At 39.3% G+C, this 122,479-nt stretch overlaps 2 protein-coding genes across 7 annotated transcripts; one reads left to right on the top strand and one right to left on the bottom strand.

Annotated features, from left to right (window-relative positions):
- Nucleotides 1-9,440: 9,440 nt before the first annotated feature.
- Nucleotides 9,441-46,256, bottom strand: ODF2L (outer dense fiber of sperm tails 2 like). Of its 6 annotated transcripts, XM_053655546.1 has the most exons (19): nt 46,035-46,256; nt 38,647-38,804; nt 36,571-36,703; nt 36,324-36,416; nt 35,809-35,937; nt 34,171-34,233; nt 33,980-34,051; nt 33,345-33,461; nt 29,663-29,848; nt 26,204-26,313; nt 25,128-25,263; nt 19,698-19,808; nt 18,340-18,444; nt 16,285-16,443; nt 14,421-14,506; nt 14,177-14,339; nt 11,819-11,944; nt 11,075-11,140; nt 9,555-9,628 (listed from the first exon to the last, which is right to left on the bottom strand). In XM_053655546.1, exons 2-18 carry the CDS (start codon nt 38,751-38,753, stop codon nt 11,078-11,080), a joined length of 1,959 nt encoding a protein of 652 aa, XP_053511521.1. In that variant the 5' UTR covers nt 38,754-38,804; nt 46,035-46,256; the 3' UTR covers nt 9,555-9,628; nt 11,075-11,077. The 6 variants fall into 6 exon arrangements, with proteins under 6 accessions (XP_036992445.2, XP_053511522.1, XP_036992447.2 ...); XM_037136550.2 differs by lacking the exons at nt 11,075-11,140; nt 36,324-36,416 and having other exon boundaries at nt 9,441-9,628; XM_053655547.1 differs by lacking the exons at nt 11,075-11,140; nt 16,285-16,443 and having other exon boundaries at nt 9,441-9,628.
- A 12,796-nt stretch (nt 46,257-59,052) lies between these two features.
- CLCA2 (chloride channel accessory 2) lies at nt 59,053-109,118 on the top strand. Its single transcript, XM_037136548.2, has 14 exons — nt 59,053-59,238; nt 60,058-60,195; nt 61,743-61,893; nt 64,642-64,750; nt 65,716-65,875; nt 68,036-68,263; nt 69,696-69,926; nt 70,994-71,171; nt 71,969-72,075; nt 73,495-73,719; nt 75,961-76,231; nt 78,743-78,913; nt 84,105-84,338; nt 108,599-109,118. The coding sequence occupies exons 1-14, from the start codon at nt 59,053-59,055 to the stop codon at nt 109,036-109,038; spliced, it is 2,829 nt and encodes a 942-aa protein (XP_036992443.2). The 3' UTR covers nt 109,039-109,118.
- Nucleotides 109,119-122,479: the final 13,361 nt, after the last annotated feature.

A 122,479-nucleotide genomic window follows, 5' to 3' on the forward strand; every position in this document is an offset into this window, starting at 1 on the left:
ACTTGATTTTTAACAACATAAGAGAATTTTAACACAAATGGAAAATCAAATAAACAGAGGCGTAGGAAAATAAATGTCAGTTTCAGGCACCACTTGAACTGCTGTCAGCTAAATATTAATGAGAAATAAAAATATAAGCTTTTAAAATTGTGAACAATTATTAATACTACAACTTTAGAACGCCTTATAATTTTCAAAGCATGTTCACACTCCTACTTTAGAATTATAACTAAAATTGAGAGATGACTTGACCAAATGAATATTCATTTGACCACCGATTAACAAGATTTAATTGTTATTACTAGGTGCCAGACACTAGGTAAGCAATGGAGTGGTATAACACAGGTATTAATATTTCCTGCCAGTATCTAATTATTATTTTAGGAAAAGTGCCTAAGTTGCAAATTATTGTAGCATTGGCATGAACAGTTCTATGTTTCAAGAACTTGAATTTTTTCATGGCATTTGGTAGAATAATTCACATCTCGGCATTTGTTGTAAAGTAATAATGAGATGCAGACAAGGAATTGTGCATGATGATACTCACCATGGAAAAATTTCTAACAGAAAACATGGAAACAGCATAACTATCCAACAATGGAGCAATAATTAATGTATTATAGTATATTCAAAAATTATAGAATAATAAGTCCCATTGGTAGTGTGTGAGAATTCTTATTTTACCCCATCTTTTTAATAGTAGAAATTACCTCCTTAAAATCATTGTAGGAAAAAAAAGAGAGATTAGTTTATTTACATTTTTACATTATTTATTTACATTTCTTTGCTAATAAATCTGAACATCTTATAAGTTTTTACTGGCCATTAGAAATTCTCCTCTGATGAGTTGTCTGTGTTTTATCCTTTGGCTCTTTCATCTGATGGACATTCATATTGTATTACTTTGTAAGAGCTCTTTATATTTTGGGTAGGAAAAAGAAAGTCTAGAAATCTTTGTGTCTATTATACTCCCAAGAGTTATACTTGGTGTTTTATGAGCCAATGCATTTAGAGTTAAAATTCTTATTTCTTGAAATGCTTCAACTTCTATTAGTGTTCAGGCTAAAATATAACTTTTCAAGTAAGACAAGACCAAAATAAAAATCAAGTTAGACTTCTAGCATAGAAATAAAAGTGTATGAAGTTTTAAGGTAATTAACTGTGTTTATCTGTACAAGTAAAAAAAACCTTTTTTTAATCATCCTGGACTTTTGGCCAAGATGGAGGTGTAGGTGGAAATACTGTACCTTCTCACACAACCAAATTTAAGGACAACAAAGACTTAGAAATAAAAACACAACCAGAACAGACAGAAAATTGAACTGTACCAAAGTCCAACAACAACGAACCATTCATCCAAAACGGTAAGAGGGGCAGAGTTGGCGTCTGGTGGAGAGGGGTCCCAGCAGGAAGAGGTGGTGGTTGGCAGACCTGGGTGCAGGGAGGAAATGAGCAAACCCAGGGAGGCGCACAAGGAGGCTGTCTGACCATAAACATACATTCGTGCACAGATAAACTAGGCAAAAACAGGCAGTGAGACAACCGTGCAACTCAGGGCCCCAGCAACAAGAAATAAAGACTAAAAGCACCGATTGAAAAAACTTTCAGGGGTTGAGATGCTGGGAGAGGCTCCCAGCCTCACAGGAGAGTTCAATGGAGAGACCCACAGGGTCCTAGAATGTACACAAGCCCACCCACCCAGGAGCCAGCACCAGAAGGGCCCAATTTGGCTGTGGGAAGTGACAGAAGGGAAAAAAATCCCAAGAAGAGTAGAACAAGCACCATTGCTCCCTGTCTGACCCTGCCCCCAAATACAGCATCATAACCCAGTGACGAGTTGCTTCACCCTGGAGAACACCTAAGGCTCTACCCCTCATATGTAACAGGCACGAACAGACCAACACATTATGGCTCAAACAGGAGAACAGATCAAAGCCCCAGAGCCGATACTTCTAAGCGACCAAGAGAGAGCCAACCTATCAGATGCACAGTTCAAAACACTGGTGATCAGGATACTCACAGATCTGGTTGATTTTGGTCCCAAATTAGATGAAAAAATGAAGGTTATACTAAGTTAAATGAAGCAAAATGCACAGGGAACCAATAGTGATGAAAAGGAAACTGGGACTCAAATCAATGGAGTGGACCAGAAGGAAGAAAGAAACAACCAAACAGAAAAGAATGAAGAAACAAGAATTCAAAAAAATGAGGAGAGGCTTAGGAACCTCCAGGACATCTTTAAACATTCCAACATCTGAATTATAGGGGTACCAGAAAGGAAGAGGAACAGCCACCAGTGGAAAACTTGTTTGAACAAATAATAAAGAAGAACTTCCTCAATCTGGCAAAGGAAATAGACTTCCAGGAAATCTAGGAAGCTCAGAGAGTCCCAAAGAAGGTGGACCCAAGGAGGAACACACCAAGGCACATCATAATTATATTAGCCAAGATTAAAATGAAGGAGAGAATCCTAGAAGCAGCAAGAGATAAGGGGACAGTCACCTACAAAGGAGTCTCCATCAGACTGTCAGTGGATTTCTCAAAAGAGACCTTAAAGGCAAGAAGGGGCTGGAAAGAAGTATTCCAACTCATGAAAGGCAAGGATCTACATCCAAGATTGTCCTATCCGGCATAGCTTTCATTTAGAATGGAAGGACAGATAGAGTGCTTCTCAGATAAGACCAAGTTAAAGGAGTTCATCATCACCAAGCCCTTTTATATGAAATGTTAAGGGGACTTATCTAAGAAAAATGAGATAAAAAATATGAACAGTGAAAGGACAGCAAACTCACAGCTATTAACAACCACACCTAAAACAAAAGCAAATTGAGCAGACAGCTAGATCAGGAGTGAAGCCATAGAAATGGAGATCACATGAAGGGTTAGCAACAGGGGAGTGGGAGGAGGAGAGAGGGGGAGAAGATACAGAGAAAAAGTAGCATAGATGGTAGGGAGAAATTACACAGGGGGAGGGCAAGAGTAGTGTGGGAAATGTAGAAGCTAAAGAACTTGTGACACATGGACATGAACTAAAGAGGGAATGTGGGGGGAGGGGGTGTGCAGGTGGAGAGGAATGAAGAGGGGGAAATGGGACAACTGTAATGGCATAATCAATAAAATCAAATAAAATTAAAGATACATATATACCATGTGAATCACCCTATAAAATTATGAAAAAAAATAAAAATAAAATAAATAAGTAAAATCTTTGAAAAGATAGATATTAATTAAACAATTTGTTAATTGGTCTACCACTTGAATTGCTATTGAAATCATATGCAAAGAGTTGGCTTTTATATTGAAAATAAAGGTAATACTCTTTCCTAAAAAAAAATAAAAATAAAAAATGATGGGAAAAGATATCTACTTCACAAAAAATAGTTGCAAAGAAATATACTTTTAGCCCTGGCTGGTGCAGCTCAGTGTGTTGAGTGTATGTCTGTAAATCAAAGGGTTGCAGTTCTATTCCAAGTCAGGGCACATGCCTGGGTTGCAGGCCAGTTCTTAGGCCAGTGGGGGACACACAAGAGGCAACCACACATTGATATTTCTCTCTCTCTCTCTCCTTCCCTTCCCCTCTAAAGATAAATAAATAAAATCTTTAAAAAATAAAAAATAAACTTTTAAGCTTGCAAAAAGTGATCAGTGTATAATTATAATGTTTCTAATCAAATAATGTATGATAGTTAAGGCAGGTTTCATCTTTATAGTTTAAACCACTATCTGTCATCAGTATTAACTTCAACTTATAACAACAAACTAGATATAAAGAGGCTCCTAGAGGTCCTTCCTCCCTTCAAGCCCCATCCCAAACTAAACCAAAGTAAGAACACAAGCAAGGTACTTGAGTTGCTTTTTAAAATAAAGGGAAACTTCACAATTTTAAGATCTCTTAAATACTAAGGAAACAATGTTATTTATTTTTAATATTTATTTGTCTTGGTGGAAGTGTTAAATCTTAAAGTACCACAACAAATTGTAATGTTAAATAAACCAAAACCATTGCATTATACTTGGGATTTAAGCAACTTTCCCAACACAGTAGCGTCAAAAGAAAAGACAACACATGGGATTTTAATTGATTCTTAAAGAAGAAAAAGAAGAGAAATTCCTCTTAGACTATACGAAGAAAGCAGCTGTAAGGGTACCCATTCCACCTTCCTGACTCACTCCCAATACCAACTCTTTCACTTTTTCCACCGTGGCCTCTGGAACATGTCTGACTATAAACAAGGTCTTCTGTACCCTGTGTCTCATCAGTCTCTTCCTCTGTCTAAAAGGAAAACCAACCCCTTACCTGGGAATCTGCTTCCCTGGCAACCCTCCAGTGAAAGCTATTCATTCTCCTAGACTGTATACATTTCTCCACCTTCCTTGGGCAAATGCCCTTACTCTACTTGGAAGCTCAGAGCTATAAAGGCGATATCACCATTCCTCCATCTATCCATCCAGCAAATATGTACTAGTGCCTGCTATGCGCCAGGCTATACAATTGCAAAGCATCATAGAAATCAAAATCCCCTGAGACAAATAATCACACACACACACAAAATAATTGCCAATTGTCAAAGAAAAGAATAAATAATAAGGTATATGAGAAAATGAGTACAATTTAGTCAGGCCAAGAGTTGGAGGGAAAGCATTTCAAGATGAGAAAAAAAAAAAAGAATGAACTCGGTTTTCAAGGAACAAAGTTCAACTGGACAGGTGGGGCAGAGGTGGTATGAGGAGTGGAAGTGTGCAGGGCCTTGAGGCCACGCACCTGAGGGCCAGAACATGCGGGGCCTGGAGGGTGATGCTGGGGACCTGGCATCTGGTTCTCAGTGCAATCAGAAACCATCGTTAGGTTTTTAGAACTTCACTCCTTATCACAGTGATCTACTTATGTGTGCACATTTAATCAGGATGCTTCTTCAGCTCTACCCCAGTTCCCTCCAAATCTTATGTAGTTTCAACATCCCAGATTTCTCAGTTACTCAATGTCCTGGACTCCAGTGACCTCATCTCCACCTCAGGTAGGCTTCTGCTTGTTCCTTGTCCAAACTACACCACCTCGAGAAATCAAGTTCCAATATTTCATTCTCTGACTATAGCCTCCCGCCAACCCTACTCTTCCACTCCCCATACCTACCAGGTCCGTCCTCCAACCTTTAAAATTTTATCCGAATAGAAACAAATGGAAAAGTAACACAATTTTATTAGAATAAGTAAAAAAATTATTCTTATTTCTCCCATCCCTGCCCAGGCATTTAGCATTTAGTCTTCTTTACACCTACCTCCATGCTGATACCCACATATGTGAACTTATAAACAAATAAAGAGCTGCTTGTTTGATTACAAAGAGTGAATCATGCTGAATACATAATTCTGTGACTTTTCTTAACCTAGAAATAAAAATCACAAACAACTCTTAAGGTCAGGGGATTGATTTCATTCTTTAAATTGCTGCACATTATTCAAGGTACAGATGCTGCCTGCGGGTACCCCTCAATGGGGATTTCTCTTGTTTGCTGCAACAAACTTGCTGATTCTGGAAAACCTTGAAGTGCGCTCTTCGGTGGAGCACACTGCTTCAGTTTTTATAGCTGGGAAAAGAACTCATACCTGCAGCCAGAAACGTCTGGGAGCAGAAGGGTTTCCCACAGCACGTTAGCAGAGGGTACCAGGTCTCAGGCCTCTGAGAACTTGAGCCATCATGCCTTTCACCACTTGGTTTGCAGCTGCCCAAGAGTATTCAAGGCAGCCTGCAGGCAGGTATTGAAGGCACCACAACCATAGGTAGGCAAGGATAATTAAGACTCACTTATGGGGCTTGGAAAGAAAAGATGGCCAGCAGAACAGAAACCAGAAGTGGGACCAATGAAAGAAACACAAGAGAATTTTAATGAAAATATAATGGAATCGCGTACTACAAAAGACTTTCAGGAACAAAAACTAAACAAACATGATTTCTTTAGAAAACAGAAAAATATCAAACAGAAAAAGAGAATGACTGCCCATGAGAACCAAATCAGTGGTCAGAAAAATCGGGTGGAAGACTGTACCTCACAGGAAAGCCGGTGACAGATACCCTTAGGAAAAAGGCAAGTTGCATGGAGGTCAGGTCCAGCCAATGAAGCAAACAGGAGAAAAGGAACATGTGGAGAGGTAACAATCATGTGAACAGTGGAAGAAAACTTTTAGAACTTAAGAAAGTCACGAGGCCTTGAATATCAAGAGTGAAGAGAAATCCTGGCAGCCCACTAGTGCTGTGGGGACAAGAGTGTTCTGGGACACTCCTGTGGGAAGCTGGAAGCAAAGACACTGCTTAGGGACACCAGGGCCCTGACACTGGGCCTCCCAGACACTGAGTTTGGTTCTCATACCAGACAGCCCAGTGTCTGATTAACGCTTCACAGGGAAACACAAAGCACAGAGATTTTTCAAGTTCCTCTAGGGTCTGGTAAACTTCCTTTGCCATCCTGTGTCACTGGTGTCTGAGTACCAACCCCAGGGACTTTGCAAGAGTCTTTCCTTTTGCAAATAACAAAAAAAAGCAACATTAATATTGTTAGCAAATGTTGGGGGGGGAAATGCAGTGTTACTGAAATTACTATATGTTACTATTTTTAAAGTATTCTTATTGATTATGCTATATCAATAGCATTTTCCTCCCTTTATCCCCCTCCGCCCTGCATCCCCCAACCCTCCAGTAATCTCCCTCCCTTAGTTCATGTCTATGTGTCATACATATAAGTTCTTTGGCTTCTCCACTTCCCATACTATTCTTAACCTCCTCCTATTTTGTACCTACCAATTATGCTTCTCATTCCCTCTACCTTTCCCCCATTCTCTCCCCTTCCCCTCCCCGTTGATAACCCTCCATGTGATTTCCATTTCAGTAATTCTGTTCCTGTTCTAGTTGTTTGCTTAGTTTTTGTTTTTGTTTTTTTAAGTTCAGTTGCTACTTGTAAGTTTGTTCTCATTTTACTGTTCATAGTTTTTGATCTTCTATTTCTTAGAGAAGTCCCCTTAACATTTCATATAATAAGGGATTGGTGATGATGAACTCCTTTAACTTGACCTTATCAGGAAGCACTTTATCTGCCCTTCCATTCTAAATGAAGGCTTTGCTGGATAGAGTAAACTTGGATGTAGGTCCTTTCCCTTTCATTACTTTGAATCCTTTTTTCCAACCCCTTCTTGCCTACAAGGTTTCTTTTGAGAAATCACCTGAGAGTCTTATGGGCACTCCTTTGTAGGTAACTGTCTCCTTTTCTCTTGATGCTTTTCAGACTCTCCTTATATCTTGAGTAACTTATGATGTGTCTTCATGTATTTCTTCTTGGATTCAACTTCTTTGGGAATCTCTGCATCCTGGACTTGCATGTCTAGTTCCTTTGCCAGATTGGGGAAGTTTTCCTTCATTATTTGTTCAAATAAGTTTTCAATTTTTTGCTCTTCCTGTTCTCCTTCTGGCACCCGTGATTCAGATGTTGGAACATTTAAAGATGTCCCAGAAGTTCCTAAACCTCTCATTTTTTTGAATTCTTGTTTCTTCATTCTGTTCCAGTTGGATGTTTATTTCTTCCTTTTGTTCCAAATCTTTGAGTTCATTTCCCTCCCTTCACTATTGGTCCCTGTTTATTTTATTTCACTTTGTGTAGCCTTCATTTCTTCCTTCATTTTGTAACTGAACTCAATCATTTCTGTGAGCATACTGATTACCATTGTTTTGAACTCTGCATCTGATAGGTTGTGTTACTTAGTTCTTTTTTTGGAGTTTTGATCTGTTCTTTCATTTGGGTCATATTTCTTTGTCTTGGTGCATCTGTTATATTGTAAGGGGCAGAGCCTTAGGTATTTGCCAGGGCAGGGCAACTCACTTCACTGCATAGTGACACTGTATGTGGGGAAGGGTCAGAGAGGGAACAATACTGCTTGCTCAGCTCATGCCTCACTTTCCATCACTTCCCAGATTGTGCTCTTTCAGATGCTGACTCACAATTGGGTGGTTTTGTGTATGTTCTAGGACCCTGTGGGCCTCTCCAATGAACTCTCCTGTGAGGCTGGGAGTTTCTCCCCTGCCACAACCTCCACAGGTTTTTACAACCAGAGATTTTGAGGCTTTACTTCCCGCACTGAAACCCTGGGTTGTGTGGTCTGTCTCACTCCCCAGTTGTTCCTCTCAGCTTATCCACATACAAATGTGGAAAATCTCATCCACGCCTATCTCTGTACATCCTACCAATTGGGATGTTATATTTCTTCTCTAACTCCTCTCTGTACATCCTACCAATTGGGATGTTATATTTCTTCTCTAACTCCTTGATTGTTAGACTTGCATGCAGTTTGATTTTCTGGCAGCTATGGTTGTTATCCTTCTTTTGGTTATGAGAGGAAGCGAAGTGTTTCTACCTATGCCTCCTTCTCAGCTAGAATTCCCCCCTGAAACTACTATATTTTGCTATTTTAAGAAAAATACTATGAAGCAGTTGGGTTATTGGGAAGTAAGCCCCTGTAGATGAAATGGAGGTCTTACATGTGAGGGGACCAGACGAAGCAGAGTCTCATTCCTGGTGGGAGAAGAAGACAAAATGTCTTGCAGAGTCTGAGCTCTGTTCATAGGCTGGACTGCACAGCACACAACTTGCCTCTTTGAATGATCTTTTGAAACCTGGGTATTCTTTGAAGAAACAGCTTTCAAGTCACTGTCTGAGAGGAATCACTATTACACAACCCCTTGTCAACTACCTCCATCCCCTTTTATAGCACCCTGTCGTGGCATGCACCGTAGGAGATGATGGGAAGCAAGTTCTTGGTGTCTCCTCTACGGCATCTCAGAAATAATGCCCCATCCTAAAGCTTCTTATTGAGCGTGCTTATTTTGATCATCTCATGTGAGTTGGCCATGGGACAACATCTTCTCAAATTTCAGTTTGTGCTTAACAGCTATGATTTTAAGTTGTATATTTAAAACCTCACAGAAATTATAAGACATCTTTGCATATACTTAAAACAATATTAAGTACATCAAGACACGGAATATCTTTAGAAAGTCTATAAATAAGCCATTATTAAACATTAATACCCAGAATATCTTCCTTTATTATATTAATACATATATATAGCAATGCAATGATATACATTCTTTAAAACCATGTATTTGGCTCATAATTAGCATAGCCTTATAACAAATTCATTTGGATGGTAGCTACAAACACACAAATAATGATTCTGCCTTCTTTTGTGTATATATAAAAAATATTCTAAAAATCAAAACAGAAATTAATCCAGAGCTATGTGAAAATTATCTAGCAAAAAAAAAGAATGCTAACATCCATTTTGTTTTGTTTTAATTGGATAATAAATTATGTTTAAAAAAAATCTTTACATAAAAATTCTAATACCACCATCTACAAATCATAAAGTATAACAACAGATGGTATCTATTTTTTACCTAATCATTTTCTAGACTCACAGTAAAAATCTATTGCTTATAGAAAATAAATTCAACAATTTATCCAAACATTGTTACATAAGAGGTTTTAAGAAACTGTAAGTAATTCTTAATACTCTCACTTTGATTCTCCGACTTTTCAAGACAATGTTGTATTTCTTTTAAACATACTTCCTGATGTTGTGCTTTCTAAATAAAAAAAGAAATAAAGATAATCAATAATGACATTCATATTAAAGAATAATCATAATATAAAAATGCATATACAATACTTGATGGCATGATTTTAATTTTTTAAAAGAAAGAGTCCTAACATTGGATGTATTTATTAAAATCTGGAATAACTAAAGCACATACATGGATGATATTTACTGTGATATAATTTGTTGTAATACATATTCACTTATGCCCAAATTATTACATATTTAACATGGTTAACTTAATAAATGGGTTTTATTGAAAACTGTTGTAATTAATTTCTCACATTTTAACATGACATTTTAATACTAGTTTTTGCCATTTTTATCTACCTAAGAATTCTTACTTATTACCATTAAAATTGCTTTTGCTGTTTTAAAACTGGACAGAATTCTAGTTTTTATACTATAAATATTTTGCTTTTAGAATCCTTGATATAAAGAACTTAATATTATAGGTGCCTTTTATTTGAAGAAAAATGTAAAACCTAATATATATTTTTTAAATATTCAGTTCATATAAATTTCCAAGTAGATCTGTTCTACTTGGAAATATTTTAGACAGACAGGCTGCAAATAATATTTAGCTTCCAACTAAACTGCAGACACCTTGAGAAGAAAAGCCTTTTATCTCCTGACCATCAGGTATTCAGTAATACTGGACGCCTTCCTCAGGTGAAGAAGCAACGTGCTAGGCTGGGCTATACAAAGCCGCAGAATGAATACAGTGAATCTCTGTGGAATATCCATTTTACTCAACATTTTGGAGGGAAAATACTAAGACAAATACACATATTATTGGGTAGAATGCAAAATGTGCATCTATTCTAGGATAACACATAAGACTCCAATCTCATTTCAGGCTTCGGGAAGGGTGGCCTGAGTCTGGCATCCACTCTGCCCCGCACTGGAACACCTGGGCAGAGAGTCTGAGGGGGCCGCTGCTGTGGGCAGGGTACTGTGGGAGACCCTGGGCACTGTCACCTAGGAGACAGGCTCTCAGGGTGCAACGATCCAACTGGAGCTAAGGAGTGTACACAAAAATAAACACTGAACTGCCCCCTGAACTGTCCCCTTGAAGGGACAGGACACATAAACTCATTTTTCAGCTATGTCAAAACTATGCTTAGAATTCTAGATTTTAACTACTGTAAAAATTATCAGGTTTAATAAAACATCAAATCTTACATCTATTCATTCTGGCAGCTTTAGCCAAGTACTGGGAGCTATTGTAGCAGAATCTATCTCGGCTTAGTGTACTTATTTTATTTTTTCAGAAGCTTTAACTACACAAAAAATAATGCATATATTTACAATATCATCAACTCTGATGGTGAATAAAAAAAAGTTTAGGAATAAAGAGAAGGCCTGTGCTAAATTCAAAGTGATAAAAATTAAACTAATATCACATGTCAAAAAAATCATTCAACTTTTGAACCTTTCAGATTTTCAATTTTTCACACACTTGGAAATGAAAAATTTGTTTTCGTGGAGTCTCCAGCTCCTGGAAAAAATAAAATATCATTATTTTATATGTCATTGTTAAGTAGAGAGTTTTCAAGTAATTTAGTCATGATTCGAGCTAGTTTTCATAGCAGCTGATGGCAGTTGGCCACTTCATGAACATTTAGGAAAAACTATTAGAAGACTAATTGAACACAGCCAGTTTGGTATTTTCACTTCGTGGCTGCATGGACCAAAACAAAGCATGCATCTTGTGTGCAGTTACAACAACAGTGAATATTTACTTAATGCCAACTTATAACTTTCTAAAATACAATATTCATTATTTAAGGCAGGTATCAAACTCTAACTCATAACAATTGCTTAAACTATATATACCTTAAAAAGGAAAAGTTCACACAGAAAAAAATAAGTAGATTATATCTGTAACTTTCATTAAGTAGCTGTCATGCAAAAGTAATATGTAGGGAAAGGACCTGATGAAGCTTTAGGGGAAATGTAGAAGCTACAAAGAAAGAGGATAATAATTTTTTTGGCATAATACTGACATTTATAATTTTTGTGATTTATATTATTTGTTATTTGTAATAGTATCAGTAAAGAAATAGCCCTGATTTCCCTTGCTGTGTACTTTAACAGTTTAAGTAAACTAACAAGATAAGAATGTTAAATGTTAATTTATTTTTTTGTGAAAATACATTGCCATACTAATACTTACACTGTTTATTTTGCAAACAAGTTGATTTTGCTCTTCAATTTTCTTTCTAAGCTTAGTTTCCAGATCTAGTATTTTAATTTGTAAAGCCCTCTCTCTAGATGACATTTTCTGTACTTCTTCAGAAACCTGTAATTTTCATTAAAAGAGTAAAGTAACTAAACGTGCTTTCTTTAAAGTATAATTTAAAGCCCTGACATAGTTATCCTATACCTCCACTTTCCAAACAGATATTAACTGGTGCTAGACAACTTAATTAGAACATGTTTAAAGTTGTTCTCTCATAAAGAAGCACAGGTAGTAAGAGTATCTGCAAAATAGAAGAGGGGCATGCATTTGCACTGCTCCGTGACGTCAGGGGGGCTTTCTCCAGCACAGTATTTTTATGCCTTACTGAGGCCACTTTATGTTTCACAGTATTTATATTTCCCATGGTGTCTAGAGTGGTGCTGGAACACAGGCTTCTTATTCATTGCTGGATATAGACTTGGGTAGATCAGGGCACGTGGTATCTGCATTTCACACACACAAGGGATTGATTTTTCATTCATTTACTTTCAAAATGGTCTGAATTTGAGTTCTCATTTATCTCTGACTTTTTATTTAGTAGAAAGTCTAGCTTACCTGTGTTCATCCAAGGACTCAGATATGTGGGGGCCTGTTTACAAGAATGTTGGGCTGGGGCCTGAACAATGAGAGCAGAGGCAGGAACTAGTTCAGAACAAGGAGCTAGTGGGAAGGACTGTCCTCTAATCTAACACCTACGAATTCCATTCTAAGCCATGATAAAGTGATTTACAAAGATGTCCTGTGTACAGATTCTGAGCCCTCATAACAAATGTCCCCACCCGTGACCATGTCCCTCAGGGTGGACGATGGTGAAAGTGTAGTGACAACACTCCTCACAGGACAGGAACTGGGGACAGCTCCACTGTCCACTGCAGCAGGAGAGAAAGGACAAGACGCACACATCTCTGGGGACTCTGAAAACTTTCAAGTAGGCACCTGAAAGCACGTAGCATTTCCAAAGTCCACTTAGGCTGAACCCCAGGTAAAGTCGCTTTTTATTTTCCTCCCAAAGGTTGGTAGTGCTGAGAAATCTGGATTATAATTCTACCACTGGCAGTAAATTTTACTTAGCTTTTATTCAATGATGTGTTTTTCAATATCAATTTAAATCAGTTTCTCAGTGTTAAATGATATATATATATATATATATGTATATATATATATATATATATGTCACTTGCAATGTAAAAGCCACATATCAAAGATATCAAATTTTACCTGACACATGTGGAATGGCCATTAGTAAACTTTGGAAAGACCACGGGTAGAAGAGAGTTTAAAGGGAATGATTCAGAATTTGGTATTAGACATGTTAAGTTTGAGATGCCGCTGTTAAGTGAAGATGTCAAATAAGCACCAGAATGTGTGAGGCTAGAATTCAGGGGATAGAGAAGTGAGGGGTGTGGATATCCATCTGAGAGTCATCAGGGAACAGATGATCTCTTTTTAGCATCATTCAGTCCTGTGAGGAAACTCATCATCCCCATTTTATCAATTAAGAAACTAAAGTTTAGGGAAGTAACTTGTGCTGGGTCAGGGTATAATGTACCAGAGATAATTCAAATACAGTTCCTGCTGGACACCAAAGCCCACCTCATGTCCTTTCAAGAATACATTTCCAAATCATAAGTTTACCTCTTCTTCGAGATCTCCCCAAATCCTTTCTCCTCGCCCCTGGGTTGAACAACCTTGCACCCTGACTCCACTGTAGCACCTGCATGCTGGATGCCGCTGGCTTTGTTCACGGTACCTCCCCCCCAGGAGCCACGTGTGTCCTGAGGGCTGAGGCCAGGTCTTACTCATCTTTGCATCTCAATGACTAGTAGACACAGAGTAAGATATTTATGAAATGCTAACCAGATGGGTTTAACTGGAATTTAGTTCTTAAATGTATTTATTTATGCAATAATTTTTCCCAAAAGGGAGTTGAGCATTACAGCTCACTGGATCCTAATTGAAACCAAAGTGTTCAATAATTTTCACATTAGCTTTGGTTTTATTGTTTTAAAAGGGAAGTGGAGGGAGAATGAATATTCCTTCAAAGTGTTTTCCATCCTACTCCTTACCCTGCCACATCACCATTATCTGGTAAAGCAACACTGGACCAGTAATGTATCTGTTTGACTGGAAAAGGCAAAACTAGGTAAAAAACAAAAATGTAATTGCTCCCTTTACCCTGTCATCAGGATGAAAACAATAACTATAGGTCTGGCAAGATGAGACATTGTCTGTTTAAAAAAAGGACTCTTTGGTAAACTAATTAAAAAGTTTCTAAATAAAGGCCCTCTGTACCTTTTGTCTCCCTTCTTCTAAAGTGGCCTCCAGCTGTCTAGCCAGTGCTGTGCATTCCGCAGACTTCTCTTTAAACTGAAGGTTGCTCTGCTTAAGACATTCTTCTTGGTTCTCCAGCTTCTTTTCAAGCTCTTTATTTTCTGCATCCATCTGTTCTAATTTTCTTTTTACAAAAACATATATTTTAAAATTATAGTGCATAGAAATGAAGGTAACACCAATTCTAAGTCAATTTAATACTTACTGTTTAAGGTTTTCACATTTCAACTGAATAAGATAATTTTCTTCCTCCAGAGAAAGCTTTGTCAGAAGGTTGTGATTTCCATCAAACTGAAAGAGGAAAAAAATTTTTCTTAGTTATTTTCTTTATAATCCATTTCTGAAGAAATGTGTAAGTTTTATTGTTAGAACAGTTAGAAAAAACAAGAAGGCAGCCCTGGCTGATATGGCTCAGTGGGTTGGAGAATCTTCCCATGACCGAAAGGCTGTGGGTTCCATTTCCAGTCAGGGCCCAGGCCAGGGGTGAGGGCTTGATTCCCGGTCTGAGGACCTACAATCCCTGGTCTGGGTGACTATGAGAGGCTACCAACTGATGTTTCTCTCTCACTCGGATGTTTCTCTCTCTCTCTCCAACCCACTCCCCTTCTTTCTCTAAAAGCAATGAAAAAAATGTACTTGGATGAGAATAAAAAATTTTTAAAAACCAAGAAGGTATAAATATTATTATTACTCCTATACACAGAGACACCAAAAAAAATTACACTGTTAAAATACAAGTTAAAAAACTATGGTTCCTCATGGAAAATCATCTACTACAAATTTTTCTGAAAGATGGCAGTTAAAAAATATTATGAAAAATGTTTTATTGCAAAAGGACATTTATTAAGTGTGAAGACTTTTAAAACTGTAGAATATTTAGGGTTCCTCTTATAGTTTTTTGTTGCACCTAAATAGTGATTGATAATAGAATATCTGTGAAGTTGTAATTATGAGTAAAAACCATATTTCTGAACGTGAATTAAATTAACAAGGAAGTCAATGGAAGCTACACTTGCCTTGCTAAATAGAATGTGCTTCCCATTGCTTTAAAGCTGTATTTAATTAAATAATCTCAGAAGCAATGAAATTTCTCAAAATTTCAATTAGTAACTTAGGTTATCTATGTAATTTGACATTGTCCTAGACAATGTTCTTTAAAATCTCAAGAATTTAAATTCAGCAAAGTTTGGTTTGCATGTTTTTAAAAACAGGATGCATTTCCAAATTAAAATTCAAACATTTGGAGGATAGGAAATCATTCCTAAAAATATTTAGCAAATGAAGAAAAATAGTTGCTATCATCCTTAGACATGCTTCTTTGACAAAAAAAAAAAAAAAAAAAAAAAGTACTTGATTAAAACATATATTTAGCCCTGGCTGGTGTAGCTCAGTGGATTGAGTGCAGGTCTGTGAACCAAAGGATCACGGTTCGATTCCCAGTCAGGGCACATGCCTGGGCCGCAGGCCAGTTCCCAACAGGGGATGAATGAGAGGCAACCATACATTGATGTTTCTCTCCCTCTCTCCTTCCCTTCCCCTCTAAAGATAAATAAATAAAAATTTAAAAACATATATTTACTAAATGCTTACGATGTGCTTTGTACTGCATTAGAAGATGGCTATATGGTAACTAACAGGGCATCTGTGATCCCTGTTCTAATGAAGTAAAGACGTTTATGTCAAAAAAATTAGAAATAATCCAAATAAAGTTGATGCACAATTCTAATTAAAATAAATTATAATAATTTAGATTATCCTGACATAAGAAATATGTATTTAAACATGGCACTGCTCCTCCTCTTATGCTTTTACAATATCCTCAACTGTCTAAATAAAGATTTGTATGTGTAAACTGAATCAGGAATTCTGGTTACATTTTTTTTACCATAAAATACTAAAAGAATAGCTCGCAAAATAATATTACAGTATCTGCATAAAACTGGTATTTTATCAACTGATTTAGATGAGAGCAGAATCAATCAGTCTCTGACATGAGTGCCCTCAACTGGTGAAATCATTCGTAGTGTTTCCTTAACACATCAGCAAAAGTGAGGATGACGGCTGGACACCTGGCCCTGCAGCTCCCTAAGGGTGTGGGCCTGGTCTGCACATCTGCCCTTGTGGTGCTGCAGCCTCTCCTGACACTCCCGAAGCCTCCGTTCGGCCGCCGTCAAGGACTCGCGGATGCGCTCTACCTCCTTCAGATGAGACTCCATCTGGCCTCTTATCTGAGTTGCAGCATTAGGGAGATAAGGGCAAGGATCAGCATTAATGTTTTACTATCTTAAATACTAGTTATGCCTATAATACATATTTTAGGTATAATGATTTTAAACAAGAGGATTCCACTAAATATGAATAAATATTAGGTTAGTCTCTGCTAAATCAGAACATAAAACTCAAAAGGGGGCTATACTTTAATTAGTTTTCAAAAAGTTTGTTGAATAAATGAATATAGTAATATTAGCTTGCAGGGAGAATATTTAACCTACTTAGGAAAAGAAACCTTTGATTCCTGTCATTTATATTCCAGTGTAGACATTACTAATACAGCAGGTATGGTAGTTTTCCACTATCCAACCATCGGTCTGAAGTAACTATCACCTTTTTGTCATTCAACCTGTAACTGAGATATTTCAATTAAAGCGGCCTCGCTGCACTCATCTTCATCCAAATCAATGGAGTTTACTGTATATTATTTACAGAGAGCTAATATTATCTGTCCTCAGTAGACTATTTCATTGTTAATGTTATTACAAAGTAAATGCCTCTAATTTTATCTATGTTAATTTCTCTGGCCACTGCAGTTCCTCAGCATGGCACTTTGGCAGAGACATGACAAGAAGCAACTCTAAGATGCAGACACACGGCACCTAGGATGTCCACAGGGAGGAAAGCAAGAGCTGGCCTCCTTCCCTGACCCAGGAACCGCCTAGGGCCACTAGGCAACATCTGGCAGGCTTAACGCAAAAGACACAACTAGGACAAAGCGCACCTCCCCAAACATCAAAGAGCCTGTGAGAAAATGAGGGGATTTAAAATAGTCGGAAAATAAACAGAACTATTTCATTTAAAAAATGACTTTTCTGGATCACTACCAGTAAGAAACCACTGTGACCTCACAGTACCTGAAAAACTCAGGCTCTTGCTCCATCTGCCTTTCAAAAAGGTTTTTAAAATAGGCTTTTATTTACAGTGCCGCCTAGCAAAAGAGAAGACATTTGCATTGGTATGTCTCAGGAGAAAAAGAGACCAAGAGACAAGCAATGATTTCTTCTCTAGTTTGCTAAAAATAGGAAAAGCAATTCTAAGTAAGTAGTAAGCTGCACTTTGAAGGGTTACCTATCTACCTCTGTTTAACAGGCAGAATGCCCGCTCTGGCCGACCCCTTCACACTGTGCCTCACTTGAACTTCTCAGTCCCAAGATACTGGGGAAACCCAGCGCCAGCAGTCACCTTATTACACTCAGTTGGAACTGAACAGGAACATCCCATGACCTCTCCAGCCAGGAGCTAGCGTCCTCCGGCTTGCACTGCTTCCTCACCAAACATGAAAAGACCCAAAATGGGATGCGGTTTCATTTAAGGACTTAAAAATATTCACAAAAACATCATAACCTGCCAAACTGGCCTTCCTCTCATTCTGTTGCAATAGGGTGAAAAAAAGGAAATGATGAGGTTTTTAATATTATTTTTCTTCCAACAAAGCATTTAGAAGAGAATATTTACTTTGCTCTTTTAGACACAAAAGACCTACGACCAGAGAAACAAGGTGAAATTAAAAATTAGAAGTATTCAAATTTGCATACTTATGGTTGATGAAGCTCAGTGAAAACCATTTTTCTGAGCTATGTAAGTCTGATCTTGAGTAAGAAAAACTAAATGTTTATGCTATTTTCCAAATATTCAGGAAAAAGTGAAAAAACAGTCCTACAAACAAACACCATTTCAAGCCTGGAAGAAACATTATTTCCTCAGTAAACAAACTCCTACAAAGATTGAGAACAGATAATTCTTAGGTCTAAACTAGAGAAAATGACTATAATGAAAGATATTTGTATAATATTCATAAAGTATAGAGTATAAATCAAATATCATTTTATTATTTAAAATGTCAAACTTACCTTCTCTAATTTTTTATTTTTGTTTTTTGTTATTAGGTTATTTTCACTTAGCAAATTTTCACATCTACTTTTCACCATTTCAGCTGCTTCTTGCAACTTCTGTATCTGAAAATAGAATATATTATTAGAGTAATGTATTATTTTATCATTAGGATGAAATAAAAAGCTAAATACTCGAATTTCAATTTTGAACAAATCGTTATTTCCCTTTCAGTACCTCGGCCTGTTTCTCTAACGTTACTTCTTCCTTAAACATGGGGATCACTCAATGCTCTCCTCCAATCTATAATCTTTTTATGATTTAACTGTCTTTTCCCATCAACACTCAAAGACTCTTCCCTTGAGCTCCGCACGTTAAAGAGATCTTCATTTGCAGGTTAGAGTCACAGAGAATCAACCTCTGGTTCAAAGTAGCTTTCGTACCAACTATTTTACCCTACAAATCAAAATCTGCTCCAAAGATACCTGACTGAGTACCATATACAAGGCCCAGAGCCTAGAATATGGTAGCTCACGCAAAATATTCCTAAGGGACTAAACCCAAACAACCAGCTGGGAGACCCAGGTGATGGTCTCAGTATGGTGAGCCACAGACCTCCACTGCCTTCATTCCCACCCCGATCTGCATGACTCACTGGACAGCTCAACTCCATTTTCCCATCTGAACCACCCACATGCAGCCTCTTCCGACTTACCTACACTGTGCTCCCCTTAAGCTTTTACCTTTTGCTTGGCACTCTTCAATTCAAATGTTCGCTTCCAGTGAAATCTAACTCTTTATTGGGCAGTTTGTTACCCATCACTGACAGACCTGCACAAATCCCATCTTTCTCGCTAGGTTTTTTCTTAAATAGTACATCTCCAAAACATAAGCTTTTCTATAAATTATCATTGAATACATGCTCCATTCCATATATTATCATATATTCTTTCTAGATATTTCTTGGGAGTAAGTCTGAATTACAGTTTATTTATTGGGAAAAGAGAAGTATTGGGCTTTAAGGGCCATTGAAAAAAGTTGTTATTCTAAATCAATACCATTCAATATACAAGATATCGAAAACTATAAACAAGGTTAACAAGATCATACACAGGTTTACATTACATCTATGTAATTAATTTTGGATCTACTTTGAGGAATATCCAACACATACATAGCAATGTCTGAATCAGAAATCAGCAGAATCATCTATTTATAAAAGTATTTAGGACCTTAAGAAACATTTGGGACATAACATGTTCTATCACAAATAAGAGCCTCATGTTTCTTCAGTTCTGTTTAGTTAGATCTTAAACAAACACGGTGTTTTACATTGTCTACCAAATTTAACAAACAGTAAAATAAATGCAGTGGTCACCTGAGTTTTATACACGTCAATAAGTGTCTTCTGTTGTTTTTCTACCTCTTGCAATTCTAAGAGCTCCTTTTCAACAGAGACAACCTCATCCTTCAAAGTAGCAAGTGTCGTCTAGCAAGGAACATACGAACAGATATTACAAATCATTAAAATTCATGTGCACTCCAGTGCTATAGGATTATAAAAACATAAGTCATTTACCAACACAGTTAACAGAATAATTATTTTTGACTATATATGATTATCTAAAAAATTTAAGGATTTCAAAAATTAGTGATACTTATCAACAACTTTAAACAGTTTATATAAGTAAGACCTAATTTTAAAACTTTTAACACTTAGTGACAAAAAAAATGACATGGAAAATGGAGCAGGTTCCTAGCTGGGAAGACGCAAACCAGTTTTTTCCAAATCAATAAAAGTTTAATGCAATTTCAACCAAAAGTGTAACAGTTGGGGTGGGGGGGGTAACAAAACTAATTTTAAATTCATATAGAAAGATAAATAGGAAAGACTAATACAATTTTGAAGGGAATACTAAGTGGAGAATGTCAGTACTTATTAGATATTTAAATGTATGAAGAACTAAAATTAAGATACTAATATAAGAATATAGAGATCGATAGAATAGAAGATGAAAAGTAACTAAAATTATATTTATTATATAACAAAGGTTGGATTTTTAAGTCAATGGGGAAATATGGGTCAGTAAACAATGGTAGTAACACATCATTTAACTATTAGAAAAAAATAGATTATTTGCCTAATCCAACACTATTTTCATATTTGTTAAAAGTAAAAAAACAGAACTATAAAATTTTTCACAGAAAATATTATTGGATATATAGATAGCAAAAACCCTACTAAGCATAACAACAAAAGAAGATATCAACAACTATAAGGATCTGAGATTTTACCCTCTAAGTTTACAAGTTAGATTAGCAGTTTCATGGATGCCCAACGGCAGGCATGAGACTCCCAGGTCAGAGACACGGGTCATTATGACCCCTGGCAGTAGCAGTAGCCAGGTATCAGCATTTGTGTTTGTCTCTAAGCCCCAGTTCCCACAGGGCAACACAAAGAGGCTGCCAGATGACACCTGTACATATAGTGGAATGCATGATGGAGGAGCAATGCTGAGTTTAGGTACTTGAATCTCTTATAACAGGAGTCATCACGTCCACCCTTTGGTAGAAGGAAACATCGCTATGTTCCAGGCATTTGGAAGCAAGCATCACTGTCTTTGTCTACATATACACCCTTGAAAAGACAGCCTGGATCCGCTGGCAGTCAGTGCCTCTGCTTGCAAGACACGTGGAAATAGAGAGACTCCCAACAGAAGCCATGAGAATTAAATATATATATATATACACACACACATAAATATACATACATACAATATACATATATGTGTATATATATCCAAAATTTCATAGTCCCCCCAAAAGTTTCAAGAGGCAAGCAAAATTTGAAAAAAGTAATAAATTATGATAAAAGATAATATCCTCAATATATGGAATTTATATATGTTAATTAGGAAAAAGGACATAAAAGATAATGAATAGGTAACTCAAAAAAGCAGAAATATGCATCAGCAATGAATATATAAAAAACGTTTTCTATTCATTAAAAAAATGCCCTGGAGACTGGATAGTCTTCTAGTACCGAAAAAGACAAAAATTCTTTCCTTTGTAGAGCTTACATATTGCATGTATATATAGAGAAAAACAAGGGGTAGATGGGACCAAAAAAAAAAGAAGCCAAGACTAAGAAGTGAAATATATCATACATAAAAGCAAGAGAGGAATGAAAAGTTGGGGGTGGGCCAGAGAGGCCTCCTGAGAAAGGGACTCTTAAACAAACACCAAAAGGAAGTGCGGCTCTGAGGGGAGAAGAGTCCTGTGGAGAAAGGCAATGGTGGGCGACGTCCTGACCAGTCAGGGAAAAGCAGCAAGGCGGCCATGTGGCAGAAGGGAAAACAAAAATGGGAGGAGAGGAGGTGTGAGAAGTAGTGCGAAGCCAGATGGTGTAAGGCCCCGTAGATGTTTACTCTATCCGCCAAGATACCACTGGAGGGTTCTGAGTGACATGGTTACATTTTTACAGAAACGACTTTACTGCTACACTGAACGCTTATTGCAGGGTCAAGGACAGAAGCAAAGAGCTAGCAAGTCAGTGAAATGAGCAGAGGATGGCGGCTTGAACCAGGATAATGGCAGGGGTGCTGGTGAGAAGTGGCCCAAGCCTGGATATATTTGAAGTAGATTCGCTGACAGACTGGAAGCAGATGTGAGAGAAAGCAGTCAAGGATGACACCAAGTAAAAGAAAGGGTGACTGCCATTGAATGACATGAGGATAGTGTAGGAGAAACTATTCTGAGGAGTGCAGGAGGTCTATTTTGGACAAAAAATTGCAATATCAATTAAATATCCTAGTGGTGATTTCCAGTAGGCAGTAGAATATATGTATGGAATTTAAATATCCTAGTGGTGATTTCCAGTAGGCAGTAGAATATATGTATGGAATTTAAATATCCTAGTGGTGATTTCCAGTAGGCAGTAGAATATATGTATGGAATTTAAATATCCTAGTGGTGATTTCCAGTAGGCAGTAGAATATATGTATGGAATTCGGGGACAGAGCCCAGGCTAGAGATGTAAATGTGTAAGCCTCTAAGGTATAGATGCTATTTAAGGGATGAACAGTAGATGAGATCACCTATTAAATCTGAAGAGATTTGTTTCAAATTGCCTAATACTGGAAAAATACAGGGACCCATTTATGATGGATAATTTAGAAACATATCCCACCAACATTAAAAATGGGCCAATTCCACTCTAGAAATGTATCTGAAGAAAACCGATATGCAAAAAAGGTTCAAAGGAACTACCCACATTTTTAATTACAAAAAAATGGAAATAGCTCAAACCCCCAAAAGTTATGTACATGCTAACATAGTAACTTTAGTTATCTCTGTTGTGAGCTTACAGGTGATTTTTTTTTAAGAATTTATTTTTATTTTTATTTTTATTTTTTTAATTGGCACTAAAACTATTCTTATTTCTTTTATTTTTTAAATTATATTCTTATTTTCTGTAACTATTTTTTTATTTCATTGATTATGCAATTACAGTTGTTCTATTCCCCCCTTCATTCCCCTCCACCCTGCACTCCCCTCCCCCACCATTCCCCCCTTTAGTTTATGACCATGTGTCTCAAGTTCTTTAGATTCTATATTTCCCCTACTATTCTTGCCCTCCCCGCTGTCTATTTTCTACCTACCATCTATGCAACTTATTTTCTGTACCTTCTCCCCCCATCTCCTCCTCCCACTCCCCTGTTGCTAAGCCTTCATGTGATCTTCATTTCTGTGGTTCTGCTCCTAATCTAGCTGTCCTTTTAGTTTGCTTTTGTTTTAGGTGTGGTTGTTAATAACTGTGAATTTGCTGTCCTTTCACTGTTCATCTTTTTTATCTTCTTTTTCTTAGGTAAGTCCCTTTAACATTTCATATAATAAGGGCTTGGTGATGATGACCCCCACCCCCACATACAGAGTCACAACCCAGCAACCTGGGTGGCCCCGCCCTGGTAAACAACTAAGGCTCCACTCCTCATACCTACAGGTGATTTTTATTTTGTTCTCATTTTGTGCTTTTCTGTTTTTCCAACATTCCATAATAAATAACTAGAACTTTCTAACCCTCCAAATAAATTTTTCTTTTTTTTTCAATAGAGGAGGTCAGTCACTGGGTCTTAGAAGCAATACCAGCTAACTTCTTTTTTATTTCAATCTTTAAAATCTAAAATTATTCTGAAGTCATTAAAAGTAACAAAACATGACATCTAGGCAGTTTTACATTACAAATAACATGCCAAACATACCTCAATTTTTCTTAAACAAAATCCAGAAAATAATGTATTAAAAGTACATGTTTCTGAGTTATTAAAAGAAAATATAAATTCTAACAATGATTTTATACCTATATAATTTGCCATTAATTCTACTACCATGTAATTAAAAACCAGATTTATAATGAATGAAATATCCTTCTAATCCTTTCTTCCTGAAAGATATTAAGGAAATTAAGAGAATAAACACAATAAATAAAATTCCCTCTTCCTAGATGAAACATTTATAGCACTTATTCAATAAATATTCATTGAGAAATAAGTATATGCCACACCTTCCCTGGGCATCTTCTGCATACAAACATGGGAGCTTATAAGGAGAGCTTCATCCTAAATGAGAAGATTTGGGGAGGGGAGTAGATTTTGAGCTGACCTTTAAAGGAAAGGTAGAATTTAGACACTGAGTAAAATAGCATTCCACACTGTAAGGCTAGTAAAGCTATAGGAATCGATACAGAAAAGCATGAACAAATGGCATGAAATGAGTATTCGTATTTGGTTAGAGCTCAGGATAACAGTATACTACACTCCCTCGTCTCCCTTGCAGCTATGTGGGGTCATTTGCCTAAATAAGTAGAAGAGCCTAGTGGTATGAAACTTTCAGCAAGCTTCTCTAAAGGAGAAGAGCTGGAAAAATGAAAGGGAGATAATCCATCATTTTTCCTCCTTTCATCTTGATGCTTGAAACTTGGCTACAATGGCTGGAGCTCCAGCAGCCTTTTTAAATTGTGAGGATAAGATTCACAGCCTAAGAATAGCAGAGAGCTAAAAATAGAGGCTAGGTTATCTGATGCTGCATCAGCTCTGAACTGCCAACTCTGGCTTTGTTTTACATGAACAGCTTCGTTTCAATTTTCTATTTACTGTCCTCCAAAATTAACATTATGAATGTTATGAATTAACATTGTGAAACTGAGAGTAATGCCATTGCTTTTAGTCAGGTGATGTGCATCTCTGATTGAGAACTCAAATTGTTCTCAGAAAATATAAAAGCTTCTTCCGATCTCTTTTCTGGTACATGTACAAACCAATCACCCCGTGGACTTGATTAAGTTGGAACATTCTTTCTGGTTATGAAGCAGCCAAGAACATACTTTCTGGTTTCAAACAGACCATGGCTGAGGTTATACCCTATCATACCATGATACCTAGAAATAATCTCATGCATTAAAGTTAATGTAATTTTGGATTGTTCGCTTAGCTGAAATTGGAAAGTAAATACATTTTTTTAGGTTGAGACAAACAAACAGTTATTCAACTTCTTAAATCTTATTTAATACTGCTGAAAATAATTTTAACATGTATCTTTGTACATAACTTTAAAATTTAATACCTATATACAAATGTGTGTGTGTGTGTGTGTACACGGAGGTTACCTATTATAATGACACTTAAAACTCTGAGAAACAAAGGACGCAATGAGACAACAGCATCATATTAAACATACTGTTATTCCAAACTACTTGTACTAAGAGGATGAAGCTGTCATTACACAACACACACACACAAACATATGATACCTTTAATTTTGTATTTTCAAGATTCAGACTTTCACTTTCATATTCAATTGACTGAAGTTTTCTAAGAATCTCTTCACATGAATTTTTTCCATTGTCCTCCATTTTCTTCAGGTCTTCCAAAAGATTATTGATTTGCCTTTATTAAATAAATGATATATTTTGTAAGATTATTAAAATTTTCACCCAAATAATAAATGCATCATAAGTGTGTTTCCGAAGTTATTTTGGTAGATGTGCTGTTTCAAAAGTTAACGGAACTCACAGCACAAGGGAAATAGGGAGCAATCATCTATATAAAGTTCCTACCCAAGTAACCTTGATTAGAAATAACTACCCACTGATAATGCCAATGAAAAATTACACAATATTCTCTTTGCTATTCAATAAAAGATTTAAACTATCATCCATATATGTCTGTCTATCTCTCATTCACACACATACAATTTTGGGGCAAAGGTTAAATAAAGGATCAAGCGAGGCAATAATTAATCTTTCAAAGCAAATTATCTGTGCTAGTTTTCAATAATAATACTGAAGAAATATACATAAAATAAGACATTTAAAAGCAAATATGCAGAGTTCACTGTTTATCAATAATATATTTTAAAACATAAAATATATGTATTTTTATAACTGATTTTCTTTGTTATGCACTTAAAGCATTTTAAGGAATAATAATTTGGAGGGTTTTGAAGGCATTTATGCTTTTCTTATAAAGTGTAGTATGATAAATTCTTACTTATACATCCTCGTTTAGTAGAAAATACTACTTCCACTTTAATACAGTTAGTTTTAATATTTACTGCAAATAATAGATGACATATAGTCAAATACCAACTATTAACTTACAAGTTCAAAATTTCAAAATGTGAACACCAAAGTACTTTTAATGGATAATCATTGTTGTTGTATTTTTAGAGTAAGAAAATTTTATAGAACTATAAATAGAAAAATATCCAATCATGCTGACAACACCTTTACCACTTGTACTCCAGAAGAAGCAAAATACAAGCCATGCAAAGGAAAAGATCTGAAAACAGTTATTACAAAGTAAAAAATTCTAAATTTTCTCTTACTTTTTCATTGTCTCAATCTGAACTTCCAATTCAGTTTTTTCTATTACAATTTTCTCATAATGACTTTTCCAGGCATTGGAAGCTGAAATTGCTTCAGACAACTTGGCTTCCTAAAAAACACACAAAGTACTCATCTTGTAATTTAATAACACTTTGGTTTTGTTCAGTCCCCTAATCACAAATATGTTATAAACAAGGAAACATCCTGTAAAGCATGAAACTTTTGTTATAGAAAATTACAGTGCATGACTCTGAATGTAGCAAGACTTTAAACTTCAATAATACCTTCATGTTACTATTATTTTATAAGCACATAGTGGCAGTTCCAGCTTGAAACTTTAAGGCCGTTGCTGTAATTGTTTTCAAACATTTCCAAATTAATGAAGATGATTCCCTACTGACTGTACTTTTCATTTTTCATTCTATATGTATAGAAGACACAACCACATAAGCATCAAAGGAGAAAGAAACCCCCGGTGTACATAGGAACTACCTGCAATTCCATAATTCCACAGCATTTAATAATGCAGCCTTATTTTACAATGATGTCTATCTGCTTTGTAGAGGTCACCCCACTGGCCTCCGAACACTGTTACTGTTAGCAAAGAGATGAAAATGGTCCTGGTGGCTTATGCACTCTGAACATGAGCTCCCAGGGTAGAGATGTTTGTTTGTTTTGTTCATTGCTAGGGCCTTGAATGTTGCCTCGCATAGAGCAGACGCTTAATAAATGTCAAATGAATCTACTCTTTACAAATCCACTCAGAGCTGTATAGCCATTGTTCACATCTGCATTCTACAGAAAAACAAATTCACTGGCATGACAACAGTGCCAATAATCATTAATCAGAAGATCCAGAAGTACAGTAGTCCTGCCTTATTTGGAGGGGTTCAGTTCAAAGACTCTGAGTAGATGCCTGCAAACACAGACAGTATTGAACCCTATGTATACTGTTTATTGCTATACACACATATCTATGATCAAGTTTAATTTATAAATTAGGCACAGTAAGAGATAAACAATAATTAATAATAAGAGAATAATTATAACAATATACTGTAATAAAAGTTATGTGACTACCCTGATTGGTCAGCAGGTTGGGCATTGTCCTGTGGACCGAAAGGTCACTGGATTGATTTCCCGTGAGGGCACATGGCTGGGTTGTTAGTCAGGTCTAAGTTGGGGGCCTGCGAGAGGAAATGATCGATGCTTCTCTTGCACACTGATGTTTCTTTCCCTTTCTTTCTCCTTCCCTTCCACCCTCTTTAAAAGTAAGTAAATAAATCTTTTTTAAAAAAGTTATTTGACTGTGGTATCTCTCTCTGGTTCTCTCTTAAAATATCTTATTGTACCACACTCATGCTCTCTTCTGGTGATGCTGTGAGATATAAAGTGCCTTATTAAGTCAGAACTTTCACCTGTTCACTTAAAGAAAGAACTTTATGGCTTCTCTTTGACATATCTGAATTGCCAGCATCACTACTCTTGCATTCTGGGGCCATGAGAAAGTAAAATAAGGGTGACTTGAACACGAGCACTGTGACATCGTGCCAATCAATGTGATAACCGAGGGCTAAATAAATGACCACAGGTCAGGGGGCTGGACATGCTAGACAAAGGATGATTCATAACCCAGGTGAGGCAGAGCTAGATGGTGCCAGATTTCAGAACAGGTGCAGTTTAAAACTTACAAACTGTTTATTTCTGGAATTCCCAATTAATATTTACAGACCAGGCCACAGCTGACTGAGGGTAACAAACTGCGGAAAGTGACTCCACAGGTGAGGGGGGACTACTGTAGTCATGGTAACCGTGCAGCTTTATTGGGCGCTTCCTCCTTTCCTTCCAGCGTTCGTCTAGTCACTGAACAAACACTTACGGATATCCTACACACAAGACGCTTTTTAATTTATGTCTTTACATTTATATTTTTGCAATATTGAAGACTAGTATTTTATTTCCAAATTCTATGTAAAATAAATTTAATTTAAAAATATATGCACTACAGTGTTTAAGTTGGGTAATTATGTTATAAATTAAGATATTTAGAAATTTCACCTATGAAATAAACACTATGAAGAAAATTTAAGACATGATATAATGAATCGTTGTGGAACTACTTCAAAGGAAGTGGTCAAGGAAAGCACCTCTGAAGAGACGTCAATTTAAATGATCCCTGAATGATTAAAAAAGAACCACCCAGTGTGAACCAGAAAAGAACATTACAGCCAAAGGCAACGGCAAACAAAATAGTGAAACAAACAACCTGCATTAGAGGGATACTGCAAACTGTAGTATGGCCACAAACTGTGTTTTGACACATAATTTCTCTTTTTTTTTTCCTTTTTTCTCCCTACAATCATATGAAATAGGCAGTATTATTATCCCCTGTTTTAGAGATAAGAAAAGTAAGCTTAGAAAGGTTAAGTACTTTACTGAAAGTCACAAGGTTAACAAATGGAGGAGCCTTCCTCCACTATACCTGGGGCGGGGCCTGGCCTGGGTGAAGTCACACTATTTAAATGGGAAAGTCCCAAGAATGTGAATGACTCGGTAAGTTTTTACCACTCAGGAACATTTTCAGGCAATCAACTATGTCTACAACCTTCTAGCTTTTGAACCTGGCCCTCAGTTCTTTTACTTAGTTAAATTTGTCTGAATGTAGGTAGGCTAAACATTAGTCTTAAAATGTTAACACTTGAGCTTATAAAATATTAAGTTGTTTTGTTTACATAAATGTTTGTGCAAGTCTTCATTTCCAAAAACCTCTAATAACTCTGTAAGTCTTAACATAAGTTTCTAAGAAGTGGAATACCACTGGAACACTAAAAAGAGTAAATATTTTACTAATTGGTATTTGAATAAATAAAATTCATTAAAAACAAAGCACTAAGTCCATTTTCAACTTTGTACTACACACAAAGATAACTTTCACATGGTGTATTTACGTCAGCAGATGGTTTTAAATGCATTACAGAGTCTAAATGAATTACTGAATAAAGTCATATGGTCCAATAACATAAATCAGCATTTCCCAAACCAGTGTTCCTCAGAACCAGTTCCAAGAGTTGTTTTGTGGGTAAAAGAAGAGTTCTGTGGTTAAATAAGTGGCGGAAAACTCTGGGTTCAATACCCTTCCTGACACCACTTTACTTTTACTAACAAGTCTTCTCAGGGCCTCTGATATGCTAACGTGCACTGTAAATTTCCCAAGGGAAGTATGTGTGAAACGTTACCCTCACACATAACATATTCTTTAAGTCAAGTTTCCAAGGAAATGCTGATACAATTCAATATGTAAATTTGACATTTTATGTAATCTTTCAAAATAAAGATTAGAGCAAAAAACTAGGAGTAGAGTTTTCCTAGCGTCAGCATATTAAGAGAAGCAACATGACATTAACTACGTAAATCAAGTAAATAAAATAGTTCAGGGAGAAAAAAATGTACGTACTAACCTGATCTCGAATCTGGGACGTAAGGTTTTCAATGTCTCCTGTAAAATGTTCAAGCCGTTGCTTGTAAACTTTGGATGCCTTTTTCAGGGCGATTGTTTTTCGCCTACTCAATTCTTTCATTGCTACAGTCTCATGCTTATTCTTTTTCAACTGCAAGTTCCATTGGGATATTTTGGTCTCTAAGCTCTAAAAACAATTAGTAGCAATTAAACTAGTAGCAATTTTAGAATTCCAATGGTTATGTAAACATTGCAAAAATATGTAAAGAATCTCCCATGTGAGGTTAGAGGGTTCATCCTACGGGTGATCTCACCAATGTTTATCTGTAACCAATTATAGAATGCAAATTTAAAATACATAAGACTAGATAAAACTAATGCTCCTCTTATTGCAGATACCAATATCAGTGATTATGGTTCAAACATAACTTCCTTAAAACGGCTGTGCTTAACAGAACTCTAGACTATGACACATGGTACTAGTTATTTCAAATCAAAAAACAATTGTGCTGAAGACAATTCAAACAATAGGTACACAAAGCTTGAAGGAATTAGTAGCTTACCAAAAATATGATTTAAAAAAATCGATAGATCGTGAAGGGTATAGATGAGATACATGTATTTGCCAAAATGTTAACTTACAAGAATTAAGGGGCACATCTTGACACTGATAAGAGTTGATAAAGGACAATGAAAGTACTGCTTTACCCAATAAGCAGTAACTTTGTGGAAGTTACTATTCTAAGACTGAAGAAGATTTAGGGTAAAGGAATGTTCGAAGGTGTGTTTCTATCCACTGAGTTTAATGGTGTTAAATAGCATGACAGTTTTCTTGACGTGTCTCATGACATAAGGAGAAACGGAAAATTAGGCTCAGCTGATGATAGATACAATTTAGTGTGACTTTTCTCATATTTTTTCCAAATTATTTTAAGCATTTGTATTTAAAGTAGTTGAGTATTAAGTATCTAAGAATGTAAAGACTTAAGATTTTAATGCTTTTACATGTTTGAAAGTGGTATAATACTGAAAAGAATAAAAAATTGTTACAGAATTTAGGTTTTAGTCTTCCATTCACTAGACGATCATTTTAATTTGAAAAAATCAAACAAGTCATAGTAGAAAATGGGGGCTTTGTTACTTAACTCTGATAAACAATTTCTGCTTCATAACTTTTACTGAAGTTATCTCAATATCTATTGAGATATTTTTACTGTTGTTCAGTTAGTCGTCCTGCCCTTTTCCCCATTGCTCTCCGTACCCCATCCCCCACCGTCCGTGCCGTGAGTCCTCTGTCCATGTTCCCCTGCTTGCCCCTTCTGCCCCTTCCCCTTCTTCCCCGTTATCCCCCCCCCTTAAACAAAATTTAAAGACTTGATTTCTTTGAAAAGTGATTAGGTAGACAAAAAGAAGCAAAAGATTCTTAAGTCGTCTTTAAAAATCTATGTTAAACTAAACTATCCAGGAATGTTTTAATGAGCCGTGGGGCAAAAACAGGAAGTGTGCCACAGTGAGTCTCCTTCGGAGAAGCAAAGACCCCACAGGCGACACAGCTGTCATTCCTCCGCCAGACCACAGGGTGTCAGCAGCACGCCAGGAATAACTGCTCTAGTTTTAAAAATCTTTTTAAACACTAAAGGCAAAATAAATTTTTTTCAAGATTCCAGTCAAAACTTTCTCACTAGATTACCAACCCCACACTTAAACACTATTATGGAGTATACTGAAACTCTCAAATTATTTTTATGGTTTCAGAATAAATAACCCCTCACAGTGTTCTGCCAAATGAATAGACATATTTAAAGTCAACTGCTTGCTTTTTCACATTTCCAATATATACTGCATGTTATAAAAATCATTATTCTTTGTATCTTCTAACATGTGAAAATATTCTAATGCTAATTGCTATATGATAAAAATCTAGGAAAAATGGGCTCAAAGTATCTTTGAGGTAGTTCTCAGAGAATAATAATGTAATTATAAGTGTTTATTTTTAAAGAAACCAATATAAGGAATCAATTAAGCAATACTAAAAAACTGAGATTAACGTAGCCAAACTGAGTTCCTTGTGTTTTTACTCAAAAATAATAACTTGTTAAACCCAAATTGAAGGATTAAATTCTGACCCGAAATTAATTAATTCCTTAAATTCCAAAAGTGTGTAAGATGGAATGTAAAAAAAAAAAAAAAAAACCAGTAACCTAATGAAACTTCTTTTAATAATTTCTAAACAGTTGAATTTGTAAAAGTAATTTGAACTCAAAATATCAATATTATACAGGAGACTGTCATTGCAAAATCTTGGGATTTTAACCTTACATTCTTTCTTCAAATTATCAGAAACAGAAAAAGTAATTCACCTTTTTAAAAATAATCACTGAATATGAGAAAACAATTTCTAAAATTTCCCCAACTGCTATTTGAAAACATAAAAACTGTAGTAGATAATTACTTGAGATATTAAATTACATGCATTCTCTTGTATTCACCATGATGAGCAATGAAATAGCAACTGGACACGGGGAATCTATGGGGGAACGTGCCCAAAAGCACGTGTAGGAGGACAGAGGACAAATTTTCCATCCCCTATAAGCCTGTTAGTGCCCCTTTGAAGAGCAAAAGCTCACTGGAAGAAGTAAACACCCCAAGTGTACTCGTGAAGCATGCGCCACAGACTGGAGACATCTGCTGATTCAGGGGTGCAAAAGCAGACAAATTGAACACAGGAGGCCTCACACTTTGGTAGGGTTTGTCTTTGTACACTTCTCAGAACACTGCTTGTTTTCCTTTGGCAAAACTAGTGACGGTAAATCCAAATATCTAGTGTCATATTATAGCAACCTCAAATTCTTACTGCAAGTGGCTGTGAGACTTCCTAAAAAATATTTAAACACTCAGTTTAAACAAAAAAATTCATCTTATTTATACTGCATATACATATATATATAGAGAGAGAGAGATTACTTGATTATCTAAACACCAAACTTAGGATAACTGATTTTAAAGTTATTGCCATTAGCCCTGACTGGTGTAGCTCAGTGGAATGAGCAAGGACTGCAACCCAAAGGGTCACTGGTTCAATTCCCAGTCAGGGCACATGCCTGGGTTGCAGGCCAGGTCCCCAGTGGGGAACATGTGAGAGGCAACCACACACTGGTGTTTCTCTCCTCTCTTTCTCCCTCCCTTCCCCTCTCTATACAAATAAATAAATAAAACCTTTAAAAAGTAAATAAAGTTATTACCATTAGTAACAAACACAAAAATACTAAACATTTATTTAAGTAAATATGTGTATGTACATTGCATTGATGTACAAAAACAAGACTAGAATACTATATGTCAAGATGTATCTTTGAGTTATTTTAATTTTCTCTTTAATATTATACAAATTATCCACAATAAACATAAATTAACTATATGGTGGGAAAGGTTTTCCAGAAAACTCAAGCTCTACAAATCTTTCCTAGAGTGGCACTAAAAAGAGATAGATTTTTATATTAGGATTCGGAGGCAATCTTTGGACAGCCCTGAAATCTTAACTTTCAGATCTGCCTCAAATACATATTCCTGTGGCAAAACTGAAGTTGAATTCTTTCACAACCACCAGATTCCAAAATGAAGGAAAGGCTTTATAGTAGATCATTCACTTATCACAAACTTAAAAATGGATGAATATTTATAACCTTTATATATTCTTTTAATTTATCATTTTCCTCTTCCTTTTTATGGATTTGGAGTTGTAGTCGTTCATGTACAACTTTAACTGATCGTGCAAAACGGTTGGCTTTCAAAGCATTTGCCTAAAACACAGGAAACAAAAATAAAATGTTATTTGATATATTTCTTTATATATCTTTATAAATCTTTAACTTACCTGCATTCAGACACGATCTAAACAGCTGGTAAAAGGCAAAGTAACACTCCACATAAACGGTGGCACTGGCCCCACCACGCAACTGTGTTCTAGGTCAAGCTATTCGGGACGTTTTCTCCTCCCTCCTTTTATTTAATAGCTCCTAATATTATCTCCTTTTAAAAATTCCTATCTACATTCCTAAGTAAAATATGGGTATATCGAAAATGCTGTACCATACCAGTTTACACATACTTAACACATAGTGATTTAAACCAAGTACCCTGACAGAAGCACCATAAAAATCTAAAAAAAATTTTTTTAAATTAAGATGTGCTATTTGTTACATTATTTGTATATTTGCAAAAACCTTTTTGTGTCTATTTCTGAGGACATGGGAGCCAGGGTGGAGAGAAAGGAGTCAATATTAAGAAAATAGATGAATTAGCCTCAAAATCTGCTTACCTTTTCAGTCTGAAACAAACCAGCAAGTTCTTGGATATAGGCCTCCTTTTCAACTACCTTCTTCTTAAGATCCTTCAGCAAATATAATGTTAGAGTTAAGAACATCATAAACAACGCTGGCTAATTTTATAGCCAAGCAGCATACAAACAAAAAGTTCAGAAGAATAGATACAAGGCGTAAAAAGACTCACCGTATTTTCACTTTCATTATCAGTTAGCTTCTCTAACATGCTGGATAAATCTGTGTCATCGATCTGTAAAAAAATATTACTGTAAGTCAGTGTTCATAAACTATATTTCTCTCTATAAAAAAGTAGAAAGTGAAATAAGCATCAGTTAAAAAAGGAAAAAGGATTCATGGGCATGAACAACTGTGTGGTGATTACTGGGGGAAGGGGGTATAACGGGACTAAACGGTAATGGGAAAAAATACAATACAGGTTAAATTAAAAGACAAACAAATTTTAAAAAAGAAATAAGCATCCATTAAGAAACTAGTATGAATAACTACACTGCACAGTTCAGATATTTTAAAATGTTAACATCAGAAGGATTTTTGCCTAAGTGTTCCAAATCATGTTTTGTCCACAATTTATAAAATTAGTTAATTTAAATAATGCCACAGAAAGTACAAGCCAATGGCATAAAAATCACAAAAATCTTGTATTCAGAGAAAGCTCACAGGGCTGTTAGGGAATAGGTAAAAAATTATAAACAACCTAATTCTGCCAATAAGAATTATTTTTATTCATGGCAAATCAGTAACAGAATTTATATAGACATGTGAAATGAGAACACAGAAGAATGTTTAATCCTTTGAGTGTTATAATCCTGTTTGAGGATGTGGAAAAGCACATATTCAGGGGCATGGAATGCAAAATTGTATTCACAGGGTCAGAGAGGTCATGGACCTTCATGAAGCCCATGCAGATGCTCTATAAGGTCACACAGTGGACCTGCCTGGCATCCGTGTTTTCACTTCTCGGGCTACACACACCTCACAAATGAATGTTCACAGCAGCTTCATTCATAACAGCCAAAAAGGAGAGGCAAACCAAATGGCCATCAAATGAGGAATGGACAAATAAAAGTGGTATATCATACATAAATAAATTCGTAAGTAAAATATTATTTAGCAATAACGAGGAGTGAAGCACTGATACATACTAAGACATGGATGAAATTTGAAAACATTGTTAAATGAAAGAAGGCAGTTAGGAACAACCACATATTAAATGACTCCATTTATAGGACATGTCCAGAATCGACAGATCCATAGAGACATAAAGTACATTAATAGGCTAAGGAGCGGTGGGTGGGAATGGGAGGTAAACTTCTAAAGGGCATGGAGTTTTTTTGTAGTGATGAATGCTCTAAAATTGATTGTGGTGACAGCTAGCTACACAATTCTGTGGATATACTAAAAAGCACTGAGTCGTACACTTAAATGGGCAAATTGTATGGTATGTGAATTACATCATCACAAAACTGTTACCAAAAAGAGAATACATGGCTGTATAAATATAATGTATACAGGAGCTTACATTCTATGAGTATTTTATCATAATTGGCTGAAATGATAACATTATAACAAATAATTGAAGTTTTTGATATAGATAATAAAAATCTTTCTAAAAAATACATTGCTCTCATGTAGAACTATTTATAAAACATTAAAAGTACAGGTTAGTTTAATGACTGACATTTCAAAAAAATCAAGAATTATTTTCATTTTAAATATACCAGTATTTTAACTTCTACAGTTTGAAAAATAATATAGCCTTCAAGTGAGAAATACCGCTATTAAAGTAGTGGTTAATATTCCTTACTTGTTGGTATTCTGGCTTTCTAAAAAGATGCTCTAAAGCTTGTTTTACATGTTTAAATGTATCTAATTCTTTTGTTAATATTTCCTTCTGTTTAAAAATCTTCTTCAAACTGGATGGAGAAACATCAGCCTGACAAAATACAAAAACCACATACATATTTAACACATAGCATTAACACACTCTAAAATATAATGTTACTATCAAAGAGTACTTTTTCCTAGTGACAAAATCATCCTTTTGTACATAGTAATAGTAAGTGCTGCCAAGTTTATTAACAGTAGTAGAATCTGTTATATGGTACATTAAAGTAAAGTGAAATCAAAATAAGAGATTAAACCCTAAAGTATTTCAAGCATTTATTTTAATAAAACTAATAGAATGCAATCTATTTTTTTGCCCTTACCTCAAACTTTAGTACACTGAAATTTTAGATTCCACAAAACATAAAAAACAGATATATTTCATCTTTCAGAATATTTTGGCTTTAAATTTACTATTGAGAAAAGTTGACTCACTAATTCAACTCCATGTAAGTTAAGCACTGAGGTACAGTTTCTAGCTCGGCCTCTTACCAAGTGCATGCCTGAAACGATCTCTGAAGTAAAGAACTATGGAATAAAGAACACCGGTTACCCTGCGTGTTTTAATATCCAATACCAGCACGTGTGTATAGCTACATTAAGATATGAAACCTCAGTTAGTGCAATCTGAGCATTATGTTAGCTTTTCGTTTTATTAAATGTTCACAAGTCAAGTACTCACATTTTCAAAACTAATTTCTTCAATGGCGTCCTTAAATAATGGTAAAAGTAATTCCACAGAAAAGGCTGCCAACTCGGCTTCCTTAAACGTTGCTTCCAACTCAGCCTTTTCATTTAGGATGCCCTGTTTTACACTAATTAGATATGCAGAAACAAAACTGAAGTTAAATCTGTCAAATACACCAGGTATACTTTCATGAATATATATAGCATACCTTTAACTAAATGTTACAGTTGCCTAAACTGCTCTGCAAAATGTAACAGGAAATTGTCACTGAAAATGTAATGGAGTTTTCTATACTACCATATTTTTTCTACATTTAGTATAAACAGAAAGACAATTTTTTAAATGGTAAGTATATAAAACATGGAGACCACCAACAGCAATGCTTTCACTGTGCCACTGGATAATTACTCAACACCCCTTTTCTAGTTTGTAAAGCAATTTGTGGGAGTGCCTGTCTTTTTTTTCTTCCCTTCCTTCTCCCTTACTCCAAACCCAAAAGACTGGTGTTTCTAGACCTTACTCCCAAACCATTTCTTAAAAGTTACTGCTCTTCACAAAATATTCCCCCCAAAGAATGAATAAGCTAAAGAAAAGGATAACAAACAACTATATCTCTCCAGAGATCTAAAAATCCTTCATATTTGGCTTTATAATAATTATCACTTAGAACAAAACTGGTATTTGCCTTCATTATGTTTTACCTAGACACTACTGTGTATTATTCTAAGACACATTTTTTGGGGGGGATACATTTTTACATCCTGAAATCAGGTGCATCTTACAATCCCCCTCCACAGTTCAGGGGGCAGCCTGATCTCTCCATCCTGCTCACACCCCAGGCTTGTAGAAGGAGTATCCAATGCTTTGCTGAATATCCCAGAGACAGGGCGTGAGGCTTGTGTAACCCCTAGGGAGGGAGGGTCATGGACAGAGTCTGCAGGAGCTGGTGAAGGAGGAATGTTTAGCAATATTCCAGAAACAAGACTCCAATATAGGCTTGCTGTATATTGTAATTACAAGCCCAACAGCCAGAGATTTTATTTCAGTTAAAGACGCTCCTAAAAAAATGCCAAGCCCTGGCAGGGAAAAGCGTAAGACGGCCCACCAACGCTCGGTCAGAAGGACAACAGGGGGGTGGGAAGAGAAAAAATAAAAAAATGCCAATCGCCAATATTCTTAATAGCAAGGACAAGTGGAGTCAAAAAGTGACTCAGAAGAGTTGGACTTGAGTAGAGAGAGTTTTGAGAATACCTTAACCCATTTATTATATTTTTTACATTTTATTTTTACATAGGCACATATTTGGAATAAAAACCTATATATAATTAATGAGCTTTTTAATGTTTATAAATAAGATTCCGAGTCTGTATTTAATTGGTAGCTCTTTTCTTTCTTTATGGAATATATATGTAATGGCTCATCAGCATCTGATGGCATCTTAGAGGCTATGTCAAAAAGCAGATTGTGTTCTTAAGCACCACTGGCTTAAAGTGGCGGGCCTAAGAAGATGCTGGCTGTGAATGACAATTGCCCACTATTAAAAACCATGGGCAGAAAGTCAAGAATGATTACATATGAGCGAACATCTTCATTTTTAACAAAGTAAACTAGAAGTTGGTCTGTACCATTCATTGTAACAATAATTGTATTTTATTGTCATTTGGGGGAGCAATGAGTCACATACATAACAAATATATTCCCCGTTCTAAAAAAGCAAAACATGGCAGGTATTTCTTAAACAGCAACATACCAAGTGACAGAGAAGTAGTACTCATTAACTATATAGCCAACATTCCATAATTTATATCTTCCTTTATCTTAGTTAAAACACTTTATAAGTTCTTAATAGGTAAGGTTTTCATTTCTAATTGCTTTCCTTGAGAATCCAAAAAACTAGCCAAATTCTGCTAAATAAGTATATTGTAATCAAATGAAACCAATACATTAATTACTAGACTTGAAGGAGATCTTCTTGAAAAAATGCTGTATTTGATTCAAATAATTTACAATATGGACAAAACATGAAACCCTAAACCCAGAAAATTAGACACCCCCTGTTGTCGAGACTACCAGCTGAGATGACTTTCACTGGCACACTGTGGCTCTCTCTCTGATCTGCTCCTCAAATGGGAGAACAGTTCTTCCGAACGACCTCCACCGCTGGCAGGCTCCTCCATGAATCCGGTCGATGGACTACGGTGGCTTCCACAACAACCTCTCCACACGGGCTGAAAGTCAGGAGATAGTCTAGTTATTAAGCTTATCATTTCACTAGATCCTTTTTTATGTCAATACCCTATAGTAAAAATGGAAAGATGTATAAACAAGTAATATTTCACAAATTAAAACTCCTAACTGCTACTCATTGTGATGCTAATTCGAAATAGTATCCAAGCTGCACAGCACAAACATTCCACAGTGGCCAGTTTCCATACACAGTCTCTAAAAGGCCCGCTACTTTCTGTATAATCACAGAGTGTAGAAACCTTTAGTACTCTATTTTTGAAGCATTATAATAATATCTTAATCCAGTCAGACTAGAAAATGGATATAAAAAACATAGGTTCAGCCCTGGCTGGTGTAGCTCAGCGGATTGAGCATGGGCTACGAACCAAAGGTTGCCAGTTTGATTCCCAGTCAGGGCACATGCCTGGTTGCAGGCCAAGTCCCCCAGTGTGGGCCATGTGAGAGGCAACCACACATTGATGTTTCTCTCCCTTTCTCCCTCCCTTCCTCTATCTCTCTAAAAATAAATAAAATAAAATAAAAAACATAGGTTCACTATAGAACTCAGTTTCATTAGAACCATCCAACAGGAATGTGTATTATATATGCCTAGAATAGTAAAAATTTAACATACTTTTAAAAGTATTTGACAATAATAGCTACAAAGAAGATAAGTTATTCCTTTAAAAGTAGACTTTTCAAAATTAAACTCGTTTACTCCTACTTTCCAGCTCAATCTAGGGTATTTTTTGGTGACAGTGAACAGAGAATGGCACTACTTCTAAGTTTTACTCATCTAATTGCTTCCACTCAAATATGGAGGTGTCATTTTAAATGTGAATATTTATAAATTTTTAAAGCTTTTCTAACTTAAGTAATGCATGTTTCAGCAATCATTAAGGCTGTGTTCTCATAACTCTGGTATACAGTAATGTGTGTTTCTGACTTCATTTTATGTTTATACAAAATCAAATGTTGCATTTAAGATTTTCTGCATTTTTTCAGAGATAGTTACCTCTGTAATTTATTTCTATATATCTGGGTTATAAAATACATATGTTTAAGAATTTTCATACTTTGGGTAAATATAAAATAATAGGTTGAAATTTATTAACAATACTTAATTAGTGATTCAAAAACCTTCCAAAGTATCTATAAAAAGGTATCTATTTTTGTCTGAAGATTCTATGTACCACAGAGGCAAATATTTAGGATACAGGCCAAAGAGAAGCACACTCATATTTTGGAAATGCCAGCAACTCATGTCCAAATGAAACAGCTGACTAACCTACAGATAATCTAAAATAATCTAACCAAATGCTGCATACATGCTACACCCGTTATTAGAGAATAACAATACTGGAGCTATCTACAGTCTAGAAGAATTATAAATATAGAGAGACACAAAATCAAGGACACCAAGCCTAAAAGTAAAGAAGAATTTGCTCTGGATAAATCACTGCAATCAAGAAAATTATCTACCGATTTGTTCAGTTTCAATAGCTTCCCCACTCTGAGAGGAATTGGTATTTATCTTTCAGCCATCCATTTGTTTAAACATTTGCTTCTCCGCATGCTGGCATCTCACGAAAGAATGTCTTATTTATATCTGAATCCTCAGTACCTATGAGCCTTGTAAAAGCCGAGTAATAACTGAAGGAGAGAACTTAAGGCACAGAGCAGTTAATGAGCAGGATGAATAAAGACTGTTCTTACTCGTTCACATTTTGATTCATCTTGTGCGAATCATTAAAAGAAAAACAGTTTCCATCTTTGCAATAAAATTTCAAAAATAATGTGAGTAGATAGGGAGCTTCAATTTGTAGGAAATATTTTATGAGATAAGATTCGGTTTGGTCGAAGTATTTTATAGACGTTCTTACTTAGTCTTGTCGTCTTCTGACAGCTACTTATACAATATTCCGAAAAAACTTATCACAAGATAAAATCACACAACCATTTTCTTCTTCATCACTTATAAAATAAAAGTAATTGTGTCTTATATTAAAGGATAAACAAATAAAAGCAACACAATGTAAAAACAGATTTTAGAATGACTTTGGCCCAACATTCTAAAAGGTTATCTTCATTACTGATTCCTCAAAACGTGAAATAGAGAACTGTGTAAGTGAAGTCGCAAGTACTTCCAGAGAAATAATCAACAATCAATTCTTACAATCTAGAAATATTTTCCTGGACAGAAATCATTTAAAGGTTCCAAGATACTACGCCACTTTTGTGTTGTGACAATACAATAACCAAAGACATGTGTGCTGAACGACAATGCAGTAATTTTCTTCAGCATAAAAAGTCCTACCTTATAAAATCATTTTAGTGGACCAAATGTATTCTTGCATGGAAAAGCAGATGTTTCAAAAGAAAATGTTTTCAATTATGTAGTATATACTGCCAATTGACAAATGTATAAACAATACTTTTGTACAACTTGCTAGTGTTGAAACAAAGACACATATTTTGCACACATATTTAGTGACCAAATCCCTAAAGATTAGAGATTCTAAAATATTTTTAATGTTTAGAGGATTAAATTTCCTATACAGAGATGACTTTACCAGTTCCCTACCAAAAGGCATGTACTTAAAGCTTTTCCCAGGAGTGGTCATGGGTTTATGCTGATCCAGCTACACTTACTGAACTATGTTCCATTTTGGCCAACAACAAACATTTGAGAGATGGCTGCTCAGGGACCGCGATGCTGGCCACGGTCAGAGAAAAGAATGGTCACAGTCCATGACCTTCCTTAGCACCTAGATTGTTTTAAGTAAACTAACCAGCTACAGACAAATATGTATTTAAAACCAATCTCTGATGAGAAAAGTGTATTAATATTGCAGGTTTCAATTATTTGCTGCCAAACATTAATTCTTGGAAAATTAGCTTCCACTGGCTTCACACAAAAGCATAAATCTTCTACAGAAAAAAATCCACTATGAAATATTCCACAAGGAACACAAAATAGATATAAGAATCCTGCTCTTCTCTCTCACTATTCTAGACACCGGTCAAAAGATTACTAGCGAAGTAATTGTACAGCTTTTTACACTCCGTAGTGAAAAAAATGTATAGGAAATTTGAAAAGAAGCAAAGAGTAACAACTTACTAAAGGTAGAAAATTGATCTTATGAGTAAAAGCTACTGTAAATGAAAAAAACATTTTCTGATACAGTTTATCTTAGATACAGTCCTGCAGCACTTAATGATGGAGATATGTTCTGAGAAATGCACCATAGGCAATTTCATGACTGTGCAAACACCACAGATGTACTCATACAAGCCCAGGTGGAATAGTCCACTGCTCCCAGGCCACAGGCCTGTACAGCACGTTACTGCACAAAACTACACAAAATGATATCAAGCACAAGAGAAATGATGTAATCTAGAAACATGCTAAACAGATGTATGAGGCTGCTGCTGGCGTAACACAGTGTACTCTTTTACAGCACTTTTTTATAAGTAGAAAAAGAGTACACTCCAAAATAAAAATAAGTGTGGTACTGTGAATACAGTAACAGAGTTGTTTATTATCATTATCAAGTATTATGTACTGTACATAATTACATGTTATATTTTTATGTGGCTGGCGGCTCAGGAGGTTTGTTTCAACAGCCTCACCACTGACACGTGAGTATGTGTCACTGACACTGGGACGGCTAGGACATTACCAGGTGACAGAACCTTTTCAACTCCATTACAATCCTATGGGACCAGCATCATTTATGCAGTCCAATGTTGACTGAAATGTCATTATACAGAGCATGACTGTAAATAACTAGCTAAATCCTCTATGAATAAAGTAATTTAAATATAAAACGGGGAAAAGCTGACAGCAAGAATGACTGATTTGTAAACACTGGACTCGTACTTCATGCCCCAGTCTCTGTTCCTTCCCCAAGTATTTCCCTGACTGCTCCCGACCGTCAAGAATCCTAAACATCTAATAGTATTTTCAGAATCATACAGTTTAGAATTTAATTGCTCCATCGTGCTCATATTTTTGCTGACTTTTAACTTGCCACTAAGTCTGTAGGAGCAAATATCACACCCATCATCCTCGGCCCTCAAAAACGACCTAACACAGTGAAGGGTGTAGGTTAGGTTCCAATATATGTTTGGTGATCAAATAATTTGTTATGCAAACTGAGGCATTTTTTAAAAGAAAGAGGCCCCATATAAAAGCCCAATTACCTAGAAGAAGACTGGCCCAAAGTTGTTCAGAACATTGCCTAATCCCAAGCAAAGCAAGCATCCTTTATCAGATAAATTTAAGGCATTTCCATCCCTTCAACATGAGGACAATTGTCCATTATTAATGGAGCACTGACTGATCTTATACACATCATCTCACAAAAATCCTTACCAGGTTGCTATTAATATTAATATTCAAAAGGTACAGATGAAAAAACAAGTTTTAGAAAAGTTAAATAGCTTGCCCAAGAGTTTAAGTAAGGAAGTGGTAGAACTCAATTGTGAACCAAAAACCATAAGATACTAAAATATAAATAAATATGATAATCTACACAGCAGAAAATAACATACAAACTCGCCTTAATCCAGTCAGGTTTCAACCACACTATTATAAATTCAGTTTATATTTAAAAATAAAAAATGCTCCGTACAAGTAAATAATGAGTAAGACTGAACTCTTTGAAGGCAGAGACCACAAGTCCAAAGAGAATCCACGCAGCAAGGGGACCACTGAACTCCAGTGTGCTAACGGCTGTGACAGGGAACTCGTGACGTGCCATGAGCATGTACAGGAGGATACCTAACACCAACTGGCAGGATCCTGGAAGACTTCCTGGAAAGGTGGAAACTTGGTCAAGTCCTGCAGGACAAGTCTTTTTGCCTTTGGCCAAACAGAACAGCAAAAGGCATTCCAGGTAATGGGCAAAGTACCAGGAAGAACAAAGGAATCATGAGGGAACAGGCATTGCAAAGATGAGACTGGACAGGCTGAAAATAGTATCTGTATGCTAAACACAAGAGCTTGAATTTTTTCCTACAGGTTAAGACAAACCATTAAATAATATTAAGCAGGGGAATAACAGATTAGAAGTGCATCTTTAAAGACAAATCAAGTGGTATTTTGGAGAATGGACTAGTCGTATGAAAGGGAGGAAAGCAGAAGCAGTGAAACTAATTATTAGGGTCTCAAAGAGATGAAATGTCAACATTCTTTCCTATAAAAATTTTGAAGAAATCAAAGTTGTTTCCACTGGTGATAAAAAAAAAATATGAAGAACACCAAAAGAATCAGAATTAGAATGCCAGACTGGCAAGAGATCAGTACAGAAAGAAGTGATCAAATGTAACACCTCATTTACCCATGACCATCTGAATCAATTGCTCCACATACAAGTTCCAGAAAATGATAGTTTACCCCTGTAAGTACCAAAATTAACTTAGACCAGATTGAAGAAAATCTTTTAAAAGTATTATTTTTTCCCTTTCAAACGTAGCACAGGTAGACTGAATATAAGTAAAACCATTCCTTGATGACCCGCATGCAGCATATTAAATGGAAAGAATATTGAGCAAGACTCATCAGTTTTTGGTTCTTATGAGCCACCTGACATGGGCAACCCTTAGCTACAATGGGCCTTGGTTTACAAAATGAGACTAATCTTTGCCAGCCAAAGCTGTGCTGGGCTCCAAACAAAATGAAGTAGAAGCACGGACAGGCGAGGGGGTTTTGTTTGTTTTAGGGCCTCTTTGGTTCACTGTGTTGGGGCTGCTTTCCCATCACACCTTTCCTTTAAATTTTGTCATCCTTTTTAAAAATAATCATCCCGAGTCAACTGCCATTCCTGAAATTACTTGCAGGTCTGAATTATCTGTATAGAACCAACTTTTAAAAATAATTTTTGAGACCTATTCTTTGCAGAATTATTACAAATCATCTTCAGTGTAGTCATAAATTGACTACTACTGAAAATACCACTAAAGTACTAGTAAACCAGAACCCAGGGAAAACAATTACTAACTTCCAAAAGAATTGTGCGCAGCAGGTGGATGTTATGCCAACTTCATTGCTATACCCAGCTCCCCAGGACTCATTCATTTGTACAGACAAGCGCAATGATTAATAGTAATATAAACAGCTATTTTCTCATTCTTTTGGGCGTTTCGGATACAAAAACACTACTATTTATACACACAATTGCAAAAGCAGAGAAAAAGGAGAAACAAAAAAATGGACACCTGTTAAAGAATCACAAACATGGTATTTTTATTTTAAGCAGAAAGCAATCAAACTAATTTTAAAAGTAAATAGGCTTCTTGAGGTTTGTTCCTTTAACCGCAATTAACCCGGTGATGCTTAGAACTACTCCAGTTACCTCATTCATTCAAAAACACCTGAAACGATACTATGCTTGAGGTTACAAGGAAAATGTCTCCTCAGCAGACTTTATTCTCAACACCAGCCACCATGTGGTTTCTCTGTAAACAAGCAGCACCTTTTATTAACCATGGACACTCAAAACCTGGCAATGATTTACTTAATCTCTTTTATTACAACCACTCCAAAGTGGCTCTTATTGTCCTCATTTTACAGAAGAGGAAACTGAAGCAAGGACTGATAAATGACCTGCCCAAGGCCACACACCTGAAAGGATTTCCTACAGGCTGGAACCCAGGATCTTGGGGAAGGAATTATTTCCTGAGGCTTCCAGAATAGTTCTTCACTTATGGAGCCTTAGGGCCTGCTACGGTCTGCTATACTATATAGTGGGTGCTTAAAGGCCAGCCGAATGAGTAAAACCAGTATTTCGTAGAGAAATACTGTCAAGTCCGGCCGGCACGGTCAGGGATTCATTCATTAGCCCAAGATACCCGCTCTGACGTCCCAGGGACAACAATCCTTCCTAGCAGTATCTGAGCCTTGCAGCCTTTTTCCCAGCCCAGGCAACCAGTCTCCGGGGAGTGGAGGGTGTGGGCACAGAGGGGGCGGGATGTGGTCGCGCCTTGGATAAACTCCAGCGTCTTTCAGTTCCGGGATCCACCACGGCCACCGCACCCAGGGCCCAACCGCAGCCCCCAGTAACGCCCCAGCGGTCTTCTAAACCCAAACTTCCCTCTCCCAAAAAACGCTCCTCTACGTCAGCACGTCGCCGTGACGTTAGTCCGTCGCTGCTCGGCAAATAGAGGGCTTCGAAGGGGCGGAAAATGCCGCTGTTCCGCGAACGTTAGTGAAGCCGGGAGTAACGTACCTGTGATCTCCAGCCCTGGGTCAGGTAGGAGGGAGCGGGAGGCCGCGGGCTGTGCAGTGGATGAAAGCTAGAAAGGAAGGCTAGGGACCTGGGGCGGAAGCAAGCGAATTCCTAGAAATGCATGGGGTGGAAGAGTACCGGCTTAGATGCAATGGGACCAAAGCAAAGCTAGTAACTAGCGTGTAGCTTCTCTGGCAACCGCCGCCCCGCCCCTTCCGTCTGGCACAGATGGTGTAGCCAATTGGCTAGGCTCGGAAAACCGGTGTCGGGTGTGTTGCTATTGGTGGAGTAAGGGGCGGGGCCTGGGTTTGGCTATCTCTCCTTTGCTGCTCTGGTTAAACTTTTTCCCCCATGCCTTTTGTTTTGCAGCACTTGTAGTTACCAAAAGTCTTACCTGAGCTCAATCAGAAGTGGAAATAAGACTGATAGATTGCAAATGTTCTGACGCTTGGCCTGGAAGTGCCCTGCTTTTGCCTTAAAAAATTTTTTTTTAAATTTATTGGTGAGGGAAAGAAACGGATTTGTTGTTCCACTTATTCATGCGCTCATTGGTTGATTCTTGTATGTCCCATGACTGAGGGTCAAACCTGCAACAGCCGATATCAGAATAACTGTTCTAACCTGCCACCTTGATCAGGGCTGCTTTTTCCGTTTAAAGGGGAGAGTTTAAAAAGCCAAGGCAACCGCTACTGGAGCCACTGCCCATTTTAAATGTATGAAATTGTTAACTGGAATCCTTCCCTCTGTCTGTATTTTCTTTGGTTAACTGAAAGAGCCTGAGAGTTATCTCCGATATACCTTTCAGGTCTCATTTCTTTGTATTTGTGGTAGAGCCAGCTGGTATGGTTTAAAATCTCCACAACAAGCGAGGCCAGATTTTATTTGGAAAAGTATAAAACTTTATCCATCACCTCAAAGTCAATGTTAAGGATTGTACACCATCATATTCACAAATAGAAAACTATCAACTGAGCAATATAACTATGGTATACCTAATTGGTTTTACTAAAAAATATTTTCTATTTATGTTTTCAGCAATGCTTTTTCTTCCACCAGTGTGATTGTCTACTCAAAAGTTAATGAGAATTGAAAGTTCATTCAGAATAAACACAGTTGTTTCATACATGCAAATAAAAAGCACTAGGGACTGGAGATTTAAGTATCTACTCTCACTGATGGATCATGACCTCTGGCAAGTCGACTGTTTTGGTTTTTTTTTTCCACAAAAGGGAAAAGAAAAAAAAAAGAAAAGAGTCAAAGTTGGGGAAAGATACATAATTCCAAGGGTTTTTCCAACATTAACCTAGGATTCTAGCTAACCTTGCTAATTTGTCATAATTAGCAAAATAATTGTAAACATAAATTAGATTGATCTTATGAAATATACTTATTTTAAATAGGTATTAGATGTAACCACCTTTATAACATATTCAAGAGGAGACATTCAAGAGGAAACATTCACAAAATCTCAAAATGATTACATAAGGTTATCAAATTGACTATTCTAACTGAATTGTCCAGGTAAACACCGGACCCCTCATTCACTAAATCTAGTCTGTTCCTGAAATCTTGTAGCATAGTCAATTTTTAGGAACCTATCTCATTCTATCGTTGTTTAAATGGAAAATAATTCATTCTAGCCCATCCAAATACCCCAATCAAGAGACCTAGCAGGTTCTTACTTTTCTCATTTGGAATCCAGGTTCCATATAAGAAATCCAGTTATCCTGCTGTGGAGCAAAATGCAGCTGGATCCCAGCTGTTAAAGTCACTCATCTGAAGTGCCAGACGTGTTAGCCATTAACTTTCAACATGCAGCCATGTTTCCTTCGAGCGCAGCCATGTGAGTGACCCTAGCCAACCCCATGATCAAAAACGATGAAAAGAGAAACAACTTCCATTTTGAAGGGATAAATTAATATGGCCACACAATTGAGCCAAGAAAATTCAGAGGTAGCAGAAACCCAAATTTTCATAGGGTTTATCTCCCACTATCTCAATTGCATATGTTCTTTCCAATGTATTTTGGGTTTCTTTTAACAAACTTGGTGGTGTGAAACAACAAATTTTATTCATGATTCTGTGGGTCAGAAATTCAAGCAGGGTTCAGCTGGGTGGATTTTTCCCCCTCCCTGTGGCAATAGCTAGGATCTCCTATCAAGATGCAACCAGATGGCTGCTGAGGCTGGAGTACCAGAAGATACTGCTGCCATATCCTTATATTTTAAATTCAATATTCTATTCTCTGGAGATAAGCATTTCTTTGGCTGACCAAGAGAAAATGAGGCATGGGTATGAAATTTCCTTCTTTAACTATATTATTGTTTGGCTCTGGTTAAAGGGTTTATTAGAAGCTTTAAGAATAAGTGTAAGGGATTTAAGTCTCATGGCATAAAGATGCTGTGTGGTCATAAAGAGTATAGACACTCCTTTATTCTTCTATTGTTTGGAAATCTAACTAGAAATTAATTTAGAAGTTAGTTAACCATTTAAAGAAAACTCAGAAAATAGTGGATTCACAAGTGTCAAATATGAAGGAAAAATATTCTTAAGTTACACTGTGGGCTTTGGAGGCAGAAGATCAAAAAGGCAGGGATACAAATATAAAATTGGTAATAGTTTTATTATGGTCTAATATTCATTCTAAGAAAATCTTCAGAAAGATTAAGGGTTAGCTTTGTTGTTTGCTTTTTAAATTTGTATGTTAGGCTAGTCTATGTTGCAACATTATTCAACAGGTCTTTTCTCCCCTCCATTATTGAAGTAAGCGTGATCCTTTTGTATAAAAGAGAAAATTACCTGGTCGACATTTTGCCTCGGAGGTGAGAATAATATTAATTTGTTCATCAAAATATCATATAGTTTATATATTAAACCATTTTATATACATGTTTGCAAACCTTGGTACTTTCTACAAATGCCAATGCTATTTCCCGAAGTGCTTTTACCAGTTGTAGCATTTTTGGAAGTAACAGGATACCTGAGTAATGATGGCTTACAGAACTGGAATTTCATTTCATCACACAGTGAGAAGCCTGGAGTTAGGCACTCCCCAGACCCACTCAGCTGTCACCAGTGTCATCAGGGACCCAGGACACACGCTCTTCACCCTTTCAGCCCTACTCCCTTCACTTTCTGACTGCCCTCCTCACCTTCCACAACCGCCACGCAGGCTCCCTCAGCCTCTGGCACTCTTATGGGAAAGAAGGGTGGGATTTTTCTAGACATTTCCCTTTTTCATGGAGGAAAATCTTTTCCATAAAGGATCCCAACAGCACCACCTCCTCCTCCAACTGCCTCCTGCTTGCAGACTAGTCCTTGAGTTACTGGCTAGAGTCAGGATCACATGGTTGGGTCCCAGTACGAGGGAGGCTTGGAAAAATAAGCATCAGACATTTTTGACCCCTTCATAAACATGTTCCGCCAGCATGAGAGAGAAAGAGGCTGAGTCTTGGGTAGGAAACTAACAGTGCCCAAGCAGGTGCCACACACACGGGGAAAAGGTCGTAATTAATATGGATTAATATTCATTAAACTCTTACTCTGACCTGGATGCTGTTTCAGTCCCTACATGAGCTATTTAAACTTTACGCCAATTTTACAAATAGGCATGGAGATATTTAATAACTTACAAAAGGGGTGCGCAGAGCTGTGATTTCAATCAGGCTGACTCGCTTCAAAGCCCAATCACTTAACCATTTCACTGCTGCTTCTACATGATTATTGTAATACAGGATTAAAGGCGAATACCAATAAAACATGTAATACAAAGCAGAAGTGGCAGGAAATTTTAACATATTCTTAGATTCTAACATTTTAGAATTTTATGCGGAGAGAAAACATGTATGTGATATAAGGACATTTAGGATAAATCATGACACAAAAAATAAATTAATTTGTTATTCTTGGCTGAAAAGATAAACTATTAAAAAGATTTTTTAATTGTCAGTTCCTCATAATTATTGGTTTTAAAAATATTCCCAATATTTTTAGAGTATGAACATATTTAAGCTTGGCTACAATGTATCAGCCATTGTACAATATTTATCTTTAAAATTATTGTGTTTTTAATAACCAATTCTACCATATTAAAGAATTGATTGAGATTTTTCCTTTTTCCTACCTACATGACCCTAAAGAATCTCTACTCAAAAACATCCCATTACTTCCTAATAGAGGAAAAATACAAACAGCTGTGTAGTAAAAAAATACATTCTAATAATATTTTTTTAATTGATCCCTAGCCTATTTGGGGGAGAATAGAAAAAAGGCAGAGGAGTAAGTACTCACATGGGAGACACAAAAAGAACTGATGAGTAATAAGGTCTAAAGAAAGAAGATGAAAGATGGTCTCAATTTAAGCATGGCCTTCATTGGAATTTTTGAGTAAGCCACAGCCAAATCTCTTGAAATAATCACTATAGGAGGTTAGTCAAGAAAACTGGGATCAAAGTAGGTGCTAGAAGCTATGGGATTTAGGAAAAACTTGAAACCTTAGCTATGCCCAGCTAGTTAAATGGAAATAGCAACTTTAGGGAATAGGAAAGACATCACAAGAAAAAGAACGGTAGAAGAGTAAATATTTTGACTGAATTTAGAGGAAACAGAGATGAGCTGGAGTGGCTTTTGAAGCCATCCAGGAAGATGCGTGCCTAAGCCAGAATAGTGTTTAAAACTTATTGGCCAGAATCCCTCTTGGGGAGAATATTTTATAAATGTTTGAGGGGAGGGTGGGGGAGGCCACCTAATAATCCTCCCACCTTCCCGGTTTCTTGTGGTGCCAGGAATTAAAAGAGCAGGGTGCTGGCTGTTTGTGACCAGGTAGGTTTCGTTGGTGGTGCCTGGCTGGTTCGATTTTCTCTTGAAAGTAGGGAAAAGGGAGAAAGAAAGATGACAGTCCCTCAAGATGGAAAGAGGCTGAGGTAACCTGGAGGCCAGAGGAGCTCCGTCCTCATAGAAAATCATTTAAAGAATGCTGAGACCTTCGGTGATGTAAACGTTTTGTTTTATTTTTCTGTGACAGATACCTCTTTAGCTTCCCCATCAGCTTTTCAGTAAAGTCTAAATTTCTCACAAAGACAAAACATACATGTGTCTTTGGAAAACTCAAAATGCTTACCTCTGCAACACTGGGGAGCACAGCCCAGCACATGTGGATCTGGGGAACAGGAGCTCGGAGGTGCCAGGTGTCCAGAAAGTTGCAGGAATCTCGGAGGGGAACTTGGTCTTCCACAGGCCGTGGGATTGACATGGCTGAAAGCCAATTATATGTGGGTCTCTGAGGAGCAAGGAGACCCCAGCTGACAGTAACCAATGATCATATTGATGATATCAACTACAGCTACCACAGATGGAGCACCACAGTCTTATGCTATATATAAACTTGGACTGTATTTTTATGTTGTTTGATTAAACTACAGATCTCATATTATTTTGATGACATTATTTCTCATTCTATATTTCTGTTGTCAACATTATACTAGGCACCTTTGGACAGGCAAAGAAATATTTAGTGATTCCTTTCTTATTAAGCTTATGAGCCGAAGGGATTTTCTTTCACTTCCACAGGAAAATTCTTTAGTGGAGAGGGGAAGGAAACTCCTAGAAAGCTGATGAAGGCTAAATGAAGACAATCCAAAGTGTTGTCTAAGCTCCGCACATCTCCACTGTCTCTCCTGCATTCAGCCATAAGCCCCTCACTGGCTCTTGCTCTTACCTTTGGCCTCCTCAAAAAAAAAAGGTGGGGGACTGAAAGATTGTTCATGTCACTCAACTGTGACAGGAGCTCCATGGCAGGGCTCCCTCCAGTCCCGGGACCCTCTCCTCTCTCTGTAGCAGCATTCGGTGTTGCCTCCTGTGCTGACTCTGCTCCAGGTGCCCTCCACCTTCGGGCCCTTCCCACTTGCTCTTCCTTCTTCCTGCACCATTTCTCTCTCACATATATGCTTGCTTCCTTCCTTCACACCAGATACTCTTGTCTGTGAGGCCCATGCCGTCCCACCGATATAAAAGGGCAAACCCTGACTCCGCTCTCTCATTTCCTCCTTCCCATTACCTGATTTTTTATTCTCCATAATACTTTCACTGGATCTGCCATCATATTTGTTTGATTTCTCTCTCCCTTCTCTGGGATGTTAACTCCATCAGGACAAAGACATGGCCCATTTCATTCACGGTTATATCTGGCACTTAGAACAGTGCCTGGCATCAAATAGAAACACAGTTTTACATTTTTAACAGCTTTTTTTAGGTATATTTGACACAATCTAATTTTTGAATGAATAAAAAGGAGAAGTAAAGGTTAAGGAAGCAGTCCTCTGTCTGAATTATGTGCATCCTTGGGAATTACTTACTTGAGGCTACAGATTGGAGATCATTAAAACAGTCTTATTGTGACTCCCATGTAATCAATAAGAAAATAGACTGAATTTGAATCAGTGGTTTCCATAATAGTGATTGTGGCTTTTGAGAATTTAAAACCTACATATCTGTGTCACTGGTTTTTAAACTCTACTCTAAAGTTGTTTCTTCACGAAGAATAGACAATGGTGTCACCATAAAAAGATAATTAATGCAATACTTTTTCTTTCTCCTGAGATCTGAAGAAAATATAGGCCTGTCCCATAAGATAAAAAATATATATTGAGAACTACAGAGATGCTGCTTTCTGGTATAAGGGCTGTAATCACCATGTAAACCCCTGGACGTCCCCTGGTGGCGCTTCTGATACAGAGACTCCGACTGTGTGGGTTGAGGACCAGCAGCCCCAGCAGCACCTGGAGCTTGATAAACCTGCAGAATATTGGTCTCCCCTTTAACCTACAGAGTCAAAAATCTGTATTGGAATAGATGATTCTTAGGTACATTAAAACTTGAAAAACACTACTCTCAATGGCTTTTTGATGCACTCTGGCAGGGAGGATCCTGCAGGTCAATTTTGTTTGGAGTTTTGTCTGGAGACTCAGAGCCCCAGGTACCTGCACTCCAAGAACAGAAGGGGGAGCCCTAATGTCCCAATTGCCAGATCTTGCAACCGGTTGCAGTTGCTTCCTGTTTTTCATAGGGCCCCTGACGTTAAATGGAATATTAGAAGTAGCAGAGGAGAGGAAGGAAACCAGAAGATTTTTGCCCTTGGGGGTGGGGGGAGTTGGGGGCAGTGGGGAACTGTGGCAGAGCCCTGGAACTTCACAGACATTGCGGTAGAATTAGAGCAGGAAGAAAACAAGGGGGGACCAGGGAGAACAAAGTAAAAATCGTGTGCTTCTACTTTGTTGTTCTCTGGGTCTCCCTGGTTATTTTTCATCTCTTTATAAAAATTTTCCCATACAGTTCTGCTTTCTCTTTTTCGTCTTCTCCGGAAAACAACAATAGTGGTAATGATAACATCTCACATCCACATGATGCTATACACTATCACGTGCATAATAGATAAAAATTTTACAGAAGGCAGTTTTATGCCCATTTGGCAAATGAAGAATTTCCAAATATGGAACATATTTTCTGTATTGGCTTATCATTAAAAGTTGTTCTTGTTTTTCATTTATTTTGGCAAATTTTGGAGGGTATTTTCATGTATTGATACAAAGTCATCCGCAGGATTATTGTCACAGTGAGAGTGAGAAGGAGGCTTAGTAGCAAATGCCTGGAGGTAAAAGGCTGCATGGGGAGAAGTCAAGAAATTAGAAATGAAGTGTAAGAGCTCCAAGCTTTGGCACCGTGATGACTCAGCAAACACAGGAGACGCCAGACCATCCCCTTTACTCCTTTGCTTTAGAATGAGTACAGTGGTCCCACCTTACCCACAGGGACCCCCAGCGGATGTCCGAAACTGCAAATAGTACTGAACTCTAAATATACTATGTTTTTTCCTATATGTATATGTCTATGATAAAGTTTAATTTATAAATTAGGCACAGTAAGAGATTAACAATGACTAATAATAAAGTAGAACAATTATAGCAGTATCCAGTAATAAAAGTTATGTGAATGTGGTCTCTCTCAAAACACCTTCTCATGCTGTGCTCGCCTTTTCACTTAAAGGAAGCACTGTGTGGCTTCTCTTTGACACATCCAACTTGCCAGCATCACTACTCTTGCCATTTGGAGGCCATGATTAAGTAAAACACAGGTGACCTGAACACACAGTGATACTGTAACAATCAATCTGAAGCCAGGATGGCTTGTTAGTGCCTAAATTGTGGGTCATGTATATAGCGTGAATACGCTGAATGAAAGAGTGATTCAGGGCTGGGGTACAGTGGATCAGAACACCATAAGTTTTTATCACACTACCCAGAACAGCACACAGTTTTAAAATGTATTAATTGATTATTTCTGCAGTTTTCCATTTAATATTTTCAGACCATCATTGACTGCAGGTGACTGAAACCATTTAAAGTAAAACCATGGATAAGGGGAGACTATTGTGTAACTTTGAAGAAAATAGGTAAGGAAAGTATGAAATGTGCCATCTCAGTCCTTGGCAGACTTTGGTTTTGTTTAAATTCTTAGCCTAAAGAATTTGTCTCACTTCTATTTCTATTTATTTCAAAAACTAAAGTGGCCCACAAGTCTTGTAGCCCAGCTCTATAGTAGACTTTGCTCTCTTCTTCTGAGTGGAACTCCAGCAGTGTTGAAACAAACGCCTGAGAGGTAAAAATCTGGAGCTTTTTTGGACTCCTCAAGATGGCAAATATTCTGACTTCTCTGGCCCAAATTCAATTTTTTATTCACTTTGATTGTGGGTCTCCACAAGCAGACTCTATTAAAAATACACAAGAACCCTGACTTGTGTGGCTCAGTGAATTGAGTGCTGGCCTGCAAACCGAAGGGTCACTGGTTCAATTCCCAGTCAGGGCATATGCCTGGGTTGTGGGCCAGGTCCCCAGTAGGGGCATATGAAAGGCAAGCACACATTGATGTTTCTCTTCCTCCCTTCCCCACTCTCTAAAAAAATGAATAAATAAAATCTTTTTAAAAATACACAGAGAAGCCTTTGGGGACAGGTTGGACTGTACAGACAATGAACAAAGATGTCCTTTAGCTTCTTTAGTTACTGAAATTGAATAACTTTCATTTTCTTGAAAGCAGATAAAAGCAGAACAGATTCCTATAGTTTATACAACATTGAAATAAATTCTTGAATATCATATTCCCACTTTTTTTTCCACTTCAGGTATATTTCATTTCTTAGCTATCGTAAAATCTGTAGACATGAGTAGCAATATTTTTTAATGAAAGGATAAGTTGTTCTTTCTCTTCTCAAAGTCACACTTATCAGAAGTGGACACTGTTCAGGAATGACTTGAAGTCGTCTAGTCAAGTCAGTTTTCCCCTGGAGCGTCAGCCTGGCCAAAGCAGAGAAGGCGAGGAGAAGAGATTTTCCACAGGCCCGTGGCCGACGGCAGAATAAAAGGTTCTGAAGGGAGGTCAGAGCAGAGGTGGGGGCACAGGCTTTCCGAAGTGAGTGCGACTCCCCCAAGACATGGTCAGAGAACAGGCCTTGGAAGGGGCAGGTGATGAAAGTGGAACCCAGTCAAGAGGCCAGACCAGGCGATTGCCTTCCAGAACCGAAGAAGCAAAAAGCAGAGAGACAGGAGTGCATGTCAGGCCTGCACGCTCAGCCCAGGGTGAGCAAAGCCTGAGTGGTTCGTTCAGGTTTCAACCCAGATGGAGTTGAACAAGGTTGTTCACTTATGTGTGTGCTTTATAAAACTGCACGCTCTGTGTAGCCAACGTTCTCCACCCCACGTTCTAGGGGAGTCATTGTAACTGTCCATAAGAATGACTGAAGAGAGAGCTGGCTGGGAGCCCTTAGAGCCCCGCCCCCCACTGGCGAACTACTGATGCAAGTATGCATGGTGGCAAGAAAAAGCTCTTCCCTGATTCTTGGGAAAAAGCTACTCTCACAGTGTGGCTTAGAGCTTAATTTTTAAGCATGTTTCTTTGCCAATGGAAATAATGTTTTCTTCAAATCACAAGAGGTTGCCATAAGAAAATAAAATGCAAAGAAAGCTAAAAATTAAGGGCACTGTTCCATTCATTGAGTCACAGTTACAGGTACATGCCACGTCCACTGCCGCGTCCACTGTTGGATCCCTCTCTCCGTGACAAGGTCCTGAGAGGGGGTGTAAGACTTCAAGGAAGCAGTTTCCAACCTGGTGGACGTGGCATGGAAGGCCTTGCAATACCTATTGTGATTGTGCTTGCTTTAGAGATCATGACCCTTTTACTTTAATCACTATGAATACCCTGGCAGTGATTCAGATAGTGTGCCTGGACCTTTCCCAGCTCAATAAACAGAACAATAATATCATACTAGAACGTCAGGGAATATAGGCACAAGGAAACAATCAGAACAATCTGAGAATTCAGGCTTAATCAATAACAATCATTAGAAAAACACCCAAGATAAGATAGAATACTCTAGGAAATCATAAGATAATCTCACTACTTTCTTAGAAAGAATTAAAGTACAAAACATGTTTATAAAAAGAACTCCTAGAGAAACTTAAAAGAAGTACCCTTGAAAGCCCCCTGCTACATAGGAATAGCCCCTCCTTTACCTTGAATAGGAATATATATCAACTAGACAGGCAAAGTAATAAGAAAAGCTAGTTAGTTATTACAAACTGAACAGTCACTAGGGAGTCAGAATTTATGGTACACTGAAAAAACATTTTAAGCAAAAAAGGTAGATAGCTAAGTTAGACATCACGAGGGCTTCATAATAAATCTCCTATTTTCTCTACTCAGTCTAGTATATCCTTATGCCCTATACCAAATTCTGAGAAACTTTAATATACAATAAGATATTTTTAACTGTCTGATTAATGGCTCTCCTAGTTAAAATAATTTTTAACTGAATCTATGAGAACTTTTGTACTTTTACTGATTGCCTTTGTGTTGATTTTTTCTGCTTAAATGATCATGTTATACTGCAGATATTAATCACTACCTGAAATGAAAACTATAAAAACCTGCTTGTACTTTCAATAAACGGAACAGAGCTTCACTGTCCTTTGAGGCGTGTTGTCGTCTGTTACCCAGCGCCGACGCCTTGCCCTCACCTGTGGGACCCCCTGACCCGCTGCGGCTGGACCGCGGCAGGTACAGCCTTTGGAGTTGCCACACCTCTGGACTCCTGTTTGGTAGACACAATGCGGGTGAGCAGGAAACACTCACAGCTGGGAATCAGCCCCAGAAGACAAGCAAGCTAAGCTGACTCCTGAGCTGCAGAGTGAGCACCTGTGGCAGCCAGGTGATGACCAGCGACATTTCATTCTCCTCCATACCCAGCAGAGCACCAGCGATGACTGTCTGAGCACCACCAATGTCTGTCAAGAGGGAGCAAGAGGGAAACTGTTCTGGAACAAGAGATACTTTCTAGATGGGGTACAATCAAAGTCAGGGTGGGGGGAGTATTGCCACACTATAATTTATGGCTCCTTCAGAACCTGGCTTTAATTTTTGTCTCCTCACTCTGTGTATTTATCCCACAACTATTTACTGAGAGTTTACTGAGCTAGGTACTGAGGAGGTCACGATCAGAGCAGGTAGGGTCTGCTCTCTCACATGCCCTTCAGGAGGGAGCAGACCGCCAAGGACACAATACAGGTGTGACGTTGCAACCACAGATTTCGAAGGAGGAGGGTCTGCTGCTAGGGAAGCGTGAAAGAGGGGACTTGACAGGGAGCTCTGCTCGGGCTTCAGCCCAAAACTGGAATTTGAAGGGAAAGCAGGAGAGAAGCAGTGAGAGACGAGCTTCCAAGCAGAGACAGCAAGAGAAAAAGGCCCCTCAATACCCGTCAGTGTTAACAGCTCTTAAACATTTCATTTCTAGTCTCCTGAGCACGTGATCTAGCAAAAACCAATGGAACCTAAAATCAGTTGGTGTCACCCTTGGGCTGTGATGACACTTGTCTAACCTTGAACAACTGACAGATTTTTCTGAGCCTTAGTTGTGTCCTCCATGAAATAGGCGTGATAAAACCCAACAAAAAAATAAATGTTACTTTCTGCCCCCTTGGCTGATTTTCAAAATCTTTCTGGGACTCAGTGTTTTCATTGAAAAACAGAAGTAAAAAACTATACCTGCATCAGGGGATTGACATTTAAATGGGATTATTTGTAAACTCTAAAGCATCACATCATTATCAGGTATTATTAATCATTCAAAATATTTGTGCGGCCTGCGGCATATGAGATTCTGTGACAGGTGCTGGGGAAATGGAAGGTTGATGGAGGCAGGCTTTCACTCTGGAGAGAGTTACTGAAAGACAAATTCGTTCTTTTCCCAGCTCCGGGGGGGGAAAAGGCAACGAGGGCAGAGGGAAAGGCCTCTGTGGCCTGCCCAGGCATCCAGTCTCCTGGCACTCGGCCCTCCCTGGGGGATACCTGACACCTCCCCGGCCATTAGCCAAGAGCTTGCCCAGACTGTTGGACCCAAGGGCCCTAGGGACAGGACAGGGCTGCAGGATAGATTTTTAAATCTTCAAAATAACCTGACCAGTGAATCTTACAGCAAACAATGACTTACAAAAAAAAAACATGACTCGAGTGAAGGAGTTGCGCTGACTGACCAAAAACGCTGTCAAGGATAAGGAGAGGAAAATCACCGTAGACTTCTGTGTTTCTCCCGAAAGTAGATCAAACAATCCTGATAGTCTGGTTTCCAGCCAAGCCACCCAGGCCTCTCTCTTTCAAACTCCTTTTGTCTTATTTCCCTCTTCCTTTTGAGAAATATAAAATGAGTATGAGATAGAAGATTCATTGCCCAACCATGATTCAGGAGAAAGATCAGCCACAGAATAGGCACGTGTGGCATTGCCTAGAGAAAAAGGACTTGTAGAGGCAGGTCTCAGACGGATCCACCCCTGATTTTGCAAAGAAGGCACCTCCTTCATCACAAGTTCTAGGACCTTCCAAGTTTAGGAATTAACTATCTGCTTTGCCTTGACAACCTGGCACTATGTACCTAGCGGGACCAGTGTGAATAAACCAGAGGCTTCTCTACATCATGACCTACAGGGACAATGCAGGTACTGTTTGCAGACTGAAGATTGCGGCCCTCCTGGTGGCCCTAAGTCCAGAACTCCTGTTGGTGGGAGCCGAAGTGCAGCTTCAAGACAATGGGTATAATGGATTACTCATTGCAATCAATCCTCAGGCATCCGAAGATCGGAACCTCATCCCAAACATTAAGGTGAGTGGCAAATATGAAGTCAAAATTATTATCCTATTAGATTATGCATCTGATTTGTAATTTGGGCTATAAAGAGAGCAGTGTTTCCTAAAGATTGCACTGAAAATTATCATTATGGCCAAGCCAGTGTGTTTACCTGATGCTCTGTGGTCTCAGTTCTTAGACTGTGGGTCTGGTCCTCTTTTGGTTTTTCCTATTGATTACTGCTAGTGTTAGTGTTTTTGTTTTCCTACCTGACTGTTTTGGGAGGGGACTTAAAAAATAATGCATTGTGGCAACAAAGACCAGACATTTGGCTGATGAATAAGCATGATGGTGCTTATGAAAATCATGTTGTTGGATTTCATCCCGAGAGTGAAAAATCTCAGACAGAAAGAGTGAGAGCCTTTCTTTCTACCTGAATGTTCTCTGATTGACTATTCTCACTCAATAATAAGGAGGGTTCACTTAAGCTTCTCCTTTTGGTAGTGCTTCTTTGAAATTAGTGTCATTATAAGGTGTGGTCCTGAACATGCCCACAGGTGCAGCCTGAAAAGGATTTGTGTGGTAAAAGCTTAAAAGCCTTTTACAAAATTGGGAAAATTATATAGGCAAGCCCAGACACATCATTAGTGTCCTAAACTCTCTTCCAAATAACCATCTAAGCTCATTTATTTTCTTCCTAAGTCTTCTCAAATTCTAAAGCTGTATCTAAAAGAAATGGGTTCTTTCAACACACCTGCATTATTTTCTATTATTACTTTATTTAAGTTTAACCAGAAAACTCAACCATAAAGGATTTGCAATGATAAAATAAGCTTTTCTTCTACTTGGTTATAGGAAATGATAACTGAAGCTTCTTTTTACCTATTCAATGCTACTAAGAGAAGAGTGTTTTTCAGAAGTATAAAGATTCTAATACCTGCCACATGGAAAGCTAATAATTACAGCAAAGCAAAACAAGAATCATATGAAAAGGTAAGAATATGGAGTTTTATCAAATGAGCTTAAATCAAGGAGGGGAAAAAAACAACCAAATTATACTGTGTTCAAACTTAAAAGCAAAAACAAATCACATATTAACATGCAAATAATATTATTGGGAAGACTGTCATTCACAAAATATATAGAAATATAATAAAGAAGTACAAACTATGCACAAAAAAGTAAGCAAAATACCATCGCCCAGGTTGCCTCTAGAAGATTTTTTTCTTTGTAAATTACAGGGTCTTTCCTGAAATTTCTGGTATAAGACCAAAAGCTAGTTTTATCTACTGAGTATCAGCTATAAAGGGAACAATCCCAATTATGACTATTTTTATTTTCCATCCTGTCAGGGCAGTAAACACGCATGTCCAGACAGAATTCTACATAAGCCACCCGCACATATAAAAATATGACCCTCTTCTCCTGCCAGAGTGTAAATCAGCAACATTTCACACTACCGCAAGTGTAGGACAACTTTCGAGGAGTGTAGTGAGAAGAAGGAAGGCAGAAGTGTTTCAGCAAGGCAGTGGGTCAGGGTGGCAACTACTCACCCTGCCTGTCCTAGCAACGCAGTGGGAGGGTGTGGCCTCCAGTCTCCCTCACCTGTGGGAGCACAAAACTGGAATCTGCCAGTGCCTCTGTCTCTGGAGACAGTTTCAGCTGTTCTCTGCTCCTCCAGCAGAGGTTTTAAGATTAGTAAAGGAATCTCCTTCACATATGGTCTAGGCGCTTTTCAAACTTTTGCTTTTGCACTGTTTCCCCAGGCAAGTGAGAACTCACATGAGCCCTTTAAAACAGAATCTCAGTTCCCTATAGCCCTTTGGGTCCCTTGGACATCAGCCCCATTGGTTTTCTAAGCCAGACACATTGAGGGCTTGTCTCTCCAGTACAGATCCCAGGGGCTGGGCTGTTCCATGAGAAGCTCTTCTCCTGCAGGAGAAGCTCCAGCCTGGTGAGATCCCTCCCTATCATGTGTCACTGCATTGGAGGTGCAGTTTGGGGGACAAGAGCTTGTCTCTGCTTCTCCTACCCATCTCAATGTGTCCTTTTATCTTTTCTTCATGAAGGAGCACTTTGTCTGGTTTACAGATCCTCTCAAGAGGGAAATGGTCCAAATGTAGCTACAGATTCTGTGTGTCCATATCCATGGGAGGAGGTGAGTTCAGCATCTTCCTGTGCCTCCATCTTGGCCCCCGCCTCTGAAGGTGGCCCGACTCAGTGCAGTTTGAGAAAACTTTAATCTGGGAATTGGGAGGTCAACTGGAAGTAATGAAGCTCTATGGAAATTTGCTATGCTTTTAAAATGTAGGTGTTTTTTATTTAAAATGTCGAATATTTTTGAAATTTAGTTGTGAGTGCATTTTAAACTCCATCTACGAGGCATTTTTTAAAAATATTTTTTAAAATGTGAATATAATTTATACAGTAAAATGTACAGATCTTAAGTGTATAGCTCAAAGTAATTTAACATGTATATGTTTATGTCACCAACATCACAGTTGAGATATAGAGTCTTACAAAGCATTTAATTAATTTAGGCAAATGTCAAAGTGACTGACTGGTATGGGACACGTGGAGGTGACCCATATACCCTACAATACAGAGGGTGTGGAAAAGAAGGAAAATACATTTATTTCTCACCTGACTTTCTACTAAATGATGACTTAACTGCTGACTATGGATCACGAGGTAAGTGTTACAAATCAGAAAATGGACATTTGCCAGTACTATTTACAATATTCTGTGCTTAGTGCAGAAGAGGATTCAGAGAACCTGAAATTTGCCAAAGACTTACCCTGTGGTTGGAAAGAGAGGCCCCATGCCCAGGAAAAGATGAGGAGCAAACTGAGCCAGAGTTAAGCACCAGATTAATGGCCCAGACAGTGAGTTCTATAAGAATTTGGTGCAAGGAGAAAACATTTTGAGCTAAAGATGGTCAGAAAATGCCTTATTAAGCAGAGGAGATTCAAAGTTGAATAGCATTTTAATAAAGAGGGAAAAAGGAAGAAAACAGCGGAAATAGTATAAATAAATGTATGCCAACAAGAATCCAGAGTGCATTTGAGATGTGAGCGGTAGACCCTATTAATGGGGCAGTGACGGTGGGTAGTGAAGTAGTGGGAGAAAATGCCGAAATATACATGGGGGTAAGTGACGGAGAGCTTCAAATGCCCAAATGAGCAAGTCACCGTTGAAGGTGTGTAGGCACAGCAATGCCACCATTAAACAGGGTTTTAAGGTAATGAACCAGGCTGTGTGGATACCCTGGCTTCCTCAGATCAACGACAGAGAAACTGGAACTTTCCATGTTCCAGGTGCTGTGCTGTTTACTTTTCAAATGTTATCTTGCTGACTCCTAACAACTCTAACTGATGAGAGATACTCTAGAAGAGCAAAGAGAAACAGCGGTCTGAACTGCTGTGGAATGAAGGACAAGGGGGATGTGTGGGGGCAGCATTAAGGAAGGCCAAGCTTTTGGCAGAAATAGGAGCCAGCTTAAAGGGGAAATCCACAACAAGAACGGCTTAGGCAAATTGATCATGAGGAGCAGTGAACTGTGCTGGTGGAAAGGCTCAGCCTGTGATTGAAAGTGGGTGGCTGGAGTTTGGGAGAGTAGTCAGGGTCTTCAGTTTGAAAACTGGCACTTAGAGGACAAGATTTGAGTGAGAAACTGTAGCGAGAAGAAATCAGCAGGCCGTGGACTAACCATCTCATTCTTAATGTTTTTGTTTTTGATTTTAACATATAGTAGTGTCTTTCAAATGACATTTTCATGAACACCCTCATGAAATACACCCTCTGTATAGCTAGCAGAGATTGGAGCAACACATTCTATAAAATACATTTAACAAGACACTTAAAACTTTTTAAGAGTTCCCCTCAAAACTATAAGCTGCTGATAATCTCCACATAAACATATAACTTCATCAGGCCCTGGCCAGGTAACTCAGTTGCTTAGAGTATTGTCCCAATACACCAAGGTGGTGGGTTTGGTCCCCAGTCTGGGCACATACAAGAGACAACCAGTGAATGCATGGATGGTGCAACAACAAGTCAATGTTTCTCTCCCTTTCTTGTCCCCTTCTTCTCTCCCTCTAAAATCAATCAATAAATTAAAAAAAATAACTTCACCAGCCCTTCTAAATTCCATGAGTAGGCACAAACTTTTCCTAAACTCTTTCAGCTTAGGCTGTTCTTCCTCCCTTCCTTTGTCCCAAGGTCCAAACATTGCACAGTATAACACAGCCTGAGTCAACTTAGCAAACACTTCCTGTGTTTCCATAACTTTAATAAAGTGAAAAAAAGTGCACTTTGGGAGGGGTGTTAATCTAAAAAGCAGGAAGGAAGAAGAAGTCAGATTTGATCTGAACACTGAAGGAAATACAATATTTAGAATAGTAAAGAAAAAGTTATAAAGGATTGGATGTCAAGGGGTGAGAGTTTCCATGAGCTAAGGGTTGGAGATAAATACAAATGTGAAGAACTGGGATAAAATTTTAAAAAGGACCATCCAAGCTAGAGAGGAAGATCTATGATTTTTTTTTGTTCCTTTCTGCCTCCCTGGCCCCACAGTTTCAATCATTGTTCTGGACAGTAGAGTTACCTACAAAAAAAATAAATAATAAAATAAAACAAAAACAAAAGGCATGCTTGGGTAAATCAGAATAAAGCATAGGAAATTTTAATTTGCTTATCTGGTATCTTAGTTTGTCTGGGCTGCTATAACAGAATATCATAGACTAGTTGGCTTGTAAACAGCAGAAGTTTATTTCCCAGTTCTGGAGACTGGAAGTCCAAGATCAAGGGACTGACAGATTTGGTGTCTGGTGAGGCCCACTTCCTGGTATATAAGCAGCCATCTTCTCACTGTGTCCTCACCTGGCAGAAAGGAAAGGGGCTCTCTGGATCTTTTGTAGAAAGTCACTAATCACGTGATTGGGGCTCCACTGTCGTGACTTAATCACCCCAAAGTCCCCACCCCCTAATACCTTCATGTGGGGGGTTAGGATTTCAACACATTAGAATTTTACAGCTATAACAGTCAGTTTATTGCATTTAAATGTGTTTCTCTCCTTCTTCCCCAAATCTTGACATTATAGGCCGATATGAAGCTAAATAGAAGCTTGTTATGCAACTTCACTGAGAAAATGAGAGAACGCGGGACTCCTCACTAGTTTCAAATAGATGTGCAAAAAGTAAATGACTGGTTTGCGTTTGTGAGACTAACCATACTTTCACTCTGCCTCTTTTATGATGATAGGGGGTGATGTAGAAGGTGATGAAAATGGGGTGAGGAAGAGGAGAGGAGGAGGAGGGAATTGTACTTCAACCCTTCAGAATGAGCGTATATAGTCAAGTAACGTTACATCTTCGCTGATTAGCAAGGTCCATCGCTGAGAGTCTGGGGACTCAGAACAAAAGCTCTCTGTTCCACAGGCAGAGTGTTTGTCCACGAATGGGCCCATCTCCGCTGGGGTGTGTTTGATGAATACAACAATGAGAAGCCTTTCTACATCAATGGGCAAAACCAAATTAAAGTAACAAGGTTAGTCAATTTCTCACGCTAAAACTTCAGTTTATTTTTTTACTCTAAAATTAAGTTTATGATGGCAGCAAAACTTCATTGACAATTTTCAGTTTTATAACATTATTGCATTTCTTAAATGCTTATATTGTTTAAATATCAAAGTTATTCTTAGGTATCTCACTCCCACCACTCTCTTTCACCCTCTCCTTCCCTCCAGATAATCATGTCTATTAGTTTCTTATTTATTTTTTCAGGATTTCTGTAGGAAAAATTTTAAAATGTGTTTTCCTTCACTCTTCTTAAAATAATTGTATATGATGTTTCATTGTGTGGATGTAACAAGATTTTTCAGTCACTCCCCTATTGTAAAAGTGGGTCATTCCTTATCTTTTACTATCAAAAAGACTACAGGTGATAATGCTATATATATGCCATTTCTCATGTATGCAGGCAGACCTCTATTAAATAACTCCTAAAAATTACCGAGTCAAAGGATATTCTCAGCTGTAATTTTTGGTAGATGTTAACTGATTCCTCTCTAAAGGTCGTATTGTTTTTCACTCCCCTCAACAATTTGAGGTTACCTATTTAGAAAAGAATCCTTTGAAATAACATCATTTTGTGTCCATTCCCTTTTCCCTCTGATGTCCAATGGCAATGAGCTCACAGGAGCCCTGACTGGGGACACCGCCTTTCGTGCTCCTCCTCGTATCTCCAAAAATTCATGGTGATCTCCCGGTAACTTTTGCTTTGACCTTGTTTACTTGGTAAAGCCCTTGGCAATAACAAAACCTCTCATCAAGAAAAAAACTTCTTTAATATAAAGTGAAGTCCACTTCTAAATTGATGAACTTAACAGTTTTTAAAATTTATTATGTGTTTCTAGCAAGCTACAATCTTTGCAACTAATTATTACATGAGCTAGTAAAGAAAGAAAACACAAGTATTTCTAAAATAGATGTAATTTTTCTTTCTATTTTTAGGTGTTCATCTGACATCACAGGCATGTTTGTGTGTGAAAAAGGCCCCTGCCCCCAAGAAAACTGTATTATTAGTAAGCTTTTCCAAGAAGGATGCACATTTATATACAATAGAACTCAAAATGCAACGGCATCAATAATGTTCATGCAAAGTTTATCCTCTGTAAGTGTGGCCTGGAATGACAAACTCCTACAAGACTTCATCTCTTCCCATGATAGACTGATAGGTTTTAAGTATTTAAACAAAAACAGAATACTCACTGTGTTTTAGAGCTTGGGGGACCGTACAGTTCATCTAGCTTTTACATTATAGATTAAAAAGTAACTAGGGCCCCAAAGATGACTACTGTAAGTAGATTCCTCAGGAAAACTGATTGTTTGCTCTCCAGAGAAGGTGATTTAATGAGAGCCTTACAAATCTCAAAGTAAATTGCTCAGATGGCAGTGTCCCTATGTAGTTTCATAGGGAAGTGTACTGGCTTAATGAGTGATACAACACGATTGATTCTCTCATTCGAGGTAGTGATCCATTCTTATTTTAACTGCACTTTCTAATTCTCTTTCCGTTGTTTTGCATAGCCTAGAACTTAAAAAGAAAAGTCAGCTGCTACCAAGAGAAACCTACTAATCCTTACATTTGCAGGTGTAGAAACTCAACCTTGTCATCATTCCACACTAATTGGCAAGACACTGGAGTACAAATCCAGAGCACCATGTTAAAAATTATTAGTTAAAAAGAGTACACTGCCATGGAGATCTAACACTTGCCTCCTGTTGTCTCTGAAAGAAGCAGCATGGAAGAGTCAGGTTCTCACAAGAAGCCTGCTCTGCAGGCATGCAGTCAGAAAGGAGGGAGTTATGGATCTAACTCCCTCCTGGATCCAGATGGATCCAGGGGATCTATTCATCTCCACAGAAACCTGAAGGTCAAGTGTGTGAGTCATCTCTGCTCCGCAGAGCTTAAAGCACTGGACACAGGCCTCTGTGAACTTGTCTGTTCCACCGCTGACAAATGCCCTTTGGATTGACACATTCTTTTTTTAAGTAACTTTTTTCTTCAGTCTGGTTTGAGTCAAGACTAGGAGTCATTCCATAAATTTGAAGTGATGTTTCTTATTTCTTATCTGATCCATTGTATTTTTAATTTATAGCTTTAATATCTGGAGCCAACCCGATATGTATTTCATCACATTGATTTTGATTAGGCACCATCCTTGTGATCCTTTGAAAGACCTACTTATTAATTCCAAGTCCAATAAGCTTTACAATCTCCTAACCAAAGTCATAAAACATAAAGGAGTCAAAAGCAAATAACAGCCCTGGCTGGTGTAGCTCAGTGGATTGAGCACGGGCCTGCAAACCAGAGTGTCATAGTTCGATTCCCAGTCAGGGCACATGCTTGGGTTGCACGTCAGTTCCCAGCAGGGGATGCATGAGAGGCAACCATACATTGATATTTCTCTCCCTCTCTCCTTCCCTTCCCCTCTAAAGATAAATAAATAAATTAAAAAAAAACAAATAACAAAGAAACCTAGTTCTACTCCTGTCTCCACGCCCTACCATGAGACTTGTGTCCTTAAGCAATAATTAAGCCTTTGAAACTTCAATTTTCTCTTCTATGCAGTTATAGATGAGACTTAGAGATTCTTCTAGTTCTAAGCACATGGCTCTGTTAACAGGAATATTCATTACTTGTATGAGTATATGTTAACACATTGCTTTAAAATACAAATTATAATATTAAAAGGGGTGTTGATACAGGTTTAATATTATGAAATGAATTTTGTCTATATTTCCAAATAAAGAAAAAGATCAGGAAGTAGATCAGGAAGTAGATTTAAGTTGGTTTTCTCCTTATCCTGTTCTTAAAGAGATTAATATTTGAACTAGGTCAATATACATTGACTGATTAATAAAGGTACAGTGGTCATTAAATACAATTTCAAGAAATAAGTTGACCAAGATAATATCTCCTAGGGTGTTTTCTTTAACATGGTATTATGCTAAGGAAAGCGGGAGATTGTTTTGTTTTGTTAAGATTAAGATGTACATATATAGTTTGCTGTCTGTTATCCAAGTACAAATATACTTTGATACAACTTGATCTCTGTACCACAAGGGCGCCAGCATTTCAGGCAAAGGGTGCCAAAGGTTAGGTGTACATCGGATTTCATTCTTAAAGGAAGGAAGAACATGCTGTTGTGCTCCTTATTTCTGATATTCAGCTCACCTTTTCTTTTACCATCAGTTGCTTGAGCAAGAACAGTATGTCTGGCATGACAGAAGAGCCTTTATTTTCTGATAGGCTTTGTGCTTTTTCCAGGTGGTTGAATTCTGTAATGCAAGTACCCACAACCGGGAAGCTCCAAACCTACAGAACCAAAGGTGCAGCCTCAGAAGTACGTGGGATGTCATCTCAGACTCCGCTGACTTTAATCACAGCTTTCCCATGAACGGGACTGGGCTTCCGCCTCCCCCCACATTCTCCCTCGTCCAGGCTGGGGATAAAGTGGTCTGTTTAGTGCTGGATGTGTCCAGCAGGATGGCAGAGGTAACATTTTAAACAACAATCATTTGTTTAAATGACGAGTAAAACACTCATCATTTTTTCAATCAGTTTTTAGTTCTTATTTTCAGAGACTAAGGGCAGAGGAATGAGAGGCCAACGGTTTGGGATAGTCACAAATATCATCTTGTCTTGGGGGCAAAGGGAACAAGGTCAGAATGTGGCCCAGAAATTGAGATAATGCAGCTAAATGAAATTTACAGATAATTCCTAGTCTTCATTTTTGTGACTAATTGCAACATTTCCCAAACAAGACTCTATTCCAAAACTCTTATACATAACAAAACCTCCTCTCTGGCCGCATTCCATTCACTAGTTAGAGATGCTTGGTGGAGGCAGGAGACTGACTTTGCAGCAAATGTGCATATCAGTCACGCGGATATTGTCCATGTCGCTGTGGACAGAAAACCATACCTCAGTCATCTGGCCATCTAGAAAACTCCCAGCAACCCACTCTCCAAAGCTCCAGAATTCTCAGACGGTGGTTGAAGTCTTAGTTTCTGAAACCAAGCAGATACGCTGTCGGTCCTGTCTCCTTCACTTACTGTCTGTATAATCAAGAGCAAAATAACTTTTCTGAAGCCCAGTTTTCTCATCTATAAAACAGGGATTCATATTAACACCCACTTTCAGTATTGTGTCAGAACCAGCTCATACAAAGCTCACAAGAGTCAATCGCTAAATTTTCAGGAAATCTGCAAGCCAATTGTTAGACATAGATATTATTGAACTACGTAGACTCCTAACTAAATAAATGTGTTAAAATATTTTAAAATCCTCAAAACTCACCACTTTCTAAATACTTTTCTACTATTGTTTACTAATTTCTGTGTCAGTAAATTATAGCCCAACGGGCCAAGTTTCCTCCCTTACCTATTTTTTCTTAGCCCATAAAGTAAGAATGAGTTTACTTTTATAATGGTTTAGGGAAAAAATCAAGAAAATAATATTTTTTTACACTCACAGATGAAGTTCCCAACCTAAGATGACCATTATAACAGAGGGTAGCGCCAGGGATGTATACTGCTGACTGCTACTCTCCACCATAATTCTCTTTGTAATGTTTCTTCTTACCCAGACTGAATTTTAAAATAAGAAACTGCAAACCTACTATTAAATGGTGGTATAGATATTTGAGTTTTGAGTTGGAAAGAAATATTGAGGATATGTGTTCTTAGAGAGTGGTAACTGTGAACGGCTTGTCAAGGACAGAATTCTAAATCCCTCCCTCAGAAAAGCACTCATTTCTGAGCCTGTAGTTAATCAAACAATAGTCTAGCATTGTCTTGGTCTTTACTACTTAAAAAATTACAATTCACAATCCTACAGAATTAGCAGGGATATCTGCTTATTAGGTTACTTAGTCATACTTTTGTCTACCAACCAAATGTTACCTTTTTTCCTCTTTGGGACATAGGCTGACAGACTGCTTCGACTGCAGCAAGCAGCAGAATTTTACTTGATGCAGATTGTTGAAATGCATACCTTTGTGGGCATTGTCAGTTTTAACAGCAAAGGAGAGATCAGAACGCAGCTACGCAGGATTAACAGTGATGACGACTGCAAGCTGCTGGTTTCATATCTGCCTGCCACTGTGTCAGCTGAAGCAGAAACCAGCTTCTGCTCAGGGCTTAAGAGGGGATTTGAGGTACAGCACGCCATGCCTTGGATCACCATCACGTTCCTTTCCCTCGTTTTTAACTCTGAGTTGCTTCTGATTTAGGATAATCTGTTACATTGTGGTCATAAACGGCCTCAACTATAGGAGAGTAATGATGGATTATCTTTGAGGTCGGGAACCAGATCTTACTATTGTATCCCCTGTATCTAACACAGTATCTACCATGTAATCGTTGCTTGTTGAAGGTATAAGTAAATAAATGAAAACAGTGGCCCAAGCTGGGAGACTTTAATATCACCTGGACCCTTCCTGAAACTATCCCTGTCAATTCTGAAACTATTCCAGCTGTGGCCAATGTTACCCATGGGTTTTCCAGTCAAAATCAGCAGGTCTGGCTCCTGCCTATAGTCATAGCAGACCTCAAGCATATGAGACTCAAGGCCAGAGGTATGTTTCAGGAATGAAAGACTTCATCTGAATTAATACCACTTTGGATTCAGTGTCTGGGATGCAGCTACCAGTCAAATACCTGGTAGCAAGCAAAACACATCAAATGCCATCATTGCTGCCTACAGGCAGGTGTTGCTCAACCTTGGCTGCCCACTGGAATCACCCGGGGATTAAAAAAATCCGATGCCGAGGTCTCATGCCCCAAAGGCCTGTTAATTGATCAGAGGTGTGGACTAGCCACAAATACTTTTAAAGTTCCCCATCAGATTCTAAAGTGTAACCGTATTTGAGAACCACTGTCCTAGGGCCTGTACTGGTCACTCACTGGATCGCCGAGGCCAGACCTCACACGGTGATGCTCCCTCATATGCTCCGTGAGGGTCTCTGTTCTAAACTAGTGGCATGTCATGGTGATTGGAACAGAAGGAGTCCCCGTCCACAAGCAAACAGGCAATGGCTTGTAGGGTGACGAGTGTCGTCATGGGGTGGGGTGAGGACGGAATGAAGATGGAAATGGAGTGCAGGGTGCTACAGAGGCTCAAAGAGGCATGTGCCCCGCTGCTGGGGAATCTAAGTGAATTTTTCTGCTCAGTAAGACCATCTAAATTACATTTCCTTCTGAATGACTGATCCTCCATGTTCAGGTGGCTGAGAAACTGAATGGAAAAGCCTACGGCTCTGTGATGATATTAGCGACGGGCGGGGAGGATGAGCGTGTCAGCGATTGCTTACTGGCTGTGCTCAGCAGTGGTTCAACCATTCACACCATCGCCCTGGGCTCGTCTGCGGATGAAAACCTGGAGGAACTATCACGTCTCACAGGTGAATGATTTTTTAAAAACTTGTATGTAAGAGCATTTCTTTTTGATTGGAATATTCAAAGCGCAACAGTGAAACCAGGTCATGTCAACAGAATACATGGCTAAATTGAAAAAAATAGAAACTATTTTTCTTAAGAAAAAAGAACATAAAAAACCATTGCTATAATTTGCTTAAATATTGCTGAATATTTTTTACATTTTACTTAGAGGGTGAAAATTATCTACATCCAATGAAAGTATTAGTTTTTAATAATTTCTTTGTTAAGCCAGAGTAAGTATATATAATCATGAAGCTAAAAATATGTTTAAGTTTAAATGCACTAACTTCTATGATAAGGACACATACAATATTGTGAGCTACCTATCTTTCGTTTGTTCTAAATGAGGCACAGAATAATTTTATCTTACATTCTTTATATTCAGTAAAAATGGTTATGCTGACTAGAAAACTAGGTTTTACTGAAATATTTTTGAAAATAATGTCTTCAGAATGTAAATATAAATATATAGCAATGTAGATCTCAATTAACCTAGATTATCCAGGAATTATATTCATTACCAGAGCAGTAGATACCTATTGATGGGGTTTGAACATGTGTGGAATAGAGGAGGCCAAGCCGCCCGCTGCACGCTGCCCCTGTGTGGTGGCGAGGGTGCCCGCAGAGCCCATGAAGCACTGCTCCTGTTTCTCCCAAACTAACCCTTCTATGCAGAGAAAGTTTGTAGGAGGAGGCCTAGGTTTTATTTCTGTATTCTTTTATCCATCTTAATAATTAACATCCAAATCATGTATTTCAGGAGGTTTAAAGTTCTTTGTTCCAGATAAATCAAACTCCAATAGCCTGATTGATGCTTTTGGTAGAATCTCTTCTGGAAATGGAGACATTTTGCAACAACGTATTCAGGTCAGAATGTGCTCAATGTTATACTTACAGTTGGAGTTGGGGTGAGGGGAGAAAGCAAGGAAAATAGATGAACAGTGTTGACTGCCTCATTCACCTTATTTGAACACGTACCAGCCTTCCTGGCAGTGCCAGAGCCAGGCTTCATTTTCAATTGACTCTGTGATTCTCAGCCGTAGGAGTCATTTTCTGTAACTGCAACTTCAGCTTCTCATGGTCTGTAAGCAGAGCTTGCTCCTTCTTCGTGGCTCAGAATTGGTGCGGGGGGGGGGGGGGGGGGGGCAGTGGGGATAAGGGCCCCCCCCCCAAGAAAAATAAGAAACTGTGTATTTAATTTTAGTTCCATAGTAACTTTCCATAAATCGGAATTCATTTCACTTTAGTTTATCCAAAAGCTTCTTTGAAGTACCTCTTGCGTATAAAAAGTATCAACTATTCCATTGAATTCTAAAAATTCCTGAATAGCTCTTTAAAAGCCACAATTTACTTGATTTTGTTCACAAAAGTTTCTTCTAATCAAGCCATTTTTTAAAAAGGGCCAAAATTTTTCTTCTAAGTAGTTTAAAGATATTTTGAACAAAATTTCACTTGCTATTTCCTCACAGATGGTAAGTGAACCTGCCAAGTTAATGGCTTCAGGTGAGCAATGAAGTCAGTAAATTAGTCTTAGGAAATTTTTATCACAAAGATTGTATGTACACAGTAAAGCTAATAACTGTAATTCCCTGATGAGAAGTGAGAAAAGGTGAATTATGAATGACAATATACACTACAGATTAGACTATCACCAGCTTTCTGAGTGATCTTTCTACCTTGTGATTTCCTCTTTCATAAAAACAAATGTCTTAAAAAGTAACACAATATTATTCCTATTATTCAAGTTAACCCTATGTTCCCAAACTTGGCCACCTCTGCCCCCTTGTTTCCATGCCGTCAACACTACTGGACTTGGGCACAGACTCCATTTAACCCTACCAGTCAGGCCCCAGCGCACACACCCTTGTTGGACTGATTTTTAGAAAATAGTCCACAGCGTCTTTGCTGTTGTCCAGCAATAAAGTTTTAAGTGCTTTTCAAGTCTCAGCAATTTTATAAAATCTTACTCATGTATTTATATAATAATTTTTCAAAATTATTTACAGACTTGTATCCATTGTAACTACACAAGGATTAAATGCTGTTGAAGTGACACTTGTATTAACTATAACAAAATATTTTATACCTGCTGTACTTCTATGATATACTGTATTTGTTTGGCAATGAATTTCTATATGAGAAATGATTTATGTAAGTATAATACATCAGAATTAAATGGTTTTTACTTTTGACAATTCATTTTTGTCACCAAAGTGAAGAAAAACACGGAATGACTATGCATCCTCCAGACACTCGCATGTATATGATGTATATTCTTTCAAACAGCTTGCAAGTACAGGAGAGAGTGTGAAACCTCACCAGCAACTGGAAAACACCGTGACTGTGGACAGTGCTGTGGGCAATGACACCACCTTTCTAGTCACGTGGCAGACCCGTGGGCCCCCTGAGATTGTGCTGTTGGATCCCAGTGGAAGAAAATACCACACGCATAACTTCATCGTCAGCGAAGCTGTGAGGACTGCTCGCCTCTGCGTTCCAGGGACCGCGAAGGTCGGTGCCCTGAGCTTGTTCCTGACAACAGTGCTTAGCCAAGTGGGTGACTTTCAGCTAAGTTACATAATTAAATGCACTGTGTGAAGGAAACCCTATTCTGACATACCAAAGTTTGACTTTAAATTTATGACAGCATTTTGTGAATGTCAAAAATTTAAGGGAAACAACTTAATATAGGTTTAGCACTTTAACAGTGGAAATTCGTATTTGTGCAGTAAAAATAATTTACTTTTGCTCACCTCCTTCTTTACAAAATCCATATGACATACTTACATATACACTTAGAAACATCCTCTGCTTAGAATTTATAATGTGAATACATGCAATACCTACATTTTTGAGTACCAACTATGTGCCGAGTCTTGTTTTAGCTGCTTTATAATAAAGTGTCACAATAAGAATGAGAACGAGGTACCCAGATCATACAGCATGCTGGGAAGTGGGAAGGAGAATGATCCCGGGAAGTGAAAATATAAAAACGGCAATATGAAGGATAAAGGGGTTAAAGATGTGAATGACACACGGAGCAGAGTGAACAACACATAGAAAGACTCAGGAAAAGGTGCGGCTCTTCAGAGACTACGGGTCATTCTGTAGGGATGAACTACTGAGTAGCAGGTTAGGTGGAAATTTGAGGGGAGAAAAGTGGAGGCGGTGATCAGGCTGGACAGAGGAACAGGAGGCACATCAGCAAGGGCTTTGTAGGGAAGTAAAGGGAGCAGGAGCCTGAACTCTGAGGGTAAAGGTGCACTGGAGGGCCTAGGCAGGGGGTGGGTTGAGCAGACCCACGCGGGCACTGACTTCGTGCAGTGCCCTTAGCACTGGTGGCCCTCCCTCCCCCCAGCCCATGTTGACAGCCTCTGCTTGGCTTCCCTGCCTCTGGCTAGCACCCTTCCCACCCACTCATCGTCTCTATCAGGTGCTGCTTCTGAAAACCGAATCAGATACTTTTTGGTGGCCTTAGGATAAAATACATGTGGTTACTCTTATTCTGGCTTCTGCCCAAGCTCATCTCTTAACCCCTCACCCAAACAACCTACCCTCTGCTCCTACTTTTCTTCAAACTCACCGTGTTCTTTACCCACCTGTTCACAAGGGCCAGGAGCACTTTACCCACTTCTGGCTGCCTTTGCCTAGCCCCTTAGTCTGGATTAGGTGCCCTACATGGAAGCACTTACTGCACCCAAAGAGAAGTTTCTGTTGTAGAAGTTCCTGCCATGTATCTGTTACTAATGTTATGATTATAGTAGAGATAGACAGATGATAGACAGGTAGATGATAGATAGATGATAGATAGATGATCTTGATGCTTCAATTGTGACTTCACTAGAAAATGGTAAAGACCATGCACCTCGATGAAGAAGGCTGGCTAAGGTATGGTAGCCTCTTACTTTCCACACTGAGCCACACCCTAACCCATTATTTTTCTCTCTTCTTCCTTCTACTCAACTGTGTTCCTCCTGTTACTTCCAGGGTTTAAGAAGGAGGAGCAGGAAAGGTGGGGGAAAGAGTATTTATGCACAGGTAAAGCTAAAGAACAAATATCTGCTATATTGTAGTTTAAATTTTTTTTCCTTTTAGACATTAATTTGCAGGTTTCCCCTCATGCAGTCTAGACAGGCAAAAGAGAATGACATTTAGCAATATTTCTATAAATTACTCAGTACAGACATTGTAGAATCCTGACTAGTTAAAACAAGAGTATTCCTTGTCTCTGTCCCTAAAAGTGTGTGTGGGTTTTGTTGTTTGAGATTTCTGAGTGTGTGGAGGGTTTGGGGGAAGTGGAGGAAGGGGAGGGTGCTGCCGCCACTCCCACAGATCATAATTATGGGAATGTGCTGTACTCTTGCTCTAAGAAAGGAATATAAACATTGGATCTTCTTTTGGTTTAAGGGCCTCAGATTAATATTGGCACAGTACTTTGAAGCTTTGAAACACTGTTGTAATCATCTTCTAAAATATGACTCAAGATATGTCCTTTCCCCACAGATAAGCTCAGGGTATGATTCCCTGAAGAGGTACCTAACAATGTAAATGGGTTATGCTGTGAGAGCCACATAAATACTGAATTTGGGTATCCCTTAAGCAGTATTACTATTCCTGACATTCTTTTGCAGTTATTTTAGAAAATACAACATAAACAAAACAAGAATAAAAAACCCTAGGAACTTAGATTTATGCTTTAAAGTTCAGGGTTTATCTTCATACTTGACCAAACAGAAGACCTTTGTTTTGCAGCCTGGGCTCTGGGCTTACATGCTGAACAATACCCACCATTCTCTTCAAGCCCTGACAGTGACAGTGACCTCTCGTGCCTCCCGCCCAGCCCAGCCTCCTGCTACTGTGGAAGCCTTTGTAGAAACAGACAGCATGTCTTTTCCCCATCCCATGACGGTTTACGCAAATGTGAGAAAGGGGCTTCATCCCATTCTCGACGCTATGGTAACTGCGACTGTTGAGCCAGAGGATGAAGATCCTGTTACACTGAAACTTTTTGATGATGGAGCAGGTAACAAGTGATGTCATGTCATTGTTCATGTTCTGCTGTGGTGCTGCAGTATCAATATTCAGCTTATCTTTAATATTCTTACAATTCAATTTTTTTCATCCAATCTTATGAGATTCTCAAATTTGCATAGGAATATTGATACACAAAGTAGCTACAGGTCACATCTGTAGGAGGAAGGCAACTGCAAACTTGGAAAAACAGAGTATCCATGGGGCTCTTCAGAGTGGCTGTGTGTGAGAGCCAAGTGGCAGGAGAGTCACTAGGTCTCGAGAGGCTTCCACTTGCTCAGCGACACTTAGCGAGGTCCAACAGGAGGAACTGGTTCTAGGTTCTCGTGATATGCCTGCATTCTGCTAAGTCACTAGATGTACTACTCACCGAAATGATCCGATCAAACAATTAAAATACCAAATGAAGACCCAAGAAGGGGGATGCAATGACTATGAATTCATTTTCCCCCTTGACCCCGATTGTGAAGAGAAAATTGGAACTTGAACTTGTGACCCACAGATGATCCGAGGCTTCCTGTAGCCAAGCAGCTGGGTGGATAAGAGGGCCCAGCCAGTGCCATTTACAGGTGTGATTTTGGTCACGAGAAGCAAACCTAGTGGAATTGGGACAAAGATTTTCCCACCACAGGGCAAACGAAGTAAAACAAAACAAACCCTACTTTACCCCACTCATTCTGCACATGGAGAGAGCATTCAGGGCTTCCTCATCATACAGCAAAACAGCAAGGCGTAAAGCCAGCGAGCAGCAGCGTTAGGGCTCTTTCTGACTAACGTTTCTGACTTCTAAAAACAAACGTCTTTGTAGTTCTATCTTTCTTGTTTTGTTTTTTCCTAAATTAAATTCTCAGAATGACAGTAGACCTCAAAATCTATGTTAGTAGCCCCAAGTGTCTGCTCTACCAACAATATCATATTCTTTCTCTCTGCTGTTTCAAAAATAAAAATGTTTGGAGTGTTAGGTTTGGCAACCCATTAGGAACTTGTCATGGCAATGTTGTATGACATTTACGGAACAGGAGGATCTTAGTTCAAGGCTACCTCAGAGGAAGACCAGACAAGTCCTCTTGTTTTATCTCTTGCGATGGATCCAAATGACTTCCATAGTCCTGATTGCTTATCTACAGCCACAGCTTTTCATTTCCTGTATGCAGTCCAAAAGCCCCCCTTTGCAGAATGTCCCCACTTCGCCCCAGCCTGTAGGCCAGCCTATAGGAGAACAGATAAAGTTATCTTAGGAAAGATCACTTGAATAGACTCAATGGGCTTTAATACTTATTACCTAGGATGATTTTATTTTGACATCTAAATTTATACTCTAATGAAAGAAACAATGAAAAAGATTGTTTGGGCATTAAAGCATAAATTTAGATTTCCTCCCAATATTTAGCACACTTATATTGTCTAATATTTATTCCTATATTAAAAGTGGTATGTATCTGCTAAATAAAGTTAAAGAATAAACCATGGCATAGGTTTCTCAACAAAGGTTGACCTTATTCATCATGAAATCACTAAATCACTTTCGTTTCTCAACAAAGGTTGACCTTATTCATCATGAAATCACTAAATACCGAGATTTGATTTCTTTCTAATACATAAAAGCAATCTCTAAACCTACTATGATCATGGGTTCCTTACCACTTCTATTTTAATTAAACATACTCCTACTTTTGTATGTTCAGGAGCAGCACTGCCCCTGCTGTAGGGACCAGGACACTTGCTTTAGTGAAGACACAGTGCTTGAGTCAGGGCTGGGAGTGTGAGCAGAACAGGACAAGCGGCTCGCCCGCGGAGGCCGGCTGCACTTGCACAGTGAATGGGATCTACACTTGGGCTAAGCTGCACCGCCCTGCTGCCCCGCAGTCTAGGTCTTCCTGCCATTCAGGACCAAGGCACCATGGGTGGAACCAGAGATGCCAAACTCCAAGTCAGTGAGCCCCTTCTAATCTAGAACAACAGTTCCATGAATGCTTTATTTAAAAAATGATTTCCCACTTTTCAAAATCAACTACAAAGATTTTTTTTAATGAGGAGTGTTCTTTTTCTTATCAGGGCTTCAGGGTATTCATAAACACCTTCAAATTATGTGAGAACAAATACATGTGCATGTATATTTATTTCCCGGGAACAGATCACTGCTTTATCAAAAGGGACTATAAACAAACTTAAGAATGTGCTTGGTTTCTGTGGGAAACTAGTATTAATTTCAAGGAAGGAGAGCTCTAAAGGCCATTATTAAATGCCTCCCTAGCACCGAAGCAGGTACAACTCATTCACTTTTAGAAAATAATTTTTCTATAGGTTAAGGAACCACAGGAGAAATGTCGGAACCATTAGATTTTTAATCACCTGATAATATCAAAAATAGTTATGACCATCACCTCATATGCTACATTGAGAAAAGTAATGGGAGTTTTTGAATGATTTACTTAAATATTAATAATCAACTCTGATGATATGTTGACATTGACTTTTGTTTTGTTCTTATATATACATACAGGTGCTGATGTTATAAAAAATGATGGCATTTACTCGAGGTATTTTTTCTCCTTTGCTGTAAATGGTAGATATAGCTTGAAAGTACATGTCAATCACTCTCCCAGCATAAGCGCCCTGGGCCACACTATTCCAGGGAGTCATGCTATGTACGTACCAGGTTATATAGCAAACGGTAAGAATCATAAGCACTATTATTTGAATAACATCATGTAATGTGTATATAATATAGCTGATTGTGTGTGTATGCGTGTATTCGAGAGAGAAGGGAAGAGAGAGGGGAAGGTTTTGTGTGTATGTGTGTATGTGTGTGTGTGTGTGTGTGTGTGTGTGTGTGTGTATTCAAAAGAGAGGGGAATTCTATCCCTCTCTTCTCAGGTGAAGGAGGGGGATGGAATCTCAAAACTCTTTTTACTTAAGTCAAGGCATAAGTTGTTGACTATCTCTTTACTCTCCAAAGGTACATGGTAGAAGACTACAATAAGGCCACAGGAAATTCCCACAGATTTCTCCTCCCTTTATTTCAGTCGTTATTTTGGCCTCTTTCATGTGACTGTTTCATCAGAATTACTAAGAAATAAAGAGATTTACTGAGTTTTCACAGCTCCAGCTCCTGAATTTCCTCTACAGAGGTTTAAGCAAGAGAAAGAGACACAGAGTTGTTAGCAGTTGAGAGAGGGAAGCAAGTAACCCAAACAATCCACACAAGAAATGAGTTTCTGAAAAACTATAAGTTTGGATATTACGGCCAACTGAGTGCTTCCTGGTGATGTTACATCTTCCTTCAAGATAAAAGTGCCAAGTAAATAGAAGATACACATCTTTTTAACATCATTACTATAGTTCCTGATAGGAAACAGTGGTTACAATATAACATACAGAAATATGCTACCGTTTTTTATAAAGTAATCTCAAAAACATTTCTCAGCATTCTCATTCACAAAACTACAGAATGTTTATGAGTACTTTTCATGTATTTTAGCAGCTATAACTATTTTTATCTAAATATAATGCTTCATTTCTAAGTAGCTGTTCCCCCTATCATTTATAAAACAAAGATTTGTGAAGGCCTATTAGGTGACAGGCTTAGTCCTAGGAACTTGGGATATCAGGGAGAATAAGACTTGATTCCACTCAAGGAGCCTGCAGGTTACTGAGTGGTCTGAGTGTCATTTAAAATCCATGAGTTTAAAGGATGAAAATACCAGTGTCTTGTGTACAGTGAGATTAGAAGAGTAATGTTCAGCTGTGCTTTTCTCTGTGTATTTCATGTGGGCCCTGAACAGCTTAGTGAGAAACAGTTGGGTTTTCCTGGGCATCCCTGCTGTACGTGACATCCACCCTGTCAACTAGCTTTCAGGTGATAACTTGAGCACGCACTTCATTGGAAAACGGGAGCTGCTCTGTTTTCACTACCAAGTCTCCGGACACTGTCGCATTTCCTCCTTACCTCTCCTCCCCAAGGCCGATACCGATATCCCCGTTGAATCTGCTCTGGGTCCCACCCGGCCTGCCCATCCGGGTGCCTTCAGAGCTCTGCCCGTGTTCCTGCTCAGCTGCTCCCTCTGAGCAGCGCTCAAGCATGATTTACTGCTTTCCATGTTAAAACACTTACTGTTGGTCCCTCCTTGGCTGCTGTCCACGTTTCTAGTCCCTGTTGTCTGGTCCCTCGAAATCAGTCTAAACCTGCTGACTGTACTTTCTCACCTCCAATTTTCTACTTTGCTCACTGCAGTCCGAGTTCCATCCAAATCACTCTTCCATCCAAATCTCTCCACTGGAATTGCTCTGTCCCAGTCATTGTGACCTGCCTACTGTTAAATTCAAAGGACATTATTTCAGTCCTCGTTTTACCTGATTTGAGCAGTATCTGGCACAAACAATTGATTTCTCCTTTGTCATAATCCTGGTTTCCATGACACAACACTCTCCTGATTACCTCTTATTCTCTGGAATTTTTCTTTTTTTTTTCTTTTTTTTATTTTTAAATTAATTTATTTTTTAAATTGATTATGCTGTTACAGTTGTTCTATTCCCCCCTTCATACCCCTCCACCCTGCCCCCCCAACCCCACCATTACCCCCCTTTAGTTTATGTCCATGTGTCTCAAGTCCTTTAGGTTCTATATTTCCCATGCTATTCTTGCCCCCCCCCATCTATTTTCTATCTACTGTCTATGCTACTTATTTTCTGTACCTTCTCCCCCCTTCTCCTCCTCCCACTCCCCTGTTGCTAACCCTCCTTGAGATCTTCATTTCTATATTTCCACTCCTGATCTAGCTGTTCTTTTAGTTTGCTTTCGTTTTAGGTGTGGTTGTTAATAACTGTGAGCTTGTTGTTCTTTCACTGTTCATGTTTCTTTAACTTCTTTTTCTTAGATAAGTCCCTTTAACATTTCATATAATAAGGGCTTGGTGATGATGAACTCCTTGAATTTGGTCTTATCTGAGAAGCACCTTATCTGTCCTTCCATTCTAAATGAAAGTTTTGCTGGATAGAGCAATCTTGGTTGTAGGTCTTTAGATTTCATGATTTGGAATATTTCTTTCCAGCCCCTTCTTGCCTGTAAGGTCTCTTTTGAGAAATCTGCTGACAGTCTGATGGGGACTCCTTTGTAGGTGATTGTCCCCTTAGCTCTTGCTGCTTCTAGGATTCTCTCCTTCATTTTCATTTTGGCTAATGTAATTATGATATGCCTTGGTGTGTTTCTTCTTGAGTCCAACTTTTTTGGTACTCTCTGGGCTTCTTGGATTTCTTGGAAGTCTATTTCCTTTGCCAGATTGGGGAAATTTTCTTTTATCATTTGTTCAAATAGTTTTTCCACTGGTGGTTGTGTCTTTCCCCCTTCTGGTACCCCTATAATTCGGATATTGGAGCGTTTAAAGATGTCCTGGAGGTTCCTAAGACTCTCCTCATTTCTTTGAATTCTTGATCCTTGACTCTTTTCTGTTTGGCCATTATTTGGTTTCTTCTGGTCCACTCCATTGATTTGAGTCCCAGTTTCCTTTTCATCTCTATGGGTTTCCTGTGGAATTCCATTCATTTCCCTTAATTTAGCCTTCATATGTTTCTCTAATTTGTGGCTATAATCAACCAGATCTATGAGGAAGCTGATGACCAGTGTTTTAAACTGTGCATCTGAGAGTTTTGCTATTTCTTCGTCGCTTAGATTTATCTCTGGGGGTTTGAGGTCTCCCTGCGACATTTTTGGTCTGTTCTGGCCCTTTAAATGTGAGAAACTGCGTCTTGGACTCCCAGGTCGCTGGGTTGTGACGCTGTATGTGGGGGCGTGGTCAGAGCGGGTAAATGGCGGCGCCCTCTATCGCTGCCGGTCCAACCGCCCACTCCCTCGCTCGCGCGCAATTAGGCAACCGCAGTCAACTCGCTGCACCGCCTCCCCACTGTCTCCTCTGCAGTCGCTCACCCGGTGGGTTGCTCGGTCGCTCACTAGGTCCAATCCTGGGTTTGGAACCTGTGCGTCTGGATTCGCGCGTCTGAATTCCGCGCCCGGGTCCGACCGAGCCCTCCCTTGCAGCTCCTCACCAGACGCCGGTTTCGCCCCTTACCGGTCGGGCTGAAGAATTTGTTGTTAGCGGACTTCCGAAAAGTTCAGTTTTCCGTGTTCTGGTTGTGTTTTCTGATGCTAATATTTAGTTGTCCCTAAACTTGGTTGTGTGAGGAGGCAGGCACATCCACCTAAACCTCCATCTTGGCGGAAGTCTCCTGGAATTTTTCGCTTGGCTCTTTTCCAGTGTCTCCTTCCCTACTGTTGCCAATTCTCAGAGCTCGGTCCTAACCTTCTCACTCTACCATTTGGAGCCACACTGCCTGGGTTGGAGACCTAGCCCCACACCCCCACCCCCGTTGACTTACTGTGTGACTTTGGGCAAGTTACTTGGCTTCTGTGTACTCTGGTTTCATCATCTGTAAAAATGGGGGTAATAAATCATACCATTCTCATAGCATTGCTGGGAAAATTAAATATTTGATATACACCAGATACTTAGAAAAGTGCCTGGTACATAGTAAGCCAGGCACTCAAAAAATACAATTTATCATTATAATTGAAATTCTTATTAGATAACCTCATTAATCCATATAACTATAACAATGTTTATATGACTGTAACTTACAAATCCATAACCTCAAAATTTTGACATTCATCTAAAGCCTCAATAGTAGATTGAAATCCACACCTAACAGGCTTCTTGACATTTTAATTACGTATTTTACAGGAATCACAAACCTTGTAAAACTTACATTTTTAGTCTCCTTCACTTTTAGCCTGCTTCTCTCCCAAGTTGCTCATTTTAAAAACCTGGGACCTACTGTTTTGCTGTTGTTGTTTGCCCATTTTCTCTTTTGCCGTATTCAAATCCACCACCAGATTTTGCTGATTTCATGTCCGAAATACATCTCAAGCTGCCTACTTCTTATCTCCTCTCCACTATTCTCACCTAACCCAAGATGCCATTTTATTTTAGAAAGGAGGAGAGGGAGAGGGGAAGAGAGAGGGAGAGAAAGAGAGAGAATTTTTATTGCACTTATTTATGTATGCATTGGTTGCTGCTTGTATGTGCCCTGAAGAGGGATCAAAAATCTGTAACCTCAAGGTATGGGAGCCGTGCTCCAACTGACTAAGCACCCGGCCAGGGCACCAAACTGCTGTCTTTTCTTGCATGGACTTTGGCAATGGCTGTCTCAGTGGCCTCTTTGTTCACTGTGTTTGAATTCATTTTTCACCAAGAATGGCCAGAGTGACCAGTAAAAGGGCAAATGTCATTGTGTAACTGCCCTTCCCCACAGCATGTAAGATTAAACTTTAAAACCATCAAAGTGGCCCATACAGTCTTACATAAACTTCTCTCCTGTCTCAAACTACTGAACTCCTCACTTTAATTAAGTTTATCCAACCTGGAAAACTCTTCCGCACCCCAGAGTTTTATACCACCTCTTCCCTCTGCCTAGGATATTCTTACCCCCACTCTTTACCTGGCTGACACATGCTCATACTTTAGGAAACTAAAACATAGCTTCCTCGATAACACTCTACATTATGTACCTGTGCTATTTTCCTTCATAGCATCCTGCCTTTTTTCCTTCTAACATTTATCACAATTTGTAAATATATGTTTATTGATATGACTGTCAATTCCATGTGATACTGTTTTGTCCATGATTACTGGCATAAGATATGCCTGTAAGATATTGAATGAATGAATGAATTTTGGAATAAACAAACTCAGTTATTCTAAGAATGTAGTAAAGAAAAAAGTTTTAAAATAGCTCTCAATAATTTATCAGGAACGAGGTGTTCAGGAGGTTGTAGTTTGTTGTTGAGGCTATTCTTTCCTTGGCTGCCCCAGGTCACATCCAGATGAATGCCCCGAGGAGACCCGTGGGCAGGAGTGAGGAGCAGCAGAAGTGGGGCTTTAGCCGAATAATCTCAGGGGGCTCCTTTTCTGTGCTGGGGGTTCCAGCTGGCCCCCATCCCGATGTGTTTCCACCGTGCAAAATCATTGACCTGGAGGCTGTAGCAGTGGAAGAGGAGGTGACTTTATCTTGGACAGCACCTGGAGAAGACTTTGATCAGGGCCAGGGTAGGTTTCTTGGTTTTATTATCTATTTTTTCTACAAGGAGACATTTTTAATAACTGTATCAGGTGTTAATTTAATAAAAATAATTTTGGGAGTTTATAACTGACAAAGCATCAGAAGGTCATCATAAAAAGCTTTCCACTGTTGGTGAGACTTTATAGCATTGGGTCTAGGAATGAGAGGGTGCCAGCTCCCGCAGGACTGAAGAGGCCCTTGTAAGCCGACCAGCACTAATCAAACAGAAACAGTGACTGGAAACTTGAATACCACATGCAGTGGTGGTCTTATCAGCAGAAATAGATCCTGCATTACAGAGCACAGACTTCCAAATACTGGAGGTAATTAGTTTTCTGAAAATTGGATACTAACTATTTGTTCAGATTAAGAAGACAGGTTTAAGGCAGTAATTTCCACAAGTCATCATGTAAACCTTCGCCGATTTTCCTCTCCCACTCCTGACCGTCATTTTTGTTAGGGAGGCTGGGACCAGTCCCTGGCGTGGGGCTTCCTTACCCTTGCTGGTGCGATCACTGGCGAAGTTCCCTTTTAACTTTCCAGTGTTCAGGCTTCCCCTACCTCATCTTTTCAGGTCCATAGCAAGTCAGCAAAATAACTTTTCTCAAAGAGTAATCTTTCCAACTACTTTGCCATCACCAAAAAAAATGTTATCATTGATTACACATTAAAGGGTTTACTTCATTTTTTGAAGTATATTTTATTGATTACTCTATTACATTTGTCCCATTTTTTATCCCCTTTATCCCTCACCCTGCAGGCCCTCCCATCAGCATTTCCCCGCCCTTAGGTCATGTGCATGGGTTGTACATATAAGTTCTTTGGCTTCTCCATTTCCTTTATAATTCTTAACCTCCCCCTGTCCATTTTGTACCTACTATTTCTGCTTCTTATTCCCTGTATCTATTTCCCATTCTCTCCCCTTCACCTCCCCATCGATAACCCTCCATGTGATCCCACTTCTATGATTCTTTTTTTGTTCTAGCCATTTGCTTAGTTTGGGGGGTATTTTTTTTAGGTTCAGTTGTTGGTAGTTGTGAGTTTATTGTAATTTTACTGTTTTGTAAACCAGTAAAATTCTTAGTTTTGATCTTCTTCTTTTTCTTAGATAAGTCCCTTTAACATTTCATATAATATGAACTTGGTGATGATGAACTCCTTTGACTGGACCTTATCTGGGAAGCACTTTATCTGCCCTTCCATTCTAAATGAAAGCTTTTCTGGTTAGAGCAAACTTGGATGTAGGTCCTTGCCTTTCATGATTTGGAGTATTTTTTTCCAGCCCTTTCTTGCCTGTAAGGTCTCTTTTGAGAAATCAGCTGAGAGTCTTCTGGGCACTCCTTTGTAGGTAATTGTCTCCTTTTCTCTTGCTGCTTTTAAGATTCTCTCCTTATCTTTAATCTTGGGCAACTTAATCATGATGTGTCCTGGTGTGTTCCTCCTTGGGTCCAACTTCTTTGTGACTCTCTGAGCTTCCTGGAAGTCTATTTCTTTTGCCAGATTGGGAAAGTTCTCCTTCATTGTGTTTTTAAATAAGTTTTCAATTTCTTGCTCTTCCTGTTCTCCTTCTGGCACCCCTATGATTCAAATGTTGAAATGTTTCAAGTCATTCTGGAGATTCCTAAGCCTCACCTCACTTTTTAAAATTCTTGTTTCTTCATACTGTTCCAGTTGAATGTTTATTTCTTCCTTCTGCTCCAAATTATTGATTTGAATCCCAGTTTCCTTCCCTTCCCTTCACTGTTAGTTCCCTCTATATTTTTTCTTTATTTCACTTTGCATAGCCTTCACTTTTTCCTCTATTTTGTGACCATATTCAGCCATTTCTGTGACCATCCTGATTACCAGTGTTTTGAACTCTGCACCTGATAGGTTGGATATCTCCTTGTTGCTTAGTTGTTTTTCTTCAGTTTTGAACTATTCTTTCATTTGGGCCCTATTTCCTTGTCTCAGTGGACCTCTTATATTGTAAGGGGCGGAGCCTTAGGTATTCACCAGGATGGAGCAACCCACTTCTCTACATTGTGGCGTGCTGTATGTGGGGGAGAGGTCAGAAGGGAACAATGCCACTTGCTCAGATCTTGGCAACTTTCAATAATTTCTCCCACTACCTACAAGGAAAATAGGCCCTCCTGGTGCTGGCTCCCAGGATGGAGGGTTTTGTATGTTCTAGAACCCCGTGGACCTCTCCAGTGGACTCTGCTGTGAGGCTGGGAGCTTCTCCCTCCATCGTGCACCCCCACAGGTTTTAGGTTTCGAGGCTTTATTTCCCTGCACTGGAGCCCTGGGTTGCAAGGTCTGTCTCACTCCCCAATGGTTCTTGCCAGTTTTTCTGCACACAAATGTGCACACACCTGTCATCTTGCCACATATCCTCTCCACCCTAGCTGCCCATCTCTGCCCTTCTTATCAGTCTGGATGAATGTTTCTTCTTTAACTCCTTGGTTGCCAGATTTCCATACAGTTTGCTTTTCTGGCAGTTCTGTTGTGTTTTTGTTTTTAAATTGTTTATTGTCCTTCTTTTGGTTGTGTGAGGAGGCAAAGTGTATCTTACATATGCCTCCATCTTAGCCAGAAGTCTCTACAGTTTTTTTTATAGCTTCTTATATACAATGATAATTATGAAAGGAGTTGTTCAAAGAAATAAAACACAGAAGGGGAGGAAGGAGCTCTACCATGTGCCAAGAATTGGATACATAAAACTAAGCTCTGTTTTCTGAACTTGAAGTCTGGTAGGGGTGCAAATATATACAGATGACTAACTAGATGAAAAGCAAATCAGATAACTAGGGGTGGGAGAAGAGCAGTATGGAGGAGGAGCATCATGTGCAGTGATATGTTGGTAAGTGCTCAACAAATGGTCCCCTATCCTCCCCAAAAGCCCTGGTTTGTAGTGTCTGCCAATTTCTATGGCATAAATACCCCCAACATGGCTGATGGCAAACTGTCAGTGTAACATCACTGAATGGAGTGTGGAGAGGAGATATACACAGCCAGCTTTTGAGAGTCAGCTCAAGCCTGCTCTAGCTCACTGCTGAATTTATGCACGAGGGCAGCAAGTCATGAAGTGTAGGGGCACTGCAGGCTGCTGGAGCTCAGGGACCCAGAGGTGAGGAAGGTGGACCGGGAACAGGGCTGAGCCCGGAGAGGAGGGAGAACAGACCACAGGAGAGGGCTTTGGCCGAAAGGCCAGAGCTGCACTAACTTGGCACTGACGCATTGTCCCTGAGTGCTTCAAAGTGTGGCCGGTCCACACTGAGATGGGCTAGAAGTATAAACTATACACTGGCTTTCGAAGACTTAGCAAAAAATATATATATAAAAGATCTCATTAATATTTTCATGTTGACTACATGTTAAAATGATAATATTTTGGATATATTGGGTTAGTCACATATTTACAATTAATTGTGTCTGTTTCTTTTTAATTTCTAAAATGCAACTATAAGAAAATTTCAAACTACATATTGTGGCTGGCATCAGATTTCTGTTAGGTATTTTTAGGCCAGAGAATATGGACATTGTTTAGCAGGCTGCAGGGAGTCTTAGAAGAGTTTTAAACAGATGTGGTCTGCTGCCCAGAAGCTCCATCCGGTGCTATGTGGAGTTTGCTGGCCCGAGGGGGAAGCTTGACAGGGTCCAGCCAGAGCAATGGGGACTGAATGAAGGCAGAGAAAGTAGGGATGGAAAAGAGGAGAGCAGGCTGTTGGAACAAGGTGGCCAATTGGATGTGGGAGGCGAACAGAGGGTGGAATCAAGGATGATGCTCAGGTTTCTGGCTTGGACAGCTGTCTACATGAGTGTGGTAATAATAGATAAAAGTAAAAGAGGGATAAAGGTTTCTTGGGGGAAGAGAATGAGTTCAGTTTGGGATGTGATGAGCCTGAGATGAAAGGGAACTTGCCAATGTCCAACAGGCCACTAGGTATGGGAGTCTGGAATCTTGTTGACACCATCTTAAAAATCTATCCTGTTCAATCTCCCACCACCTACACTGCCATCACCCTAATCACCCTAACCCAAGCCACTATAATAATATCTCACCTGGATTATTGCCATAGCCTTCTAGCTGGTCTCCTTGCTGATGCACTTTCCTGCTTTTTCTCGTGTCTCTATCAACAGCCAGAATAATCATGTTAAAAGCCACATTAGAACATAGCATGCACCCTCTTGATTTTCTGGTGAATTCCACAGCGCCCAGTGTTCATGCCTCTCCGCACACCGACCTAAGGCCCTGTGTGACCAGGCCCTGCTGCCCTCCGAGCTCCCACTCTCTCTCCCTGAGCAACTGCTCTAACCACACTGGCCTCCTCGCTGGTCCCAGAGCTCACCAGGAAGCTGCCTGCCTTGGGGAGCCTTTGCACCTGGTACCCTTCCCTTGAATTTCTGAGGGGCTGTCTCCCTCATCTTCTTCAGGCCTTTATCCAGCTCTCCCCTTCTCTGTGAAGACTTTCTGCTCACCCAGTATAAAATGACACCATCACTCTCTCCTGTTCTTACCTTTTTCATCAGCTCTTATCACTATTAATCATGCTGTAAATGTTAGTTATGGTATTTATCATGCTTAATGTCTGCCTTCCTCATTAGAGTGTAAGCTCTGTAAGGCAAAAATAGTGTCTGTTTTCTTCTCTGCTGCATCCCCTGCACCTGGAATAGCTCCTGGCAGATAGTGGACCCTGGACTAGTATCTGTTGAGTGAAGGAATAAACTAGTCTATCAATGGGGTAAGTACCTGGGTCCTAGAAACAGGCCTGCTTTGGGAATCCCAGCTCTGACACTCGTCATCGTGACCTGGGGCTGGTTATTTATCATCTCTGAGTCCTAGTTTTCTCATCTATGTAACGGAGAAATTAATAACACCTCTTACAAAAGATTGTTATAACAATGCATTTAGTCAAGAAATATTTATGAAACCCCTCCCATGGACCAAGTGCTCCGTTTAATGGGGATTAAATAAGATAATGTACAAAAGACCTTGACATTGTGTGTACCATATTTTAAGCTCTTGTAAACATTAGCATTTCCTGAGTAATAACAGGAAGAGGGGGAGGAGCATTAGGCAGTCAGAAGGGGGCGCTGTGTGAGGAAGATCTGGGAGAGCCCGGCTGGCCCAGGGCGAGTGAGCAGAGTGGGAGTGAGGGGAGGAGACGGCTGATGTGGCTGAGTGCACAGGGATGAAACCCATGGGGGGGAGCTGGGAAGCAAGCCGGACCTTAAGTCTGGATGGGGGTGGGGGGAATTCTGGTGTCATCACCAGTACACCGGTGCCAGAATCCTAAAGAACTGCAGGCTCCCCCTGAAGGCACAAGTCCCGAGTCAGTCCTCCCAGGAGGAATGACATTGGGGGGGGGGGCCCTGCAAGGAGCTGGGGCTACAAGAAGAGCAGTGACGTGTCCGGCTCCCACCTACTTCAGATTGGAGTAGGCTTGGACTCTGGAGTCCCGGCCTCCCTCCTTGAAAACCCCATGAAAGAGCCGGAGCCTCAGTCTGGTCACCAGTGGACAATGGCTCTTTGTCACCATTAGTAGGTGAGAGCGCAGGCAGAAGTCTGAGGGGGTCTCAGGTGGCACGGAGATGAGGGTCAAGGCACGAGCGAGTCACGGAGCTTGGAGGGCTGGAGTGCCTGCCCTTTCCCTCCAGACCTGGCGTGACTCTGGCCCTTGCTGCCCTAGCCGTGCCTTGCCCTGGTCTTCCTGGTGGATTTTTCTGGAAGACTTCCAAGGTTGCCTCTCAGCTCCATGACTGGAAATTTGAAAGATGCTCTCAACCAACCCTCAGGTCCAGGCCCCAGGGATTAGGGAGCCCGAGAGAGACAGCAGTTATTTCAAGGGCGGGGCCCCTCCAGTTTTTTGGTGCCCAGGAGGTGATTCGTCTCAGTTTTTGTGGTGCCACAATGTCCCCAACATGACATAGGAGACTCCACTGATTTAGAGAACAGATCAGACCAAGGAGTCAAACTTTCTCGAGTAGTCACTCACTTTTCACCCAAGTAAAAGACAAGCCAAGACTGCCAAGCTTACTGCACACCTCCCCACTCCACCCCTCAAAAATGTAATAGTCCAGGTGCAGTTTGCCTGGGTTGACAATCAACCAGTGTGGACCATGGAGGCAACCATTTGCTTGGGACTAATTATAGACTCAAAAGAAGATGCAAAAAGTAGTACAAAGAGGTCCTGTGTGCCCTTCAGCCAGTTTCCTCCAGTGGTGACACTGGCGTAGCTACAGAACAATGTCACAGCCAGGAGAGTGACATCAGCCCAAAGCCTGGGTCTTATTCAGATTTCACTCCCTTTGCACATGAGTCTGCACCATCTCACCACGTGTGTAAATTTGTGTAATGACCAGCACAATCAAGACACAGAACTGTCTGTCACCAAAAAGATGGCCCTGTTTTATACCCCATCCCTAACCCCTGGCTGCTGTGGACTCTGGAATGTTCTAGATACATTCTAGATGAGTCTTTTGACATGTATGCGATCTGCATGTGTCTTCTACTAGTCTGTGGCATGTCTTCCCATCCTCCTCACAGGGTCTTTTGTAGAATAAAAGATATTAATTTTGATGAAGTACAACTTACCAGTTTTTTCTTTTATGGATTGTGCTTTTTAGTGTCATTCTTAAGAACTTTTTGCCTTGTTTTACAGCCTAAAGATTTTCTGTTTTATTCTAAAAAACTATCCTTTTTCCATTGAGTATCTTTTGCTCATTTGTCAAAAATCAGTTGGCTGTATTTATCTTCCTTAATTTCTTTTTATCAGCATTCTATAGTTTCCAGTAGATAGGTCTACTATACATGGTTTCCATGTGGCCATTGATAATATATAGAAATACAACTGATTTTTGAATGTTGATTTTGTATCCTGTGGCCTAAGTAATCTATTAGCTCTGGAGGTGTTTTGTTTTTTGCTTGTTCTTCTGTTTGTTCACTTTGAATTTGAGGGAGAAGTGCTTTGGTTTTTTGATTTCTTGGGAATTTCAACATAAGTCATTGTGTCATCTGCAAATCAGGATTGTCTTGTTTGTTCCTTTCCAATCTGCATGCATCATCGGTGGGTTAGCAGCTGTGAGAATCAACCAGGCACAAAATATATTTAGTTCCAAATATTTTGTTCTCCTGCTCATTTCTAGATTATTTTTCCATATCTGCTGTGATCAGGGAATATAGACTCACTCTTACATTAGATAAAGCTACTATTACTGGGGAAACATCTGGAAATAATAAGATAACACATTGCAAAGCCAAAGAGGGAAGAGTGGGGGACTTTTACATCATGTCCACTCCATAAGCAAGAGTCATTAAAGGGTGACTGTGGGTAATGTTTGTTACCCTACATGAGGGCCACCCAGGCCTCAGGACTGGCCTTTTCAAAGCCCACCCAAGCCCACCCAATAAGCAACTCTTCTCCCAGTTCTGGCCAAGGTCAGGGCCTCCTGAAAGCAGACTGAGGACAGGGACTGATCCCCGGGTCTGAGGAGATGATGGAAAGTTGAGGAGGGTCTCCCCTCACCCGGGATCCAGATGGGGGGTTCATCATGCCTGTGAGGGACACCACGGTCTCCTTTGCCCCTGAGCTGACGCATAGCTTCCACAGAGTCCTACAGGATGTGATTTTTGGTGTGATTGAAGAGAAGGTAAACAGGATACGCTCTTGTTCCCTGTGGTCATGAGTCTGGGTGGTACAGGAACTGTGTCCTTGACACTGCAGAGGCGTCTATGGATTGTGTAAGCAATGCTGTGTGGACAAAGGGATTCCATACAATGAGATCCCTGTTTACCCAAACTACTTAAAGTTTTCTCATCATAGAGCTATTTATTTTTCTGATGAAGTGTTGGACAATTCGTGGTTAGGATACATGGAAATGTTATACTGTGTGCAGTGCTTAACTAACTCACTTGTTAAAGGAGGATGTGGTTGAGGAGGTGAAAACAGAGGGAGTGCAGTTCTCCCTGACACGTGTTTGCCTTTGGAGACGTTCACTGAGTGAAAGAGTTCGACATCTTCATCTGCTTTCTGGGGAGCAGGCGATGAAACATATTTATTAAAGCTAATCTCTTGAAAATAGTAAATTGAAAGAAAAATTAAAGGCAAAGTATGGTTACTCTTTCTGTGGTCTATACCATGCCATACACAACTTAATACAGTGGTACCTTTGCACTCATTGTTTATTTGTTCTGAAACTCGTGAGGAGTGCAGAATCTGACGAGTACCAAATGATGAAGCATTGCAGAGCCACAGTGTGACTCATGCAAGTTCTAGCAAGTGCCATGAGTCCCAAGCAAGTGTAGAGTTGCTGAAATATTTTTTCTCATCAAAGTGCGATGAATACAATGTTTGACAAGTTCTGCAGCCTACAAGTACCAAGGTATATCTGTTCTTTTTTGGCAGTGTTATAACAACACTGTTTTAGCAGCTTCAAAAATGACCCCACTCATGGAAGTGGCCAGGAGAGTTTTGTCCCTGTGATCCACGTCCTGGCTGCATGAGACTCCTCTAACCAAATCAAGTAGGTGCTTTATCTCCATTGTGTGCAAGACTCACCTCCTTACCTTCCATGTGCATTTCTAGTCTGTCTAGTTCTGCACTCATCTTGTGCCATAACACACTGACCCCCTCCCACTGCTCTCCCCAATACTGACCCGTGAATGGCAAGTAGAGACTCCCCCCCTCTGGAAAAACTTCTCTGGGTTTCCAGAGACAAGGAGATGTTAGGATCAGAAGGCAGTCTTCTCTCCTTTCCAGGCTTTTTCTTAGCCAAGTAAGACCTTCCCAAAATTCCTAGATCCTCTTCTCTATACCCCAGAAGTCTCTGAGCATCAGAAATATACCTGCCCCTGAGTTTCAGCTCCACAGCTTCTGCTCTCTCTCGTCTTGGCTTCTCACGCTCACTGAGCCATTCCAGGGACCAATGGGAATGGCTCTTTGGGATGCTGCTTGTGGTACTTCCGAGGTGAGAATCCCCTGTAGCCGTCCTCCCATGTCAGCTCCAGGGAGCACACACAACCTGATCTGCCGGAATCTCCCTCCAATTTCAAGACAAAGAGCAGTGGCCTGGGGGAGGTTTGATAAACAGGTATCCTTCCTATCTCTTCGTGTGGACTTTGCCTTCCACTCTGTCTCACTAGGGCCGCCTCTATGGAAGGATGGAGTTTTTACCACAAATTGTAAAAGGACTTTTAAAGGCAGGCTGGCTACAGTAGTAAGGATCTAATCTGGAAGAAATCTCACCTTCAACGGTGGATCTGAAGTTCATTGCATTCTTTTGTTGGGATCTATGAATCCTTCGCTCATAAAAGTTGGCCATGGTGTTCTCTTCACTGTCGAAAGTCCTGAAGAGGCGCCTAATGTGAGTGGGGGAAATCCATGAACCAAACTCCGAAGCCCCAAACTCTACAGCCCTGAGTCAGGGACCATCGCTCACACCAAATCAGACCTGCCTGGAAGAGCTGGGCCAGGAGGACCCAAACTACCTCTGTTCTTTAGGTTTTGTTAAAATGGAGGTTTTAGAGGGATTTGTTTTCCAAAAAAGCTAATAGAAACATACCCATATGATAGATGCCTTCTTGGCTTCTGAAAGAGATAATCTTCTCTTCCATTACTCCAAACCTTGTATTGCTTTTTTGAAGCCTTCATTCGGTAGAATTCTGAAGCCAGTAGTCAGCAACCTCATGAATTCACCAATCTGGTCGAATGATTCTATAAGGTCTTTTCTCTTAACCTCTGTTTTACATCCCTTTTGGAGAAAAAGATGCTTTCATTAGCTCAATCATTTATTCTTTTATTTTTGCAACAAGCACTCACTGGCTCTCCGCCATGTAACTGACAAGCTAGTTGATGCGACGTTATGGATGGGAAAGGGACGGCACAGCCACTCTGTCAAGGGGAGAGTGCCTGACCCCTGCCTTGACAAACTTTTATTGCTTTTCCAGGCACATTATGTTGAGGATGGTCCTCATTTACTATGCACAGGTTCACTTCAGGTGGTTACCTTTTACAGAAAACAAAGTAGAGGATGCCACTGATCACATCACAGAAGAAGGATATTTGCAAATACAAAGGGAAAAGTGGTCGAACTGGTTACACTCATCCTTGGGAGGTTTAGCATGGATTTTAGGAAGTTACTTTAAAGCTATGTAGTAAACGTTTGGTGCCATCAATTCAGGGTGAGGGAGTTTTAGCAAAAGCAACACTCAAGCAGCCTAGGTACAATGCAGGCCTGATTCCCCATGGGACAACCTATCCATGGCTGTGGGTCCTGTGCATTGGACCTCACTTCCCACTGGCCACGCAGATTGGTCTCCTATAACTAGCTACAATGAATAATAAGACACCACTGCCATCATCAAAAGGCTCACAGTCTATGGTTGAAGCCACATAAAGGCACAGTCATGCGTCATGGCAGGTTATAGGTGCTGGAATGAAGGAGGCATTGGGTACTGTGGAAAAGGGCCTCAATTTAAAAGGGTTGTGTACTGAGTTAATTGATACTAAAGTTGAGTTTTATGAGAGAATGGGAGTTGGCTCTGAAGATTGCAGTGAGAGAAGGCTATGGGACAGAGACAAAGTTTGTGCCACAGAGAGTAGCAGACCAAGGAGCTTTATGGATTCAGCTCAGCTGGGGTACAAGGTAGACTAGGGAAAATAATAGAAAACAAGTTAAGGTTGAAATGTATTAGGTTTCTCCAGAGAAAAAGCAATCAGATATATATGTATCATTTATATATATCTTATTGGAGGGATATATAAAATATATATTATTATATATAATATATGAAGAGATTTAGTATTTTAAAAATTGGCTCATGTGATGATGAGGCCGGCAAGTCGCAAGATCTGCTGGGTGAGTCGTCAAGCTGAAGACCCAGGAGAGCTTAGGGTGTAGCTTGTGTGAAGGCTGGCAGGCTCCAGACCCAGGAAGACTCGATGTTCCAGCTCAAGTCTAAAGACAGGAAAAAAAATCCTGTGACCTATGCTGAAGGTGGTCAAGCAGTAAAGAGTTCTTTGTTACTTGGGAGAAGATCAGCTTTGTTCTGTTCAGGCCTTCAGCTGATTGGATGAGGCCCACCAGAACTAGAGAGGGCAATCTGCTTTACTCCATTTGCCAATGGAAATGTTAATCTCATCCAGAAACACCCTCATAGACACACCCAGAATAATGTTGGACCAAATATCTGGGCACTCTGTGGTCCAGGCAAATTCACACATTAAATTAATGATGATGGAAATATAGACATGAACCAGTGAGAGACTGTTTCAAAAAAGTTCTGGGGCCAACTCTTGATTACCTTCTCAAGGAGGATCAGCTTTATCTGCCACTTCAGGGGTAGTAGGTTGAGAAAGTGTTCATTTTTACCCCCTTTTAAAATCTGACTGTCTCCTTTATACGGTAATGAATATCACTTACTGTGTATTTATGATGCGCCAGCTGCTCAGCAAGCATCTCACTGACTCCTCTCACTAATCCTCCTCCCTACTAACTTTACACTCAAGGGGGGATATTGGTGCCATTTGAGTGTGAAGAAACCAAGGCGCAAAGAACAGTATGCTCATCAGTGGTTACAGGGCCTGGACACAGTAGGTGCTCAGTAAAAATCTGTTGAATGATGTTAAACCTCTTGTTAAAGGCCATACAACTACAAAATGGTAAAGGTAAGTTTCCAAACCAGTTTATTTGACCCCAAAGCCAATGGACTTTATAAAAAGCTAGTGAGCATAGGCAAGGATGAAAATATGTCTTGGAGTTTGGGCAGTCAGACCTCTGATACTTTGTCTGATTCCTACATGAGGTAGGCCAACCTGACCCAGCCTAAAAAAAACTCTGATAACTCCAACAAGCCCATCAGCCTCTAGTATGTCTCCTGGAAAGTGGTCTTGAGCAATCGAAGCACACTTGTCAGCAGACATTATTAGCACCAGTTCTGATTCACCCAGAAGTGCAACAGCCCCAGCCCTGGCACGCTTTTGAGCATAACTTTCTCTCTGTTATTAATTCATGCTCGGCATGCTTTGGTAGTAGCTAGAAAGATGGGGACAATGTGTGTTTCAAAGCTGCTTGGTCTCCCTTTGATGAACAGTTTTCAGTTGGAGGGGTGAAGGTGAAGGAGGAAAGTTGACAATTGATCTCATAGAAATTATACTTTTCAGCCCCAGTGAGATGTGTATCAAGGAGCTAAGAGTCCTCCTAGTGCACTACTAGCAGTGTTGGAAGCATGTTAAGTCTCAGAGGCCACGTGGTGTGTTTTGATGTTCCTCCGCAGTGATTTATGGCTTAGATACTTACTCCCTGTCCCAAGGTTCAACCAAGGGCAGCTTTCCACTAATTGGACTGGAGCACTCCTGCCTCTCCCTTCCTTTCCTCCCTGCCCTGCTCCCTTCCAAGGCTCTGGGGAAACTGTTTTTCATCTTTAAAAAAATCTGTGGAATTATTTTAAGGGGAACATTTTGCTATTTTCCCTGAACTTGCCAAAGACTCGATAAGGAGATCTCAAACAGGGAAATGTGGTTCTCTCAACCACTTCAGACAATCAGTGGTGAACAGTCAGAAGGGAAGGAGGGTGAGAGGAGGTTAAGGAGGAATACTCATCCGGGCAGAGGCCCAGGGAAAGGCCCTATTATCAGAAACCAAAATGAGTCATGTTACAGAAGAAAGGCGGGGGGTTGTTCCCGGGAGGGGTGTGTTGAGGGGTAGCTTGACCTCCGATCTAAAGCCAGAAAGTGAAGCCAGAGCCTTCCTTTTGGGTCATGTCTCTTCAGGATGTCATGTCTACAGTGGTGTTCGCCCGTCAGATCACGGCTGGAAGAGGGTCTTGCCTCTTCTTAGCACCGTTACTGCTACCACCCGCGTCCGCACTACTATTACCTCTCCCCTGCGCTGTTGCAAAAGCCCGATTCCTGATCTTCCTACGGCCTGTTTTCCACACAGCAGCCTGGGTGACCTGTTAGGAGTCACTTTATGTCCCTCCTATGCTCCAACGTTTCCCATGTCCCCCCACACCACTCAGAGGAAATGTAGTCCTTTCTTGCTCGTCAGGATTTGACCCCTCCCTTCTCTTCCAACCTCCTCTCCTAACCCAAGATAGAGCCCAAGGCCAAGGCTCGGGCTTCACTTTCCAGAATTAGGTTGGATATCAAGTGTTCCCCCTCAGTATGTTCCTCCCAGGAAAACCTCTGACCTTTCTTGCACCTCCTTTGTCCTCTAGTCTCGTCATGTTTTAGGCAATGGGCCCAGTCCCACGAGCCTTGCTCTCCCGTTGCCCACTCTACTCCAGCCACATTGACGCCGTCGCTCTTTCTCAGACACACCGGGCCGTTTCCACTTGCTTCTCTCACCGCCTGGGATGCTCTTCCCCCAGATGGCTGCGTGGCCCCTCAGCCCTCCAGGGTTCTGCTCAAACGTTCTCTCGTAGGGGCCCTTCCCTGACTCTGCCCTCCCTTCTCTCTTCCTTGATCTGTTTTTCTCATTAGCACTTTTTATGACCCAATACACTATGTATTTTATTTATTATATTTTACCAACCTATGGAGCAGGAATTTTTTTGGTCTGTTTTGTTCATTGTTGTATCCCCGGTGCTTAGAAGTGTACTTAGCACACCCTAAATGCACATTATGTATTTGCTGAGTGAAGAAAGGAATGAATGAAGCATTAATGAGCAACTAAAAGACGGCCAGCCTGGGGCTGTAGGTGCATGATGTGGGAGACATACTGTCCTAAAGAAACTCGTAGTCTGTCTGGGAAGGCAGTGCTGAGAGCACAGGCGGTTCCATTGTGTTTTTGCTGTGAGACGCAGAGACTCGCTCAAAAACACTCCCCAAACTGGGGTTGATGTTGAGGACCTCTGGGGATGAACCCTGGTCCAGGAACCAGCAAGGCATCAGCGGGAGCCACAGGCGGCACAGGCAGCCCCGCCCCCTTTTCTCCGCCGTTTGCCTCTCACAGAGTCTCTGGCCCGTCTCCGAGGTCCTGGTTTATTCTTGCCTGCCAGGCTGCCCACCCATCTCTCACTCTCTGTCTAGATCCCCAGAAAGTTTCTCTGCCTGACATTCACTGTCCCCTTGTTGGGCAGAGCCCCTCACACCTGGCGGGGCACCGGGCCCACCCAAAGGCGAGCTGCCCTTGGCAAGTACTCACTCTCAGAACAGCTTTGCCGTAGCTCCCTGAGCAGGGACCCCGCCAGGTTCAGATGTGAGTAATACAAGGCTGTTTGAGAGTCTTTGAATTTTTGCCTGGACCATTTGTAATTACAGGAAAATTTAAAGTGTGGACAAGAAAAATAGCCTAAAATGTTAACCATTATCGACATCTTGGAATACCATTTCCCTTGCATACTTATGTTTGCTTGTTCTTTTTAAAACACTATACCTAGTATGCATATTGTTTTATGTTTTTTATCAGTTATTAACTATATTGCGTGAACATCACTCCATGTTGTATCTAGAGCTATATTGGCATTTAATTATTGAAAAGTTTTTAATATTATGAATATGTTATAATTTATTCAACCAATTCCCTATTCTTGGATCCTTAGACTATATCATTTTTTATATTATAAAAATTGTTGAAGGAATAGTTTTTATATAAATCCATAATTACTTTCTTCACATTAATTCCTAGAAGCACAATTCGTGACTTAAAGGGCATAAACATTTTAAAAAATAACAGCTGACACTTATTGAGCACTTGCTGCATCCCAATGACGTCACATGTGACAGTCGCCACACACTGATGAAGTAAACACCCACGAGCCACTTTCAGATGAGGACAGAGGCACGAGGTGACCTGCTGAAGGTCCCACAGTGGGAACGTGGCAGAAACAAGACTTGAGGGCAGTGACTGTGGCCCAGAGCCCTTAACTTCTACACAGTGCAGTCTCCCTGAGTAGAACAGTTTTGTAAAAGGATAGAACAGTTTTGTCGAACAGTCTTGTCTGTTGGTCCTTGAAGGAAGGCAGCCTTCCACAAGCAGGAGTTTAACCCAAAAGGCCATGTGCTCCCACTGGACAGGCCAGTGGCCACTGATAGACACATTCATGTATTTAACACTTGGCATCACGAGGACACCCAGTTAGTAATAATATCCCCCACTGGTGACTTGGGTGCAGCTGGGATGTTTAGTTTGTACCCTTTCACGGTGGAATTGCTTGTTGCCCTCTTGAGTGCAGCCAATAGCCCCTTTGGCAGAGAAAATGCTGCCTTTACTCATGAAAGGACTGACGATTTGGCCAGAGAGACCACTCGTTTATCCCAGCAACCTGTGTTTGTGCAAAATTGCCGGTCTGTAGCTAAACATTACAAAAACCCTCTCTGACAATTTCAACACAAGAGTTAAAAGTCCTACCTCAGGTGATAAAAGGAACGTGAATGGGTGAAAGGGGGCTGGGAGTGACTCTCAACGAGCAGGCCGGCTGGGCGGCAGGTGGCCATCGCTGGCCGTTTGATGGCTGAGTCACACAGTGGCGAGGCGTGTGCTCGGGCCAGGTTAATAGGTCCAGACTTCCTGAAGAAACAGTCAGCAGCAGCAGGACGAGGTGTGGCCCAGAGAGGCAAACACATTCTTTCACCTGTGGACAGTTTATAACAATGTGAGCGCGCTCGGTTTATCGGTGCAGAGACCACGTGTCCCCGGTTGAGAACTGGTACCGGTGGTCTGACACACGGCGGTCTCACGGGTCGGAGTATCTAGAGGACCATTCCTGGGACGCCCAGGGAAGCACTCGGCCCAGCTAGAGGGGATCTGAGCGCGTGACACGGAGGATTCTGACCCCTCCTTACTTTTAACTACATTGTAGACCGGTACTTTGAGATACTTAGATACAAATATAACTTTATTTTGTAAGCGTGTACTGAAAGAACACACATTAGGCTTGTCTTTGTTCCTCACCCAGTTTCCTAGGGCAGAGGGCCCCTCACCGTGTGGGGAAGGGAGACCAGACAGCAGGTCCCTGAGAAAACATTCTGCCCCGAGTTGCTACTTGCTTGTCCATCACCTTCACTCCACCAGGGGTTTCAAACCTGCTGCGTTTTCTCAGCCACGTGGCTGGATTCCTAGTGGGCACTGTTAGGTTGCCTCGTCACGTGGGCTTGGCGCTCACCCTGCTTCCTAACTGAACCCCAGTTCCATGCAGCGCCCCCTCCGTGGCCAGGCCGCTGTGCTTCCAGGTGGGCTGAGACCATCACCAGCTCACACAGGTCGGGTCTTGATGAAGTTAAGCCAGTCTGAACGACCCTGTTCCTCTTGCGGGTAACAGATTAAGCCTGATACCATTCTGACCAGTAAGAAATAGACAGAGCTTGATGGAGAAAGATTAGTTTTTCTTAAAAATAGACACAGGGAGCCCTGGCTCAGTTGGTTGGAGGATCATCCCATACACCCAAAGATTGCAAGTTCAATTCCCGGTCACAGCACATACCCATCGATGTTTCTCTGTCGTTCTCTCTCTTTCTCTGCTCCTTCCTTTCTCTAAAGTCAGTAAACATATCCTCAGGTGAGGAATAAAAAATAGACACAGGGACATTTTTGTGTTTCCATGTGGTACTTAGAATCACAGCTGTCGTTTTACAACCCCAGTTGTAACCTGAGGACGAGCCAGTGACTTGCTGTAAGAACCGCAAAGCAGAAGAGTGGAGAGAAGCTGGGCTCTTGATGACGTCACTAACTCGGCAGCCATCCTGTCACGGGGCTTTTTGTTACATAAAATAAGGCATTTTCCTTGTTGTATAAGGATTTTGACTCAGGATTCCCAGTCACTGAAAACCAAACATTCTAATATACCCCCCACTGTTCCTACATTTGTGACCGGCACGCGGTGACGTTACAAGCACCCAGCATCTCCTCACCACCTCCCACTCTTCCAGGAAAAACATTCTAAAAGGCATCCTGGCTATGGGTGCAAATAAAACAGTATTTTAGCACACCCTTGACAAGAAAGAAATTCTGAGACGTTCTAAATTAAAAGTGCGGTGGCTGGAGGGGGAGAGGCAGAAACAGAACAGCCCACTAGCGGCTGCAGACCAGCTCTGACGGAAGACCACTCGCATTCCTAGCCACCTGCTGGAGTGCGGCATCAGTTCCCAAGTGGCCATTCCTGTGACTGTCTGAAGGAGAGAACAGTCGGGCGCCGCAGAACCCCAGGGGCCTCCGTCTCTTATTGACACATGAACTTCCCACTCTGCTGCCCACAGCTAATCCACAGGACACCTCTTCCTTGCACACTCTGCTGCCCCTGTTCCAGAACTAGCCCCGCACCGCCTTCTCCCATCCCCTTTGTGAGGAGCTGATGTGAATCTCCTCAGAATGACTCACGTCTTTCTTCTCCCTACTTGATGTATGAAAACTCTTGCAAAACTCCAGAATGAAGGGCACGTTTTTCTGCCTTCCTCACATGCTGCTGCTGGTTTAGACCCCATGCCCCAAACCTGTTTGCTTCTTTTTTTTTACTAGCAACAGCCTATTAAACCCGTTCTTTTCAAAAGATGTTCAACCATGGAAGTTAAAAAATTTTTAATATACTTTATTGATTGTGCTATTACAGTTGTCCCATTTCCCCCTTCCCTCCCCTCTGCCCTGCACACCCCCTGCCACTGATATTCCCCCCTTTAGTTCAGGTCCATGTGTCATAAGTTCTTTAGCTTCTATATTTCCCACACTACTCTTGCCCTCCCCCAGTCTATTTTCTCCCCACTGTCTATGTAACTTATTCTCTATACCTTCTCCCCCCTTCTCCTCCTCCCACTCCCCTGTTGCTAACCCTCCATGTGATCTCCATTTCTATGGTTCTGCTCCTGATCTAGCTGTCCTCTTAGTTTGCTTTTGTTTTAGGTGTGGTTGTTAATAACTGTGAGTTTGCTGTCCTTTCACTGTTCATCTTTTTTATCTTCTTTTTTTTTTCTTAGGTAAGTCCCTTTAACATTTCATATAATAAGGGCTTGGTGATCATGAACTCCTTAAATTTGACCTTATCGGAGAAGCACTTTATCTGCCCTTCCATTCTAAATTAAAGCTTTGCTGGATAGAGCAATCTTGGTTGTAGGTCTTTGGATTTCATGACTTGGAATACCTCTTTCCAGCCCCTTCTTGCCTGTAAGGTCTCTTTTGAGAAATCAGCTGACAGTCTGATGGGAACTCCTTTGTAGGTGACTGTCCCCTTATCTCTTGCTGCTTCTAGGATTCTCTCCTTCATTTTAATCTTGGCTAATGTAATTATGATGTGCCTTGGTGTGTTCCTCCTTGAGTCCAACTTGTTTGGGACTCTCTGAGCTTCCTAGATTTCCTGGAAGTCTATTTCCTTTGCCAGATTGGGGAAGTTCTTCTTTATTATTTGTTCAAACAAGTTTTCCACTCATGGCTGTTCCTCTTCCCCCTCTGGTACCCCTATAATTCAGATGTTGGAGCATTTAAAGATGTCCTGAAGGTTCCTAAGCCTCTCCTCATTTTTTTGAATTCTTGTTTCTTCATCCTTTTCTGTTTGGTCATTTTTTTCCTCCTTCTGGTCCACTCCATTGATTTGAGTCCCAGTTTTCTTCCCAACACTATTGGTTCCCTGTGCATTTCCCTTCATTTCACTTAGTGTAGCCTTCATTTTTTCATCTAATTTGTGAACAAAATCAACCATTTCTGTGAGCATCCTCATCACCAGTGTTTTGAACTATGCATCTGACAGGCTGCGTATCTCTTGGTCGCTTAGAAGTATTGGCTCTGGGGCTTTGATCTGTTCTTCTGTTTGAGCCATTTTGGGGGGAGCGGTCTGTTTGCCCCCTTACATATCAGGGGCAGAGCATTAGGTGTTCACCAGGGCAGGGCAAACCCCGTCACTGGGTTGTGATGCTGTATGTAGGGGTGGGGTGCTAGAGGGAACAATAGTGCTTGCTCCATTCTCTCTTGGATTTCAATCCCTTCTGTCACTTCCCATAAACAAATTGGGCCCTTCTGGTGCTGGTGTCCAGGTGGGTGGGCTTGTGTACATTCTAGGCCCCTGTGGGTCTCTCCAGTGAACGCTCCTGTGAGGCTGTGAGCCTCTCCCAGCAGCTCAACCCCCACAAGTGTTTTCAATTGGTGCTTTTAGGCTTTATTTCCCTGTGCTGGAGCCCTGGGTTGGGCAGTCTGTCTCACTGCCTGTTTTCGCCTGGCTTATCTGCACTCAAATGTATGACCGAGGTCAGCCAGCCACCGTGTGTGCCTCACTGGGTCTGCTCATTGCCACCCCCATGCAGGGGTCCACCAGCCATTGCTTTTTTCTGCCCAACCCCTTTCTGCCAGCTGCTGAATCTGCTCCTTTTACCAGTTTGGATGAATGGTTTTTGGACTTCCGTACTGTTCAACTTTCTGTCAGTTCTGGGTGCTTTTTTGTTTCTAAATTTTTGTTGTCCTTAATTTTGGTTGTGTGAGGAGGCACAGTGTGTCTACTTATACCTCCATCTTGGCCAGAAGTTCCAGCAGTTAAAATTTTTGTTTAACATCCTGCTGGAGGTAAAAGAGGTGGAAGTTGACTTATATATACTCCCAAGTCAGCCAAAGTAGTTCTGAGAATTGGGTTTATTTCCTGATACCTCTGATTGAGAATCCTATGGAAATCAACCTTCTCTACTGAGTATTGATCTTCTCAATATCTGTCAATAATAGTGACAACCTTGGATCTTTGCCAGTTTTGCTTCTAACTTGGACCATCTTTCTTAAACTTATGATTCTCTGTTCACTACATTACCAAAAGGGTCTCAATGACAAATAATTTTTGCTGCTGAAAAACAGTCAACATTGTAGGTTTTCCCTCATGTTCTTTTATTAAAACATCTCTCTTCTTGCCAGAGAAGAAGGAAGTAAAATATTTTACGCTCTGAATTAAGGATTCTCCCAATGTAAAGGCAGAGGTATAAGATGATTAAAACTGTGGGATGGACATGCCCCTCATATTGTGGAAATGGCTGTAACTTAAATAGATGTGAGGGGGAAAATCATTTATTTCCACTCTGGCTTTAAGTTTGGATGTTTGATGTTTGGCAGTTTGCCTATATTCTATCGGCCTCAGTTTTCTTATATGGGAAACAGGACTAAAACTATATATTTCATAAGCCATTGTACAGAAGAAATGAAATGACACATGTGAAATTAGAAAAGGAAGAGAAAGTGTGTCCAGTACGTTTCTGGAGTTCCTGGTTTGCATTGCCAGGTACTTCTCCAGCTTCTCATTTGGAGTAAGGACCATACATACTCTCATCTCTATTTAAAGTAAGACTAATGTCCGCTATCTAGTCTTTCCCCTTTTCCTCACTGCCTCAGAAGCATGGCAGTGTGTTCAAAGAGATAAACAGAAGCTCAGACTCCCATTACTACTGGGAAACACTGTTTTCAAAAACCTCAACAGTGTCAACTACACCACTGTGTTGAAAGAGTTACAAGAAAATACAGGTATGAAATTAGGGGTTATCAGTAGATTGAAAATAATAAATACAACCGACCCATGGCTAAAGACAACAGTTGGGGAGGATTGAATGGGGGAGCGGGGTGTGTGGGGGGATAGGTAGGGCAGGGGAGTTTAATGGGGGGAAATGGGGACAGCGGTAATTGAACAATAATAAAAAATTTAAATAAAAAATTATTTAAAAGAATAAATATAACCAAAAGAATAAATATAACCAAATTGTTTAAAAGAATAAATATAACCAAATATAACCAAGTATATAGTTGATATCATAGAGGATAGAGGTAGAGAGTAGAGAGACCTTCATGCTAACAGAGAGACCTCACTAACACATGAGATGATTTGAGCTTGTTATAGTATCGAAACCTCAGACTACAATGTGAGGGGAATGGCTGCATGTGTATTACCATAAGTTGTGATCACTTAACCAATTTAATGACTCAGCAATAGTAAAATGGAGCAATTAGCCACAAGCAGACCAACTAGTCAGAAGGTATCTGTTTAAATCACAAACACGTGCTTTTATCCTCTCTTTTTTTTTTTTTTTTTACAAATTATTGTCTAGGAAGGTGTTATTCACACCACAATGGCCAGAATTAGAAGCAATGGAGTATGTCTCTGTCTTTACAATTATTAAAAAATGTAACTATGCATTTTTTAAACCTTGTTAGTAATGAATGAGGATTTCACATGTGTACAAACATATCAGTGTACACCTACGTACCAAGTACTTACGATACACAATATCCTAGAAAAGATGACCAATTACATAGAATGAACAAAACATTATCAGATCGCCATCATGTTTAGAAACATACAACTGACTCTTGATCAACACAGGTTTGTGCTATGTGGGTACCTCACAGATTTTTTTTTCAATAAATACAGTCAGCCCTTCATATCTGGAGATTTCACATCCATAGATGCAACAGCTATGGACAGAAAACCATACTTTTCTCATTCCCAACTGAGATTTTCCAACCTGAGATTCCCAACTGCTGACTGCAAATACTGGTTTTTGATCTGAGGTTGGTTGAAACTGTGGATGTGTAGAGCTGACTATAGTTAAGTTTAGGGGGAGTCAACAAAAAGATATGGATTTTGGACTATGTGGTGGTCAGATCCCCTACCCCCCACATTGTTCAAAGGTCACATGTATATGGACCAGGCATAATAAAAATGGGTTATTTCCTTGGATTTTGACTAAGAGCCTCAGGTAAAATAACTTAAAACCAAGTACCAAGCATGATCTGCTTTGCTATTATGAAGCTAGTTTCCTTTGTGTTTAATCCAGAAATTGAAATAAAAATATATTACTTATTAGCCAACTATTATGTGCCCAGTACACTAAATATATATATAAATTTAAGATGGTCATTGTACTCCAAGAATGTACAATCCTGTATTGAGAAAAAAGGCACAAAATGCTCAAAAGCCCATTTTACATATAACCCAGTACGATTTTTGTGGTTCAGACTTTGAGAGCAATGGATATTTAAAAAATGTAGAGACCAGTGTGGGTGGGAGAAGAGAGGCCAGGTTCTAATGCCAGAACCTGTGGGTGGGAGCAGAGCCTTTGGGGGGGTGCCAGACCACAAAAAGTACTACTCTTGGACGTCCTTTCCTGTCTTATTGTCCTTCCCTGTCCTAACAGCCTTACTTTCATAATGCTTCCTCTGACATCATCATCTTCTTACACAACCATTGTTCAAAATATGTTTAAAAATTCTGTTTCTTTCCTTCCTGAGTAATATATTATGTGTATTATATTACACACACTAAATTAATATGTCAGTGATTTTCAAAGATTATTGAGATTATTTTTAATTCTTCTATTTTTTTGAGTGCCTCTTTTGTATGATTTTTATGGACCTATTTTCAAATTTCCTGATTCTCTCTTCTGTTGTGTCTAAGACAATCTTAATTCTCTCAAATGAATTTTTTCACTGTAGTTTTTTTTCAGTTGTAGGATTTCCATTTGCTTCTTTTTAAAAGTTTCCATACCTCTTTTCAAATTTCCCATCTCTTTATTCACTATATCCAGTTTTTCCATAGACCTTTAACATCACCATGATAGTTGTTTTAAAGTCCTTGTCTGTTAATTTCCAATCTCAGTCATTTGTGACCGTTCTATTTGCTGATATTTTTCTTGATGATATATCACATTTTCTGTTGCTTTGCATAGCTAGTAATTTTTTGTTATATATTGGACATGTGGCATCAAATTTGTAGACCCTGGAATCTGTTCTATATTTCTGAAGAGTTTTGCAATTTTTCTAGTAGATTTGGATACCTTAGATCACCTTCACTTTGAGGAGGTTTGATTTTACTCTTGACTGGGGTTTGTCTATTTCAGTTTCTGTCTTTATCCTAGAACATACCCCTTAATTCTGGAATATAATCTTTATTCCTAAACTGTGGATTTTTTAATGTTCTAGTGAACATCAAAGTGTTTATCAAGTTTCTCTAACTTGGCAAGACTCATACTCCAAACTCTGTATCTCCCCTGTGGTGGGGATTAGCATAAAATTCTGCTCCGTTTTCAGCCTTCTAGCTATTTCTTTCCCCCTGAACCCTTGATGTTTCACACACATGCATGACTTAGAGGTCTTCAAATGATTTGAGAGCTCATTAATACACATATTTTGAGCTTGTCCTTCTCTGGCTCTTTCCCTTTTCAATTAGTTTAGCAATCCCACTGACTTCTCAGACCAATAAGATAGTAGATTTTTGTGTCAGAGTCAGATACGGGTACAAAAGTAGAAAGTGTCCTCAGAGGAAAAGCTCTATGAATATAAATCACTTCCAGCCTGGTTCTCTGCTTTTAAAGGTTCTCTCTTGTCTGGTTTCTATATGTTTTTTATCTGAGTCCAGTGCTTCAATAGTTGTGTTTTTTTCTTCTTCCTTCAGAGTTGATACCTATTACCTGCTGGAGAGTTAGTGCAATAGAATCCACTCAGCTATTACCAGAATTAAGCTTTACATTTGATTTAACTTGCAAATATTTTTGCCACTTAATATTTATGTTTATATTTTGCTTAGGAGGGTTTTTTTCCCATGCAGAATTTTTTCCTTTTATATATTCAAATTTTCAATTTTTTGTTTACAACTTCTAAATTTTCAGTCTTAATTAGAAGAGCCTTTTCCACTTCAATATTATACTGGAATTTATCCATTGTCTCCTACTAAGTACTCAATATTTTTATTTTCTACATCAAACTTTTTGATGAATTTGGATTTTATCCTGAAAAAAAAAAGGTTTGTAGTATGGATCATATTTTCCAGCTTTTTACCCAATTGTCACAGCACTATTATCAAGAAATGTTTATTTCTCACTATTAATGAGTTTTATTTCTGTTATATACTACATTCCTGAATGTATTTTGACCTATTTTTTGTATGTCTATTCATGCACCAGCACTGCAGTTTTTTAGTCATCCGAGAGTTACAGTGTTTTTGTATCTGATGAGGTTGGCCTTCTACACTGCTATTTTTTAGACTTTATGTGGCCAACCTTGATCACTTATTTTCCATTTAAAATTTACCATAAGCTCATAGAAAATACAGCCACTTTTAAAAGAATCACATAAATTTATAAAATAAGAGGAAAATATCTTTATTATGCTGTTCTTATTATTCAGAAAACATTGTTTTTCCTCTTGTTTAGATTTGAATATGAGTTCTTAGACAGTACATTAAAGTTTAGCTCATGTACATATTTCTTATGTTCATTTCTAGGTATTTCAACTTTTTGTTATATTCTCATTAATCACTAGTAATAAATTAGAAGACCTACTCAAAGTAACTTAACTTTCCCATTGGTATTTCTAATTTCAGCCAACAGCTATGAAATAAGAATGAGTAAAAAGCTACAGAATATTCAAGATGATTTTAACAATGCCATTTTAGTGAATACATCAAAGCTAAGTCCTCAACAAGCTGGCACCAAGGAGATATTCACATTTTTACCAAAGCTTTTCATAAACGGACCTGAACATCCACTTGATGGAGAGACACAAGGAAGCCACAGAGTTTACGTGGCGATACGAACCACAGATAAGAACTCCTTAGAATCTGCAGTATCTAACATTGCCCAGGCGTCATTGTTTGTTCCCCACAATTCCGCTCCAGTACTTGCCAGAGATCGTCTTATATTGAAAGGAACTTTAACAGCAATGGTTTTCATGGGAATCATTTGTGTCACTATAGTTGTAACACATTGTATTTTAAACAAGAAGAAAGCAGATAGAAATGAGAATGGAACAAAATTACTATGAACAAATGCAAAGAGGACCTTCCTTCTTAAATATAATACCCACGCCCTGTGCACTTTACGAAAACATACCAATAAAAACAAATTAGCATGAAAACTGTTAAAAAGTTCTTTGAATTTTTGAATAAAGATCATATTTTTACATAATAAACAAACAAAAATTCTTTTACAACAAAAATGTTGAAGGGAAATTAGAAAATTCTGAAGTTCAGGCAATGGACAAAATTATAAAACTTATTCTCTAAGGTAATATCTTTAAAGAAAAAACAACAAGGTCAATGTTAAATCAAAGAGTCAAGAAAAGCTTCTTGTGCTGAAGAGAAAAAATAGCCCCAGGTAGAGAAGAGGAGGTTAGGTCTGAATCATATACTATAACTGTCTCTATGAAGCAACTGTTTAATTACTTTGATTAATTTTCCATTTTCTTTATCTGTTTAGAACAGATTGTCATGACTAAAGATCAATCTACATTTTTACATATGATGCCTCTCTGGTAAAATTCTTTACCTCTAGCCATTTGGTTACCTATATTACAGATCAAACCCCACTGCTGATACTCAAAGATACCTTTGTTCAGTGATAAGAGTTAACCTTAAAATGTGGGTATTATCCTTTCCCTTGGCACCAGTTTTGTAACAGAATTATACTGAATTTATTGTTTATAAGTTTCTACTCTCATCAAAGCAGCTTTCTAAGTTATTGTCTTGGGTGAAACTCAATGTAAATGGTTATACCGCTTATAAGGCTTTAGGTAAAAAATATAAGACATAGATCTAAACTTATTTTAAAACATACATAGGCTATCCAGGTTTATTCAATTTTAGTCCAAGAGGAGGTCACAGGGTAAAGAGTGACCTTTGGAAATAATTAGCTGATTCTGTTTTTTTGTTTAACTAAGACTCTAGGAATCCTTTCTTGATCAAAGGTTATTTATCTACAGGGATGGGGAGCAAATTGAGAGAGGGAAGCGTAGTTCACAAGAAAACAAAAATCATCTTTTATTTAATTTTATTTCTCTTGTTTAAAAAAAAAAACAGATCATTGCCCTGGCTGGTGTAGCTCAGTGGATTGAGCACGGGCCTGCGAACCAGAGTATTGCAGTTCAGTTCCCAGTCAGGGCACATGCCTGGGTTGCAGGCCGGTTCACAGCAGGGGACGCATGAGAGGCAACCATACATCGATATTTCTCTCCCTCTCTCTGTCCCTTCCCCTCTAAAGATAAATAAATAAAATCTTTAAAAAATTTACCAAAAAAATTTTTTTAAGATTATTGAGCAATAGAATTACTTGCTTTGTATATGAAGGGACTGAAAATGTTGTTGGGTAAATAAAAACAATAATCTGGATTATATTTGTTTTACAATCAGGACCAAATAAAAGTGAAAATTAGATTAAGTTTTGGGGAAAGGAGAAAATTGTGGCATATTGGGACAAGAAAAAGCAAACAGAGAGGGTGAAGACTTAAGTGAGGGTCAGAGCAGTACTGGGGAGAGAGACACCAACGAACCTCTCTGCCGAGGCTGCCTCCCTGCAGTCCATACTACATCCCAGGCCTGGCCTCTTTCATTCTAAGTCCCATAGAGCCTAAATGTTTGCAGAGGATGCTTTTAAGTACCTGCTTGGCAGTCAGTCCATCCTCCCTCTAATGCCGTGACACCTGCCAACCTCGGAGTTGCTTCTCTGTAGCTTCAATAGGCTGGTAAAATCCTGAGATGGAGTGTGGTAGGTTTTAAGTGCTCAAATGTTTTCCTCATTTTACAGAGAGGAAAATGGAGGCTAACGTGGGCGACCGAAAGCACTATGCTGCTCAATGGCAGAGCTACAGAGGAGCACAGCCAGGTTCTTATACTGCCCCTTCACTCCCGTGTTTTCCAGAAAGTGTGGGAAGATGCTGGGGATCGTGCCTAGAAATATTTAACCCTTTCAAAATCAGTTAGCGGGAGAACAGTTTGGGCTTTAAGGAGCTATGTTGTTTTTTTCTTTTCCATCTTGTAGGTGCAGAAATTAAAAAAATGGACTGAAGTGTACAGATTAATGAATTGGAAGAGGCGAAACTAAGATAAAAAATGCTAAGTCACAAAGTAAAATATACTATAGCAGGGTAGAGAGGGTGGGGGCATCAAGTACAAAGGGTGAACAATACCCAGTGGTTGTGAGGGAGGGAAGCATTAGAGAACAAAATATGCGGTAAATGTGGAAAGATACTGATTTAGAGAAAAAAGTTAAATTTCAGTAAGAGGGAGATCAAAGCAGGAGGTAGGAAATCATTATGGGATGAGTTCGTTATGCAGCCTGGGCGCCGAGCCAATTGCTGTCTATGTGTGTGCTCTTAACTGCTCCCAGAGTGCCGCTCCATCTACGTGTTAGTACCAGAGAGTCACAAAAAATGCTTTATTTGCTATAGGGTTTGCTTTCTACTATAATGTAATTATTCCTGGAAGAATTGATCCCTAAATAATAGCATTCATTTAAAACAATGTGACATATCCAACTGCACTAGGGGAAGAGCTGCTCATATCAAACTAATCCTGCTGATAGCAGTTATAATTCTAGAACAAATATAAACAAACTCTTGGAAGGCACTGGACACCAACAAAAGCAGGTGGAAACTGAAGGAGATACAGCCCTTGGAAAAAGGCAAGCAATCTAGGTCAGATCCACATTTAATCAGCTTTGCCCCCTGAAGGCTTTTCCAGTTTTCTTAGAGCATCTGGACAAGCTCAAGCAGAATATAGCTGTCCCACTGGGTTGGCAAGCCAGAGTTCTGGGAATCCCAGAAAGCACTTGGAAATTCCAGAAAGGAAGCAACTGCTACAGGGACATTTTCCAAATCTCTATCTGCTCAATCCTTGGGTGAGTCCTGTGTTGAGAAGGAATTGAATGGAAAACAAGAGACTGGACACTAAAATTGCTGAACAGAGATTTCAGCAATTGCCTATTTCTGGGGAGAAAAAGTTTAAGGTGTAATCCCAGTGAAATTAAAGAGCTTGACAAATGCCTTGTGTTTCTATTGCATTGAAATCCCAGAAGGGTCATATTAGGGGACAGAACTATTGTCCCAGTCTAATAGTTATGTGCTAGAACCAAGGGCAGAGCTGAAATGGATTGGCTCTGACAAAGCCTAAAACCACATCACCACTGAATCAAGATGATTCATCAATAATTTAACTACAGCTATAATATAACTCAGAGGAGGATATATAATGCAATCTCCATAACATATCATCTAGTATATAATAAAAATTTAATAGATGTGCCAACAAGTGGGAATTAGTCCTTATTCAAAAGAATAAAAATATGTCAATAGAAGAAGGTTCAAAAATTATCCAGATTTGGAACTTGCAGGTGAGTTTACACCAATTATGACATATGATAAATTACAGAAAAAGATAAGCAATGAGTAGAAGAGAAAATTCAGAAATGATGTGAAAACTCTTTAAAAAGAAACAAACACAAATCTTAAAAATTGAAAAATAGAATATATTTTTAAAATTTGTAATGAATTAACAGCACATTGATACTCCAGAAGAAAGCATCACATGACTTGAAGACAAGAAAATGAAAAGCATACAAAGTGCAACATAGATTTTTTGAAAATGGAAAAACCAAAATGACCTGTAGGATATTATCAAGCAGTCTAATGTACATGTAAACGAATCCCAGAGGGAAAAGAAGGGACATTGGGCATAAAAATATTGAATTGAAATGTTTGAAATTTATTGAACTATCAACCTACAAGTCTAAAAGAGTCAGTGAACCTAAGGAATGACCTAGACAAAGAAACTTAACACCGAAGTATATCATAGGAGTAATGACTGATGGCTCATCAAAAACAGTTGAGGCCAGAGACTTCCACCAAGATGGAGGCATAGGTAGAAGCACTGCACTTTCTCGCACAACCAAGTTTAAAAACAACAAAGTTTTAGCAACAAAAACACAGCCAAACTACAGAAAATTGAACTACATGGAAGTCTGACAACAACGAACCCTTTAACCAAACTGGTAAGAGGGGCAGAGCCAGCAGCAAAGCGGGGTCAGGCAGGAAAGACCCACTGGACTGACCTGGGTGTGCGACCCAGGTGCACCAGCAGCCGTGGGCGGATTCCAGGTGTGAAGAAGTGGGCGGACCCACTGAGGGTACAAGGCAGTGGACCCACTGAGGGCTGATCAGGGTCACACATTTGCACGCAGATAAACTGGTGAAGGAGTGAGCAGTGAGATGGACCACGCCGGCCCCAGTGGCAGGAAGCGGTAGAGGGAACCGCCATTGTCCCTCTCTGACCCCGCCCCCACATACAGCATCACAAACCAGCTACCTGGGTGGCCCCACCCTGGTAAACAACTAAGGCTCTGCTCCTCATATGTAACAGGCACAAACAGATCAAAACAAGGCTCAAGAACAACTCAGAGCCCCAGAGCCAAAATCTAAGTGATGAAGAATAGCCAAACTTTCAGATGCACAGTTCAGAACACTGGTGATCAGAATGCTCACAGAACTGGTTGATTTTGGTCACAAATTAGAGGAACATATGAAGGCTAAACTAATTGAAATGAATGGTAATGCATGGGAAACCAATAGTAATGGAAAGGAAACTGGGACTCAAATCAAAGGAGTGGATCAGAAGGAGGAAAAAAATGACCAAACAGAAAACAATGAAGAAACAAGAATTCAAAAAAATGAGGAGAGGCTTAGGAACCTTCAGGACATCTTTAAACGCTCCAACGTCCAAATTATAGGGGTAACAGAAGGGGAAGAGGAACAGCCATGAGTGGAAAACTTGTTTGAACAAATAATAAAGAACTTCCCCAATCTGGCCAAGGAAATAGACTTCCAGGAAATCCAGGAAGCTCAGAGAGTACCAAAGAAGTTGGACCCAAGAAGGAACACACCAAGACACATCATCATTACATTAGCCAAGATTAAAATGAAGGAGAGAATCCTAGAAGCAGCAAGAGATAAGGGGACAGTCACCTACAAAGGAGTTCCCATCAGACTGTCAGCTGATTTCTCAAAAGAGACCTTACAGGCAAGAAGGGGCTGGAAAGAAGTATTCCAAGTCATGAAATCCAAAGACCTACATCCAAGATTGATCTATCCAGCAAAGCTTTAATTTAGAATGGAAGGGCAGATAAAATGCTTCTCAGATAAGATCAAGTTCAAGGAGTTCATGATCACCAAGCCCTTATTATATGAAATGTTAAAGGGACTTACCTAAGAAAAAGAAGATAAAAAAGATGAACAGTGAAAAGACAGCAAACTTACAGTTATTAAGAATCACACCTAAAACAAAAGCAAAGAGGACAGCTAGATCAGGAGCAGAACCATAGAAATGGAGATCATATGGAGGGTTAGCAACAGGGGAGTGGGAGAAGGTACAGAAAATAAGTAGCATAGATGGTAGGTAGAAAATAGATAGGGGAGAGGACAAGAATAGTAGGGGAAATATAGAATCTAAAGAACTTGAGACATATCATATAGGGGGGGAATGGTGGGGGAGGGGGTGTGCAGAGTGGAGGGGAATGAAGGGGGGAAATAAAAAACAGTTGAGGCCAGAAGACAACAAAATGACATCTCAGAGGGATAAAACAGTCGGTCAACCCAGAATTCTTGACTGAGCAAAAGTATCTTTAAAAATGAAAGCAGATCAATAAAAGCTGAAATAATTTTCACTAGCAAAAAATTACTAAGGGGTTTTCTTTAAGCCAATGATGTCTGGTGGAAATATAGTTCCACAGTATGAAAAGAAAATCACTGGAAATGGTAAATGGTAAATATAGTAAATTATTGATTTTCTTTACTCAATTTTTTAAAATACAATTAACTGTTTAAAGCAAAAATAAAAACAATGTACTGTAGTATTAATACTATAAAGAAGTAGGATATATGACAATGATAATAACGGAACTCATGGAAATGTGACAAATTGAATTATATTGGTGAAAGGTACTTACACTATACATGAAGTGATATAATAATAATTCAATATTAGGATAAACTGAGGGTGTATACTGCAGTCCCTTTGGTATTTCTTAATAATAGGGAAGAGTATTTAAAAAGTTAATAAATGTGGTAAAATGGAACATTACCCCCAAACTACATAATTAATGCAAGGAGAAAAGTAAAGAGCAATAAAGGAACAAAAAATACAGGGGAATAACAGAACTAAAATAATAAGATGGTAGACTAAATCCAGCTAAATTAATAATTATATTAAATATAAATGGACTGAACACTTCAACTAAAAAAGTGGTTTTCAGACTTAATATGAAAAGCAATTCAACCATATGGAATATACTTTAGATACATTTTAAATATAAACACATATAAATTGAAAGTGAAGAAAAGAAAATTGTATATCATGCAAACACTAAGCATAAAAAAGCAGTATTAGCATATTTCTATAAAACAAAATAGACCTTGAGAAAGGAGAGGCAAAGAGGGCCATTCCACAATGATAAAAATAATAAATTCATCAAAAACATGTAACAATCCTAAATGTGCCTATACCTACTGATAGTGTTTTAAAATGCCAGAAACAAAAAAAAATTCTAGAACTAAAGAGAAATAGACAAAAAGAACAACTAAAGTTGGAGATTTAATTCTCCTGTTATCAATAATTGTAGAACATCTAGATGGCAAAACTCAGTGAGAATGGAAAATATTTTTAAAATAGTATCAACCAATTTGACTTTGACATTTGTAAAACACTACACTCAACTAGTACAGAATACACATCCCTTTTAGGTACTCATGTATCATTTGCCAGATTAGATCAGATGCATAAAACACATCTCAGAATATATGGTTTAGAAACAGACCTGTGTTCGTGTGGTCAATAGGTTCTCTACAAAAGCATGTGCAAGTCAATAGGGAAAGACAACTCAATGGGTAAAACAGTTGTCTTTAATAAATAATGTTGGAAAAACCAGACATATATTTGGGAAAACAATTTTACTCTATTCTTAATAAAATATGAATTCGTGGTAGGTCATAAATATAAATGTGAGCTAAGATATAAACTTCTGTCCTGGCTGGCGTAGCTCAGTGGACTGAGCACAGGCCTGCGAACCAAAGGGTCACCAGTTCAATTCCCAGCCAGGGCACATGCCTGGGTTGCAGGCCAGGTCCCCAGTAGGGGGCGCAGGAGAGGCAACCACACATTGATGTTTCTCTCCCTCTCTACCTCCCTTCCCCTCTCTCTAAAAATAAATACATAAATAAAATCTTTAAAGATATAAACTTTTTATTCTTTAAATAGCTTATTTTCACTGTATTTTTTCCATTACCATGTATCCCCCTTATACCCTCTTCCACCTCTTCCCACCTGCCTCCCCACTGCAATCACTACACTGTTGTCTGTGCTCTAAATAATATAAAATAGTATCTTCACAGCTATAATGTAGAAATACTTCTTAGAAAATAGGAAATACTAAGCATAAAAAATTAGACCATAGTAAAGCTAAATATTTGTGCTGATTAAAAGACAGTATTAATAAATGAAAAAAGCAAGTTACAGAGTGGAAGAAAATATTCACAACATATAAATCTGGCAAAGAAGTCATATCCAGAATATATAAAAATATTATAAATCAGTAATAAAAAGGCAAAGAACCCAATAAAAATGGACAAAAGATATAAAATCATAATAGCAGTTTTCCTAAAGCAAAAGTGTGCAAGTTGGCTAGAAGAGGCTTTCTGGGTTAGTGAAAATGTTATAGGTACCGATTGGGGTGGTTGTTACATGGGAATATATATTTTTCAAACTCAATTTATTTGTGTGAACTTCATAGGTGTGTCTTATTGTACTTAAATTTCACTTAAAGAGAAACTTAATATGAATGTATTTATTGTATGCTTATTCATTAGCAAGATTTATACCAATGGCTCTCAGCCTGGGTGATTTTACCCTCCAAGGGGACATTTGGCAATGTCTGTAGACATTTTTGATTATCACAACTGGGGCCTTATCTAGTGGGTACAGGCCAGGGATGCTGACAGATATCCCACAATGCACAGTACAGCCCCAACAAAGAATTACTTGGCCAAATATGTCAATAGTGCCAAGACTGAGAAATATTGCTTTATAAAGAGGAAAAGAAAGGGGTCACTCATAAGGATATCTGATACATGAAATTAAGAAAAAGTGTCCTTAATGAGAGGGACAGCTGTCACCATACTGAGTCTGATTTAAATGAAGATTAGAAGACAAGAAGGAAGAGAAAAAGTATTTTAAATAAAATGAAGATGGTCCATGTTAGAGGATTGAATTCATAAGGCTGCTAGGAATTCCAGTTGATAAAGAAATAAAGAAGGGGAATGGATATAAAGTCGGGTGGATGCTGCATTATGTGTCAAGATCTGTGTTGTGATCTGTGAATGTAAAACACAAAGGAACAGGGAGTACGAGCAGAGGGGAGGTTCAGATCATAGAATGCTGGATTGTGGAGAAGCAATCAAGGACACAGATGCTCATATCCATGAAGGTAGGTAGAGCAATTAGAGCTTGTCCTCAAAGATCAAAAAGAACATCTCCCTTTAGCAATAAATCCCTCCTGTACTTAAAATGCCTAGCTCTTAGCAGCAAGAGGGTTCCTGGAATGGGTGGGGAGTGACCCAGATGGTGACCAATTTCATTTCCCACTCCCTCTCAGCTACAGGCTGCTGAGTCTTATCAGAGTGTTGCTTCCTGGGAACAATTACCTGAAAGCAATTGCCTCCATTGCCCAAGAAGGAGAAAACTATCCAGTACAGTGGGCAATTGCTTTCTATCTCCCTGACTCTGTGAAATGGAGGCAATATAAATGAACAAACATCCAAAAGGAACTTTCTTAAAATTGATATGACCTTACTTCACACCAATAAGGAAAGAAGCAAGAGCCTGAAGAAGAGAAAAGGAAGAGAGTGAAATGGAAAAGGAAAGAAAAAAAGATTCGAATTTAAGAGTAAAGAAGACAGGACTACCACTCATATTAATACATTAGGATTTCAAAATCATGGTCTGTAGTCCAATATTTTTATTTTTACATATAAATTAATTTCAATTATGAAAATAATACATTCTATTATAAAAAGTATATATGTTTAAGTTAGATGTAATAAATAAAATAGATGTGAAATAAATCAGCTTACTCATTATTTTATTAGTGGACATTTGGTAATTCAGTTTCTTGCTATTATAAAGCTTTGAGAGACAAATTATATTACCCTTGTACATGTAACTGTATGCACCTGTGTGTTTGTCCCTTGTGTATGTAATCTTGTGCACCTGTGTGAGTGTATCTATAGGGCAAATTCCTAGGCATGGAATTGTCCTGTTAAAAGATACACATCTGTTGGAAACCACTCTGCCTGGTTTCAGGAGTTGCAACTGCCTCCCATGGCTAAGTCTGAGTGAGCAACCTCCGCACTGTGAGCCACTAAGAAAACAAAGCTGGTCTCTGCTTCATCCCCTGTCCCCAATGCTTGGTTGGTTAGGCTATGATGGGTACGACCCCTCAGAGGAGGGGGCAACCTAAGCCAGACATGATCACTTGGGAGGCCATCATGGAAGGACTCGGGAAGCTGCAACAAAGAGGGAGTGATGGACCCTCACCCCCAGCTACTCTGACATAGCCCAAGTCCCCATTTCTGTCTGGGAGAAGCGATTCCTGACTCTAATCCACTTAAGCCTAAAAACCTATGACGGGAAGATGGCGCAGCCCTTTGCTGGCTAGAGGTGTGATCCTGGGTAATCAGGCCAAAGAAAGAATATGTAAATTTCTCTAGACAGTAGCATATTTAATGGCGAAATACAGAATGCTTTTCTACCTGGGATTGAAAAGAAGAAAAAATATTTTCTGTATCTGTATTCAACAGTCACAGGAAGTCATAGATGTGTAATAAGGAAAGAAAACAAAATAAAAGATATAAGATTAAAAAAAGAAATAAACAAGTTATCCACAAATTACATAATTATAAACATAAAAAATCCAAGAGAATCTACAAAGTACATACTAGAAATAATAGGTGAATTTAATAAGCTCACTGAATATAAGGGCAATACATAAAATCTAATATATTTCAATATATCAGCTATAAAAAATTAGAAAATGAAATTTTATGAAAATACCATTTATGATAGCACCAAAAACATCCCTATAAATAAATCTAATAAAAGATGCACAAGATCTCTACCATAAAAACTATAAAACATGGTTGAGATCAATTAAATAAAACTTCAAATAAAGACACATGCTCTGTCCATAGAGTAAAAGACTGAATGTTATATACATGTCAATTCTCCCCAAACAGATTCAGTGCAATTTTATCCAAACTTGCAGATTTTTTTTTTGAGGGATGGAGAATTTAAAACAAGATTCTAAATTTTATATTGAAATGAAAAGGATCAAAAGTAGCCAAAATTTTAGATCCTTTTAGATTTGAAGGATCTAAATGAATCCAGAGTGTTTGTATTACTAGATATCAAGGGTTACAGTGAAGTGGCAATTAACGCGATACGCCCCCGAGGTAAGGAGAGTGCCATAGACAACAGAACAGCACAGGACTCCAGAAACAGGCGTGGACACTTATAGTCACACTGTTTACAACAAAAGCACAACTGCAGTTCAGCGGGGGAATGTGTTGTCCTTTAATAAATGATCTGGGCCGATTTCTATCCATAAAGGAAAACAAAACAAAACAAAAGTTTTGAATCTTACACAAAACACACATACACACACACAAATAATTTGAGATAGATCACAGACCTAAAAATGAAAGGTAAAACAATAAAGGTTCTAGTACAGAACACTGTACAGTGTCTTTACAAACTTGGGAAAGCTATGTGAAATACAACTACAAAAAAACATTACCCATAAAAGAAGAGATTACATTGAACTCCACTAAAATTAAGAATTTCTGTCCATTCAAGAACATCATTACCGCAAACTACAAACTCTGCAAAGATATTTTCAATACCTATATCCAACAAAGAACCCAATACTCAGAATGTATTAAAAAATACAATGAATCCATAAGATAAAGACATCCTGATTAAAAATTTCACAACAAGACTTGAACAGGAACTTCACAACAGAAGATATAAAAATGAAATAAGTATATGAAAAGTATTTAACATTAGTCATAAGGGAAAATGCAAATTAAAACCACAATATAACACTCTCCCTCCAGAGTAGCTAAAATGATAAAGACTGGCTCTACCATGTACTGGTAGGAACATGGAGCAACCAGTACTACACCTTTGAAAAGTGTTTGGTAGATCAGCTGAGGATAGGCGGGTGTATAGCCTGTGAACAGCAATTTCCCACGGTACATAGCCCACTGAAGTCAATGCTTGCACCTATGGCAGTTTTATTCATAATAGCCTGAAGAGGATTTAATGCACATGTTCATAAACAGGAGTTAGTAAACAAATTGTGGTATATTTTTACAATGGAAAATGAACATACTACTGCTACATTAAACAACATGGCTAAACTTCATGCAATAAAAAATTATGTGAAAGTAGCCAGACCCAAAAGGACATATATTTCTGTTCATATGAAGTAAAAAAAAACAAGTAAAATTGATCTATGTGGCAGTGGTGGTCAGAACGGTGATTGCCAGTTAGGAGTTTGCACTTGGAGGGAACATAAGAGAAACCCAGGATGCTGGAAACATTCTATGTCTTTGGTGAAAGTTGGTCTCTCAGGGCAGTAACTCCCTGTTCTTCAAGTTTTTTGTACATTCTGGCCCACATGAGCTGGCTCTGGTAAAGCCAGATCCCAGGTGCCATGGTGCAATCCTTTACGTTAGCCAAGGCCTTCGGGAATCTGTTGAGGCTGGACATGGGCAACAGAGATTGTTGCACCGCCACCACAGCCGGCCCGTTGGAGGCCAAGCTAAACTAGGCCCCCTCCCTGAGGAAAGAGAGACGAGCCTGTGGTGTGATGAGGTGAGGCGACTGTGGCGGCAGCCAGGGCTCTCCTTTGAGCAAGCAGCAAAGACCCAGCGGGGAAGGCCAGGCAAAGCTGGGGAGGCACCTGGACGGGCCTGTCATACCAGGCGACTCCTGTTATAAGCCACTGCCGCAACTACAACCCAGCAAGGGTTTAGAACCCTCAGAAATAAAGGGTTGAATTCCAGCAAGAGGCAAACAAACAACACAGATCAGCCAAAATGCTGGCTAAAGGAGGGAAATGGTGATGAAGGAAGGAGGTAATACATAATGACCTTGAGACAAGCTGTAGCAGCAGGCACTACAGTTTATTTCAATAGCTTTTGTTTGCGGTATCTCAGGAGATTGCAGTTGGTCACCACTTGGGGAAAGATTCTGTGAATGATTGGACTACTTTCTCTCTGGAAAAAAGTGAGACAACTTGTACTCACATGCACACAAAAGCAGCAAACTCTGCATTATAATATTGGAGCTGGGTATGATGAAAGGGCAAGAGTGGACCTGAGCAGTTCAAGCAATGAGTGCTATTGAACTCATCTCATTGAACCTTCCCAGGCTTGGATTCCTCTAATGTACTGGACCCTCGGTCATTTGCTCCATTTCGGTCCCTACACACTCTTTGCACACCTGAGTTGTTCCACTACCACAGATCAACCAGGAACCACTCGGAATCCTTGGCTCCTCGTGTACCACGTGGCATTGGATCTCTCTTTACAAGAATGGTTTGAAGGGGCTGGGTGACACAGCCAGGAAATTTAGGGGAGTTGACCACCTGCAGGAGATGAGAAGGAGGCCAACACTCTCCCTTCCTCCCTTTAATGGACTGTCCCAGGGCATGATTTCCTCGTATGGGCTGTTTGGAGACATCCCAGATAGAAGAGCAGCTGCAGAGCAGGTTCAGCTGCTGGGTCTCCTCATTGCACAGTAGCCAGCTTACTAACACTTCATCTTTCATTGCTTCCCAGCCTTCCCTTACTCATTTCCCCTTCCTCTCTTTCTCACTACTCTGGGGTTAAACTCAAATCATTAACACACAAGCTTGCCTTGTGCTTTCTGTGAAACCCAGGAAAGATACCTGTGGTTGGGGACTTGAAATATTTTAGAATCTAAATATGTTCTGTCAACCCTTGCTGGTGTTGCTTAGTGAATTGAGCGCCGGCCTGCAAATCAAAGGGTTTTGGGTTCAGTTCCCAGTCAGGGCACATGCCTGGGTTGCAGGCCAGGTCAGGCCCACAGTAGGGGTCATGTGAGAGACAACCACACGTTGATGTTGCTCTCCCTCTCTCCTTCTCTTCCCCTCTCTCTAAAAACAAACAAATAAAATGTACTTTAAAAATAAATAAAAATAAAAGCATGATGTCATATGTACAATAAATGCATACATTTATTCGCTAAGAATAGAATATGCTATTTTTATACAAAAGCATATTTGGATCATCTGGACAACCACTCTGAGTATATCCATTCTATTAAATGCTTTGTTTTTGATTGTGTAAACATTACAAATTT

Source organism: Artibeus jamaicensis, unplaced genomic scaffold (assembly GCF_021234435.1).
Source record: "Artibeus jamaicensis isolate MK-2021 breed Jamaican fruit bat unplaced genomic scaffold, CSHL_Jam_final scaffold_1019, whole genome shotgun sequence".
NCBI classification, from domain to species: Eukaryota; Metazoa; Chordata; class Mammalia; order Chiroptera; family Phyllostomidae; genus Artibeus; species Artibeus jamaicensis.

Coding starts and splice junctions, on each gene's coding strand:
- CLCA2 (XM_037136548.2), top strand. CDS start 59,053: ATGACCTACAGGGACAATGCAGGTACTGTTTGCAGACTGAAGATTGCG. Junction 60,196..61,742: donor AACAAGAATCATATGAAAAG/GTAAGAATATGG, acceptor TAATTAATTTAG/GCAAATGTCAAAGTGACTGA. Junction 76,232..78,742: donor ACTTTTTGATGATGGAGCAG/GTAACAAGTGAT, acceptor ATATACATACAG/GTGCTGATGTTATAAAAAAT.
- ODF2L (XM_053655546.1), bottom strand. CDS start 38,753: ATGGAGGAGCCTGCCAGCGGTGGAGGTCGTTCGGAAGAACTGTTCTCC. Junction 35,938..36,323: donor ACTTACATGGAGTTGAATTA/GTGAGTCAACTT, acceptor GTATTTTGTCAG/GCTGATGTTTCTCCATCCAG. Junction 34,052..34,170: donor ATAATGAAAGTGAAAATACG/GTGAGTCTTTTT, acceptor TATTTGCTGAAG/GATCTTAAGAAGAAGGTAGT.